General features: G+C 43.2%; 1 protein-coding gene across 1 annotated transcript; it reads left to right on the forward strand.

The window, feature by feature from the left end:
• Window positions 1–11,422: 11,422 nt before the first annotated feature.
• On the forward strand, window positions 11,423–105,643 carry NLK (nemo like kinase). Its single transcript, XM_072138179.1, has 11 exons — window positions 11,423–12,716; window positions 60,426–60,555; window positions 67,796–67,851; window positions 80,715–80,821; window positions 85,274–85,359; window positions 85,864–86,073; window positions 91,340–91,441; window positions 100,021–100,107; window positions 101,878–102,076; window positions 102,659–102,752; window positions 103,722–105,643. Exons 1-11 carry the CDS (start codon window positions 12,238–12,240, stop codon window positions 103,774–103,776), a joined length of 1,605 nt encoding a protein of 534 aa, XP_071994280.1. The 5' UTR covers window positions 11,423–12,237; the 3' UTR covers window positions 103,777–105,643.
• The last annotated feature ends 30,143 nt before the right edge of the window (window positions 105,644–135,786 follow it).

Raw genomic sequence — 135,786 nt, forward strand, 5'->3', positions numbered from 1 at the left:
GAGGTAACACTAGACACACGAGCATGCATAGGAGTCCACCACAATATTATTGCTGGCCTGGTGGCAGTAAAGGAGTTAATCTCCCTGACCTAAATGTAAAGAGCATTTTTAAAGAAGCTCAAAATTGCTTTTTAATCCTGGCTCCCGAGGATTTCCTTTGTTGCCATCTGCTCTGCACCCTGGGTATTCACTTCCAGAATTAGGTCTCTTTAAACATCAGGAACATTGGTTGTATTTGTCCAGTGCACCATAAAATCCTACAATCCTTTACATTTCATACTACATGCTGTACCTGATATGATGTGTTTACGTAAGGTCTTTGCCCGTATGACTACTACAGTATATGTTATCATGGATATGTCTATCTCCTACCATATTATATAGGGGTTGTGTACAATATTGATTTCTTCACTTATCAGTTATAAGACATTTGATGCCCACCCCTCCGAAAAAAAAACTGTTGATTTCTTCCATTTCCATTATTATCATAGGAGCCAGTGGGAACTATAAAGAAGTTGGGGGATATGGTATCATTAGCAAACAGTTCATATTAATCATATGTGTACAATCCAGATTGGCATAATGGGGACAGGACATGTACTGTATATGAAACTACTAGCTTAGTTTTATTAGGCATCTTGTAAAAGATTTATCATTTTTCCAATTTATGTAACCTAGCGCCACCAGGCACAAAGCACCCACCTGTACAAACCAGTAAAATCTCTTAACAAGCCTCAAAAAAGGCTAATGTAGCAACAAAACCATACTAATTTGGGGGGGATTTGTCAATGTGTCCCAGTTTCCGTCAGTTTAGTGGAGGAAAACCTGGTGCAGGATAAGACTGTCGGTTTCCTGGTGCAGGATAAGACTGTCGGTTTCCTGGTGCAGGACTGTCGGTTTCCAGTTAAGACCTACTTTAAAGTGGTCTAAACTCTGCAACACAATTTTTGGCATGTGGAACAATACAACAAGCCACGCCCCTTTAGACCAAGCCTCACCCCTTTTCCAAATACCACGCCCTCTCAGTTGGACAAGTCGGAGAATAGCTAAAGACAGGTCTTAAAAGCCTTGATAAATGTGGTGTAAGGCTTTTCACACAGTTTTTTTTGGCGCAAAACGACCAGAATTGTGGCGCAAGTGCCTTAATACATCCCCCCCCCCCCCATTGGGTCCCAACTCACACTTGTCGTGAAAAGCAGTTGTGGAGCCGAGTAGCACCCAAGGGGCCAACGGCTGAATGATCCTAACAATTAGTCCCCTAACACTTCTGATATAAGACAGTGCTCATCACAGGAGTGGAAGACAAAAACAAGTTCTCCTACCCAAATTGTGAAAACTCTAACCATATGCTTCTGTAAACCTGAAACCTCTTCTGATGTAAAATGATCCCCCATACCACTCTACTAAGCCTGTAACATAGAAAACAGTGTAGACCTGCTACAATACTTCCGGACCGGTCCGTATTAGTAGATATATTGGGGGGAAATTTTCAGAAGTGTCTGGGAGCAGAACTGTTCTAGTTCTAGACAATTCTGATAAATCTCTCCCATTGTATGTATATAATTCAAATGATGCATAAGGAAGGCCTAAAGATAAAAGGTACATTGCTTAGTTTATTGCTTCATTGGGGGAAAAAATATTGATAAATCCAAATCACAGTCTCAGCCTACTCTGGATTGTTTGTAAAGTGTAATCATTTGGGATTAATATGTTAGAAATAAATTGATACAGTATATACAGTATTTCCAAAGCGTATTTTACTTTTTCCTAAATATCTAATTTTCTTTTCATTCAAATTCATCACTTTTGCACATTAATCACTTCCTCATCACATCTTGATGCTATACTTGATGCTATATCCTGTCTTTCACTTTACATTTTTGTATGTTCATTATACAGGCAGTCCCCGGGTTACATACAAGATAGGGTCTGTAGGTTTGTTCTTAAGTTGAATTTGTATGTAAGTCGGAACTGTATACTTTATCATTGTAACCCCAGCCAATTTTTTTTTGGTCTCTGTGACAACTGGATTTTAAAAATGTTGGATTGTCATAAGAAACAGTATTAACACTAAAGCTTCATTACAGACACCTGTGATAACTGTTATAGCTGTTTATTGTAGCCTAGGACTAAAGTACAGTAAATTACCAACATCCAGAGGTCCGTTTGTAACTAGGGGTCGTTTGTAAGTCAGGTGTTCTTAAGTAGGGGACCGCCTGTATAACAATTAAGTTAGAATTTTAAGATTTACAATCAAGTCCCATTTAAAGTGGGGGAAAATTCTGAAGGTACCCAGTTCAAAAGGACCCTCAATGATTGAACCCACAGAATCAACCTAAAATGGCTCCATATAACCAAACTCACGCTTTAAGGGTGCACATCTTCACCCTTAAAGCGTTTGTCCACTTTCAGCAAAGATGTGATATTGCTTGTTGAATAAAAAGTTGAATACAAGTTTCAAATATATTTTCTGTATAACATCCATGCGCTTCTCTAGATCTCTGCTTGCTTTCATTCAACAAGAAGCTGCAGTTTTTTGCTTCCTGTGGATAAAAAACGTTCCATGGTCATTTGATATCACACAGATGCACGGCTCTTTATATATCACAGAAAGTAATTAGAGTGTTATAACGAGCCATGCACCTGTGTTACATCACATGACCAGGGACCAGTTTTTATTCACAGGAGTTAAACAATGCATCTTCCTATGGAATGACAGCGAGCAGAGATCTAGAAAACAGTGAGATATTGATACAGAAAGTACAGTATATAGGAAAATTTACTTTTCATTACATAATCAATTATTTGAAAACTGACAATCCCTTTTAAAGGAAATCTACCATTTGATTTGATGCATTATGAAGCAAACATACCTTGAGAATGCTGTAGCTACACTGATGCCGGAGCTCGGTTAATTCCTGAGCTGAGTGATTTTGCTGAAAAAACAATTATAAGATTCAGGACCTTGCTGCCTAGCTGCCTAGATCAACATATCGCCGTGTGCTGGAGTGGAGGAGGAGGTGACCCCTCCTCCCTCCATAGAGAATAGCGGCGCACGGGCGTACACACGCCGAAAAAGATAGAGCATGCTTGCTCTATCTTTTTGCAGTGTGCGGCCCGGATCGGTGCCACACATTTGTGGCACCGTATCTGCGACGCGCCGATATTGCCGTCTATGGAGACGTACATGTGAATGAACCCTGAGCTTGTAATTACAAATAGAGGTTAGTCAAGCATGATTAATCAACCTGAGCTGGATCACTCATACACAGCCGCTGGGGGATGGTGCAGCAATTGATTATTATACCTTAAGACACAAGCCAGGGATTACATCATCCTCTCCTGCAGAGAAAAACTCATGTGCTAGGAGAAGCGCTGAACCAAGTGCTGAAGGAGTCATAGAAGCAACAGAGCTTCATTATCATAATGTTATATCTGTTTTATCAGCAATACCACTCAGCACAGGGATTTACCAAGATATGATCCTGCATCTGCAGCTACAGCTACAGCATTCTCGAGGTATGTTTGGTTCATAATGCATCAAATCAAATGGTAGGTTTCCTTAAATTCTTTATTAATAACTAGTGCTGTAAAGCAGCATTATTTGGTCATTGTGTGGCAATACTTTAGTAGGTTCTGTTTCAAAGTATTATTTGTTGCTATGTCATAAACCTTTGCATGAAATAGAAGTTGAAGTTTCTCTGTGGCATTGTGTTGCTCTTCAGTTGAATTCAATGGATTTCGACAATATAAGCCTGGGTTCACATCTCATTTTTTGTAAACGGTCAGCGTATACGCCAGGAAAGCTCACAATGTATACGCTGAGTGTACACATTGACATATATTGGCAGACGGAGGCATAGTTGTATGCCTGCTCAGTATACATTGCATCTGCTGAAAAAGACAGGATGGAAAGATGTAGCAAGCTGACTGATGTATATGCTCAGCGGAGGTAATAGTAGCCTATGTGGGCGGATGCAACGTATTGCATCGCGGACCCCCAGCTGCTGAGCGGATACATCACTCAGCAGGAAGGAGGGACCCAATGATGTCGTTGTCCATATAAGGGCAGTGACATCACTAGGGAAACACCCTGTACAACGACGGCAGCCAATTGTTGGCACTGCCGATGTACACTCCTCCCCCCGAATTCAAGGGGGAAGACGAGTCTCCGGTCTTTTCCATATGTTGTAAGGACACGTTGGAATCCCCCTGACATGTCCTTATAACGCGTGGCACAAAATATCATGTGAACCCAGCCTTGTGCAACAATTAAACTACATTTCTACTGACTTTTATGGGAAATACAGAAAACTGAGCAACGGTATTGCACAAAACTTGAAACATCTGTCTAAAGCCACTCCGCCATATAGCTCAATATTGTATGTATAAAACAGGGTAATAAAAATCTAACTTCTGGGCTGGTTGTATATGTGAAATAAAAATCCATCGCTACCCCGATCTTAATGTATAGAACTGCCTACTTTGTAGCTAAAAGTAATGTCACGTCAGCCCAGCAATCTTTCTTTATCCATGGATTGTTCCTTGCAAGCATGAAATGTTCTTTCTATTATGTCACTGAGGGGAGGATAAAGCTGTGAGCTATTTTCAGAGGAGCTCTATTAACTGTATATAATTTACAGATTCACAGAATCACATCTAAATTTCTTTCCAAACTAGAACGGTTTGTACAAAGCTCAGGACAATGACACCAAAGCTGTGGGCACGATGCTGGAGCATGAATGAGAGGTGCAAAGAAATACTTGCCTTTTTTGTACATACCCGAGGAAAGCAGAAAATGATCCTAAAATAACTTAAACACCATAATCACTAGGTTTGGCAGTACCATTTCGAGATACTTTCCTGAAGAATCCCCCATAATCTATGTATAGCAGTTTAATGGCTTCACTTAATCTGAGTTTTGTTTATTAGTCTCAAAAATTAGCACTATTTGAACAAAAAGCAAATGGATTCTAATTAAATTATTTATAGCTTTGATATAATTCCAAAGTCAACAGCACGTAAATGAGTAGTTTTATGTGTTAAAACATTGATTACCCTTCCTTGGAATAGGTCATCAATAACAGGTTGGTGGGTTCTGACTCTTCACCCACGTTTAAAGGGGCCATGTCACTCCAGAAGCCGTTGAAGCCCATTATAGGTTTGTGACATCATTGGTTACATTATCTTTCTGTATCTTATTCCAAATATCTCTCATGGAATTATCAGACACAACCAGTACACAATGTATGCCACACAGTCTTGTATACCACAAGCCCCTTCATACAGATGAACTCCTGTTAATGAGAAATGGATCCCAATTGATTTCATATTTATGATCAATCCAATGGATGTGTTTGCTGAAGAAAGACAGTAATGTGCCATTTTTGGATAGGTCCACACTAAAGCCATTGACTGGTCACCTGAACACAAACAGGACATCATCACTTTAGTACTGGAACTAGAGCGTACCAGGCTGCCCGTAAAATACCTTTACTCCCCGCCAGATCTTAACCATCATTTTCTGCTATGTGAAAGCCTTCCAGTGTTCCCTGTGTACCTCCGTGTTCCTGCGTTACCTGTGTTTCTCCATGTTCCTGCCATTCCTGTGTCCTGATGCGCCTTCCAGATTTCCTGTCCAGCGTAATCTTCAGTCCATGCCAGCGTTACCAGTGTTCCTCTGTGTTTCCTGCTGTCATCTCAGGTTTGGATTGTTTCCTCTATTTCCTGCCGTACTACCTTGGCTGCCACCGCGGGCCTAGTCACACCTGTGGAACGACCTGGTGGCACCCCACCGCAGCAGGACCATCCCGCTTTGCGGCGGGCTCTAGCGAAGACCAGGTGCCACTCAGACTCCGGTCCCGGGTTGCGGCTAGCTCCATCACCTCCCGCGGTGGTCCAGAGCGTCCATAGACTCTTCCCAAAGAGACTCTCAGACAGTTCATACCCTCCAAACTGTGACAGCCCCCCATAATATAATGTCCACCTCCCTCCTGCATCATATCCACTTTCTGTGGTCCATCAACACTGTATAATTGTCCCTTTTGTGGCCCCCATACTGTACAAAAACCTCTTCCTGTGACCCATTCATACTATATAATGCCGCCCCCATAGTTCTGCTTTTAAAGCCTCCTAGTACCCCCTATTTAAAATGTCCTCTTTTCTATAACGACTTGTTATAATGCACATTTCCTCGAACACCCTCATTAATAATGTTCCAATTTTGGTAGCCCCTATCATTATATTGCTTCCTTATCCTTTAAACCCTCCTCTTCTTTCCTTTTTGCTGTAGTAAAAACACATACCTCTTCTTGTTCACCTGCAGCAGCTCCCCTGACTGTTCTCCATTTGTTTGTGGCTCTGGAGCTGGCAGGCAGGATGACTTAATCACATCCCACCTGCAGATCTCTGCCGCACCCATCAACTGCTGTGGTTGTGTGATGGAGCAATGGATTCCTGCTGTTCCTTTTAATGTCTATGGGAGTGCCGGGAATGGGGTGACACATGCTGCTCCATCAGTCAAGAAACAGGACCCTCTTTATCATGGTCATGAGGGGTCCCAGAGTCTGCACCAATCAGACTGTTAAACTTTATCCAGTGGATAGGGGATAAAGACTAAAGTTGTGAAAGTTGTGGTTATGAATATATATGAGGTTATTACAGCACCTTATCCATTGATGTTTTAGGTATTGCAACTGACATAGAAGCTTAAAGGAGGAGAGGATCTGAGAACAGTGAGTACTTGTCAGCTGCTCCAGGTGGCTCTCAGCATTGGTTCCTTATGTGGGCTCATGGAACCAGTGCAAGGACCTGTTCATGATGTCCAAGGTCCCATCTTCATTAGCTACGGTCACCCAGCCAAATAATGTCTAAACCATAAAATGAACTGATATGTAACAACATCTTTAGATAAATCTCTGTACTGCCCATTGCAGCTATATGCAGATTGTAATGAGGTTCCCCCTCTTTTTTCTAAGTTGAATAACCCCAAGTTTAGGAATCTGCCATTGTATTCTAGTCCCCCCATTCCTCTAATAATCCTGGTTGCTCTCCTCTGCACCTGTTCCAGTTCTACTATGTCCTTTTTATACACCGACCGGTGCCTAAAACTGTGCACAATATCCCATGTGTGAATCTATGCCTACCGTGATATATACCATAAATTTATTTGCTTTATTAGCAGCTGCCTGGTTCTGATCACTAAAAGTCAAAGATGATAAATTGTAACTCAGCACCCTTGTGATCAAGGTATGAGTAGAGAGCGTTTTAATAAGAAAATCACTGCATCCGCAACACAATGATGAGATTGATTGGCAAACTGGAGACCGTCATCACACATCTCTACGAGCGACTCCGAGTGCCTGAACTCCATCCTCTCCATGACCTTCATTATGTGCAAAGTTAGGGTAATCAGTCTGTAATATCCCACCTCTCTTTCCCTCTGGTTCTTAGCTATTGGACTAATGTGAGACATCTTCCGCATTTTGGGAATACTAGACTCCCCAAGGCGTCTTTTAAATGGGGTGGATAGTATGACACTTAACTGGTCAGCACATAATTTCAGGACTCTAGGGAGTATACCATCAGGGCCTTTTGCCTTGCACACATTTCATCTCTTGATCTTTGCTGCAATATTGCCACTTGATGGGATACCCAAATCTCAGCTTCATTCGAAAATCTGCTCTGACCCCTCCCCCATTAATACACCTCCCGAGGTATCTCATACTCTGTACCCATTATAATTTATAGATGGTATTGTGTTCTGTACTGTGGATGTTGGTGTGTCTACACTGCTGGTTACTACTGGGGCCCCTTGATGTGGTGTGGTATTACAATGTGGCAACTAAACCTACAAAGGTTGTGCACCCCTGAGCTACTGGATGGCTCCACTAACTAAGTCACTAAGTAACTAACCACTAACTAATCACCCTCATTCACAAAGTTCTCTACATTGCTGCACATCCCCAGCTCTCCTCCCTCATCTCAGTCTATCAACCATGATAGAAAATCTTCTATAATTCAAACCTTCCAGTTCTGTCCCCAGGACGTCTCCCAAGTTGCACTAGTTCTCTGGAATGCCCTACCCTGGACAATCAGACTATTCAGGTATTTGTATGAAGCTTTTGAATCCAAACCAGGATTCAGAAGCAAAAATATATACAATGGTAAAAACATTGAGACTAGTGATTATGCACCAGAACTCTAGGTCAATATGCACTGTACAAACTTTTGTTGTGAATTTAGTCTAAGCAGTCAAATCTGTCAGTCAACCTCAGTCACTGTGATAAAATTTAGGACATTTGCATTTTTAAACGTGATGCAAACTGAACGTGTGAATGCAGCCTTTCCTTGTCTTCAGTGAACAGGTATCTTAACTTTTATTTGGCTTTTAAGTTTGGCCACATCGAGCCAAAACCGGATCAGGAGTTTCCAGCTTTCCTATCCTCATTGAACAAAACAGGACATTAACAATAGTATAAAATAACTCAGACACATATGAATGGCACTAAGTTATGATCACAAGGCACCTGCGCACTAAGGTTTCCTGGATGAATGATATTATGATGTCCGAGCAATGACTTAATCACCAGTAATCTATGTCACTAGCTGATGTAGGTGATGTATGACTGAACTAATGTCGTTTGATTTATGGTTTCCCTTTAATATGACATTCCAGGCTGCTCATAGCACTCAGTGTAGGTGGGTGTCACGGGGGCGCCTTCGCCTGTTGAGAAAGCCACAGAACATGACAGCAGTGATGAATGAACCTTTCATTGAAACGGGCGTAGTAATGTTGGGACTTCCCAGCAGGGGGCACTCCTCCTCACTTCTATTTTTTTGCTACAGTTTTTTTTTTTTTTTTTTTTAGATGTTATCAGTCTATGGCTGATGCTGCTCTGTCTACAGAGATTACCAGGAGACAGACAGGGGGGTCTCTCATCAGTGTACACATACAGTAGGCTTTTCTCTAGACCCAGCCATTAATGAGAATTTACAGCTAATGATCTCATGTATGATAAGTCACACAGCACTACTTATGTATGTTAGCCATCGCCACACAGGCTTATGCACCATTTATCTTTACTAATGAATGTAGCAGAAATTTGTTTGTAATTTTGTAAGGGGCAATCATAATGTGTTATTATTCATTTTACATACAAGGAAGACCTACTAAAAGTGACTACTTTATTCCTACACCAATGCCACAGCTGGCCATGGCTTGTGCTGGTATTGCAACTCAGCAGTATAGAAAATAATTGGGCTTAGCAGCAATATCATGCACTACCCAGGGCCAATGACAGGAGCAAAATCTGATGCATGTGAAATTATCACCAAATGTTTAAACCTTTTTTAATCTAATTCATCACGGAACTTGCGTTCACAGTGCATTTTGCATGATACTACAGCTGAGGAGAGGAGGTTTACCTAAAGACATTTGTGTTAACATTTCTGTTTACTAAACACAATGTTAACAAATGGCTAAAGAACATTTGTGTTTTAATATGGTGTTCATGTGAAGTTAACACATCAAGTTTTGTAAACACAAATGTTAGCAGCAATGCCATCAAGCAAATCTCCTCTGCTCAGCTGTCGCAATGCAGTTCCAAACGCAATGTAAACGCCACGTGTAAATTCAACTTCAGCTGTTGTATTGCTGTTCAAAATGCAATGTAAATGCCTCATGTGAACGGTGCAGTCACACGGTGTGTTTTAAAATACATGGGTTTTTTCATGTTTACCATACGTTTGGCTGGTTTAAATCCGTTTTTCTTCATTTCTGGAACTGTAAGCAACTGTGTTAACATATTCTCAGCTGCTTACAGATTTTTTTCTGGAAAAGCTTGTGGAGGCGGTGGTGCCGAAAATAAAAAAATCCCAATAATACCCAGCTCTAAATCCTGCACTGTGTCGTGTCATGCTGGTACTTCTAGTCTTTGACACCTCCAATTATAGGAAGTGCCAGGGGCCACAGTACAGGTTGTTGTAATCAGTGGCCTCCTCAGACCACAGGATATCCCTTCCTTTCAGAACACGAGTTGCAGCTCATCATCTAAAGTGGACAGGGATGAGCAAAAGAAGTGTCTTTTTAGGTGCTGAAGACTGAAAGCAACAGTTCAGCACAGCAAGGTATCACTAAAAAGCCCCTTTAAGCAGTTTGCACCTCAATGATACCCCCTGCCACATACCTAGATGCCCTCACGTTCCTAATCCCCTTCAATACACAAAAATAATACTGCTAAGCCTATCACTGGACGCATAGGTGACCCACTCCAGCCACCAACTTGTGGAACAGGATTTTCTGCGTGTCATGCTGGCCTTGGTGGCATATTAATGGGAGTTTACCACCTCTCAAATCACCACACATAAAGGCCAGCTCTGTGTAGGAGGCTTTATAACCTTTCCAGATCCTTCCCTGTTTCCCAACCACCTGTCCTTTTAGAGGGAATTTATTTATTTATTCATTTTTATGCAAATTAGGTTCTTGGTGCACCATGGGCGGAGCTGTGCCTGTCGGTGCTCCTCTCATTTCTTGCTACAACAATTTTTTTTCCTAAAGGAAGTCTATCGTTGGGTGCTGCTGGTTGATACTGGGGATAAAAGAAAGGATGACACGGGTGCACCATCAGTCACAGCTCCAAAAAGCTCATTTGCATAAAGATTAAAACCTAAAAATTTCTCTAAAATTATAGCTTGAGGTAAAACTGGTAACATATGTCTGGAAAGCTTATATATACTGGTAACATATGTTTCCTATACAATGCGGGCTTTAGCTATGGGGGAGTTGGGAGGTAGTAGACCCCTTTGGATAGGAGACAAATTATTTTAGATGTCATTCTGAGCAATCCGTAACCTATCTCTTTCCCACGTATAATCCTATAATAAAGTATTGTAGTGGATGGGGGTCAGGGACACCACTGATATAAAAGTGGCACAAACTTGCCCTTGACCATGGACTATATGAATGCAGCCATTTTGAACAACTTTCACCTAATGTATATTACCCTATAGAGCAGAGGTGGCAGAACGCAGCTGGAATTGGCTGATAACAGGGAACAATAGCTTGCACTTATCTGCACAGCAATAGACCGCACATTACATTAGCCGTGTACTGAGAGAAAGGCAGATGATTTATGATCTATGGCCGCCTGCCCTTCAGACAAGGCACAGCCGGTATACGCCAGTGCAAGCTGCAGTGTCCTGGCAGTCACCTCGCATCAGGAAAGGGTTAACAGCTTTACCTCTTCCCTACAGGTCATTGAGGGATTGTCCACGGCTGTCGGATTAGGAGCTTATTGGCTAGCCTTGCTGTCCATCACGCGGAATCTCCTCTCACAGTCCCACCTCTTCTCTCTTATTGGTCTACTTCTTATCTCCTCCTTTCTTTTGCTTCCCCAGCGATGCCCGCCCACTGTCACCTAGTATTGGTTCGGCATCAATGAATCGGCGCCTGTGATTGGCTGCCGTGGCTGTCAGTCAGCAGCGGCGTCAGGTGGCTGCTGGGGCTGCCCGCGTCTGGCAGTCTGTGCTTGCTGTGACTGGTCGTCCTGTGGCGGATTAGAGCCGTGTGCTGGATTGTTCTCCCCGCGAGCTCGGTGCTCGGCGTTGTCCTCCCTGCGCTGGTGTCGTGGAGCTGTCACCTGCCTGTGAGAGGCGCCGGGGAGCAGAGCAGCCGGAATACCCCTGTGTGTGTGTGACTGTCATAGGGATGGTGTAGCCTCCCAGCCCCTCCCTCAGCACTCACCTTGCCCCCCCGACTCACCCCTCGGTCGTCGGTTGTCGGGTCGGGCTCGTGGCCTGAGCAGCTGTCAGTGCGTCTCCATGGTGCTGGGCTCCTGCCTGGTGTAGTGTGTGGCCCCTCCATATATGTGGCGAGCAGGGGGGTGGCCTGCACTTGTCCCTGGATCACTGCAGGAGGATGTGGGATGGAAGGGCCAGGTTGTCATTTACTTCCTAATTGTTGTGGCTTGTGGCGCCTTGTCCCAGTAGACTGGAGGGAGGAGAAGTCTGTGCACCTCATCTAAAGAGAAGAGAGAAATATGGAGTTTTAGTATTTATTAAGAAGTCGCCGTCTCTGGGGGGGAGGGGGGTGGGCAGCTTTGTAGAACTTAGTAGGGGTGTAGTTGTCGGGTGACTTTGGCGGAGATCTGGTGTAGGATGAAATATCTTCCCTGTGTGGCCCAGTGACGGGCGAGGGGGGCACCTGTCAGTAAGAACCATCCAAGGGCATTTCTGTGAATGTCTCTTTGCAGTACCCCAGCCAATGCAAAAATGATGGCGGCGTACAATGGGGGTACGTCAGCAGCGGCTGGGGGGCACCACCACCATCACCACCACCACCTGGCCCACCTGCCCCCTCCTCACCTGCATCATCATCACCATCTTCACCCCCAGCATCATCTGCACCCTGGGTCAGCGGCTGCTGTGCATCCCGTGCAGCAGCATGTTGCCTCTTCCTCTGCTTCCTCTTCCTCCTCGGCGGCCGCAGCAGCGGCGGCTGCAGCGGCAGCTGCCGCCATGCTTAATCCTGGCCAGGCCCAGCCATACTTCCCATCTCCTGCGCCTGGACAAGCCCCTGGACCAGCAGCAGCGGTGGCACCTGCCCAGGTACAGGCAGCGGCAGTGAAGGCTCATCATCATCAGCATGCTCATCACGCTCAACAACTGGATATTGAACCGGATCGACCCATTGGCTATGGAGCTTTCGGTGTAGTTTGGTAAGTCTGGGAAACTCTCAACAAACTTGCAGATGTGGTCGCGCCTCACGTGGTTTGTTACTGAGCCTGTGTGGGGTAGATGTATGGAAGGTTTACGAAGAACATGGTTGGATCTTGATATTTGGTGTTGACGCTCTAGATGACAACTTCAAGCTAAACCATATGTGTTATATGGAAATATGGTGTATATACCTGGTGGTACCAACCCTCGATGGATGCTGGTGCCCCTGGCACTATGCTAAGGTTTAATTTCTGGCCTTGAGTTGGATGAACAGATCACCTGTTGCCTGTCTAGACATGTCTTGCGTTCTCTATAAAATAATTCTGGACCGTCTCATCTTGTAGTATTGTTCCTCTGTTATTACTAGCGGTATTACAAGGTGTTAGGGTAGTACCGACTTGTACCGTCCCATTGGTTCTGACAGTGTCCCCTTTCAGGGGAATGGTAACTTGTAGTTGTCAATTCTTTCCATTTGAGTGAATTTGCAGGAATAATAACAGAGGGTTTTTAATAATGGGGGTAATAAGAATAGATGCTGCGGGATTGTTTTCTGGTAAAATGCTAATTCTTGTCACATAATAGACAAAGTCCACTTTCTAAATCCACTTTAGGGATGTGTAATGGACCGCACAGTTCTGGTGATAGGCGTCCATGTATGATCATGGCAGGGGCTCCATAGCTGATAACGTTGTGGATCACCACTGGAGGGACCCGATCATTGATGGACCTGGATCCTCCTGTCCTCATCCCTGGCATCTGTGTTGTCTTCTCCATCTTGCTTGATCTTTCTTCTCTGCCGTTGGGCTGGAGACGTGGTGCCCTGTTCTTCTGTTCCTTTGTAATTGGATGACATCTGCCTATTTGTGGCTAATTGCACTTATTAAATTTAGAAGGTTCCTCCAGTCCGTCTATTCTTCAATAACAGGTTTATTCTTACATTTTGGCAAGTCCTAAGCGCTCCCCCTTTCCCCATACTGTGGGGTCCATATGTTGTATTTCTGTTAATGCAAGCAAAGCCTAAAGTCCTATTTCCTGTGTGTGTGAGGTATTGTCCCCTGTTATCAGCTTATTTCAGATTATTAGTATAATATAGATGTGGAGGTTGACTTTCTATCCTATTCTGATGTGAAGCCTCTCATCTTGTACTGGACCTGAGCAGAACCTGGTGACAATCTAGAAGATGTACCCCCCACTATCCCCCCTATCATACATGACATGTATGTACACACAGGCGCCAGCAATATTATCAGGATATGAGCTGCAGACGTTGGGTCTCGGAGACCTGACATGTGAAGAGCCTCATTAAAAGGAGAGTCCATGGTACGATGGCAGCTGCCGGGCTAATAGTCTATTAATACTGAGTGACATTGTTCCCTGCCTGTTGCAGGATCACTGTGACATTATAATTTATCACCTTTCTGTGAATGATGGGCAAAGTCTTTCTTTTTTTAAGTCGTCTTTTGTACTTTCTATGAAACTCCAGTTCTGAATCCTCTTTTCTTATAACTCTTCCATTTTCAGTTCCTCTATTATTCCACCTTAAAATTCTACAACAGGATGTTACTATTTTGCTTGTCATAGAAGCGTGACCCGGGACTGTTGGCACTGATTGGGCTCCTATTCCTATGACGCTATTTGGCAGATTATCCATGGATTTCTTGGAGGAGTAACAGAGGAACAGCACAAGGCAATATGCCTAGTTGATTACAGTTGGATGCTGCTATTTTAAAGGGAAGGGACTGCTGGACTCATGTACTCCCATGATGCTCAGAGTCCTGTACCGGGCTCTGTGGCCGATCTGTGTGTCCGTGTGAATCACGGCCAAAAGTGGAGGAGCTTCCAATTCTCGTAATACTCTGTTGCCATCCTACTCCCTGCAGCATCTAATGGGGGAGATCTCCCAATGATGGATCAATGAAAATGTGTTTCCACCTTGAAGTTCTTAGTGGTTTGTTAGGTTGGGGCAATATTTGTACCTCTTGCTTAGTTTCTGATATTTGAAGGGGGTCTATTGCTTCCCCTGAAATGTAAATACTTGTATTCTCCATTATTGAATAAATCATTTTTTTTTTTTTTTTTTTTCTTTCTCTTCTAAATAATTCTGGAGTTCTGTGTTTTACTAATTCTGCATTGTGCTGTTCCTCTGTTATTCCTCTTCCAATTCATCAATCGCAACCATGTGTTTGTATTCCTACTTGTTGTAAGGGTTTGTCCCTTCAGTCTGTCTAGTCAGCGACTGCAGGGACACCACCACCACCATTTGGAAACGCCCATTCCCAATGTGTGGAAAAAGTTCTAGGCGGGATAGCAAAGAGACTGACAATTTTGGGGAATATCGGGAAGTAGGGAATAAGGCCACCTTCACACTTGCGTTGCAGATGATGTCAGAGTCTGATCAGGGTGCGATCAGGGTTTGGACGGTGAAAAACTGACTTTTCCATCAGAGTTCAATCAGTTTTCAGTGTCTCAGTTTTTCACACGCTTTTTTTGGTGTCTTCACACGCAGTTAACGCGGGCAATGCATATTTGATGCATCTCCATAGTCTTGTATGGTGCGTTTTTGAAAATGCAAGTCTGAAAAAAACCCCATTGATTACAATGGGTCAGAGTGCAATGCAAGTTCTGCACATGAAAAGCACACGCAGAACACGTGTGAAAAATGCCAGTGTGAAAGGGGCCTAAGGCTTTTTATTTTTTGACCATTTTCGGACTTGTCCTTAATTTTCCCTAGCGCCAATGCAGTCAGTCTCTTGTCCTCTGGTGGTAGAAAGTGTTTTGGTTATTTTGTTCTTATTGTTTTGACTGGTTTTCCAGATCCCTCCGCATCTGGGAACTTTTGCCAATGTTGGACAATGATTGATATGACTCTTGTGTATTTCTGTCTTTTTACGTGTAAATCCCATGCTTTAAATTGTACCTGGCCAGAGACCCCTGCAGTCCTGTGGACAGTCACTCTAAGTAATATTGGCAGCTTGGCCACTCCATCCTCTAGTTTCCTACATTAGACTCTTGGATGAGCTCGGAGCCTTAGATGTAACGCGGCCTGGAAGAGAATACAATCCAACAGGATGTTTCTCTGCTGAGGATGGAAATGGTTGTCTGAATGTAGTAGAAAGATGTAAATGTGACATGAAATTCTGCAGACTATTGATTTTTGTGGCTTCAAGGTCACAATTTAATCTGTATGGGGACTACTTCGAGGGATACTCCAGCATAGTTGTACATCTCTCCCACGAGGGAGAAGCTGCTGCTGCAGGTGTCTGTTAACTTTTCTCTGTCATCTTAAAGAACCTAGCAGGATGTTTGTCCTTGTATATGGAAGCAGAACAAAATGACTCCTATAGACCACTATCAAATGGGTAAAGTGAAGATCTGGACTGACCCAACATGGGAAGTTGTAACTTATAAAACCCTTTTATACTAGTTAACCTCTTCATGACTGCCATACGGCTATATACATGCTCCATGCAGCTAGTATACATGTCAAGACAATACCCCCGTTTAAATGGTAATATCTCCTGAACTGTGACACAAAGACCCACAATTCTGGTGTCATATTAAACAGGAGAGTCACCCCTTTAAAGTAATATCTAGTGTTCTAGGTAACACAGAACCGGATTGATAGTTAAGATTGCACTAAAATAGTGTAAAAGTCAAATGCAGATCTCAATTCCCAGCAGTGGATATATCTGGTTCTGTTTCACCACACTGTTTCACAAAAGGTGAGATATTCCTCTTTAAAATGGCACTGGAATTGTGCTTCTAGGTGCCAGAGTTCAGGAGATGTACAGCTTCAAGGCAGGAAGCGGACAGATGCAGAAGACTGCAAAAGTACATGCACCCTCTGCTTCTAAACCTGGGAAATAGTGATGGATTGACACTGTACATATTTATAAAAATTCAGTAAAGGTTTATACAATTTTGGTGCCTATTAAAAAGATTAATGGGATAAATGACAAAGTATTTTAATTATTACTTACGGTATTAGTCTAATTCTCTGGAAAAAAAATTATACATTTTTATTCTAGTTAGTCTCAAATGTCATATAATGATATAATGTAAAGCAAAACAGAAGTGCAAACATTGACCTGGACGTTCAGGCACTGATGATTCTCAAATATGAAGGGGTTAAGGTCCTCTTAATGCTGTATTGTCACAGATCTGTTTCCCCTCCAGGTCAGGGTGGATTCACATTAGGGTTTTTTTTTTTTTTTTTTCTGAACCCGTTTTGGCTTGTGGACACATACAGATTGGTTTTCGCTTCATTGATTTTCCACTGATGTCTTACTGACCCATTCCTTTCAATGGGCTTTTTTCACACTTCAGTTTTTCTTCTCTTTTTGTGTTTACTGACAACATTGTATCAGCGGAACAAAATGAAATGTGAAGAAGACCATTGAAAAGAATGGCTCAGTAAGGAATTGGTGAAAAATCAATGAAGCCAGGAAGAGAGAACCAGTCTGTACATGTCCATTAGCCAACATTTATTTCAGTGAAAAATATGAGTAAATTAGGACTTGCAATAGAGACTTTGGAAAGATGACGTACAAGTGAACATATTTGGTGATTTGCCCTCAGTGGTTGTAGTCATATATCACATAGATCGCCTGTCTCGGCCTTGTGTCTTGTGCTTACACTCTGTGTGATGGTGATAGCAGGGTATACAAGGTCATGAACAATGTGTGAGACAGACCATATAAATCCACTACATCTGACTTTCCCGGGCACATGGTGAATGCTCCTCGGTGGCCACAGGCGACTGCCACCAAACCCTTCAGCAGCCTGCATTGTATTGATGCTAGAGTGTAAGTTTGGGTCGGGTGTAGGCTCTCGGTTCTGCTCGTTCTGTGAATTGGCTCAGTCCTGTCTGCTGCCTGATTATTGACAGGAGGAAGGGCTGGGGGAGGGGGGCTATATTATGTAGACAGACGAAAACTTCCTCTGTGGAATATTATTCCAGCTATTTATTGGATCCGGTGTGCTCCTTCTCCTGCGGAAAGTATTTTTTTTTTTTTTTTTTTGTTTTATAGAATTTTAATCTCTAAATAAAGAACCACAAAGTTGCCTGGACGTCTGTCCTGGAGTCTTCCTCTTCTGTTCCCTGTGGGGGAACATGGTTAATGTTTTACCTCGCGGAGGCGGCGATCTTATGTAGTGTGTTCATTTTCGACTTTTGTTTCCGTGTATTTCAAGCTCCCGATTTTAAGTGCCCAGAGCTAAGTGTAGGAGTGCACTCGATGGTTTCAGAACCAGAAGCGACCCAGAACAGCTGATCACTGCTGGTTGTCGGCCACCTGACACCCGCGTTCTTATTTACTGTATACCTAATATACGTAAGGATAGGTTATCTATATCACATGTCTGGAAGATTCTAAGATTGTAACTCCATGTTTGATGAAGAGAACTAATATTCCCGAAAGCTCAGCATGAAATATACTAAGTAAGCTCCAAAAAGGTATCGCCGGATACTTCACTCTTCTGCTGTCTATGGCCAACACAGTACAAGTCTACACTACTATAATGTATGAAATAGTGTTGTTCCTCCTGTATGTACAGGCATGTTACTGCACTCCACAAGGTTTACATGTCCTTATTGGGATCTTAGCCTTTTTCACTGGTATCCAGTTTCCTGACCTTACACATAAACAAGGCCTCTACCCTGCATTGGCTGCAGTGTCATTTGAGGAGAGGGTTGCCTAGGGGAATCCTTTAAAAGCCCCATTTGATGCCCCCTAGATTTGAGCAGTCACATGTTGCTCTGGCTGAGCCTAGCCCTTTAATCAGAGGAGGGTTATCTGCAAGGTCAATGTATAAGAGGCTTTGAAGTTATCAGTCTAAATAGACGCTCTGTTCTGTAGAGGATGCAATTTACAAGTGGAGCGGAGGACACGCCGCCATCAATAGTTCAGACCGCACAGTAATAAACACGCCGTTCATCAATATTTAATGAGGTGAAATAATTGCGACCATTTTATTTTATCTCGTTCTAATTATGAATTGTAGCCAGAATGTTATCTTCTGTAATGAAGAGCGCGCTCAGTCTGGAGTAGATTTATAACCGGATGGACTAATGCCCCCAGAAACGTGGGTCGTGACTTTCTGATGAGGTCCGCCAGATACTTTCGGACTTGTTTTGAGGGCATAAAGCCTACATCATACAATGTCTTATAAGGAGCAGCTTACGCCCCTCTCCCCACCCCCTATAACGATAATAATATACAGGATTGTTCTTGTCAAGGCTAACCGCACTTGAAAACGCCACCCAAGCAGCTGTAAAGTAATACTAAACCTAGTAGTGAATCATTACTAGCAATACACTCGCTCCTCCCGTTCAGTCTGGAGTCCTGTATCAATCCTGCATTAAACACAATATTTTAAAGGGTTTACTAGCAATTGATATGTCGAAGGGTCACACTAACCAAACGGCAGTTAGTTGATACTACTTCCTGGTTACCGCCAGGCTCCACTTCCTGTCGTCTCCCGATACACAGGAAGTGCCTGTAGAATTTATAGTCGACGTCTCTTCTATTGCATTTCCTAATTTAAACAATTGTACTATTCCCCACTACACTTTTCTTTTCCTCCAGAGATAAAGTGCTGAACGTCGTCTCAATGAGTAATGACAATGGGAAGGGCCGGTTTGTCTGGCCTTCTCGGGAGACTGTATTTTTTTTAATTTTTTTTTTTTAGGTGGATGTATGGGGTTAATTTCTAAATGAAGCGTTTGCAGTTATATGGAATATTGTGAGATTGCGTTATATGCAGGTAGTTACTATGCAGGTACGGTCAGATTACACAAGGTAGGCGATTTTTAGTAGGGGCCTGACCTCTGGGGTAAGCGCTAATTGCACCGTTTTTTTGTCACGGTCAGTTGAGCTGCCCCTATCACTCAGGCCTTCAGGGTATGTCATGATTGTATCATTCGTCTTTCACTCCCCTCTATATTCGGAAGCGAGAGTAAAGTTGTTTTTTTGTTCTACACGTCTCCTTTCTAAAGTTGCTGTTGTAACATTTACTAATCCTGTAGGATTACAGTATTTTGTGTGCGCAGAGTTGAGGGGGGTCTACTCGCTGAAAGCTGCTCTTGATCCTTTACCCCTTCCTACGTAAAATGAATAATGAAAAGTTTCTACTTTCTGTATTTTGAGCTAAATGTGTCCAGAACAAAAAAACTCCGCTAAAGCTTGACTAACACGTTTTATGTCACACTGGGGGAAGAGAGGGGTTTTAATTTTCCTTTTTGCCCTTTGAGGCTTATTAGTTTGTTACATATTTAGAGACGACTTATCGTACAGGAAGCTTCCTATTAATATACATCTTCCTTCTGCCGCTATAATTTTGTTTTACCGCTCGCCAGCTCTTGAGGCCTGGACACTGTTGAATAAACATAGAATATAAAATATAAACAAAAAGAGTTTATATTTGGCTCCTTGTCATCATATCGAGACTTTTGGGGTAAATTATTCCATTATAGCAGTAAACCGTGATCCAAACTTTATATTCTATATTTTCTTTTATTGTTTGCTACCTCCCAGCAGCTGTATGAGCTACTTTAAAACAGTGCTTGCCTACGAAGCTACTCCTTTTCCACTCTCACAGCAGGAAGTCCCAGCACAATTTCAACCACTCACCAGCTAAATCTCCTTCAGTTGTCATCCACTTATTCACCTGAACTTTAAACAAGCTTTGCTGGTGATATGAAGATGAGGGGTTTTGATTTATTGATGGCAGGGGCGGTCTTCTATTCCTTTTATTAGGCATCTTATTATTTAGACAAAAATGAAATATCACACACTAGATTATAGAAAATTACACCTGAGCTACAAGGTAATCGTGTTAAATTTTGGGACAACGCCTCACCATGTTCAGTTTCGGAACAGAGCAGTACATTGTGCATTTAATATGCATGTGCTAATTTGCTCTTGCACCATCCTTGTGGTCTATACAAGATTGAGGAAATGCGCTGCGCCTATTGCACAAAACCTTTGATGTAAATGTTGTGTGTATCTGTTCTTCTAAAGGAAATCTGCCACATGGGTGCAGTGCTTCTACAGCAAGTTCATTTACATGCTGACATGTCTCTTGAACGGGGGTCTGTTGTTTGTGCTTGAAATAGCTTTTCTTAAATTATGTAAATGAGCCTCAGGGGCTGTTATTTGTTGCGGGAGTTGTTACAAGCTGCCTGATGTCTCAAACTGTGGTGGAGGAGGCGGGCAGGAATGTGAATACCGTAGTTTGCAAACAACAGTCAGAAGGAACTTCTGTGATGTAGGTTGGAGCCCCTGAGGCTCCTTTGCATTTTTTAAATGTATGTATTTTCATAAAACTAAGATATTAGAAGCAAAATTAATAACATATTCTGTTTAGGGATGCATATGCCAGCATATGAGTGCTTGGTGTAGAATTGCTGCGCCCATGTGGTAGGTGTCCTTTACTTTAAGTCTACCATTAGTATCCAGCATGATAAACCAGGGACCTTTACTACTTAATCCACTCTGACTGTGGAAATCTTATTGTATTTGTTATCCATGGCCTCCTAACTTCTAAAAGAAACTTTTAAGAGTCTGCTAATGAGTCTCAAGGACTTTTGTGGGTGTTGCCCCCCTGTGCTGCAGCTTCACGGGCTTTTACACTTTCCCCCCTCCCCCTTCTGCTTCAGCACCTACCTTTTACCTGGTGTAATCTGACTGCACATAGTGGGAAGGTGGGGGGAGAGCTCCTTGCACAGTGTAACAGCCTGTGAAGCTGCAGCATTGAGGGGCTCTGACTTCTACAGGAGCCCTTTAGGCTCCTTAGCATAATTATAAGTTGACTTTAGAAGGGAGGAGGCCATGGATAACAAATAGACAAGTGGATTGTAACGCTGCCCGGATCTATAAGTGCCCTTGGTTTATCATAAAGGAGTTGGATGGTAGATTCCTTTTAGGCTGCATTCAAACTACCGCAAGGGGGACGTATATACGGCCGACGTATATACAGCCGATATACGTCCCCCATAGACGGCAATGGGCGTGCGGCACCATACTGCTCCATGGCCTGTGAAAAAATAGGACATGTCCTATTTTTTCAGGGCATACGGCGCCGTGCGCCAATTATCCCTATGGAGAGAGGCGGGGGTGAGCAGCGCTCTCCCCCTCCTCCTCTCCCCGCGCGCTGCCGTGTGCCCGCCGTGCTACGGTACGGCGGGTACCGGTCGTGTGAATCCAGCCTTAAAATGTATTTAAAAAATGTAAACAAATCTGTCTGTTATTAAAAAAAAATTTTGATTCATTTTATATCACTTACCTTAATCTCATTTTCTACTCTTGCATTTAATGAAAAAGAAACCTTCACATTTGTTTAGTTCCTATTCCCTTGGCTAGTTGTTCTGTAGTGATCCCTTTTCATCAGTCCTCTTACTATCATTATTACAATGACTGCCAGATGTGAAGAGAACGGAGGATCACATCATTCATAATATAACCTGATAGTTACAGCTCCCATCTCTCCCTTTCCGAGCTAAAAAGTTGAATTGCTGACAAGAAAGAAAACTCTGATAAATTGTGTGTGAATTCGTCCTTACAGTTTCTCTAGTGGCTGTCATCCAGAGTATGTACAGGTCAGCCGTGACGAGCCATGGCCGCCTCCATATGTTCTTGCCCTCTTCCTACATGCCACTTTGTAAGACGTTTTTAAAAGTTTTGTTTTGGGGGAGAGAAGGGATGCGGCTTAATCGAATGTCACCGTTCCAACACATTGTTTGTTACTTGCTCATTTAGGAAATTTTGCAAAATATATGATGTATCATGATTTTATGCGCATGACCGTTTCACTGGAAAATGTACAGTTTTATGTAAAATATTTAAAAAAAAAAAAATTTAGCCTTCACATAACACCACGAAGGACCAGAACACAACGCACAAAGTTTCAGGTAACAATAAATCCACCTCCTCATGGTGTTTTTTTGGAGTCTTCCCTACAAGGAAGGAAGGGAGGAAAAACTCCATGTGAACTGAGGCTTATTGATCTCTGCTTGCTCCTAGTGTATGGATACCTGCTTGGCTACAAACCTGCCGAAATCCGAGCGTTAGTTTTCCGACTTGGCGATTCTGCCTTAAACACAGTTGATATTGAAACCACACCAACACATGGTTGATGAGCAGATTCGGCTTTTGGGTGCGTTCATCTCGACACATTGGCCAATAAGGCTTATTAACACCCCAAATAAATAGCCAAGGCTATGACTGACCAGGTTGTTGCCAAGGCTAGTTGTTAGAGGTGTCAATTTGCCGGACTGGCTCGGCAGCCAATCCATCAAGCATGTGCCCAAACCTACTCTCGGACATCTATAGTTAAAACGTTGTAGCACAACCGATATGTCCGAATATACCTTTTTAAAGGGTTTGTTTGGGATTAGAAAAATAGGACTGCTCTATATGAACCGACACTACGCATGTCCAAAGCTACATGAATGTAAAATGTATCGGCTCAACCGATAACACGCGGATAAGTTCTTTATCTGTGGCCTCATACCCGCAGTCGTGGTTTCCAAATCTGCATGTGTGAGCCAACTGACCAAGCCGCAAATGATAGTGTGGGTGGTGGGGTCCTATTCCTGCCCCAGTTTATGGCCCAGGCCATCTTATTCTGTGGTCATGGGTCAGTATCACACACATTCTTGTACAGGTTGTACCTGTTGTACTACCAGCTTTGGGCAAACTTTCGATTTCCTCAGTTTCTATTTGATGAAAGTGACAGGAGATCTTCCGGGGGATGTCGAAACCATAAACGGGCACACGCCTGACCCTGTTTGTTCCCATTTTACATTGCCTGCATAAAGCAGAAACCCCTATCATTTATTGAGCAGAAGTGGAGGGCGGGGGTTGTTTTATGGGTTTTTTCTTCTTTTCTATAGTAGCGTAATTATCGAGCAAAATAAATTTACACAAAGACAAGAAAATACAAAGCAAAAAAAAAAATCAAAGCCGTAAAACTGCGACATTAGGCCCAAGAAGCTTTCATTTAGATTTCAGGCTTGCAGCCCTCGTGAGGTAAATACAATGAAACCTATAAAATGTGTCTGGGAGATGCATGGAAATCGCCGCCGCGCAGACAGCTCCTTTGTCAGGATGGATGGCGGCATCTTGATAGGCTCCGGCAATTGCCGGGATACTTATTTAATGTCTTAAATATCTTTTGTGTTCCGGTTTAACATAATGGACCTCGGGGAGTTATGAAGCACTTTGAAATGTTTCTCAAGGTGTGCGGCACAGGCGGCCGCGTCTTAGCAGGAGCCCCCGGCTGCTATATTAACTTAAGCCATCCCTGTGTTAATTTTCTATGTAATGAATTCCAGGCATTTCATCGGGTCAGCAGAATTCTGCAGTGGGATGTCAGCAGTCTGCAGAGCCCTTGGCACTCGGCTCCCTCTTCTACAAACAGATTTAAGGTTGACGTCTGGTGAGCTCAGATAGGATGACATGTGTGAATCACCTGATACCCGAGCCTGGAACAAAGCGCTGGACTTGGACCTGCTGCCCTGCAAAACCGGGAGCTGAGCCCCGCTGCCCACTGGCCGCAGGCCATTGTTGTGTGATTGATGTCACTGGTAACAGGGTATATCCTGATTCATGGAGCCGAGGCCTTAGGTCAAATGAATCATTGAGCCGCAGTCTGGAAAGAGAGCTGGACTGCTGGCAGGTGGCCATTGTGGCTGCTGTTGTTGCATATGCACACAGTGGTACGATGACCTACTCCTCATCTGCTCAAGATACATACATATGGTGGGCTGTCACATGTCACGGTGAGCCAGAAATGTGCAGATGTCAGAGTTGGGCTCCATTCACACGTTGCGTTTTTTTTGTGGCTACTTGTGATGTTTTGAGAAGTATAAGGGAAGGTTTGATGCTTATCTACTGCAACAGCATCTATGTATGTAACAGTCATATCTGTGGATACCCTTAGGAGGACAGGATATGATAAAACGGAGCCAAAGCCAAAAATGTCAGAAAAAGTTAATACCCCAAGTTAACTTTTCTGGGTAAAGCAGAAGCCAGCCGCGTTCTGAGAACTGGTGATGTCATCCGCTTTCTTCCAATCTCGCACTGGGCGGGAAGATGGCAGCTCAGGGAATATAAAAATTCTGCACATGCACGGATATAATATTCCCTGCGCTGCCGTCTTCCTGCCTAGTAGAAGATTTTAAGAGCGGATTACATCGCCGTTTCTCAGCATGCCCCCCCCCCCCACTTCCGCCTGTTGTAATTTTACTGCACAGTGTAATAGCCTGTGAAGCTACAGCACAGAAGGGGCCCTGGAAATGCCCCAAGAGCCCTTCTGACTCATTCGTACAATTATAAAAGTGGATTCTAGAAGGCAGGAGGCCATGCATAACAAATATAAGAAGATGAAAGTGTCCATGGTTTATCCATGCTTTGTTTTGATGGTACATACTTACCCTGTTCCGGTTCCTGAGTTGCTCCTGTAGTTTCATGTTTAGGCCCTGCCTCTGATCAGGAAGTGAAGTCCCGTGTCATTGGATGAATCGGAACCCAGGACACCCTGGTACTTGGATGCTGGGCCTCAAAAACGAATGTATTGGAGTTACGTGTGTGTCTGCCTGTGTTAGGCTTCCGTCCCCCCAGCACCCTCACACATTAGTTTATAAGAGTATAGATCTGTAAGCAGACGGCTCCGCTCTCGGTGTAGTGGTCAGACCAGGTTACTGCAGACAAACCCCCATAAATATTAGCTCCACTGCAGTAACTCGGTACAACCACAACGCGAAGAACGGAGCTGTCTGATTCATGTTCTGTTCTCTATTTATGTGCTGAGTACAGTAAGTGTGTGGGTGCTGGGTGTTTGTCCCCACTAATCGTATATCCATTAGGATAGGCTAACAATATTTTTTGCTTTGAAAAAGCAATATCTCAGTTCTCAGAGCTTGCTGTTGCAGACGACTGTAAATATATGGGTTTGTCACCAGACAACCTAAAGTGTTCCAGTACTACTCCCCCCATCCTCCACTCGCTCAGCAGAGATGTTATGATGAAAGCCCCTGTACATTGCGTTCTCCAGAGTTTCTCTCTTAAGATAAGATGACGGCGCCTACAAAGCTGCTCTGTCATCTAGTCCGTAAAGTACCACATTTAGGCCGCTGCCATCTGTTTGGTTTCCTCTGATAATTTTAGGAAAACAAGCCCTTCTGTGAAGTACTAATCAGGACCGCGCTCCCAGGGATCACTGCCCTCGTGTTCACGTCTGATAAAACTTCACGGGCAAATTTAAAGCTACAAAGTCCTGTATAAAGGCTGCCCATAAATACTCGGACAGGAAAAAGAAACGCAATGTGAATAACGTCTACAAAGCCAAAATTGTGGGTTTGTTTGAAGTAAAAAAAAAAAAAAAGAAGCAAAACCTGAAAAAAAATAAAAACTTTATTAATCTTATGTTGATTTGTAGTGATATTTCTTCCATGGAGGCTTATTACTGTTGCTATATAATTTTTCTGCAGGTGTTTAAACTTAAAGGGCCACCAGGATGATGGATTGTATTCAAATGAGCCTCAGGGGCTCCATAGGTGTTAACCCCTAACAACCTGGCCTTTTTTTGTTTTTTTTTCATTTTCTATTTTTCACCTTCAAAAATCTATAACTTTTTTTATTTTTTCTATGTACAGAGCTGTGTGACGGCTTATTTTTCTGCATAACAAATTGCACTTCATAATAACTGTATTTAATATTCCATGCCGTGTACTGGGAAGCGAGAAAAAAAATTCCAAATACAGTGAAAATGGTGAAAACCGCATTTGTGCCATTTTCTTGTGGGCTTGGATTTTTACAGCTTTCTCTGTGCGCCCCAAATGACATGTCTACTTTATTCTTTGGGTCGTTGCGATTATGGGGATAACAAATTTGTATAGGTTTTTGTTTTCATAAATTTATCTAAAATTAAAACCTCTTGTGCAAAACTATTTTCATACTGGTGTACGGAGCTGTGGGTGGGGTCATTTTTTTTTTTTTTTTTTTGCGACTTTTGGTGACGTTTCCATTGCTATGATTTTTAGGACTGTACTGTCTTTTGATCACTTTTTTTTTTAAATACGTTTTTCAAAATGGCAAAAAAGTGCCATTTTCGACGTTTGGCGCTATTTTCCGTTAGAGTTAAACGCAGTGAAAAACCGTTCTATTTTGATCGGGCATTTTCGTACATAGTGATACCTAATGTGTTTTACTGTTTATTAATATTTATATCAGTTCTAGGGAAAGGGGGGTGATTTGTATTTTTAAGGGTTTTTTTTACTTTCACTATTTCACTACTTTAACCTTAGGTTGTCTGATCGATCAATTATATACAGGCGGTCCCCTACTTAAGAACACTCAACTTACATATGACCCATAGTTACAAACGGACCTCTGGATATTGGTAATTTACTGTACTTTAGTCCTAGGCTACAACAAACAGCTATAACAGTTATCACAGGTGTCTGTAATGAAGCTTTAGTGTTAATCCTGATTCTTATGATAACCCAACATTTTTAAAATCCAATTGTCACAGAGACCAAAAAAATTCTGTCTGGGATTACAATGATAAAATATACAGTTCCGACTTACATACAAATTCAACTTAAGAACAAACTTACAGACCCTATCTTGTATGTAACCCGGGGACTGCCTGTACTGCCATACTACAGTATGGCAGTAAATGGGGATTTTCCTCCTCATTTATAAAGGGGTTATAACGCGATAGCCTCTGGTCTTCGGAAGACCCGAGGCTCTCATGACGAAGGTTCGCCGCTCCCCGATGATCTCATGAGGAGCGATGATCCGGGACAAGATGGTGGCGCACATACGCCACCATCTACAGCATTGCCAGCGGCGTGCAGCGTGAAAACACCCGTGATCGGTGCTAGCACCGATTTGCGGTGTTACCGGTAAGTCTTTGCTGCAATAAGCAGCAAAGACTCACCGGCTATGGAGAGGACTCGGCCCGCGAGCCCTCTCCATGCACTGGGACCCAACTAGTACGGCGCACAGCGGTAAGGGGCTAATGTAGCCTGGGGCCCCGCCGGCTCATACAATCTTTCATCCTTCTGGTTAAATCCTTTCATCCTGCCCTTTAAAGGGGGTTGTCCACTTTCGGCAAATAATTGTTATTGTTTGAGTAATAAAAAGTTATACAATATTCCAGTGTAGTGTCTATCAATTCCTCACTGTTTTCTAGATCTCTGCTTGCTGTTATACTGTAGAAAGCTTTTGTGTTTACTACCAGTGGATAGAAATCTATGGTTATGTCACACAGGTACACAGAGTAATTAGTTGTGCACCTGTGTGACATCCTTTGACCATGGTCAGATTTCTATCCAATGGAAGTAAACACAGAAGCTTTCTATAGCGGGACAGCAAGCAGAGATCTAGAAAACCACAAGGAATTGATACACCATTTTTCAATATACTTTCTGTAACTTTTTTTCCTTACACATACAATATCAATTATTTGCTGAAAGTGGGTAACCCCTTTAAGCGCTACCTATACAAAGTATCCTATGGATCCTGTCTGATCGGTCGTGTTCACACACTGCGGTTGTATTGTGTTTTTTAGAAACAAAATTTAACCACAGCGTAGAGGAACTCTCACCAGCAGAGAGAGGACTGCCAACTACACATAGACTGCTTATTATGTGACTTATAGTCTTCATGCAGTGTTTACTGGTGGAGTTCCCCTTTAAATACTTTGCTTGGAGTAATCTGGGCAGTACGTTGCTCTCTGTCACTGCTGTCGCTCCCGCTGCGCCTTGTAATGCATATTAATAACACTTGACATCTCTGCGTATGACGCCTCCTGCCTGACACTAATAGACGTCTCCTTTACATCTCCGGCTCATACGTGTGTAGCTGCTACATAGGACTCACCCGTATCTTCTGTTTCCTTATGTAGAGGTGTCAGCAGGATGGAGAATTACAAGCTGAGATATTACTTCTTCCTCCCGGTGATTTTCAGTTTTCCTGCAGGTCTCCGATAGATTTCCTATGAAAGCCGCATCGCTGCCACAATAAACCAGACTTATAGTGAAATATTGGGAATTATTCTTGAAGTATTCTTCATATTACAGGCAGTCCCCGGGTTACGTACAAGATAGGGTCTGTAGTTTTGTTCTTAAGTTGAATTTGTATGTAAGTCGGAACTGTATATTTTATTATTGTAACCCCACACAGATTTTTTTTTTTTTTTTTTGGTCTCTGTGACAATTGGAGTTTAAAAATGTTGGGTTGTCACGAGAACCAGGATTAACAATAAAGCTTCATTACAGACGCCTGTGATAACATGTTATAGCTATTTATTGTAACCTGTTGCTAAAGTACAGTAAATTACCAATATCCAGAGGTCCGTCTGTAAGTTGGGTGTTCTTAAGTAGGGGACCGCCTGTAGTTAATTTTCCCAATTAACCTCTGACATTAGACCACCTGAATTACCTGGGGTCATATATAGGGGCGGGGGAGAATCACACTTTCTTGTATTATTGTTTAGTGTAGATACACGGGGCCCTTACTACTTGTATTATATAATGTATAGTGCAGTGATGGCGAACCTTTTAGAGCCTCAGTGCCCAAACTTCAACCAAAAGCCACTTATTTGTTGCAAAGTGCCAGCACAGAAATGTAAGCAGTAATTCGTATCTCCTTGTTCTTTGACAATTTTCAATTGTTCAGCCTGATAACGGCACCAACGCAGTTGAAAGGAGGAGGGAAAATTCACCTATCATTGTAGGAAGATTCTGCAGGAAAATTCCTGTATGGTGATTTTCATGCTGGGGTGATGGCCTGGGTGCCCACAGAAAGAGCTCCGAGTGCCGCCTCTGGCACCAGTGCCATAGGTTCGCCACCACTGGTATAGTGTATTATTGTGCGGTGTAGATACGCGGGGCCCCTGCTTCTTGTATATTATATAATGTATAGTGTATTATTGTGCGGTGTAGATACGCGGGGCCCCTGCTTCTTGTATATTATATAATGTATAGTGTATTATTGTGCGGTGTAGATACATGGGCCCCTGCTTCTTGTATATTATATAATGTATAGTGTATTATTGTGCGGTGTAGATACGCTCGGCCCCTGCTTCTTGTATTATATAATGTATAGTGTATTATTGTGCGGTGTAGATACGCGGGGCCCTGCTTCTTGTATATTATATAATGTATAGTGTATTATTGTGCGGTGTAGATACATGGGGCCCTGCTTCTTGTATTATATAATGTATAGTGTATTATTGTGCGGTGTAGATACGCTCGGCCCCTGCTTCTTGTATTATATAATGTATAGTGTATTATTGTGCGGTGTAGATACGCGGGGCCCTGCTTCTTGTATATTATATAATGTATAGTGTATTATTGTGCGGTGTAGATACATGGGGCCCTGCTTCTTGTATATTATATAATGTATAGTGTATTATAGTGCGGTGTAGATACGCGGGGCCCCTGCTTCTTGTATTATATAATGTATAGTGTATTATTGTGCGGTGTAGATACGCGGGGCCCCTGCTTCTTGTATTATATAATGTATAGTGTATTATTGTGCGGTGTAGATACATGGGCCCCTGCTTCTTGTATATTATATAATGTATAGTGTATTATTGTGCGGTGTAGATACGCGGGCCCCTGCTTCTTGTATTATATAATGTATAGTGTATTATTGTGCGGTGTAGATACGCGGGCCCCTGCTTCTTGTATATTATATAATGTATAGTGTATTATAGTGCGGTGTAGATATGCGGGGCCCCTGCTTCTTGTATATTATATAATGTATAGTGTATTATTGTGTGGTGTAGATACGCGGGGCCCCTGCTTCTTGTATATTATATAATGTATAGTCTATTATTGTGCGGTGTAGATACGCGGGGCCCCTGCTTCTTGTATATTATATAATGTATAGTGTATTATTGTGCGGTGTAGATACGCGGGCCCCTGCTTCTTGTATATTATATAATGTATAGTGTATTATAGTGCGGTGTAGATATGCGGGGCCCCTGCTTCTTGTATATTATATAATGTATAGTGTATTATTGTGCGGTGTAGATACGCGGGGCCCCTGCTTCTTGTATATTATATAATGTATAGTCTATTATTGTGCGGTGTAGATACGCGGGGCCCCTGCTTCTTGTATATTATATAATGTATAGTCTATTATTGTGCGGTGTAGATACGCGGGGCCCCTGCTTCTTGTATATTATATAATGTATAGTGTATTATTGTGTAGTGTAGATACGCGGGGCCCCTGCTTCTTGTATATTATATAATGTATAGTGTATTATTGTGCGGTGTAGATACGCTCGGCCCCTGCTTCTTGTATATTATATAATGTATAGTGTATTATAGTGCGGTGTAGATACGCGGGGCCCCTGCTTCTTGTATATTATATAATGTATAGTGTATTATTGTGCGGTGTAGATACGCGGGGCCCTTTGCTTTCCTTCTTATGCCAGCGATGCGTTTCTCGTACTGTAATTGATAATAAAGTCTTAACTGTGCAGCACTTGACAGCTTCCCCGGAGCTGCGCTGGATGCTACTGATCTGAACACGGGTGCTAAGGCTGGATCTGTTTCCAGACATTGAGCAAGATCTCAGAGGAGATATTTCTGTCATGACTTGGGAAGATAAAATATAATAGCAGTCTGTAGCTGGAGAGAAATAGAGCATGGCTTGTAGTCATTCTGGCGTCTTGTGAATGTATATACAGCATATAACCCGCTATACAATCAGCTGAGACCCCGGCTGCTGTATATATACAAGGAAGCAGAAATAAAAACAAAATCCTGGTATGAAAAAACTGCACAATGTGAACAGAAAATTATTTCCCCAAGGATGTATCTGTACATAGACTGTTATTACCCTGCCAGTCTCACTTTGTGCCCAGTGGCAGCTGAAGATTGTTTTTATTTTATATTAAGTATATCTTTAGTTTCTTGGCCCAAAAAATCAATACTATATATTTGTTTTGTTTTGGTGTGTGTTCATTCTTGGTTACGGGTGCATTCACACGTTCAGGTTTTCTGATGCAGTTTTGACGCCCCCAAAAAATGGCATCGGAAAACCTGAACGTGTGAATGGTCCCTCCTACTTTGCATCCCTTTCCATAGGGCGTTCAGTGGTTAATTATTTCATCCTGGCCCTCGGCCACTACAGTGTTTATTGTCATGTCTGTGATACTTACCTGCTACATGTTTCCACAGCTCTTCCCCAAATGCTGTATGTAGCTTCCAGACTATTCTAGGCGAAACGCGTAGGTGTCTGCGTTATGCCCCCCCCCTGCTGCTGCTATTTTACATAGGATACAATAAAGAAGAAATTACACCACTATCACCCTCTTTTGTCACCTGTGCCTTTACCTCTAGGTTCCAGTTATGGTACCAGTCTCTTCTGAGACTGATGCAGGATCTTTGCCCAATACCACACATTTCACAACGGGATTGGACAATTTGCATTCATTGGACATCTTAGTGGGTTTTCAACTTTTTTTATTAGTGTGTGTGTGTGTGTGTGTTTTTTTTCTGTTTATTAATCAACAGCACCTGTTACTGGTCTTGTGGCTTTTCTATCTTGCAATGAGATGTCCACCTAGTATTAGTGTGAACTTTCCATACATGGATCTATGTGTACAGGCAATATGTCTTATTTTATTTGGGCTGATGCTGTCCGACTTTGTACAGAGGGGTTAAAAACTCTTATAGCATTTCCTTTATGATAATGAGAGGGGTTCCTGTTGTATGGTTATGTATGTAGCTGACCTGGTTCTCTCTCTGGCAGAGTGTATATGGGGTGTGTGTGTGTATATATATATCACTACAGTAAATAGCCAGGTTTTTGATGATCTCAGACTTGATGTCCTAGACTTGTGTCTATTACAAGTCATAGTTGGTTTTTGAGTCCATTCTAGTTTACACCAGAAAACTTTGGCTAGTTCTCATGTGTTATGCCTAAAAGAGAATGTATCATGTAAATTAACCCACCCAAAATAAATCCATGATTCAAAACTATGTTTAAAAGCATTGCCCTTCTCTTTAAATGGTTAATTTCCATGGCTGTAGTGTTACAAAAATCATTTTGTAAACTTGTATGCAACTCACCTGAGGTCAGTCCAGTGACACTTCTTGAGTCAAATGAAGCCCTGCATTGTCCGGCCTCCTGATTGTTCCTGATGGATGGGTTATGGTATTCTGCAGTATGGAGAGCTCTGTTACATCATTTGTCATGTGTCCAGGATGACATCCTCAAAGATCTTGTTACATCTGCAACATCTAACCCATGTGTTTATTTGACCACATGAAATCACAGCATGTCTCCACAGAGGATGGGGGGGAGTAGACGTCCATGCAGGCATGTTATTATTTCATGTGATCAGATATACGCATAGTGTACAGTTTTCTTATGCTAGGAGAATAAGCACCTGTGATGATGTCACTCTGGTCACATGACTTGCTGAAAAGAAGCATGGGACATGGGGAGGAGTAGAGAGAAGGGGCTGATCGAGCAGGGCAAGCGTTTTCTGATGCCAGGGCATATAATATAAAGTTGGTTTATGTGGATATAAAGGACATAATTTTTAGCTAAAAGAAGGGTGTCAGTTAGTTAATAGGGCTGTATAGGAACCTGCCACCAGCTATATATGTGAAAATGTGGTGACTGGTTCCCTTTTAAAGTGTTGGTGTACCATTCCTGAGCATTGGCTATGGTGTACGTGTGTTTGTATGATGTTCTTTTATTAGCTGCAGGTTTATGTGCAGTCTAGCTTTGGTGTTTGTTTGCTTTGGGCATGACGTGTCTGAGACTAATCTGCATTTTCAGTTCTTCAAAGCAGAATGAGAGCAAATATAAACGGCTTCATCTATAGGAGCTCGTAATTCATGTACTCATTTTATTTGGCAGGACAGGTTCCCCAAATGTGCACCTGTAATGCCTGCTCCACCCCTGCAAAGAGAAACTTGTGCGCTGGATGGTCTCATTAATGGGATCGTTCAGAACTTTTGTCAGGTTTTCATTGGGCTAATTATGGCGGTATTAAATGGTATCGGCTCAGTCACCCCCACAAAGCCCCCTGGGCAGCGATTAAAGGCCTCAGCTTTCTTGTAATTGCAACACTGCCTATTCCTTGTACTGCTTCATTTTAGTGTTATTAACCCTTTCACGCATGCTATTTTGCTGTACACATTCTAACTGCACACACCCCAAGGCAAATGACATGTGAACATGTGTGTAAATAGCTATATCTTGTGAACTGTGGCATCTAGAAACTCAGTTCTTATGTCATTTTTAAAACGTGAGACTCTGCCCTCTAATTGTCAATTGTCGATATTAAAGGGGAGATTCTCCTCTTTAAAGTGTCCCCAAAGCTGTACCACTGTTCAGAATGTGTTGGTGTTTGCAATGTGACCCCCTCCACCCTTTCTGCTCAAGGCAGATTGGAAAAGAAGGTGTAGAGAAAGCTGACGCACAGTTTTCACAAGTACATGCACCCTCTGCATCTGTAGCTACACCTGGGGATTTGTGACATTGATGCCTTTCATATTTATAACACATTTTGGTGACCGTAGAAAAATATGGAACATCAAGGATAAAATTTCACATTCTTTTTATTACTTGTCCATTAAAATTATGCAAATTAAAGCTTAATACAGGTTCATAACAGACCAACGCATTTTGACCTGCGTCTTTGTCATCTGTAGCGTACCTCGGGAATGGTGATTGATGCCGTACATATTTGTAACACATTTTTATAAAGGTTTATTTATCTTTTTGCTTATTTATTTTTAAACTTTAATGCGGAAAAATAACATAGAATAAGAATAATAAAAAATGATTTTTTTTTCACATTTTTGGTTATGGTATTTGTATGCTAATTCTAAGAAGAATTCTCACATTAGTCTTTAGTGTCATGAAAAAAAAAGTAAAAATTATGATATGTAAATCTAATTCCAGAGCTAAACAGAACTTCAAATATGACATGGACCCTTGGGAGCACATTCCCTACATATTCTTTATAATATGTCTACTTTTATATGAATATTTGATACTACTTTTCCTTGTATCCTGTTCTCGTCCACAGTATAGCTTGGTGATAGTCCTGCACAATGTTTTTCCAACAACTCATCCGTTCTATATTGTGAATTGTTGTTTTTCCAAGAGGAAAAATGGAGGAATTTGACATGTTGTAAAAATCCCCATAGTCAAAGGGACATGTATCCCTACCAATGTTCTCTCTTTCAATCAGATCTGAATGTGTCAGGTTATTGGCAGAGATATTGATATGTTCCAGGTCATTGGTAAACATTTAGGATTCCAAACTGCAAGGAAATTCCCCATTTCATTTTTGCAAAGTGCCAATACAGCAATTTAAAGGGGTGTCCACACGAAGACAAGATTCACATCTGCTACGTCTGAGCTAGAAGTGTCTCATTGTATCTGATATCTATCTCCTCATCTCTGATCTGTCTCTTCGCTCTCTTTCTATGTGTCAGATACTAGTGAATGATCAGAAGATCACTGAGTGTTGGGAGCTTAAAGGGCATTAAAACTGAGTAAAATTGTAAAGTAAGGGGGTAAAATGAGTTTTATTGTTTAAACATCCCAAGGGGATAAAAATTTGCTGCCCCTATAAGCTGTAACCTATTACTCTCTACTCTGTCACAGGTTTCGATTGTATTGGCGTCTTGGAGACACCAATAACATAGAAAGGAGTAGAAATTCCCATTATTGTTGTAGCTTCCCTCCAGGCTGTGCCAGTCACTTTAAAATAGCTCTGAGCATGGCATGTCCTGGGCAGCTTGGGACCGTAGGAGGTCTTGGGTCCTGTCTGGTGAGCTTTGCACTGGGGTGCTGGCCTGGGTGCCCAGGGAGAGGACTTTGAGAGCCGCCTCTGGCACTCTTGGCATGGGATTGCCACCACTGTTCTAGGTGGTAACAATTGGATATAGTGAGAGTTCTTTTGACTCCTGGGATCTCAACCGATCATCAGACTGAGACCCCAGCAATCCAAAGCATGGGAATTCTCACTGATGGGTTGTGTGACAGGATGAGGATCTCGGTCACTCCTATTAACTATCTGTGAATGCTGGAGATGACTGAGCTCAGAAATTTCGGACACTCCCGTGTTATTAAAAGGAGTGTCTGGACACATCCCCGTCTTCCCGCTCCATCCATTGGTGGGAACAGGAGTCCCAGCAGTCAGACTGTAAGTGATCAGCTTGTTATCCTCTATAACATGTATAACATCCAAACTAGTTACAACCCCTTTAAGGTAATATAAAGCGTATACATATATATACTATACACTGCACAGGAGGTGTAAAGTTCTTTATACAGAACCTGCTCATTCATGTGAACATGGACTATGATATGGCTTTATATAAACTCTTTCCTATTTTGACATGAATTTTTATATATGATATATATCATGATACATGATATATATCCCCCTCATATGGCTTTATAATTTTTTTTTTTTTTTAATTATCCGACTCCTGAGCCCAGAAATGCCAACAATGAAATGCCTTCCCTGGGACTGGCGGCCTCCTGACATTAGCGCGGACTGAATACATTGACTCAGAAGTGCCACATCAAATATTATTATTCTCTGCAACATTTTTAGTCTTGAAGTCATTGGCGGTCGCTGTGACAGCGATTACTGTTATTATTGTGACCAAGTTGTCATGATTACATGTAATTGCCCCTTAGTCTCCCATAATAGATGGCAGCTCTTTAGCAATGCAAAGTAAATTGTCCTTATCTGCCATTCACAGGTGGGCCCATTTCATAGCGCCCCGGTAATGCCCCCCGCGGCTCGCCGATATAAACGTTGGTATTTCTTTTGTTTTGCTGCTTTAACTATGGGTGCTTTGCCCGTCCAACAGTTTGTAAGTGTTAGGATTTATCAGCTGGCGTGTGGCGTTGATGTGGCAGCTGCAGACCTCGCCATCCTCATTGTGATTCCTGCCCTCTGCCTTGAATATTCATGACCCGTTTGGCAGACGGATCTCTTTTCTGTCATAAGCAGCTGCTCTGAAGTCTGCTCCGATGACGGCCCGATACTCCTGAGCTGCCAGTTATCACTCATTCATCCTGACATTCGGTCACATTTATCATGCCAGCCGCAGTCTATTTATTAATAGCTTTCTGCCATTAATTTGGGAGAGTAATATCAAAGTTCCGTCCAAAAGACGGATTCCCGTCCATTTTAATAAAAATCTGACTTACAGGGTACGCAGCTCTTCAGGACGCTGTATGCAAATCATAAGGAAATAATCCTTGTTGTGGAGTTCAGTAGGAAATGTCACAGTCCCATATGAAAGGGAAGGTTGTCTGGGGAATTAAAGGGGAATCACCCAAAATGTTCTGTGACATCCCTCTGGTCTGTGTTGCTCTCATGGGGGTGTCCTTACATGAAAGTGGATGAGGGGGAAAGCACCAGTGGGTATAAGGGAAGATTCACAGAATTGCTGCAGATGTTTTTGGGTAAAAATGGTAAATCCTATCGCAGGTTGTAGATTTTGTTTATAGTAAATGAAGATCTGTCCCATCCTTCTATGCCTTGCAAAGGGTTAAAAGGGTTTTCTGAATCTTTATTTTTGATTAATTTGCTACAATAGTCGTAAAAAATAGAGCCAAATAAATGTGACTTGACTCCTTTTTTTATTTACTTTTCCCATAGGCTAGCAGCTTCCAGGTTATAAAAAAAAAAAAAAAACCCTAGAAGGCAAGGGTTGGGTGGGGCTGGTGGTGGGGGGTTTGGAGAACCCATTCCTGCCCTTCTCCGGCTCCTGGGTATTGCGTTGTTTAGGTGCATATGGTTTTTGGACTGGATGTTCAAGGGTTAAGGGGACCCCCTTCATCCAATGAGACCCCATTGGTATGGGACTTCATTTTCTTTGTAGTGACCATGGTTCAAAGAGGCAACTCATTGGATGAAGCCAGTCATGTGAAACCCCCATAGAACACTGGTATTGCTGATCATAAAGCACGGGTGAAGAAATGCCGGGTGGTGGGGGCCCCGGAACTTGCGCCTCTGGTGCCTTCCCGATCTTCCGGTGAATACAGAACATTACCATAGGTTTCCTAGAAATTTGGCTTCAGATTTTTCCTTTGTAAAGTCCCTTTTATTTAAAATGTACCCATTAGGATATTTAATATGTGCAGTAAAAACTAAAACCTTAAATTTCAATGAATTTGCACATTTCTGCCATATCTAAGATTCCGCCTAAGACTTCACATATATCTCTAAACTAATTGGGGAATCTCCAGTCCAAAAGCATTTTGTTAGTCTGAGTCAGTGCCCCCTCGTGATCTTCCCTTTAGCACTTTTACTCTTCTCTGTACATCAGAGGGCGGCTTGTGGTTCTCGCCTGTCATAACCGGTCATTATCCCGTCTTCTGGCCCTTGTGTTAGGTTACAAATTAGAAATCTGTGTTCCCTGTGAAAAGAGCTTTGTGCACTTTGCTAGTGTGTGTGATGTTCCCGCCGCGGCCTGCGCTTCCTCTTGTCAGGCTGATCAGACTGAAATCCTCACAGCAGCCGTCCTCAGAAGATGCCAGCAACACGGCACAGGCCGAGGGAGCCGGTCAGGACATCTCCTCTTCCCGGAGAGATTTGAGCATTCCAGGATCTTTTATTCTGCCTTTCATCCTTTCTCCGATGGGAATTAATCATTTAATGGAATGGGATTTCTCAATTTAAGGAGGAAGGCTTTTAGATTGGATAATATATGCCAACACCCCCACACCTTATTTTAAGAAAAAGATGATCAATAAATAATAAAAAAAATATATATTTTTTTTTTTTTATTTTATATAATTTTTATTTCCCAAACTCTCACCTATTTCTGTCAAGCGTGTCACTAGTGAACTGAATTTCCCAGCATGCTGCACATAAGGATGGTCATGCACTGATTTTGGCAGTACCAGTTGACAGATGTCTTGTTTTTGGGGAGGTGAGCCAACTCCAGAGCTAGCCAATGACATGAAATCCAATCTGGCGTATGTCAGGTTGAGGCATCGCCCTCTATATGACACCTTTTAGGCACACAAAAAATTGTGGCTGGATCACGGCCCCCATACACATCTATGGCACCCCGTTATGGTGCAGTGAGTACGTGCTGCTCCACTGCACTGTGAAAATATAGGAAATCTCCTATATTACGGCACTGGTCACTCAGCTTTCAATGGAGAGGGTAGGGGTGCGGAGCGCTTACTCCTAGTCTCTCCTGTTTGCTCGGGCGACCATGCGTCCGTGTGCGAGGGGCCTTGGGCAGCTTTCGCATGCTCCAATTGAATTGCATTTAGAAATGCAATTTAAGAGCAGCTTCTTCCAATCTCTGAAGTGATAGCAGTAGGGTAGGAGCACCGCGAGTTTTGGATGTAAACACATGGTTCTCCTTTATTCTACGTTTTAGTGTAAACCCATATGATGGAATAAAGTAGAAGCCTCTCCTCCCTGCCATATTGCAATGCAGACCCATCGTGGGGCCGCTGCTATAGGCTATACACACTGACACATTTATTTCAATGGACCTGCGCACACGATTGTTTTTCTCAAATCCATATGCAGGTTGAATTCCTGAAGTTAATTTTGCAGTCATTGGACCGCGCAACCATGACACACGTTTTTGTTGTTTTCAGCCCTTGATTTGCAAGAGCTTGTATGCATGAGGCCTGAACCCACTGTTTTAGCTAGAATTTGACCCCTTCGCGACCCCCCCCCCCCCCCAATCCCTGAGAACACAGATTGTTGGGCTTTAAACTATTTTGCCTCCACCTCTTGGACGTGTGGTTTCTTATCCATCTGTTCGCTAATACCTGTAATTCTTGGTAATCTGTCCTGCCCTGGCTGAGCCCTCTGTCGTTACTACTTTCATTAATCTCCTGTGTGTGACTCCTCTCATTGCCAGTGAAGGTGCAGCACGTAGGGCGATACCAGGCGACGCACAATCAGCAGATTTACGGGCCGCAGCGGTGATGTTGGTACCTGCGGCACAGTACATGGACCGCAGTAATGTGGTATTTATTGTAGGCTACGGCACATGTGCCATTATTATTTGTTCACTTGAGATAATTTGGATGTCGGATACTTCTGTATATTCCTCACAATGACGAAAGGCCGCAATATCGTCCCATGAATAGTCACTTCTATGACTTCATCCTATTGCGTGTCCATGCAGATGGGGATTACTGTGTATACAGCCATCATTAGCCCAATTACTCTGTGTCTGCATTCAATAAAGGAAAATCGTCTACTTCCCGATTCCCTGCTCCCGTGTGGAACAATGGAGACCTGCAGGGGGTTTCTGCATTTCACAGCCACAGACTGACGTCTATTCTGCACTCGCCCCAGGGGGCTCATTAGCCCTGAAGAGGGGGCTAAATGTGATTTGTACGTCTTGAATCGTGCAGATGTTCAGGGTGACAAGGACCTTTAACACTTTACAGATCTCCTAATTCTCTGTTTAATTTACATGGTGGCCCATTGAGAAGTGGCAACGATCATCAGATGATCCAAGTCGCACGTCCGCCACCGGTCCTCTACGTCTATAGCTCTGGATGACATTGGCCTTTTCTGTTGTCTTGTCCAAAATATCTACATTGGAAGTATGATTGTATACAAAACCTATAGATGTGCATAGTGGTATGAGGCATGTAAAATGTGCCCGTGGTTGGGTCCTCATTGCAGAGGTGCAACTTAAAGGGGTGTTAACATTCATTTGCTGAAATGGGATTGTTTGTTTTATAAAATGTTATACAATTTTCCAATATACTTTCTGTATCAATTACTATAGGTTTTCTAGATCTCTGCTTTCTGTCATTCTATAGGAAGCTTCTATGTTTAGTACCAGTGGAGCGACATCTGACCATGGTCACACAGGTGCACATCTCGTTATCACACACAGCTGTGATTATTCTGTATGATACTAACGAGCTGTGCACCTGTGTGACCATGGTCAGATCCTGTCCACTGGAAGTAACACGGAAGCTTTCTATAGACTTACAGCAAGCAGAGATCTAGAAAACGGTGTTGAATTGATATAGAAAGTATATTGGAAAATTTTATAACTTATTAATATACAAACAATAACATTAATTTGCTGAAATGGGAATACCCCTTTGACGCTATTGGGGCTCAAATGCAAAATCTAATGATAAAAATCTAAAAATAATCTCTTACAATATGGACGTGACTCCTTATGGGCCCTCTAAGGCTCCTAGACCCATGTGGGGATGCGATTGATGTTCCACCTCTGTTATGTACAGCGTATAGAATTTTTACAATTGTTACAAGGTTCTCCCCTCTGACCATATGCAATAATTTAAAGGGTTTGTATCGTATAGGGAATAAGTTTCTTGGTGGCATCCGACTGCCAAGACCCTGACGGCTCATGAAAAACGGGACCCCCAGCAATCTGGAGAAAGGTGGGTAGACTAGCACGTCGAAAATGTGTCCAGTATACAGTCAATGGTAGTGCCGGAAATATCCAAGTGCTGTGATGTAGATTTTCTGATACTCCCATGCTGTTGAATGGAGCTGCGAGAACCATGCTCGACCTGCTACTGCACCCATTAATGAACACAAACCCCCTTCCCCCTGTCCACGCAGCAGTTGGTTCCTCACTGATCCACTTGTTGCCCCTTATTCTGTGGGTAGGGGATAAGTAGCAAACTTGGTACAACCCCTTTAATCGGAGTCCCCAGACATTGGCAGCTCACATGCAGCTATCCCCAGCAAGTCTAGGTACTTGAGAACAGAAGATGAGGACTTCTGAAGTGAACAACCACTCATCTTGTGTGAAAATGAGGTGATAAGTCATATTTGCCTGACTTTGATGGGGGATTCCCTGTAAAAGAAGAAATTCTAGAAAGGACATTTCATACCCTACCTGGGGAGGCTGCTAGTACCATTGGGATACTATACAGTCCTACTGGTTGGAGGCCGCCTCACTGATAATTGTTATCAGAGAACATCTCTCCCATATATAACCCCAGGTGCTTGACAAATGCTTCCTTATCCTAGAAGGGTCTCTTATCCAGACTACACATGGTGAGGAGGAGAATAACACTTACACCAGCCTTGAGGACTTGATATCTCAGGTAGACATTCCTGGGGGTGGTGTAGGCTCTGAGATGATAATCTGCAGGACATCATGTATTGACATAGGTCAGTAAGTGGTAGAAAATGATAAAAAAAAGAAAACTTAACCTTTTGGGGTAAACAGTCACTTGATCAAAAATGTTAAAGCTGCACAATAACTAAACTTTAGATGGCATGTAATGATTTTCAGGGACTTCCAGACTACATGATGGTGATTATATGGTCATAGCCATGGCCAATAGTACATACACATGCCATCGATGTGGAGAACAGTAGTATTAGCTTACAGCTCAGTCATTAGCTACAACAAACTTCACAGACCAGGACATGTGTTTTATGGTCACGGACTGATCACAGAATTATGTGAAACGGGCCTTCCACACCACGCTCCACAGTATGTCATTTACTGGAATTGCCGTGGAGCGCAGTGTGGAAACAAAACTTTGCAATGCGAAGGTTGAACACTGCCACACATGACCGCATGTGGTATAAAACACTGTTATCCCTTCAGATTACTACCACAATGTGTATAGGATTATCATAAATCTGGTGCACTATACTGCTACTGTACTACACTGAAGGTTTTTGTACATGGAAATACTGTAGGTAATAAGCTTTTTTTGTAAGCACCAAAAGAAACCAAATGTTTCTCAAACATCTACTACATCTCTTTAAAAAAAAAAAAAAAAATTCTGCACATCATCAATTTTCACGAGTACAATAGTTGTTTTTTTTTTTTTTTTTTCCTCATGTAGATGTTAAAACACAAGTGGTTAAAGCCGCTCAGTAATTAACCTGTGAAGAGATTGTTGATTGCAAAATCCATTATATCAGATCCAAGGTTTGGCTTGGTTTGGAGGTGATGAAATATTCAGTTCAATACCATCAATTAAAGGAAAACCTGTCAGAGGTATCTATATGGCCCTATATTACATATGTTCAGGGCTGCATTACAATAAAACCTTACTACGTTTCATCTGCTTCTGGAGCCTAGACAGTTGTTGGATGCGCATGCGCTGGAACTTGTGCAGTATAGTTAAGGAGCACTTCCCCAGCTACGGTCAACAAACCACGAAGGACTCTTCTTTAGGCAAGTATAGAGAAGATTACAATCACAGACCGTGTCTCAAAAAGACCTATCCTAAGTTACCTGTTTATAAAGACCCTTGGGTTGATAAGTCTCCCCAAAAATCAAACTTCTGTGAAATCAAACTGTGCACTTAGGAAGCCACACTGATTGACAATTAATTTCACATGCTGTTGTACAAATGGAATAGACCAGAGTGGTTCTGCTGGTGGAGACCACAGACCACTTTTCAGTACCTCAGCTTTCTCATGTGTTGGTCAATTTTGAATGTTGGTGGTGCTTTCACACTTGTGGTAGCATGAGATGGCTCTACAACTGACACAAGTGGCTCAGGTAGTGCAGCTCATCCAGGATGGCACATCAACAGATCTGTGGCCTTGTGGTTTACTGTGTAGTGGCCAGTGGCTGGAGACTCTACCAGGAGATAGGCCAGTACACCAGGAGAGGTGCAGGGGGCCTTAGCAGGGCAAAACCAAGCAGCAGGACCGCTACCTCCGCCTCTGTGCAAGGAGGAACAGGAGGAGCACTGCCAGAGCCCTGCAAAATGTCCTCCAGCAGCCACAAATGTGCATGTGTCCGCACAAACTGTTAGAAACCGACTCCTTAAGGATGATGTTAGGGCCCGACGTCACAGCCCAACACCGTGCAGGACGCTTGGCATTGCCACTGGCACCCTGTGCTCTTCATAGATGAAAGCAGGTTTAATGCTAGACCTCATGTGGCTGGAATGTGTCAGTAGTTCCTGCAAGACGAAGGCATTGAAGCTATGGACTGGCCGCTCGTTCCCAAGACCTGAATCTGATTGAGCACATCTGGGACATCATGTCTCACTCCATCCACCGATGTCACATTGCACCACAGACTGTCCGGCGGTTGGCAGATGCTTTAGTCCAGGTCTGGGAGGAGATCCTTCAGACCAATCACAACCTCATGCCGAGGTGTTGTAGGGAGGTCATACAGGCACGTGGAGGCCACACACAATACAAAGCCTCATTTTCACTTGTTTTTAAATATATTACATGAAAGTTGTATCATTCTGTAGCCAATCCAGAAATAGTGTAAATGTATCCTTACAAAACGCTTGTTTGGAGCCGGCCTAAGGCCCACTGTCTACAGATGATTTTTCTCGTACAAGTGCTGTCCTAGTCTACCGGATGGCTCTAACCTGTTGATAGTATATTGTACACATCAAATGTTTTCCACGATCCTTTGATTTGATCCTATCCAGAAACGAATGCAATATGTGCTTCTCTGATCCGATTTGTGCATGAAACTCTCAGACTATTCAGTTCACCGGAAACTTCACCATGGACTACTCCAAGCTTTTCCTCGCTACTTAGCAGTTATCGCAAAGTACTAGAGACGAGGCATAGTCCTTCTAGAGAAAACAAACAAGGTCTCTTTCCTGTAAGAACTGTGAATTTGTGGAAGAGCCGAGCTTAGGAGCTAGTCACAGCAGGAACAGCAGAGAGCTTCAGAGAGATCTATAAAATGACAGCAAGCAGAGGACTCTTTTATGTTTACTTCCAGTGGATAGAAATCTGACCATAGTCACACAGGTGCATGGCGCGTTAGTATGATTACTCTGATACTAACGAGCCTTGCACCTGTGTGACATCACATGATCATGGATAGGTTTCTGTTTAGCAGAAGTAACCTAGAAGCTTTCTATAGTAGCATAGCAAGCAGAGACCTAGAAAACTGAGCAATTGATAACGTATATAGGAAAATTTTAAACTTTTCTTTTACACAAACCATATCACTTATTTGTTTAAAGTGGACAACCCCTTTTAATCTCCTGACACTGGATGACTTACTACATATGTCCTTGGCAGTCAAAGCGTTACACTTTAGTTATCGAATTCATCAATCTTCTACGTCTAGATGGTCATGAACTTTGACTTGACAGCCCAAAATCCGCACCTACTTGCAAATATGTCCACTTAGCGCAGATGTCACATAGTTGGGTTTCGGTAGCTGTGCGTAATCCGCACCGCAATGTCCCTTATGTGACCTCGGGGAGCGGCAGGAGAAGGGAGCAGGGGGTTGTCGCTGCCTTTCCATCGTATTTGTAGCATCAGCGTGGTATTAAAGATCACACTGTACACCGCCCGGAGCAGATGCAAAAATATAGACATCAGCCAACTTCAACATTGGAGAAGTTATTAGAAATAATATATTTTCTCTGCGCCGTCTCCGGCTATTATTGCCTCTCCACTCCCTGCTAAAAACCAAATAATAGCTTTCAAGCCGTATGTGCAAAAAAGGGTCGAGTTTATTAGTGCGTACTTAACAATAAATTACCGCAGCCAACTTTTACTGTTTGGATTGCACCCAGCTCTATTGCTCTGTATTAACCTGCTCATTGCCACGGGGGGGGGGGGGGGGGGGGGGGGGGTTGCACACCCCAGAATCCAGAATAACTGCTAATTTCTAGACTACAATGAGATTTACAGACTTTCCAATAAGACACTAAATCGTCTAATCAGAATGGCCAATTACATGTCCGTCTCATGTCATGCTTGTAGGCTTTGTCTGTTTGGAGCCCATCAGGATAATTTGCATACAGTCTTTCATCCTGGTGGTAATGTCCTTTTAATGGGGTTCTTTTTGGCTAAAAAATATCGATGACCTATCCAAAGAATGGGTCCTCAATAATAGATGATGGAGATCCTGGTCTGTGGGCGCACCCACAGATCAGGGCTTCTCAGTAGCTGATAAACAGAGAATGGAACAGGAAGCAGACAGCACCGTTCTCTCTGTAGTGGTCAGACCAGGTTACTGCAGAGCAGCACCCATTCATTTGACCTTGTGACTCCGTTCAGCCACTACACTATAAAAGGCGCTGTCTACTTCCCTATCCAACTCTAACCCTGCCAGGCAGTGAAGGATTGGGGGATGGTCCACAGTCTAATATTTAGGAACTGTACTGTGGATATGGTATCAGTAGTTTTTTGGCCTGGATTTAAAATCCTGTGCTTATCCCACTATTGTTTCCCCTGGAAATGTAAAGAATAGATAAATGAAGCAATGGTCAGCACTCCAATGCAAATGTGGCTTTAGTTTTATTTAAAAAAAAAAAAAACTGCAAGGGATTCTAAGTAATAACCGAAGCGTTTCACACCAGTGCTCCATCTTTGCATTGCCTCGAGATGAAAACTAAGATTAACTTGATTTTGGAGGTGAGGTGACCGATTGTATAGTGTGGGGGGAAATGCGTCTTATTGAAGCATCTGCAGATATGGACATCAGTGGAGAGCTTCTTTAGCACGCCGCCTGCACCCTATCGGCAGCCATTGCTACAGCCCCCCCCCCCCCCCCCCAATATATGATAGTATTAGTATTCGTAGATCATTTAGATACAACAAGAGGCTGTGACATGGGTGTAGAATTCATGGAATAAAATCACTGTTGCGTTGAAAATTCCACGAGTGGCTACCTGAAGAATAAGTCCTTAATAACGGAAAGCGCTAAAGGGCTAAGAGATGAGGGCCAACGATTCCAATAGAAATGGAGTCACAAGAAATTCGGCATGAAATTTAGGAATCCAGAGAGTTATAAGGATGTTAGACATTAGACATAATGGTCCTTAAATTAAAAATTTGTGTATAAATACAGGCAGTCCCCGGGTTATGTACAAGATAGGGTCCGTAATTTTGTTCTTAAGTTGAATTTGTATGTAAGTCGAAACTGTATATTTTATAATTGTAGTTCCAGACATTTTATTTTTTTTTTGCCCCAGTGACAATTGGAGTGTAAACATTTTTTGCTGTCATGGAAACAAGGATTATCAATAAAGCTTCATTACAGACACCTTACAGCTGATCACTGCAGTCTGGGACTATAGTAAAGCATCCAGAAAGCTTTACCAGAGGTCAGAGGGGTCTGTCTGTAACTATGGGTTGTCTGTAAGTCGGGTGTCCTTAAGTAGGGGACCTCCTGTACCAGGATTAAAAATGTTCTAGAGATTGTTGTACACAGACATCTGGGCTGATGCCCTGCTCTATTTTGGGAGCACTCATGTTGCAATAGCAGCCCTGCCGTACAAGCAGTTCCCAAATGTAAGTGATTGTTAGGTCCCAGTAAAGTCTAGACGCCATATCAAATCCCTAGAGATATATTAAGTATTATGCAGGAACACCGGCGACTTATTATAGATGACGACTGTCGGGATCCTCGTGGTGAACGCCTTCTGTGCTGGGACCGTCTGATCACAATGCTGACCCCTGGGTTACAATAGTCCACTGAATGGGAACGTGACGGTAGGCTAACAAATGGTTGCAGTTTGTGTCTTTTTATTTTATTAACTTTTTTGCAGCGTATAAATCCTAGTTATATGCATGTCAGTAATTTGTATGACCCTCCGTGCCAAAATTACATGAACCTAAAGATCTAGATGTTTCCTAACTGCAGACAATTCGATTATTACAAAGAATAATTTTCAATTAGGAAATTGCTGGTTCAGATCTCTCATTAATGTTTTATACACTGACGTGATGTAAATTTATTCTGAAATTTTCGTAGAACCAATTTTTTTTTTTTCCCCCGACCTGAACGTAGGCGCATTTAGCATTTTTGGTTTTCAGATGAAGAGGTTAACGTGACGTCTTTTCAAATGGGAGTCAGAATTCAATAATCTCATTAATATTTTAGCATCCTCGCTGGATACAATTAACGGATCACATTTACTAATGTGCCTATTAGCAGGCCTCGTGTGAAGCTGAGGTCAAGTACCCGAAGTGCACCTTGTATAGTCCTCGTACTCGGCGCTCCTGGGGATTTATGATGGAGCGCTGCATCGATTCCCCTGACCCATAGGTCTTGTTTACTGTTCTGATTCTATGAAAAACCACCTAAAATTGCAGTTTGTGGTCTTAGAGTAGACTAAAAGTAGATGGCCACAGTGCTTAATGTGGACAGAATCTGTTGCAAGAAATCAGATTTTTGTAAGAGGGGGTCAAGTGTTTGCTATCCTTGGTGTGTTCCCAGCTGCTTCGTTCTTCTTGTTCTCTGAATTTCCTGCCCTGCAACACCTACATTTTTTTTATTTTTCAGTATAATTCTGTAAATGTTTCATATTATTTACAATTTCAATTATCTTTTAATTAAACATCAAAAGAAAAGTCCATGCAAAAAAGTGAACTTCAGGCCATAACTTAACCCCTTCCCGACGCGGGGCATAATAGTACGGCACGGATGACAGACACTTGTCATAGTTCTGGCAGCGGCTCACAAGCCACAAGGTAAAACAATCTCAAAATCACCTGGATAAGTTAGTTCAAAAGTTATAACCATAAAAAGTTACACTGCAGATTTAAAAAAAAAAAAAAAGGGCTGCGTCAGGAAGGTCCAGTATGGCCAAGTTGTTACGGGGTTAAAGTTCTAATAGGGTTCCCTTGTTGTATCCTATCCACAGGATAGGGGATAACAATATGATCGGTGAGGGTCTGATTGCTGGGACTGCATCGATCCAGATTATGTATTGTGGGAGCCGCTGCTTGAACACATGTCCTGCTGTTCTGTGTAATAATAGAATAGTGTGATATATTGCTGACCACAGCGCTCCAGTATCTCCAGCACTCGCATAGTAGGGAATGGTGCAACCGGAGACATGTTTGACCTGTCGCTCCATTAAATGTAAGAACTGTCCCCTGTTCTCCAGGTCCATTATTATGATTGTGAGGATCCCATCTGAGGGGAAGTGGGGAGTAACAGCAACCATTGTTTTAGACGGATATGGAAGACGTATAGGGGGAGATTTATCAGAAGTGTCTGAGGGTAAAACTGTTCTCGTTGCACATAGAAACCAATCAGAGCTCAGCATAAATTTTTCAAAACTGCTGTGAAAAAGAAAGCTGAGCTCTGATTGGTTAGTACAATTTTATCTGAGACTTTTTTTGATAAATCTTCCGATATTTACTATGAGACTATAGTATTGTGTTGGAAGTTGTACAGACCAGAGTTTTGTAGAGGGTCCTGGCGTGTAGCTTTCGCCTGCCCATTATCTGTTTGGCACTCTGACTGGCATATGGCGCTTTTGGATGCGCTACAATAGTGTCTCACTCGAAAAGGTGGATTTTGCCTGGGCTGTCAGTCAGCGTCACGGAGGATTGTGCATACAGCAAGATAAAGGTCACTTTCTGTAATGAATCTCCCCCCTGCCTGGCTGTAATATGACGGCTCTCTGCCCGGGATTCATACTCAAGAAGCTGAGAAGTGATCTTTTGGTTTTTTGAGTAGTGGACGATGTATATATTTTACGACGAGACCCCACACTATGTATGCGGCTATAAACATACAAGTGCACTTAGACCATGATTCCCAGATCTGATCTCATTGTCCGAACAGATGGGGACTCCAAGTTCTATATGACGCAAGGAACTGCAGCGCCAAACTGAGAAGAAGACTACAAAACGCATTGTAAATCCTATCCATCCGTTTTTTTTTTTGTTTTGTTTTTTTGTTATGCATATGGTCCTCAGCATCCTCAGGCAATCCAGATACCCTAAACTTGGATCATCTGATGATATCAAAGCCAGTGCTCCCTCTTCTTTCCTTTCACGGTAGTACTGACACCTTGCACATGGTTGTTTTAGAAACCGAGAATTGCTTCTAATGGCCAATATCTTGCCGAACTCTGATGCTTTCATTGTCGCCTCTCCAAGAACTTCTCGTCACTAGTGTTACTGCCACCGTGTGCAACACCTGAAGCAGCTGCAGACTCAACACGGCGTGAAATGACTCTCCCAGCATTCCCATTCATTAGCACTAGATGGTCCCGGCTCCAGGCCACGATGACCTATTGCATTAATTAAGGATTGCATTGTAAATGGAGGTAAAACCTTTCTGCACATCATGTCAAGGTGATAACAAGAAGTTCCTGACCTGTTTGACAGGTGCTCCCTGATGCCTTTTATACAGCACAGACCAAAAGTTTAGACACCTTTATTCAATCAAAGAATTTTCTGTATTTTCCCAGACTATAAAAATTGTAGATTCACTCTGAAGGCACCAAAACTATAAATTAACACGTGTGGAATAAAATACTTCACAAAACGTGAGGACCACCCCAGGAAAGGAAGACCAAGAGTCACCTCTGCCGCGGAGTCACCAGCCTCAGAAATCACAGGTTACCAGCAGCTCAGATTACAGACCAGGTCTAGCAGCAGACACATCTCTACAACTACTGAGATGAGACTGTGTGCAGCAGCCTTTATGGTAAAAAATCTGCTAGGAAACCACTGCTAAGGACCGGCAACAAGCACAAGAGACTTGTTTGGGCTGCAGAATACAAGGACCAGTGGAAATTGATCCAGCATGGTTACCAGAGCATCTTGCAGAGTCAAGCTATTCCATCCGGTTTGCGTTTAGTTGGACCATCAGTTACTTTTCAACACACCCAAACACACCTCCAGACTGTGAAAGGGCTATTTGATCAATCGGTGAGGAGAGTGCTACACCAGATGACCAGGCCTCCACAGTCAGCAGACCAGAACCCAATCAAGATGGTTTGGGGTGAGCTGGACCGCAGAGTAAAGGCAAAAGGGCCAACAAGTGCTAATCATCTATAGGATCTCCTTCAAGACTGTTGGAAGACCATTTCTGGTGACTACCTCTTGAAGGTCATCAAGAGAATGCAAAGAAAGTGAACAGCAGTAATCAAAGCAAAAGGTTACAACTTTGAAGAACCTAGAATATGAGGCATGTTTTCAGTTGTTTGACACTTTTTTTTTTTTTTTTGTTAAGTATATAATTCCACACGTGTTAATTCATAGTTTTGATGCCTTGAATGTGAATCTACAATGTTTATAGATTTCTATACTATTCTATACATTGATCAGCTGTCCAAAGCACTTGTACTTCAGTGAGTACCAACCTGTGCTGTCATGTTCATCAGTCACGTCTCCTCACTGGAGCGACTCGGACTCCACAAACCTATAATAAATTATAAAAATGTCAAAATTTTCCTTTTAAATGTCAGTTCTATTCCTAAGGATTTAGGCCAGGGGTGAGCTGCATTTATAGGTCCGAAGGCCACATTGTCATACTGATGAACTTTCAGAGGCCACATCAGTAACCAATACCCTAGGTCAGTGATGGCTAACCTATGGCACTGGTGCCAGAGGTGGCACTCAGAGCCCTTTCTGTGGGCACTCAGGCCATCACCAGAGATGACTCCAGGTATCTTCCTGCAGTCCCAGACAGCCCAGGACTTGCTGTGCACAGAGCTATTTTAAAGTGACAGGACTAACTGGGACTATTTTCTGCTTTATTGGTGTCCTCAGGTGCTGGTATTAATGAAAACTGTGACAGAGAAGGGAGTATAAATCACAAATTAAATTTCTGTATTGGCACTTTGCGATAAATAAGCGGGTCTTTGTTGTAGTTTGGGCACTCGGCCTCTAAAAGGTTTGCCATCACTGCCCTAGGTGTTCCAACAACCACAGTACAGCACAAAATGCCACCCCAGGAATTTCAAATTGCGTAGTACAGCCATAATCCTAGCAACCATATACTACTACACAATAATAGTGCAAACACCAGAGCAGCTAATAATGGTACTAGAGAACACATGGCAGACACATACCAGGGACCCCAGACAAACAAATAAATCAGTCCTCTGCTTCCCTGGCTCCTCTTCTCCTCCCTGCACCATTCTGCAGCTTCTTCTCTCCTCCATGTGTCCCTCTGCTCTGTGGCCGGCGCTGGTTGTATGCACCAGTAGTACATTACAGCTGACAAGTACTTACCTCTCCTGGGTCCTCTGCTGCTCCTGGGGGCGCTCTGCTCTGGATCCTGATCTTGGCGCATACAACCAGTGTTTAGTGTTGAGGACACTGGGAGAAGCGGCAAGAGAGGAACCTAAACGCCTGGACTTGATCGGATGAAGCTCATCCGCCGCTTTGACTAAATTGTGTTTCTAAATACAAATCAAAAACAAAAATAACTATCCACCATCATTCAGTTCTTTGCAGTGATGCCAACTACTGGCCCCTGGGACACGAGCTATACATACATGTATGGATGTCGCATGAAGGATTTATGTGACATTTTTGGACAAGACTAATTGCGACTATGAGACCAGAGGAGAATTAATTGTAATAAGTGTTTAGTTATTCTTCATATTTCCACATGTTTGACAACCACCAGTGAGCTGCATCTCCCAGGCCTTCCTGCTCTCTGTAGCTCTTGTGCTTTTTCTTTGTTGTACTTGTTATTTGCATTTACTGCTTTCTACTGCAGACATTTGCCTTTCTATAGAGTTACAGTAGCGGAAGTTCAGCAGGTGCAGTCAGGGTTCACGGATGCCTATTGTAGGGTTAGACTTTACAGTATCCACATATGTTCTAGACCCTGATGTGAATCACATGATGGAGCCTTACAATGTTTATTCACTTTTATGGAGTCATGTATGTGGTACTGCTACATTCATACTGGGACTTATCCAAAAATCATGATGTGAGCTAAGCCTCTTGCCTCGGGGAGCACCATCAGCAGCTAGATCAAGGTTAGGATCAGGGGCACAGGTATCTGCAGCAAAGGAGGACCTGACACCTAAAAATAGTGTCATAATGGGTGTTATACTCTGCATGGAGAACCCATTTACTAAAAAAGTAAATAACCTAATACATTACTATAGTATGGGGCGTAGGGGGCACCATTCTTGAGCTCGCATAGGGCAGTAGAGAGTTTGGGTTAAGGGACCCCTCCGTTTCAGATCACACAAACCTTAGCGATCGGAGGAATACAACCCCTGATGTCTTTACTCCCCTGACTGTCTCCTTACACGGCTGGTGATGTGCTCCTCCGTGGATCCAGCTCTCTAGAAGCCCTGACAAGGCCATTGTTTTCCAGAGCTTGTGTTGTATCGCTGGGAATACATCGCCGTGTGTGTGTTTTGCTTGTATTCTATCACCAGCCTTTGTTTCTTGCTATGTGGAGACAGCGATTGCTTCTTTTGCGCTCTTTGTTTCTTTTTCGGCGGTATAATTGCCGCTTATGATAAAATGGGCTCAGCTGCAGCATTTGTCGACACAACTGGTGCTCTCCGATATACATACAGGGTTACACGCCAAATAACAATACTGGGTTGATTAAATATTCTAAAATAAGGCAATTTTCGCTTTGCCATTTACACCCATATTCTGTTTCCTCCGTATAACTTTGGCTGAGTGCAGATCCCAGTAAATCCGATGCTTGGGATACATGAAGAAGTCCTTTTTTTTTTTTTTTTTTTTTTTTTTTTTTATATATATATATATAAGACTCCCCACTATGTTTTATGAACATAGCAAAATAGCATAAGGATCTGTGCATACATTCGAGGTATGAAGAGAATTGCATCTTACTTCATACCCCTTTACCAAGCAAAGGAAATAAATTCAGAAAAATAAGGCCGTACAGTATTGACATGACATTTACACATCACAAATGGAAATTGTGCATGGGTCTCTTCCCCTGGGGGTCCGTTTTTCTTACTATCCCCAATGACTGATGGGACCATATTGGGCCACATAAAAAGGAACATGTGCCGTTTTTGGTCAAGGTGCTTTTTCCCAGTCTGTATGTCATCAACGTGTAATCTGTTTTTGCTGATCCGTATGTTTGTAAAAACATTCTATAGTGTTATCCATGTGTACTCCTGTTTTTTCATATTTTTTGCACAAAAAAACAGAAGGCTGGCAAATGCTGTAGCTTCTCCCAACCCCTGGAAAGGTCACATGAATGCCAAGCCCAAGCTACAAACCTGAGAGGAAAAGAACCTGCTCTGTACGTTCCACAGCCGCCTCATGGATCCGCGAAGAACACATTCACATACTGATGCGACTGTATCCGTGTGCCATCCAGTTAAAAAAAAAAAGGAAGGAAGTCTCCACAGGTCTTCTCCATAGAGATGCCCAGCACCATATTACAGGGAGAGAAAGGACATTTCCTACCTTTCCCCGGGTACGGAACGGTACCATACGGCTCCGTGTGCCCATTGCTGGCCTATGGGGGCCGTATATACGTCCCCCAACGATTGTGCAACAGTCGTGTGATTGCAGCCTTAATTGGCAAAGTCTCCGTAAGGAGCGATCTACTTCCCAACCCTGGTAATAATCAGCCGGAATAGAAGGCAGCTGCACTAAATGCATTGGGGGACACTTGTATAAAGCCTTACCACTGCTGAGATGGTTTCCGACTACCTGCTTTATATTTCTGTCCCAAGCCCCAATTTTTATTCTGCTGGACCATTTTTCTTTTGGTCTATTCTCCGCCACTTTTCAGTGCCCAAAAAGTGTAAAGAACAGATGATGTGTCAGTTTCCACACCATACGGTGTCAGTTTTTAATTTTTAATTTTTTTTTTAGCGCAGTCGCAGTCCACCAAAAAAGTGGAAACCCCATAGAAAATTTCTTCCAGTATGGTTTCATGGAGCAAGGCCCACAATCCCCAATATTTTAATGAGTGATCTCTTAAAAATTTGAGCACATCCTAGTCGGAACCGTATTTCACGGATTATTCATAGACCATAGTTTATGAAGATTTGTTATGGGGGGTAGATGAAAATCGGTTGTGAAAAAACCCTCAATTGGTAACTGTTTCACTCCTTCATTTATACAATCTAAACATTTCAAGTAAAATATTGTTTCAGAACAGTTATCATACGGAGAAATGCAATATACTGCTTCACAATATAATAACCCTTAAAGAGGACCTGTCTGCCTTATCGGAGAAACCTCCGATAACACTAGCAGACACTGCTGCGCTGTACAATTGGAGCGCTGAACCAAGCGTATTTATAGGGGGTGGTCCAAGGCGCTGCTTCTCCCCCGGTCCACCCCAAGCCCCACTCCATGGGCCGGCGGTGACTGTCGAGCTTCACTGCCCCTAATCCCACCCCCTCATGAATACGATAAAGCTAGCAGGTAACCCTGCTACATCTGCGGTAGCACTTGGAACCGCTTACTTTCGTAACAGCTCCTAGTGCCATTTTTTATGTGTGACACGTCCTCTTTAAAGAGGACCTGTCACCCTGAAAAACTAAAGTAAGCAGCTCCCAGTGCTAAAACAAACGCTGCAGTGTTACGATGATGGTGTTATCGGAAACCTCCAAAAGCGCTAACAAACACCTTCAAAAGCGCTAACAAAACATTCAAAGTGGTCCGGCATATTCATGAGGGGGCGGGATTAGGGGCGGTGACTGCCGCATGATGCGCGGCAGTCACCACCGGCCTATGGAGTGAGCGGGGCGGTCCGTGGAAGAGGCAGCGCGTTTGTAATGCACAGCGCAGCAGTGTTGGCGCTTTCGGAGGTTTCCGATAACTCTATCATTGTAACACTGCTGTGTTTGTTTTGGCACTGGGAGCTGCTTACTTTAGTTTTTTAGGGTGACCGGTCCTCTTTAACCCCTTAACGCTCTGCGCCGTAGCTCTACGGCGCAGAGGTATAAGGGATGTATGAAGAGGGCTCACGGGCTGAGTCCTCTTCATACAGAGGTGGGGGTTTTTGCATTTTGCACAAAACCCCCACCGCTAATAACCGCGGTCGGTGCTTGCACCGATCGCGGCTATTAACCCTCTAAACGCCGCCCGCAAAGTCGCGGGCGGCGTTTAAAAGACGGCGGCGCGCGGGCGCCGCCATCTTTTTTTCGATCGCCACGCCCCCGAACGTCATCGGGGGGCGGCGATCGGTTACCATGGTAGCCTCGGGTCTTCTCTTGACACGAGGCTACATGGTTTATGCAGGTTCGTTACAATGAGCCAGTGGCTCATTGTAATGTAAGACCTGCAAAAACGCCATATATTGCAATACTGTAGTATTGCAGTATATGGTAGGAGCGATCTGATCATCTAGGGTTAATGTACCCTAGATGGTCTAAAAAATAGTGAAAAAAAAAAGAAAAAAAAAGTTTTAAAAATAAAAAAAATTAATAAAATATTAAAAGTTCAAATCACCCCCCTTTCCCTAGAACGGATATAAAACATAACAAACAGTAAAAATCACAGACATATTAGGTATCGCCGCGTCCCAAAATGCCCGATCTATCAAAATATAAAAACGGTTACGGCCGGCGGTGACCTCCGAGGCAGGAAATGGCGCCCAAATGTCCGAAATGCGACTTTTACACCTTTTTACATAACATAAAAAATGAAATAAAAAATGATCAAAATGTCGCACAGACCTCAAAATGGTAGCAATGAAAACGTTGCCTCATTTCGCAAAAAATGACCCCTCACACATTTCCGTGCGCCAAAGTATGAAAAAGTTATTAGCGTCAGAAGATGGCAAAAAAATTTTTTTCATTTTTGTACACATTCGTTTAATTTTTGAAAATGTATTAAAACACAATAAAACCTATATAAATTTGGTATCACCGCGATCGCACCGAACCAAAGAACAAAGTAGGCGTGTTATTTGGAGCGAAGAGTGAAAGTCGTAAAAACTGAGCCCACAAGAACGTGACGCACGTGCGGTTTTTTTTCAATTTTTCCACATTTGTAATTTTTTTTCAGCTTCGCAGTACACGGCATGTTAAAATAAATAACATTACGGGAAAGTAAAATTTGTTGCGCACAAAATAAGCCCTCACACAGGTCTGTACACGTAAAAATGAAAAAGTTATGGATTTTTGAAGTTGGAGAGCGAGAAATTAGCCGAAAAACCCTCCGTCCTTAAGGGGTTAATGCCTAGTAACACTTTGATATAGGAATGCATAAAGTAGAAAACAAACAAACCGAAGTTCTTTAGTTCACCATCTGTTCCCTACGTTCTTCAGTGTACGGGAGGTTACCTTCCATTATTTATTGACTGAAGGTCTAATCGTTTTGTTGCCCCCTCTTCCATCGTGATCTTTCTACAGCGTCAGTATTTTGTATCCGTTTTTGCAAACCAAAATCGGGAAAGTAACATAAATGTGGAAAAGTTGCAACATTTCTTTCCATTGTTTTGCCGTCCTGGCTTTACTAATACTGATCAGAATACGGTCGTCTACATGGGCGGTTTGTGTATATTGATATTAAAATGACCTGTGGTTGCAGGGGAGATCTAGTAAAACTCTGAAGTTTTTGCAATTGCTTCTATTACTGCGCTTGTTTTAGGATGTTTAATGGGGTAAAAAAAAAAATAGTTTTGGCTTTGTGAGGTTGAACCTTAAGTACTGGGGACTTAAGTTGACGAGCGCCTTTATCTTTCCGCTTCTCCTCTGACGTTCCTCTCCTTTATCTCGCTGTGTTGTGAATATGCCCCCCCCTCTTCTCTCCGAATGGTGTACATACAGTGTAAGGAGCTGCTGGAGACTTCATATGTTGGGTGTGTTGACTGCCAGGATTGATAGCGCTCCAGAAACTTGTCACGCTGCCATGTGAAGGGAATAGTCCGCGTACAATCTGCACGGCGGGCACAGACATCGAGTTCCTGGAATAGTCGGCTTGTCTGTTCACACTGAAATGGTACAACTTGTCAGGGGTTAGATTAGGCGATGAGCGCTACTTATGGCAATAGCAAATGCTTTTGGCGTGTAATAGGCGAAGGACGTGCCTGCAGCAGAAACTTGGTGTGAACATGGCTTAAAGAGAACTTGTCACCACGTTGTACCCTACTAAACTATCAGCACCCGCAGACAGGGTGACATGTCCTTTTATAGTATTCCCTCGTTTATCTGAAATCTCACCTGTTTACCTTCAACAACAAAAAAATTCTCCCCCCAAAGGCAAATATGACATGTTCACATGAGATGAGTCAAGTTCAGCGGTTGAAGGAGTAGTCTTACTTCAGAAGGCCCAATCTTCTGTTCTATAGTACCGAGCGCTTTGTGTCACATTAAAGATAGGTATCTCATCTTTCCCCTCACACCAGGCTTGTGGTTTTGCGAGCTACGGAATTGGACTGGCAGGTAAAGCCGTAGTTGTAAATGGAGGGTGCACATAAAGATCCAGTTCCCATCTATTTTTAATTGCCTGTTTATCCACTTCTGTAGTTCTGATAATCCTATGTGATCTGAAAGATGAATTACTTTAATGTGGCACACAAAAAGCTTGTTTGTAGCTTCTATAGAACAGAAGATAAGTGACATTACTCCTGCAACCACTTAACTTGACTCATCTCATAGGACGAGAAGAGTCATATTTGCCCGACTTTGGAGGATTGGATTTATTATAGGTAATGGGTGAGATTTCACATAAAGGAGGGAATTTATAAAGGGCAGCTCATACTCTGAGGGGACTAGTAGTTTAGTGAGGTACCCTTTTTATGCCCAAATGTAAGGGGTTTCCTTAGTGACTACAGTACCCGTAACAAACACAAAAATGCTTTTTTACTGTATTTTTTGTGGAATAACTTTTTACTGAGTTGTTTTTGGCTCCATCCTCTCTATAGAGGTGGATCAGAGTCACTGCTACTTTCCTCCCATTCAGATACAATGGAAATGAGTTGCAGTAACCTGGCCTGACCACTGCACAGGAAACGGCACTGTCTGTTTCCTTTTCTATTCTCTATCCCCGGCTGAAAACGGCTGATTTGAGTGGATGCTGACTGTTGGACCCCCATCAGCATCATACTGATGACCTATTCTATGAAAACATTTTCAGCCTGAAAAACCCCTTTGATTAGAATGATTGCTAATGAATGAGGATGATTCCTTTTATTACCTGTCTCTTTGGGGATTTTCCTGGACTGTCTGACACAGGATTTATTACTGGCCGTAGGGATTTCTTCTGTATTGTATTGACTTTGTGTCTTCTACATCCAGAATAGTTTGTTTCTTATGGCACGTAATATAAGTGCCTCATTGAAGCGCTGCCTGTTTGTTCTGTAGGAAGATTTCCCACGTTTGTCTCTTAACCCGCAGATCTGAACAGGAGGGCGATCCTTCCCCAGCAGCCATGTGTCTGTGTACGCAGCCGCTCGGATTGAAGTTCTTAGTGGTTTGTGAGCGGAGGCCTCGAGACACAGGAGATCATCTCCAGGGCACCGCTCCTGTTTATCTAACCAGACACAAGTTAGGGAAGAATAAACACAGGGATGAGTGGGTATTTCTTCTAAGCAAATGCCGGTGGGTACGAGGAGGGGGAGAAGCGGGTGCCAGCATATTTCAGATGTTTTCTAGTGATTAGAGTTTTAACTTTTCAACCATCTATTAGTAGTTGGTAGGGAAGAAGTTAATTTACTGACACTATAATGTATTTTGTGGTTGGAAATGATAAGTAATAAATAAATGAGGACTAGGCTTTGTATATACCTGTTTTTATCAAAGTGTCATTTATGGTTGATTTTCATGCTGTGATTTCCAGCCTGACTATAGCTCAAAATTGATTTATACCATCATCTGAATGTAAGAAGAGCTGGGTCCCGGATGGAAAATCTCATCCTAGTGAAGATGCAAAACGATCAGTCAGAACACTTGTGTGCCGCTCCGGCCTCCTGCTTGGGTGTGTGTCCCGGTACCTCTTCCCCCTGCCTCCTGCTTGGGTGTGTGTCCCGGTACCTCTTCCGCCTGCCTCCTGCTTGGGTGTGTGTCTCGGTACCTCTTCCCCCTGCCTCCTGCTTGGGTGTGTGTCCTGGCTGCTCTTCCCCCTGCCTCCTGCTTGGGTGTGTGTCCTGGCTGCTCTTCCCCCTGCTTTCCGCTTGGGTGTGTGCCCTGGCTGCTCTTCCCCCTGCTTTCCGCTTGGGTGTGTGCCCTGGCTGCTCTTCCCTCTGCTTTCCGCTTGGGTGTGTGCCCTGGCTGCTCTTCCCCCTGCTTTCCGCTTGGGTTTGTGCCCTGGCTGCTCTTCCCCCTGCTTTCCGCTTGGGTGTGTGCCCTGGCTGCTCTTCCCTCTGCTTTCCGCTTGGGTGTGTGCCCTGGCTGCTCTTCCCCCTGCTTTCCGCTTGGGTGTGTGCCCTGGCTGCTCTTCCCTCTGCTTTCCGCTTCCTTGTGGTTTTGTAGATCTCTGCTTGTTGTCATTCTATAGGAAGCTTATAAACTTCCAGTGGATAGACCTCGGTCCATTATCATGTGATGTCACACAGGTGCACGGCACGTTATAACACACAGCTCTGATTACTCTGTGATATACAACTAGCGATGCACCTGTATGACATCACATGATCAGGGATTGGTTTCGATGTAGCAAGGAGATATTTGGAAAACATGAGGAATTGGTACAGAAAGTATATTGGAAAATTGTATAATTTTTCCTTACACAAAATATATTAATAATTTGCTGAAAGTGAACAAACCCCTTAAACGTATATCTGCCTTACTATGTTCAGCTGCCCCCTGTACATGGAGAACTGCGAGGAGGATGAAAACAACCCCCAAATACTTTGCTTGGGGTTGTGTGTTTGTGTGTGTGTGTGTGGGGGGGGGGGTATTCAGGGAAAAATTGGTACCTTACACCCCCCAACTCCCCCCGGTTCTACAAAATGGAAGTATCAAGGCTTTTCTGGAAATCCTATAATGTCCCGAAGGTTCTTCAAATCTTCGCCGTCTGCTCGAAATGTGTGAAGTGAAGATTTCCTAAGTGATTGGTTGATTTTTCATGTGTCGTCTTTTCTCTTTCAGGTCTGTAACAGATCCCCGGGATGGAAAGCGAGTCGCACTCAAAAAGATGCCCAACGTCTTCCAGAATCTAGTCTCTTGCAAAAGGGTCTTCCGAGAATTGAAGATGTTGTGTTTTTTTACGCATGACAATGTAAGTAAACTGCGGATTAGAGAAATGTTTTTTCCATATAATTTTTTTAATAAAAACTGCTGTGATCATTCACTGTGACTAATCATTATTAAAGGAAATCTACCTTCAAAATTCATCATGGGGGGTTTTACCAGAGCCCCTCCATGCTGTAGATTACACTGTGCAAGCAGCACTTCCTTCTTTCATTGTGTGGCCAAACTTCCTCAGCTTGCGTGATACTACCTCGGGCTGATGGAGTGAGAAGTGCTGGGGGAGCGGCAGGGCAGCAGCCTAAAGTTCTGTTAAGCTGCATCACAGAGGGGCTCTGGTAACACCCCAATGAGCACTTCTGGCTCATTAGCTTAATTATAAAGTTGATTTCAGAAGGAAGGAGGTCATGGATAACAAATATAAGAGGATTATTACAGCCACAGGACCTGGATCTATGAGTGCTCTGGTTGATTATTGATGGTAGATTTTTTTTAATGAGTGGGTAGCACTTCTGCCTTGCAACGCTGGGGTCCTTGGTTCAAATCCCACCCAGGTAGCAAAGAGTTTGTATGTTCTCTGTGTTTGCGTGGGTTTCCTCCCACACTCCAAAAACATGTTAGGTTGTTTAGATTGTGAGCCCCATGGGGACAGGGACCAATGCGCTGCGTAATCTGTGTGCGCTGTATAAATATAGAATTATTAATGAAAACCGTATTCCTGTTGCTATACATGTTTGTTGCAGAAGGATTGATCAGCGGTGGTGGTCTGCAGAGGTAAAGATGTTGGTGACAGATACGACTATTCCTGTAGGTCTTGTATAATACGGTCTCACGTTGCAGCCACGTTCCTTCCCTTTGTAGCTCGTTAGCGTTTCTGCCTTTGTGGAAGGAAATAATTACAGAGCTTTGTGCCCTTGTGAAATGCACAGTATAAATTGTTGCGGGGAAATAGGTCGCACCATCAGAAGACATGAGCGCGCTGATTTTTATGCTGCAGTAATATCTTTATTTATTCTTTTCCTTTAACCTTGTGAAGTTAACGTACAGCGAGGACCTGGAGTGTTCTCATTTTTAATTCATTAGTCTTCAGCGCTGTTTAGCCTCTTGCTTCTTGTTTTCCGTCTCCCAGAATCCCAGGTTTGCGATACTTGTGTTTGCTTTGTATTATTGACTAGCAACAGCTGTGCCTTCATTTACATAAAAATATTTACAAATGCTTATAACGCCCCATCCTTCATGAATGCATGGACCTCGCCTAGTCACAGTATTAGAAGAGGCTTTCCAGGCCTAGTGGTGACACCTGCATCCATCTTGAGCCGCATGCACATGAACTTATGCCCACTGGGCCGTAGCCAGGCGGCATACGTCCGGTGCCAGGGAGTGGTAACCCCTCCCTTCTCCATAGCAATGCATTGGGTAAGGGCCATAAAACGGGAAAAGATGGGACATGTCCTATCTTTTTCCCGTGTACGGATCCGCACGTGTACAGCACCGTATAGCTCCGTCTGGCCATTGCCATCTATGGGGCCACAAGCTTTTGGCCGTACATTTGTCCCCCAGGGGGAGATAAAATCTACTTGCCACCTCCTAAGGGGTTGGCCGCAGTCCGATTGATTGTTTGCTTATGTGACCACTCAGGAACCTCAGCAGTTACAGGAGAGAGATTACTGCCAGAAGTAATTGATCCCTCTCATATGGCTGCTGAGGCCACAGAAATTGGCCAAATAAAGCACTTACCAGTATGGTGCGAAGCAGAGGAACGCTCTCCCGATCATGGTACTGTGCTGGCACAACTCAACTTTGAAGTAAAATAGTGCTAAAATGTGAGAGGTCAAGGGTTTAACTCTGAAGTCAAACTCGCCCCTCTGCTGTGATTGATACCATTCAGCAGAATTCAGAGCCGGGTTTGATGTCCTTGAATTAAGGGACGTCCGTTACGATTGCGATTTGGAAGAGCTGGACTTCAGCACTAAACTCTCCGCCTCCTGTGACTCGATGCTTCTAAATTTCAACTCTCTTTAAAATTGATTGTCTGGATGATGCTCCCAAACCCGGGAGCAAGATGAAAGGTGTAAAGCCTAAAGTTTATCAGGTCAGTTTCTACTGACAGGTTCCCTTTAACCTGAGGGACCCATGCCCACAGGCAGTAATAAGGACCTCCAATAGGGCACAGTACAGCACCTCCTAAGAGGGAGAACTCTCTACTTAAGCATACACTAAACAGGTTTTTGTGTTTTTAGTGAGACCCCATGGCAGATACATGCATTATAAGTTGCTGCTCCTCTTACTCTACAGTGTTCCCTGTTTTTATGTATTTCCCATTGCACCAGCTTTGGGGTAATGTGTTTTCCCTTTATGTCCCTGGGATTGCAGCTCTTTTAAGGATATGTTATGTAAATCCACCTAAAGACAGAAGCAGCAAGGAAACTGGAATAATGACATGCTCAGTGTAACGTCTATATACTGAGAGCTGCATAAATTCTATATTTATCATAGCAATCAATGTGTTTGTCCTGGCATTAAAATATATAGAATCTGTATGAAATTGTGTAGATGAGTGTTTCCCTTCACTAACGTGGGAAAGATGGTTGCTGTTCGTGCCGCGCTCCCAGCAGGAGAGCTGCCTGCCCCTGGAAGCTGACACTGCCTTCCGGCTGCTCTGGATTCACTACCTGATGGCGTCAGCATCCAGAGCAGGGCCGGCACCAGCACTATACATACCTGGGCAAGTGCCGGGGCCCTGAGCTTGTGGGGGTCCACATAGTGAATCTATAGGGGCTTTATATAAAATAACCATGACGGTCATGATAAAAATGATAAACTAAGGAATATTTTAGGGAACGTGACTGTTTTCGCTTCAGAATTTTTAATGTAGCTATGTGAGTTGACTGCAAAGGGGCCCATTGAGGCTTTTTACCATGAGGCACTGTCGCCAAGGGGCCTACTGAAACCAGAGGCAGGTAACTCTCCTGAGAGCGCAGCACGACCATCATCCATCTTTTCTCTAATGGCGGAGTCAGTCAGCCAGGCAATGAAGCCACAGCTTCCACTCCCCCGGGGTCATTCTGTGCATCTGGACAGTGACCTATGTAATTCTCTTCAAATCTGGTCTGAAGAAAGCAGAAATTCATTGTCTTGTGATCACAGGCGCTGTAATTCTGCTGAGGGCTTGGTTTGTAAAGTTCCAGCAAGTTTGATCCATCCCTTCTATGCACCATGCGTCTGACTACCGAATGTGGCAAATGAGATCTTACTGAATCCACCAAGCCAGTAAGAGACTCCAGACTGACTTCTAACTATGTGACTCGTTTAGGAAAATGTATGTGTGAGGGATCCACTGATGGAATCAAGAAGATGTAGTCAGAAATGATGATTTTGCTATTAATCATGAGCACAGCTCTGGAAGACCTGAATAATTAAAAGTTAAGTTTTAGAACACTACCCATCCACCTTTTGTACTCCTCCACCTTCTAAAAAGGGTTCGAGCCACTCCAAACATTGAAGTAGTAAAGGAACCAAAGTGTTCAGGACCTCAGTTTTGCAGAGTTGGAGGATAAACGTAGAAGAGGAAGAGGTCGGAGTCCAGATATCATGTGTCTATCACATTCTACACCTTCTCAGACAGCTAATACATTTGGAGAAATTTTCCATGATCCTTTCTCAAGATAAGTTTTATTTGTGGGCATATCTCTATGCTAAACTCCAAAAATTTTCTTTCCCAGTAGAGAAAATAGGAAAAAATTGGAAAGGGCTAAACATCTGGCGTGTCTCGAGGCTCCAATAACTTCTATGGAGCCCGGAGCCCCTCAAACTCATTTGCATAAGTTACAAGCCGGACATAAGAAGAGTAGATCCTGCCAGAGGGGGCACACACCAGTATGTCAGTGTGCTCGGTTTACAATCCTTCATCTTGGTGGTGGATTTCCTTTGAAATGTAAGATTTTTACTGATCAGTATAAGAATTAAAATCTGCAACTAATTGTACAGATCCATGACAAAGTGGATAGATCTTCGTTTCTACAGGTACTTGGGTGTGTGAGCAGAAACAAACTTGTGTGCTGAGAGATTACAAGGGACGATGACTGGAGGATTAAGATAATTGAAGACGTAACCTAATTTCAATGGATTTATGCAACAAAACCTGAAGCTTATCAGGACGCCCTTTCCTACCTTCAATCAAATGAGATCCTCTGCCTATTAATAGCAGATTTGTTTGTATGATGGCAGATCTCCGCACCACAATGTTACAAGCGACTGTATTATTATGGGAGTACTTGACCCGAAATACCCGGCTTCTAAAAATAGAGGTATTAACACAGACATAGAGATGGAAAGGCTTATCGGGACATGTCAGTTACCATTGTAAGACACCGCAGTGCAAGTGTAAGACTCGTGTTCTTGCCTAAATTTAAAGGGCCCCTGTCTGGGGGTGATTTGGGACCCTAGATCACAACGGTGGTCTAGTGTCCCAAATTTCCCTGCATGATTTTTGAAGTGTGTGTTTTATAGCCCTCGTACAGGTTGATTTGGGACCCTAAACCACAGTTTAAAAGGACCTGAAGTTAGTTTAGGGTCCCAAATTGACCTGACAATCTACAATCTCCTGTAGACCCATGACATTACTATGATCACTGGTTTGTCTTGGCCAGGTTTTTTTTATTTTTTGAGACTTGTTCAGTTTCCACCCATCTACCTTGTAGAAATCTGCGGTCAGTAGGTGTTTGGCAACTTTTGGGAAGTATTCCCGGATGCCCTCTGTCGGAAGCTATAGTTACAATGATCATTCAAAATTGTGAGCAGGGTTCGAGAGAGCCGCATCTCGAATCTAAGGCGTGCAAAAGGCAGTAGGTTTCGCCCTTCTCTACTGCATGCCGCTCACAAGTTTATTTTGTGGAACTTCAAGCGTTTATTCCATTTAAGCACCAGAACCCTCAGGTAACTTATGAAATATATTTTATTGCTTTCCTTCTCATCTATTAAAACGTTCTCATTTACATGTATTTAAAAAAAAGACTCCAAATTCATATGCATGTGTGCCTATAGTCACTTTTTGCCTGAAATGAGTAACCTTTAGAGGCTGGAGAGGGAGCTCGTTTCCATATGCCATATCTAATGCTCTATATCATCTTGACCCATAGTTCTGGTGTCATTGTAAAGATGAAATTCTCATCATAACCCTGTTAATGACCTAGCTGGAAAAGCAAGCTGCAGATAAAGATATAAACTGAAATGAGATCTTTAACTTTTTGGCTCAAAAATCACAATGATGATGCATTTTTTAGAGATGAGATTCTCATCTTTACAATGACATTACACTCTGGTTTGGTGTGCTATAGAGGCAAAAAGTGTATTTGCATATGGAGATATGAATTTGGAGCTATACATATGCATTATATGTGTGAAGAGGCAAGTTTCATCATGAGAAAGGATGTAGCCCTAGACCTCTGCGTCAAACTTGCATCGTAAGCTGCTGAAACGCCCGACCGAAACCTGAATTGAACTTTTCATGCTGAGTTTGGTTATAGTTTCTGTGCATCGAGCCGGACGTAATAAAATGAATGGTCACAAAATGTTGATGGCCTTTTACAACATTCGATTGGTGCAGCTCCTGCTCCTTCTGGTAACTCCATCAGTGTTATTAGACCTACAATCTCTCAGTAACTAGTCCTATGAACAGAAGGTAAATGGATGGCGATGGCTTTCCTTTCTAGCGGCGTCTATTTACTTGATGGAAATTATCCACGACTGGCGATTTAAAAATAATAATTAAAAAAAAAAAAAAGTAATCATTTTGAGTAGTTAATTTTCATTCCGACTTTCTCGTGGCTGCGAGCACAAATGTTCACTGCTTTTAACGTAATGATGTTGATCTAACACTTTTCCCCAAGTGACTGATGAGAGAGGTCACAAGCTAGAAATTGCCTCATTTTCATTTTAATAGGAGCTTGGCTTAAATGTGTTATCCAGATCTTTAATATTGATGGTCTAGCCCTTAACTATCAATTTTAGATCGGCGATGTTCCGGCTTCTGCCAACTCTAATGTGGGGGTGTTTGACAATCCACTTGAATAGGATGAAGCTCGTAGTAAAGTGCGATGCCAGTCACTACCTCTACTAAATATGCAACCGACCCAGTCTAATACTCGTAGCCTATTTTACAAGGCTGGATAACCCCTGTATATTGAAAGGAGATCTACCACCAGAATGAAGGATTGTATGCAAATTAGCCTAAGGGGTTCCAGGCTCCATAGGTGTTAATGGATGAGCTAAGGATCCAGGCCCTGCGACTGTGGTAATCTTATACTTATTAGCCACGGCCTCCTTCCTTCTAAAACTTTTAAAATTATTCTAATGAAAAGCTATGGGTGCATTTACCATAGCCCCTCCATCCTGTTGCTGCACAGGCTATTGCACTGGCTGCCTGATCTCACAGTGGGGGCGGAAGTGCTCCTGCACAGTGTAACAGCCTTTGAAGCTACCGCACAGACTTTTAAAATTATGCTAATGAGTCAGAAGGGCTCATTACCAGAGCCCTTCTGATGCATTATCATAATTTTACAAGTTGATTTGTGAAGGAAGGAGGCCATGGATAACAAATGTAAGTAGGTAACCACAACACCTGAATCTGAGTAAATGTTACTGATTGATAAAGCTTGATTTTGGTGGCATGTTCCCTTTATGCGCTTGCCATAGTGTGCCCCCTTCCAACATCTCAAGGTACAATCTGTGCTGTAGATCACGTGGTGGCAGATGTAATTGTACCGGAAATATTGACTCTGCAAGACTGTTCACAGTGCTATATAGGAGCAATTTTTGCCTACAGGCATTCTGATGATGGTCCGTCACCCCTGAGGACACTCTGCAGCAACCCATCTGTGCTCTGAGTAACAGCTGCAGCATTTGCCCCCCTTTGAGGCCAAAACTACCTTCTAAGGACTTGTCGAACGTGTAACCCTTCAAACATACAAAGTTTTTTTTTTTTTTTAACCATACTGAGATCTGTGTGCAGATTTACAGGGGACAGATGATTATAATAGTTGTATATTGGAATATTGTGGGTTTTTTGTTCGCTGTAATGGATTATCCACACTGATATCTCACCTCTGTGCAGCTCAATGTCTGTCTGCTGCTGGTTAGCTGTGTGTAAAGTGGAATAAGATGCTTTCCTTCTATGTATAATCAATATCCTGCGCATTATTATCCCCGCTCTGTGTCATACAGATAATCTAGTACAAGGCGGCTCCAGTGACTTTGTCTTTTCTTCTTTGCAGGTCCTCTCTGCACTTGATATTCTCCAGCCGCCTCACATCGATTATTTTGAAGAAATGTATCCTCTATGTCTCCGGCACTTGCTACGCCTAAGCCAAATGTACAGCGCTTAACACGAGCGGCTAATGAGCCTTTCCTCAAGGTTTCTGCATTCATCTTATTAACCTCAAGCGGTAAACACTGCTCGGGATTTGGAAAGATATAAATGGTCCTGGGTGGTGTGAACCTGCGCTTGTGTTTATATAAGAAGAAAGTGATTTGGTAACATTTAGTTTACAATTTTGGGTTTATCTCTGTATATTAGAGTTGTATATAAAAGGTTAAAGGGTTAGGCTGCATGCACACGAAGATAAGCCCGTACGGCTGTGGCCGGGCCAGCGGACGTCCGGCTCCACGGAGAGGAGGAAGGGTGACCCCTCTTCGTAGAAAAGCATTAGGTACGGGTCATAACACAGAGAAAGGAAGGACATGTCCTATCCTTACCCAGTGTACGGAGCAGCACATGTACAGCACCGTATCCCTTTGTGCGGCCGTTGCCATCTATGGGGACTTATGTACGGCCACAGCTTGTGACCTTACATACGTGCCCCATACGTAGTGTGAATGCAGCCTTATCAAGATCTCGTATAATTTAACCTTAATTTCAGTATTCTAAATCTTCACCCCTAGCCCAATATTTGAAGATGTTTCAAAACCTCTTTTAAAGGGGTTGTACCAAGTTTTCAAGGTTTCCTCTGTCATTAAGAGGATAACAAGCTGGATGGTGAAGGTCTGACTGCTTGGACCACCAATGTTCATGATAACAGGACCCCCGGCTTTCCTGGTTGAAGAGGTAGTACCTCCTGCACAGTATGAGTGTTGGAGATTGATGGGCACAGCGTTGTGCAGCACTCTCTTAGTAGTTCACCAATTTCTGGCACTCCCATACAGTTGAATGAAGAAGCAGGACACATTCTCCACCTGCTGCTCCACCCCAAAGTGAGAATGCTCTATTTTCTTCTGGAAATATGTTGCAGCAGCCTATGGAGAGGGGAGGGGTGAGGAGCGCCCCCCTGACCACCCTTTAATAATACATTCCCTGTTATTCAAATATATCGCCAGATAGGAACAAGATGTATTTTCTGCTACATTTCATCTTGGACCAGCGTTAAGCCTTGTGCCCTTTTTCCTGTTTTCCTAAAATATTTATCTTAACCCAGACGACCCCTTTATAAATATAAGAACTTGTTCTCAAGACCCTTTCGCTCCTTGCTCTTCTACACGTACGATTGTTCACACATCTTTTGCAGTAATTTACACCTTTCCTTCTAGGCGCAGTTTTTTGGGGGGCCCAGCTCACACTTGTTAACTACAAATAATTTGGTGATCGCTCCTCAGGGGGCATTCATATAGCAGGCGGCAGATGTTACATTGTGTCACTGTAATGTGGTGCATAGATAATGCGAACTCCACCGCTCATCTCCCAACCCCCTCTGAGGGTCTTTCCACAATCCTGATGTAGTTCATAGATCTTATATGTTCACCATGAAACAATGTTGTAATATTTTGTTTGCAGTTTGTTTCTTTGTTAGTTCTGCTACAAAAAAATAGTTCTGCTATATAAAAAAATAAATCAGCAACCGGTTTTCACTTGTGGGTTTGTCCCTCCAATTTCAACAGTGTTGTAAACAAACGCCGAAGGGGAAACTTAAAAACACCATTTTGTTGTGTTTTTTGTTTTTTTTTTTAATTAAATTTTATTTATCATAGGGGCGTGTCCGCAGCGCATCCTAAAAAATTTGTACCAGTGTTTAATCTGTATTGTATATGCAGCAGTGTTTTGGGTTTTTTTTTTCTTTTTAAATGTCCGTATGTCGGCAATTATTTTTTCACATCTGCAAAAAAAAAAATGAATGGGTTTTTAATTTATTTTTTGCCCTTCCGAGTTGGTCGCCTAGCAACAATTGAGAAAAAACAAACCGTACATAGATGTCATCTTCCATGGAGGTCTGTAGTGCACATGTGAAAAAAAAAATAAATAAATGCCGCAAATTTTTTTTATCACTCTGCTCATACAGGGAAAAAAAATGGATGTGTAAAGAGCCCAATAGGAATCAATGGGTCTGTATGCCATCTGCAAAAAACGGATAGCATGCGGACCTTAACCCCATGGCGCAAAAAGACTAACCTGTACTCACCGGGTGTTTGCTTCACACCCCTTGCTAGCACCGATTGCGAGTGTTTAACCCTTTGATCGCCTTTGGCAAAGCTGCTGGCAACATTGGGGAGTGGCCATCTGTTGCTATGAGAGCCTCGGGCCACACAAAGATCTGAGGCTATCTATTACAATGTGCGATTTGCACATTGTAATAGATTGTGTGCAAAATCCCCATATACTACTATACTGTAATATGGCATTATATGATAGGATCAATCAGACAACCTAGGGTTAAAGTACCCTAGGACAGTGATGGCTAACCTATGGCACTGGTGCCAGAGGTGGCACTCGGAGCCCTTTCTGTGGGCACTCAGGCCATCACCAGAGATAACTGCAGGTATCTTCCTGCAGTCCCAGACAGCCCAGGACTTGCTGTGCAGAGGTATTTTAAAGTGACGGCTCTACCTGGGACTATTTTCTGCTTTATTGGTGTCCTCAGGGGCTGGTATCAATGAAAACTGTGACATAGAAGGGAGTATAAATCACAAATTACATTTCTGTGTTGGCACTTTGCGATAAATAAGTGGGTCTTTGTTGTAGTTTGGGCACTCGGCCTCTAAAAGGTTTGCCATCACTGCCCTAGGAGGTCTGAAAAATAGTAAAAAATAAAAAAAGTTGAAAAAAAATAAATATATTAGAAAAAAACCTAAAAATTCTAATATCCACCCTTTCCCTAGAAGTCATGTAAATAAACAGTAAAAATCATAAACACATTAGGTATCGCCGCGTCCGAAAATGCCCGATCTATCAAAATAAAATAATGTTCTTTCACTGCGTTTAACCCCTGAACAGAAAATAGCGCCCAAAGTCATCAAGTGACACTTTTTTTTTTTTTTTTTGCCTTTTTGAAAAATTTCAATAAAAAGTGAAGGTTGTACAGAAAAATGACACCACCCACAGCTCCCTACACCGAAGTATGAAAAAGTTATTAGCGCCAGAAAATGCCAGAATGAAGAATTTTTTTTTTTTTTTTTTGTACAGGTGGTTTTAATTTTTGTACATGTATGAAAATATCATAAAACCTCTACAAATTTGTTATCTTGGTGATTATACTCTCCCAAAGAATAAAATAGACATGTCATTTGTGGCTCACAGTGAAAGCCGTAAAATACAAGCCCACAAGAAATGGCCAAATGCGTTTTTTTCATTGCATTCAGAAATTATTTCCCGCTTCCCAGTACATGGCATAGAATATTAAATACTGTTACTATGGAGTGCAATTTGTTAGGCAGAAAACAAGCCCATACACCGCTCTTTACATGGAAAAATCAAAAAGTTATAGATTTTTTGAAGATGGGGAGTGAAAAATGAAAACGCAGCCTACTTCTTAAGGGGTTAAAAACACTTGTCTGAATGGGCCCTAAATTTGTAAGAGGAATAGTAAGTCTGCCTTCAAAAAGCGATTTATACAAAAATATTATTTAACTTGCTGATATATTAGGTTTGATCATTGGAATTGGGGATACAAAAACTGCTTGGTGCAACAATTGTACCCCCTCTGTTGTCCTGGTCTTCAGTCGTAGACTTGTTCCGTCTGTTCCCTCTCTTACCTGGTGCTGGCGCTGGAGGGTGGCGGCTCAGGGCTCCATCTGTAAGATTACAAGTCATTACTTTTAGTGCCTGCGCTCTATGGAAAATATTAATAATTGCAGGTCTGGTAATTGTTGGTTGTGATGAGGCAGTTTTATAACTTTTTGCATTTGATCAGTGTGGCACATTTCGGAGTGTACAAGGTGCAGGTGTACGTGGCGAGTTTCTGATTTGTTTATGTTGATGAGAATTTGTCTGGAATTTTGACTGGTTGTGTTCCCTTTTAAACTGGTTTCACACGTTTTGATCCTCTGTGCATGGTATTTTTGTGGTTTTCTTATTTATTAAAGTGGGCAAGGTTACTGTAATGTGTGCCCGTACCCTTAGGCCAGTGGCAAACGACTGTTGTCGGTCTATGGATTTCAATCCGCATGGTGGCCTTTTACTTGGGCAGATCACCGTGCAAGGACAGGACTCCTAGTAGTAATATGATACAAGGAGTCCCTTCTTCCCTGCTAAACTGTAAACCAGATATATGCTCTGAGAGCTGTCCTCTGTGATTTGGTCTGTGGTTCATGGACCAATTACAGTCGTGTGCCATTTACCTTAAAGGAAATCTACCATCATATCCAATCATGATGGCCTCCTTCCTTCTTAAATCAACTTTTGAAATTATGCTAATGCTGAAGGGCTCTGGGGGCCTTACCAGAGCCTCAACATGCAGCACTTCCTAGGTTGTTACACTGTGCAGGAGAACTATCCCCTCTCCACAGCAGACAAGAGGGCAGAAGTGCAGAGGTGGAGGTGTAAACGTGCTCCTACACAGTGTGACAGCATGTGAAGCTACACTGTCCCTCTACCTGTGGAAAGGGGAGCAGTGCTCTTTCACAGCAAGTGAAGCTTCAACACGGATGGCCTCTGGTAATGCCCCTTAGAGCCCTTGTGGCTCATTAGAATAATTTGAAAAGTTTGATTTTAGAAGGGAGGAGTCCATGGGTAACAAATATAAGAAGATTATCACAGTCAGGGTGCCTGGTTTATCATGATTGATGGTAGATTTCCTTTAATTTTCAACTCTGATAGCATGTTCGTTAAAACCTTGATTACTTCTCATTTCTTAGAAGTGGGCATTTGGGGCGCTGTATATGGTATATTTGCATGTGTGGATAATTCAATGGATGGCTGTGCATGCGCTCGTTGTGCATTTGCCTACATCTTAGTTGTAAACAGCACATGCAAATACTTGAAGAGATTCTCCCAAGATTGAAAAACATGGCTGTTTTCTTTGAAAAACAGCGCCACGCCTGACCATGGGTAGTGTGTGGTATTGCAACTAAGCTCCATTCATTTTTTTTTTTTTTTTATCAATTCTGTTTTTATTAAAATTTTAACACAGTTTGATATAATAAACATAGGTGATAAAGTACACGACATTGATAACATAAGCAGAAACAATAAACAGAAAAACCAGCGTGGTGTGGTTCATAGTGCTAACGCGCCGTGACCCCACTTTTGGAGGGTGCACAGCGTAGTCAACGCCAGTGCGCCTGTGTGCGCTGGGGGTACTACTTCTAAGAAAGTAGGTGCGCCGAATTTGTTCAGGCGGAGACTCTATATGAAGTAGCTTCTTAAGTGCTAAGATCTGGGTTTATTATTATTATTTTTTTCCTTTTAGCAGGTATGTAACTATAGATAAGAAGTGATCTAATTAATGTGGGCTATGCAAGCAGAACTTGCTGAAGCCGCCAATGCGACCTCATGCAGAATTGCCAACTGCGGGCCCATGTTCGAACTTCTAAACAGTAAACCAAAGATAAAAACTATTGTGGCCCATCAGCCACTTTAACACTCGAATACACTATCAAATATGATTTATCAAGGATACACCGTGATAGAACACAATATAAGCAGAGGGAAAGTCCCTTATTCTTTATGGGATCAGGTGTTCTCCCTCCTGGCCCCCCTCGTCTTCTCTCTGGCCGGTTTCGGTGGTGCCACCACTTGCCATGGCGTGCACGATGTTAGAGATGGGAGGTCAATTTCATCTGCTGCTGGGAGCCACGAGGGGATAACGATGGGATCTATATCCAAGACCTTCCAAGCCATCTCTAAGTCTCTTGGGTGTCTGATCACAATGTGCCTGCTTCCTTTGGTAAATTGAAGACCAAAAGGGAAAAGCCATTTGTATTGCATGTTCAGCTCCCTGAGCTTAGTGAGTAGCGGCCTGAGTAGACGGCGTTTTGCCAAAGTGGAAGAAGCTAAGTCCTGGTACAAGGCGATCTTGGCCCCTTCATATTGTAGGTCGCCATTTTCTCTAGCTTTACTTAGGATTGCCACTGTATCCACATAGCTTAATAGCCCACACACTATGTCTCTAGGTGGGTCTGATGGCGCTGGCTTAGGCCTGAGAGCCCTATGGACTCTCTCTATTGTTACCTTCTCGGCGCGATCTGCGCCCAGTAGAGTGGAGAAGATCTGCTTCATGATGCGCGGCAGCGCGTCCGAGGCCCAGCTTTCAGGTAGGCCTTTCAACCGAATATTTTTTCGCCGGCTCCGATTCTCTTGATCTTCCAGCAATAGAAGGGTATGGTTCAGTTGGTTATCTTTGGCATGCATTTTTGCTCTCACCGCTTCTGCAAAGTTTACCAGCTCTTCCTGACCGGACTCGAGTGCCTCCACTCTGTGCCCCACATGGCGTACTTCTGTTTTAATCTCCGTGAGTTCTTTCATCACCGGAACTAGTGCTGCTGTGATGGTTTTGTGCAGAACCTCTTTTGAGAATTCTAGCAAGGACGGCCCGGCAGTTTCAGGTTCTGATGTTGCATCAGAGTGTTCCGATGCTTCTGACGCTGGTGAGTGATTCGGCGCCATCTTGGGCCTCGTGGCGGCGGGGGACTCCGGACCACTTTTTTCCTTTCCTGCTTTATGCCCACTTGATATCGGCAAACCGGACTGTCCTCGGTTGTTTCCTGGACAGCTTCCTCCGTATTTCACCATCATCCAGCCGTTATTACCCAGATAGCTGAGAGTCTCCTTTGTTAGGCGCACGGAGCTCCTGATCTAAGCTGCCATCTTGTGCAGCGGTCAGCTCCGCCCCCCCAAGCTCCATTCATTTCTATGCAGCTGCAATACCTGAACAAACCATGGTCATGTGTGGCACTGCTTTTTGAAGAAAGTAGTCATGTTTTTCAGCCTCATGAGAACCCTTTTAAGTCTACACAAATGACAATCCACACAACTCGATCTCTTTACCCGAAAGATCTCCTATCTTATGTGTATGGACTGATTTATTCCTGCACTAGTAACGCAGCCTTTACCCCTTGCGGTGTAACACTAGTGATGCTGAAGCCTTTGCTGAATTACTCCCATCGCTTTCCCTCGCCCATCGCAGCTTTTAAGCAAGGAGCTGGCCTTTTATTAGCCGTAAGCCCTCTCCCTGTTGATACCTGTGCTGCAGATGTAATGGAGTGTTAATGTAAGATGTAGGGGAACAGAGCTTCACGTTTCTAATGGAGCCAAGCTGTAAAATCGATATATGAGCTCTAAATAGCAGGACTTAATGTTAGATAGTGTCCATGTACTAAAGGTGCTGAAGAGTGAATTGAATAAATAGCTGATAAACTGTGTCTCCCTTTAAGACATGTGATGAGTACAGTCCATGCTGAATATAATGGATTGGGAGGAGGGAGATGCAGCTGCAGTCCCTGGCCTGCAAACAAGCCCTAGTTACAGATTGACCTCGTTACCCACTGTGACCCCTGGTGATGCCCTCTGGATGCTGGTAATTTAGTATGATATAATACAGGCTACAATGATCTGTAGGCTCCATTGTGACGTCTCTGTGGGTAAGATTTAGTCACAGTCCACAGTCTGTGATCATTGTAGCCTGGAGCTAAAGTGAATTGCAATAGCTTCATCCAGATATTTTCAAATGGGAGGTCACTGTAAGAATTTTAAAAGGTTATCAAAGGTTTATGCATTGAAGGTCTAGTCCATGATAACCCAAAATCTTCAAAATCCAATTGTTGTTGGGACAAAAGTACTTATTGCCGTAATGTTATTGCTAATAATATTTAGACAGGATAATAAATAAGGAGCTAGTAATTCAGACTGTGTATTATCTCAGTTAATTTAGGAGTACAAGAGAAAGGTCTGTCTGAGTGGTCATTTGATGCTGTGCTGAGCCATTATGGGGTTAATGGCAAACTAGTGGAGAAGAATAAGGTAAAAATCAAGATGGAGTCTCTATTTAAAGCGCAACGCCTACATTGTTTTTCTCACAAATCAATATCTCTAAGAATGTGAGACAATTTTGCCTTATTACCTATGTCCTGCAGTTTATTTTTACTATCCTCCTCAGTTTAGCCCGTCACTGCAGTAGCCGTCTCCCCTGGTTGCGCTGCTTATTTCTGACCCTTGCTTGTTTACACTAAGAATACATAACGGAGGGGAGGGGAGATGCTGACCCATCTTCACTCTGGTGAGAGGAAGGAAAGATTGTGAAAGGTCACACTGTGTAGTTAACAGATCTGTGGATGCAGGAGTCTGCTGCAAAGAAAATTCAGCTAGAAGGGCTTCTCTGTTCCCTCTCAGTCCATACATCCTTGTCTGTGATTCTGCAAAATTTTCTTTTTCTGCACCTCAAGCTGCATCATAGACTCCTTTGCAGCAATCTACTTCTTTCTGGTCTCTAGACACCATCTACAAAGCATGGAAACTGTTAACAACACAAACTATAGACTTAATTTAACTTTTTCGATTCTGGTTTCTACTACTTATTCCATGCTCCATTCTCTTCCTTGTGAAGAAAATGTATAGAACATGTATGTACACAATTATCCAAGCTAAATGGATTTGCTTGTAGAATCTCACAGGATTTGCCAGGTTACTTCAGTTACTACTTATGGGAGTTACTCATGACAGGACACAAAGCATCATGGGATCTGTGGGCAGCTTATAATTGACTCAGCTTTAGGGCAAAGACAGGAAGAGGTTAGTCCCACCCACATCGCTGCTGAGAAAGATTTCTGACAAGTGGCTTTATGACAGAAAATGCCATAACTATGAAAGGAAAAGGGTGTGCAACACAATATGGCCATTGTTTCTTTTGAAAGGGACAATCACATGACATTTTGGTAGAAATCATTCTGAAATTTAAATTACACTTTAAGGGGAGGTGAAGATGCACTGCAAACCTTAAGTGCAGCATACAGTAAGGGGAGATGTGTGAATGATATGTTGTGTCTCGGTCACAGGGCTTCTCTTACCTAATACATAAAATATAGTGTATGGGTACTAACAGCTTACCTTTAACATAATAATTCCATATAATACAAGATAAGTTTATTTTCAAGGCTTAATCCTGGGAGTGTAAGAGAAGCCGACATTTAGTGTAAAGTCCATTATCCGCTGAATTGTTGTAATACCTGTGCAGTAAATGCTCCACTGGAATTTATAGACTTCATTATTCCCATCCATAAAGAGTTCAATGTATTGAAGGTGCCTGAAGGAGACTGCTCTGACAAATGTACCAGAACGGAGTAAAATATCACACACCCTGTTAACAGTGACTGTAGTGTGAAGTATATTTATGTAGCACGAAACATCCCCCATAAGAGAGAGAAGCTTTGTGATTACGTATTGTCCTACACACTCCAACATAGGCAGCTGAAAACCAGAAATATAGGAATATAGAAATGTAAGGGATTGCTGATTTTTTTTAAATTTTTTTTTTTTTAATTAATTGGTTTGATATGAGTCTCTGCTCGATAGGATTTACACCAAACCAGCATGTCTTTCCTTAGAGCGTCTGCAATCTGGGAATAAGTAGTTATTGATCATTAGTATTGGTTGAAAATCCAGAAATTCTGGGCCAAAAATATTGTTAACCCATAAGGGTCTCCAATAGGAGAAAAAGGGGCCCAGACTATCCTGGCCCAGACTATCCTGCCCAACCCAGGTCTCGCGAATCTGTGGTAAAACCCTATGAAGAAAGGATTGTAAACCAAACACACTTGCATACTGCGTTGTATCCCCCCTGACAAGATGTGTTCTTCTTTTATCTTCTTAAGCCCTGTTTTGTTTTTCCTTTTAGGCTACATTCACACGGATGTATGATTTCTCCAGTTCCGTATTTACGTGACGTTTTTCATCCGTATGCAGCACGTATGTAACCCGTATTTTATACGTCCCCTTAGACTTCTGGGCCATGCGGAACTGAAATACGGGAGAAAATGGGACATGCTCTATATTTTTATACGGCTGGTATACGGTACGATACGGAACGGAGTTAACAACTGCAATATAAATGGTCAGACGTATTGTCCATTGAAATTAATGTGGCCATATGTAATCCGTAAAAAAAACGGTACGGTACGGATATGGCCGTTTTCATACGTCCGTGTGAATGTAGCCTTAAACTGCTTTTACAATTATGCAAATTAGCCAGAGTAGCTCCCTAGATGTTAATGGAGCCCCTCAGGTTAATTTGCATAATTTGTATAACTTTTTTTTTTTTTAACAAGGGCATAGGAAGCTTAAAGAGTGGATCCTGCCAGAGTGGGCACACACCAGTATGTCCGTGTGCTTGGTTTACAACTCTTTATCCTGGTAATAATGTCCTGAAAGAGCCTAAAACTTTTTTACCCCTATATATAAAGCACTCCATACTGCCCCAGATTGTGTGGGTCTGTCCCAGGGCTACGTGAAGGGGGCCCCTTTATTATGTGAGGTCTGGTAATATATTTTGTCGCATTATGGCGGCTGTCCTGGATTTTTTATCAAAGTGAATGGGGTGATCTTCAAGTTTGCTGATAATGGGCACTTTCAGTAGAGTAAGCATTTGCTGTAGGATAAGGGGCAATTGTATAAAATGTTTGAAGCTATTTTCGTCTCAAAATAATAAAAAAATAATATGGAATAGTCATGGTCCCCCCCCCCCAGACATATAGAAGGTAGAAACCTATGAATGGGATGGTCTATAATAGTGACCCATCTGCTCGGCAGTGTGACGCCACCATGACATGTCTATGTACAGGAGTGATTGCCATGCAGTTATTTTTCGGCACAAGTTGGTTCCTTTACATTCCCAGAAGTATGATTAATCTGTGGGTGATGGTCCCAGAGATGATCTCACTCCGAAGTTGCGAACACGGATCATTTATTTTCACTCGTCACCTGTTACTCCAACGATATAATAAATGGCAGTGCATGTGAATGAAATCTGCTGCTAGGACCATGCCAGCTTCCCTGTCTATTTCTCACATTCGCGGGCTTGAGCGGAAGTTTTCTCCCACTTGGGCACCATCTGTTTGAGAGGCTGTCACATCTAGAGAAACCAGCAACATCAAACACACTCGTCACTTCTTCCCGTTCTGACGCCCTCATTACTTTACCCGGAGACAATGATCACATGGCCGCTTTTTAATGGCACCTCCAAATCTCTTTCAAGTGAGTGCCACTTAGTGTTCCTCAGGCCTGAAGAAGGGCAGATGCCCCTCAGTCCTTCATGTCATTACAGCTGCTCTAGTTGGCTTGGCAACATATAGGGAACACATTATGGAGAAGCTACTTACTCAGAGGAGCCTTTTATTTGGATTAGTTCCATTATTGGATTGTATGTCTAAAAGACCAAAGGGAATGTATTGTGCCATATCGGTACCAGCTGTGTAGACCCGAGCAAGTCTATTGCATGTCCCCCTCGTGACTCTCAACTGACCTATTAAACAAAGAACATTGTTTTCTTAGATTATTTCATGTAAGATAAAGGGCTGACGCTTCTGATGTAACATATTGCTCTGTCAGATGTAGTCATATTTTTTTTTTTCCCCCTTTTGATTTGCATGGTTGCTGCTGAGAATCTTAATGATGTCTTCCATTTATTAGTTCTTGTTTTATGTGCTGGATTTCATTTGTCGTGACCTTTGTTGGCATCTGTTTTATCAGATTTTTTTTTTTTTTGGATCGCTTATTGTGAGCCAAAACCAGTAGTGGAGACTATAGAGGGTTTACATATACAAGCAGTCCTGACTTAAGAATACCAGACGATTCCTAGTTACAGACGGACCTCTCGTGAGGCCAATCAGGATTCTGGTAATTTACCGATCTGCAGGCTGCAATGATCAACATGAAAGTTATCAAAGGAGTCTGCAATTCATTTTAAGGTGTACAAAAAAACTTAACCCCAAAATTATGAGGGACGAAGAAAACTTTTTATAAAAACTACCATTTCCGACTTGCCTACAATTCCAATCTAAGAACAAACCTATAGTTTTAGGGTACTTCACAATCTACGGGGAATTATCATACGTTGGCCAAGTGTATAGTAGAAACCTGCCGCGTGGGATGTATCGGGAGGCTGGGCCACCTCCTGTGACCACACAATTGTACGCCTGACTACTCAGAATTGTGCTATAGCCTGTGTCTGTATGTATTCCAGCTATACAGAGTGCAGGCATGGGGCAGGAACACCCTGTAGCTCCCCACTTCACCGCCCGGCACATCTTTCTCGCTTCCTCCACACATACTTGGCATGGAGGTGACACAAGTGGGGGAATAAATCGGTGATTGGCTGTATAGCATGGAATTGCGATTATTTCAGGTCTTGTACAGAAAAACACTGGCTTATGAGCCCTGATAAATGTCCCTTATGAAGAAATGTAAATAAGGCAAAACTCTTAACTATTTGCCTGTGTATTTTGTATACATCTTAGATCTTTTGGGTTAGGACCTAGCTGCAGCGACTCACTTCTCCCCTCCACTCCGTAGAGCTGCTATGTAGTTTTGACAACTTTGTGACTATCTATATTTTATTTTAGCAAGGCAGCATTCACCAGAGAGTTTTAATTTAATTTATTTTCATTGGGAAGGGAAGGAGCCAAGTAAGGAGGGAAAGAAACGAGATACAATACAAAGTTTCCTGTGCTATTGATGTAATGCCAAGTTTGTTGAAAAAGTACAATGGGTACTTTATTGGTGTTTGATGTCTGCAATTGATGAAAACTAGATTAAAAAAATAGTGCGTTTTTATCATACAATCTAAACTTTATAGCAGATGTATTCTGTTTGGTCATTTAGGTTGCGTCTGTGGTGTATGACTTTTCTGATGCTGCAGTAAGGATGGACATAGTAAATCTCTTTCCCTTCATAGCAAATAAGTCTCCACAATCCTGTGTTGCCCTTAACCTTTTGTCCAGATATGTTGTCACCGAGTTAATGCAGAGTGACCTCCATAAGATCATCGTCTCTCCTCAGCCGCTCAGCTCGGATCACGTCAAGGTTTTTTTGTATCAGATTTTAAGAGGTAAGTTTTATTTGCTTGATAAGAGATCACTAGGTAATACAGACGTTGGCCTTCAGATACGGCTACTATACTACTCTGCCCACATGCTACATCACTATCCCTAATATAGCTCAAGGATATTGTATATTAGTAATTCATACACCACTTCATAAACCACCTTATTAAAGGAAATCTACCATCAAAATCCAGCATAATAAAGCAGGGACACTTACTCATAGATCCAGGCACTGTGACTGGGGTAATATTCTTAAATTTGTTTTCCATGGCCTCCTTCCTTCTAAAATCAACATTTTTTTTTTAAATTATTCTTGTGAGCTTCAAGGGTTTCCCGGAGAATGTTACCAGAGCCCCTCCGTGCGGTAGCTTAACAGTCTATTATGCTGTGCACGTCTCGCCCACCACCTCTGCGAAATGTCATCTCCCTTTAGCAGCGGATGTTTCGGCACAAAGCAGGTGGGATAGGTGCTCTTTCACACTGTAACAGTCGATGAATCTGCAGCACGGAGAGGCTCTGCTAACTTTTCCCAGAGCACTTAAGGCTCATTAGCATGATTTCCAAAGTTGATTTTTTTTTTTTTTTTCGTGGTTTATCGTGCTGTATTTTATGGTAGATTTTCTTTAAAGTATATTGCAAGGACCTAAACCAGCATTGAAGGTTGTGGAAGATCATTCATTCAGATCCAATCCTGATCATCTTTCTGACAGCTGAGAGGTAAAGGATCCTGATAATGTTCCTAATGACTTACAGTAAATGGGTTTTCAAGCCACTAAAGTGGAAAAGTTTTCCCCTATCCACAGGGTAGGCAATTACTTGCTGCCTGGTGGGGGTCCCAGTGAAGGGATCCAAAGATTATCAGAACAGGGGTCCACTGTACTCCAAATGTACAGAGCAGGCGGTAGCACTTGCAACCATCTCTATGGTGCTGACGGAGATCCTATCCATTCATTTACGATACAGCGGATCCATGCATGTGATCCATGCAGGTCCTACCTCTGGGATCCCCACCGATCAGAAAGTTATCCCCTATAGTCTAATCCTGGATAGTCTAATCTCCTTACAGAGATGAATCGTCATGGAAAATATTCTATATATCTAGGTATGCAGAGAGTTAACCATTAGCCTCCTTATCAGTCGGAAGCGTACAGAGTTCAGAAAGCTTTCACTGATCGCTACAGGAAAAAGAGCAGGAAAAAAGGAAAAGCTTCCTTTATTAATGGGCTATATTATAAAGCTTTCTATTACCATGTGCTATGTTCATTTCTGAAAATGTAATTTAAAAAATGTTCAAAGGTTTGGTTAACAAAGATTTTGATTATTGGCCTTTTCTTGTTCTATAGAAATATACTTGTGTTTGTGTGTGTGTTAAAGCTTCTGTCACCATTAGTACATGCTCATCTATACAAAAACACTGTATAAACTATATTATAAGTATTGTCCCCCCCTCCCTATTCTTAGAGCCTAGTACAAGCAGTCCCCGACTTGGAGACAACCCATAGTTACAGACGGACCTCTCTGCCCACTGTGACCCCCTGGTGAAACTATCTAGAGGTTGCTTTAGTCCCAGACTGCAATGTAAAGCTGTAAGGGGTCTGTGATGAAGCTTTATTGATGATCCTTGTTCCCATGACAGCGCAAAAATTTTAAAACTCCAAATTGTCACTGGAACAAAAATAAAAAAAAAAATTGTCTGGACCTTTAAAATTTAACTTTGAAGGACATCTACCACCAAGATGAAGTGTTGTATGCAAATGAGCCTGAGGGGCTCCTGGCTCCGGAGGCATTAATGGAGCCTGGAGCCCCTCAGGCTCATTTGCACAAGTCTTTCATTCTGGTGGTAGATGTCCTTTAAGAACAGACCTAAAGTACCTACATTTTATATGTAACCTGTGGACTGGATGTATATTGGCTATACAGGTACATGGCACGTCCATGCTGTGTACCCCTCACATTGCTGCCAGTACAAATGGCAGCTCCCGTTACCTTACAGCAGATGCCGCCTATAATATTCACCCAGTGATTCCTCATAGTCCAAGGTCTGTTTTACAGGATGCATGGAAATGCTCTGAATGAGCATCCAGATAAGACTAGTATAATATACTCTGCACTGTCCATCATATGGATAGAAGACGGCAGGTGTAGTGGGTATGGTCCATGTCATTACCTTCTAATCATAAAGCTTCAGGACCAGGTGGGGACATAAATCTAGTACAGGGAATTGGGCTTAAAGAATTGAAACTGAATCCCTGGCGCGGAGGAGAATGTGGGAGTGATCTGCGACAAGCAGCCGGTGATGTTATAATAGGTTATAATTACCTGTTACTGAGCAGCTATAGCAGTTAAATGGGGGTTACTATTAGGTGACATGGTAGGGTAGGCTTTGTCTTCACATGGCTAAAAATGGCTAATAATTTTCACCTAGAGTAAGTAGCAGCAGTGGCCACAATGTCTCCTTACAGCATTGATTGACTGGACTGCTGGGCATAGAAGAGACTAGTTAAGTCTTAATATCGCTTTTAACCTCTTTTGCTGCCACAGGTTGGCAGACATTTTGCACCTACAGTAGCCAGGAAATTGGGGTTTTTTTACATTTTTTTTTTTTTGACAAGTACAAATAAAACCAAAATTTAAAACCTAAATAATGATGCCATCCCACCCTGTGACCATATGTTTTCTAAAAGTAGATGCCTGGCACATTGTCAAGGTTACACTCAGCAGTGTATAGTTTAAAGTTCATGCTATTGAGATTCAAGGTATACATTTTTATTTTTAAAAATTGCTTAAAACCTTACTTGGGCAAAAAAATGTGCCCGAAACACACAAATGTATCCCACCCCCTTCACGTACTAAAAAAAAAACAGCATGTAAACATACATTTCCACATCAAACATCTATGCCAAGGTGCACACACTTAAAGGTATGTAAAATTAATAAGTAAAGATTAACAAATATATATGTACAACAGTCCTCAACATCTACAAGAACGAACAATGAGAAAATTACAGTACATGAAAATTTACATTTTTCACTAAAATATGTTCAAAGGCAAATTCCTTAAAAGTAAACGTACTTTCCAAAACTCTGTAAGATGAGGGGATATCATACATATACCCCATGGGGGATATTTATCATACACCTGCACTTGTGTGCCTGTGTATGATGGCCCCGCTGCTTCTCCGGCCTCTTGATGTATCTGGCGAGGGCCTACACAGTGTTCATTTCTTGAAAAAGTGCCTGTGTGTTCGAAACTGCCCCATTGCCGTGGCTTGTACACTCCCTCCTTGTCATCCCGAATAAAGACGTTCACGCATTGATGCTGGTGAGTGCCGCTATCTTCCTCCCTCTGCTGCTTGGCGCAGCCAGCAAATTGTCATGTATGAAAATTCACCAGCTGCAGCGAGTCTCTCCCTGCCGGCCATGCCCACCCCTCCGGCCCTGGGCGTAGAGGTGGCAGAAAGGGGAAAATATTTGCAAGTGCAAGCAATAAGCTAGCATTTGTTATTACAGTCCGGGTTACGTACAAGATGGGGTCCGGAGGTTTGTTCTTAAGTTGAATTTGTATGTAAGTCGAAACTGTATATTTTATAATTGTAGATTCAGACAAAAAAAAATTGGCCCCAGTATCATTTGGAGTTTAAGCATTTTTTTCTGTAATGGGACCAAGGATTATCAATAAAGCTTCATTACAGACACCTTACAGCTGATCATTACAGCCTGGCACTATAGTAACATCCAGAGAGCTTCACCAGAGGTCAGAGGGGTCTGTCTGTAACTAGGCGTCATCTGTAAGTCGGGTGTCCTTAAGTAGGGGATCGCCTGTATTTCAAGCCCTGATGTATACCCCATGTCTATATTAACCAGAGCATGTGTCAATATTAAACAGGTTTTCCCATGAAGAAAAGTTGGTCCCTATCCACGGGATAGGGCCTAAATTGCTGATTAATGGAGCAGAACTGTCATGCGAGGCTGTCTGCCTCATTAGTCTGGCGGAGCAATGAGGGGTCCGACAGAGGTACGTGGGCCCACTCGTTTTCGTGATCTGTGGGGGTCTCAGCACTGAGACCCCACTGATCAGCAAATTAGGCCCTATCCCGTGGATAGGTCCTAACTTTTCTGTGTGGGAAATCCCCTTTTAATGTGAGTTTTTTGAGTGCGCCAAAGTGTTATGCAGAAAATTGTACATAATTTTACACCCCATTAGACAAATAACTTCATATCCTTAAACCGAACTAATAAGATGGCTAAGGCCGTTTTTAGATTGCTTTAACCGTAATAAAGCCCACCTGTAGCCTAGAAGAACTTGAGTATAAACGCCATAGCATAATAGTGGAGGGACAATGTAATATAAAAACTTTTATTCATGAATGTGTTTTGCATGTTCGGTGCACCTTTTACTGTTCAGTACTGATTCGCTGTGTACACATGTATACATTCTTTCCGTTTCTTGGCTTTAGGACTGAAGTATTTACATTCAGCCGGCATCCTACATCGAGACATTAAACCAGGGAATCTACTTGTGAACAGCAACTGCGTGCTCAAGGTAATTTTCCTCTCTTAGATTTTTCTAATGCAAATGTAATTAACTGGCTTGTAGTCTGCGTGTGAAGTGTGTGATCTTCTCCGATGCATCGGATTATGTAAAGTATATGGTTGGCTGATAACGGCAGAAAGGAATATAGACTTATTTCTCGCCGCGTCTTCTCAGCCGGCAATGGTATGATTAGTACGTTTCGTGCCGTCCTTAAAAGTAATGGGTGCGTTCATAAATTTACAGTGTGTTGTCAGGGCAGCAGAAGTGAGCGTCTAAGCGTATAGGATTTGTCTTGTATTATGTTATTAGTGCTTCTATTTTAATTTCTGCCCATATGTTGGAGTACATTATGACCTCTTAGAAGGCGCCATGGCTTCATGACATTGCTGCACTCATACAACTTTTCCAGGGCAAATCTTTATTAAGGTTCCCTGTTTTGCACCCAAAGTGACCTCCTTTTGTAAAGTAAAATTTGTTAATTGTCTAAATTCATCTTTGTTTCTCCCGGATTAGATTTGTGACTTTGGATTGGCAAGGGTAGAAGAACTTGATGAATCTCGACACATGACTCAGGAAGTTGTCACTCAGTATTACCGGGCTCCTGAAATCCTTATGGGGAGTCGTCATTACACTAATGCTATAGACATCTGGTCTGTAGGCTGCATCTTTGCAGAGCTGCTTGGGCGAAGAATATTATTTCAGGCGCAAAGTCCAATACAGCAGGTAACGTTTGTTTGTATGTTGTCAGAACCAATGTGTGTAGTGTTTGCCCAATAATTTTAGTGTGTCAGCAGGTTACATTCTTACTGTTTGAGTGAATTTTAGTTGTAAGTAAAAACTAGAGGGTGGTGGATGTTTAGATTTCATAAAGAACTGAAGTATCCAGATTTGGGCACAAAATTGTCAACATTTCAACATAAGGCAGTCACTAATCTGTATCCACCACACACAACAAATATCTGCTATTAGGCATTAGAAAATGGTTGAGATAAAGGAAATCAGAATGATAAACCAGGGACACTTACTCAGAGATCCAGGCACTGTGACTGTGGTAATCTTCTTATATTTGTTATCCATGGCCTCCTCCCTTCTAAAATCAACTTTTAAAATTACGCTAAAGAGACAGAAATACTCAGGGATGTCTTACCAAAGCCCTTCTGGCTCTTTAGCATAATTATAAAAGCTGATTTTGGAAGGGAGGAGGCAAAGGATAACAAATATAAGAAAATAACCATAGAGCTTTGAACGTATTTACAGGAAATCTACCATAAAAATCCATTTTTATAATCCATGGACAATTACTCAGTTTCTAGAAAGTTGGGGGAAAGCACCAAGCCTCCACAGTCCAGCTTTAACCTAACACCATTAATTTGCACTGGTATTTTAGATGCAAAAGCCCCTATAAAACTTCTGTAGGGCTGTAGAATAAACCACAAACGTGCTACATTCTGTGTATGGGAAATGTCCCTAAAGTTCCAGCGCTTTTGTTCTGAAATGTCTAAGTATAGACTATGAGCTGCTTCCTTTTTCTTATCTGTAAGTCTACAGAATCATTGTTGAGTGGTTATCTACAGTAAATGAAATATATGTCTGGCTTGGAGGGGAAAAAAAAAAGTTCCCGCCATCCCAGAAGTAACGCTGACCTGACAAGATGAGCAGAATGACTGAGCAGGAACGTTCTCATCACGCCAAGGATCATAAAAGAATAAGTAGCAGACTAGTGAAGCGTGACTGCTATGTATACAGGATGGCGGGGAAATTGACAAATGAAAAAATAATTAGATTTCCAAAACCTGCTCATTAGCGTTCCCCTCGGTGCAGTCTTCTCCTTCAAAGTAGTAAAGTATTTGTTCCGCCTGTGATTCCTCATGCATTTGTTTGGATACAGGGAAAGGAAGCTTTGAAAGGAGATCAAAGATTTCAGACGGCATTTGTACAATTCCTCAAGTACTTTTGATCTGTAACTTATTAGTCCCCTCAGAAACATATTTGAAAGAGAGGAAGGAATTAGCGAATTAATTCATCAGTAGAAAGCTCGGGAAGGATCCGTCCGCGGACCACTTGAATGACTGCTGATGAGCCGATTGCTTGGATCATGGAGACTCGTAGCGGGCCTTGTTCTGGCGGCCGGCTCCAGGGACCACAGATAATGATCAGGAGCTTTACTCTCAGCGTCAGGTTTAAGGTGGTATTCACACAAATTCACTTGGTCTAGAAACTTTAAAGGAATAGTCCAGTAATGTTTAGCTATCCGTTGGTCGAGGTCCTAGAATAAACTCATGTTGGAGTGCAAGGTACCCAAATGTTTTGTAGGTTTTCCCATCAGACATTATTGGACATCTCCCAGGTTTGTTGCTGGACTGTGCTATCAGCAGGATTATATTTGACTTCCTATAAAAGTACCTATAGAAACCTACTATAAGCCCCAGAAGCCTCTACCATGTTACCCCAAAATGTAGCCCTAGCTTGATTTTTTTTTTTTTTAAAGCCTTTTCTGAGTAGGGTTCGAAATATAAGCCCCAGTTACAAAAGGCTGTATCTTCTATATCATAGCATCTAGACCAATCAGTTCTGGTGTTATTTTAACCCCTTAACACATTGTGTTAATGTACACACATGGTGTACATTTATGTCACAAAGCGTTACGGCTGTATGAAGAGGGCTCGTGGATTGAGCCGCCTTCATACATGGTGGGTGTTGGCTGCATTATGGCACTGACACACGCGATCGGTGCTGGCACCGATCACAGGTGTTAACCATTTACCTGCAGATGGCGACTGGTAAATGCCTATGTTGCATTGGTCCCGCAATCTTCAGTTGGATTGTCGCTCCCCCTGATGTCTTCAGGGAACAACTGTAATGGGTCCCTAGAAAAATTCTCCATACAATGCAATACTGTAGTATATGGAATGATCAAAAAGTAAAAGTAAAAAAAAATAGTAAGAAAAATAAAAAAAGAAACTAAATTTTAAAAAAAGACTAAAAATCATCCCACTTATCCTAGTGAATAATAAACTATAAAAAAAAATAATAAACATGGTATTGCCAAATGTATGAACATATAAAATGGTTATTCCAGCTGTGAACCCATTAATGGAAAATGGAGCCCAAATCTCCAAAACGCCACATGTTCACCATTTTGCAAATTTAATAAAAAGTGATCAAAAGGTCATATAGTCCACCAAATGGTAGCAATGTAAACGTCATTACATCCCCCAAAAACAACATGGTTAGTGTGCTGAAGTACTAAAACGTTATGGGCATCGGTATAGAGCAAATTTTTATGATTATTTTTTTTTTTTTTTTTTTTTTTGTACAAAAGATTTTTGGTTTGTGTTTTAAAAAAAATAAAAAAATCTATTAAAACCTAATACCAATATACATTTGGTATTCCCCCACGATTGTACCAGCCCAAGGAATAAAGTAGAGGTGTCAATTGGAGCGCACAGTGAAAGCCATAAAAAGAAAATGGCACATATGTATTTTATCTACAATTTTATCGCATCAGGATTTTTTTTTCAGCTACCCAGTAAGAAAACAAGCCCTCCTACAGCTCTGCAAACTGAAAATAAAAAAAAGTTAAGGATTTTTAAAGACTGGGAGTTCAAAAATGAAAATTCCAAAAAAAAAAAAATGGCCTGTCCTTGGGGGTGTTAGAGGAAAATCTCCCTGTAGTTGTGATTACGTCACGGGATTGATTAAGTAGGGAGTGTGATTTTCATATATTGTAGCTTCTGATCCTGACTTAACTTAACAATGGAGATTTTTTTTTTTTTTTGTGGCAACTAGAAACATTATTTTAAAAAAATGTGGACTCCAAGCCTCCGGAACTCCATTTCCATGCAATGTTATATCTATACGTTCATACTATGAGGTGTTCTAGTCGCCTGCCTATATTAGATTTGGACTTTTGCCCTGGCCGTCAGTGTATTTAACCTCTGCAGTACCTGTCCTGGTGCAGTAGTTTCCTTTGCCAGTGTTGGTGACCTATTCACAGCACAAGTGCCCAAGCATAAAAACTTGGTGTACAAGATGAAGTAAAGCACTTGTTCTTCCCAAATGTTATTAATTTTCTTTTAGCCCTTAAAAAGAACATGATACCCAGGTGCCTTATTCTCCTAAGCAACGCCGCACCAAGCAGTTTTCTAGCAATTACCGTTCTCGGGGGAGAATTTGTTCCGATTACTACTTCAGCTGCAGCATTGACAACAATCCTTTGGCAAGCTCTGAGGACCAGGTGCACAAACCCCTACTGATAAAGGGTGAATTATACCCTTTCTTTCCCTGACAGGTATATTTGCCTACTGATGGCTTTAACTCTGTGTTGCCTGCGTTGTACTATGACTCATCCTGCACACCTTCCACCTAGTAACATGCTGCCGAGATCTTTTTATAGAGCAGCTTTTGTGTTTTTCTAAAAGGCCATTTTGGAAGCTTTTCAACGCCAGAATTAATGCTTCTACTTGACTTCTGGGTGCACCCTTCGCCTGCTATTTTGTAAACTAAGCAAGCTTATAGCATACAGGAATAGCAGGTTGTCGGGCAGAGTGACCTAGTAACTACTCCACATCACTCAGGGTAGGGAAAATGTCGGTAGCAAGAAATTGGGAGAATTTTGTTGTAGGCCATCAAGAATCCTACAAGAGGGGACATTAATGTAATCTATGACTGGAGGATAACCAATGATGGTAACTTACCAGTGGGTAAAATACTGCGGATTAGAAAATTACAAAATCTTACACATCTTTCTTTATGTATGTCCATAGACAAATCTTAAAGGGGTTTTCCGTTATAGTGATATCCATAGGATAAGGTCATCCGTATGACGTTGATTGGGATCTGAGTTAACTGAGAATACTTGGTACTGTTAGGGATTTTTATGCAGGGCCCCAACAGCCCTCTTGACGTGTGTGGCTTAGTCTTTATGTTCAATCATGGGTTAATTAGGACTCACCTTACAAAAGGAAAGAGGGCTGTTGGGGCCCTGCATAAAAATCCCTAACAGTACCTACACATATAGGGGAATGTTTGCAGCCCATTTCGGCTAGGGGGAGTTGGGAGGAGTGAGCTCCAAAGGAGTTGGGCAGTCGCACTGCACTACAGGTAGGAATAGGACCTGCCCTGTCTTTTGCAGTACGTCCCTCGGCGTAGAGACGTCCGCTCGCTGTGACCGTGCACAAGATGTCTCAATGGCAGCCATGAATTATTTGCTGTATATGATTGTGTGCATGATGCTGTAGGGGTAGGGGCAACAGCTCTGTTCTTTGTGCAGTGGTCGGCACTGGGAACTGCACCTCTTCTCAAATTCAGATGTTAGTTCTGGTGTTGGAATTGGGTTGTCTTTGGAGAGTTGGGAGTATCTGACCCCATGATCTTCTATGGATAGATCATGAGTATCACTTTAATACTACTTAGATTTATTGAATTAGGAACATGTTGCCTTTTGACTTGCAAGACCGATTCAACATTACCCAAATTTATTTGGTCCAGAGATGTCAATTGGCTATTGAAGGAGTAATCCAGCAGCTCTTTATTGATCTCATGTCCTTAGGATAAGTGATTAATATCAGATCATTCATTACCCACCAATCAGATGGCAGAAAATGTTTGGGTGCTTCAGTGGGCCCCATTCCTGTGACTTAACATCCAGCAATCACAAGAGAATGGGAATGAGCTGCGATACGGAGCACAACCACTATTCTATTGATGGCGCTGTGCTTTGTTTACTTTGAAGAAGCAGGAGGACCTGTTGAGCTTCTCTAGTTTCTTCAAACAGCTGGTTGAGAGATGCTGGGTGTGAATCTGGTTTTGGTCACATCTTATGATGACCAATCATTGAATTCATGAATGCAGTTTTGGGTTATAGGCGGTTCCACAACAAAACCGGTTCTTGATCCGATATGGAGCAGCAGTGGTTTTACGGGTCTGCTCATTCCCAGCAATGTTCTGATGGATACTTGAGCTCACTGTGATTTCCTTTATTCCGCAGTTGGACTTAATCACGGATTTGTTGGGAACACCGTCACTTGAAGCCATGAGGACAGCTTGTGAAGGCGCCAAGGCACATATACTCAGGGGTCCTCATAAACAGGTAAGGGCTTATTTTTTCCTTTTATTTTTTTAATACATGGTGCTCTTTATGATTCTCTGAAATGATTCACGAGTCAATTAAAAAAAAAAACTTTGTTAACAAGAAAAGAAACCTGGCACTGACGACATTTTATTGCTGCAGCTTTTTCACGACCAGCCAGAAAGATGCCAGAAGTTATCAGTCAGCGCACATCGGGTTGGCACCAGACTCTGTTTGCTTTGTAATCAGAACCTTTCTGCCTTGGTGTCCAAATACGCAGCTTATTACTGACGTTGCATTAGCTGCAAAATGATTACTGCTTCTTCTGCCGCATGTATCCAACCCAGTGTTATCACGTACTGTTTCTGAGATGAGTACCAGAAATGCAACGCTCACTCCAGGGCCAGATGTTAGGCATCTTGCACTGATCTGACACTGACTGGGATCCCCCCTGATCACACCCCTCCCGCTGTATGTAGCTGTGTTACTGGGGGGCGAGGCGGCTGTATGTAGCTGCGTTACTGGGGACGAGGCGGCTGTATGTAGCTGCGTTACTAGGGACGAGGCGGCTGTATGTAGCTGCGTTACTGGGGGGCGAGGCGGCTGGATGTAGCTGTGTTACGGGGGGCGAGGCGGCTGGATGTAGCTGCGTTACTGGGGGGCGAGGCGGCTGGATGTAGCTGTGTTACTGGGGGCGAGGCGGCTGGATGTAGCTGTGTTACTGGGGGCGAGGCGGCTGGATGTAGCTGTGTTACGGGGGGCGAGGCGGCTGGATGTAGCTGTGTTACGGGGGGCGAGGCGGCTGGATGTAGCTGTGTTACTGGGGGCGAGGCGGCTGGATGTAGCTGTGTTACTGGGGGCGAGGCGGCTGGATGTAGCTGTGTTACTGGGGGCGAGGCGGCTGGATGTAGCTGTGTTACTGGGGGGCGAGGCGGCTGGATGTAGCTGCGTTACTGGGGGGCGAGGCGGCTGGATGTAGCTGTGTTACTGGGGGGCCAGGCGGCTGGATGTAGCTGTGTTACTGGGGGGCCAGGCGGCTGGATGTAGCTGTGTTACTGGGGGCGAGGCGGCTGGATGTAGCTGTGTTACTTGGGGGCCAGGCGGCTGGATGTAGCTGTGTTACTTGGGGGCCAGGCGGCTGGATGTAGCTGTGTTACTGGGGGCGAGGCGGCTGGATGTAGCTGTGTTACTGGGGGCGAGGCGGCTGGATGTAGCTGTGTTACTGGGGGCGAGGCGGCTGGATGTAGCTGTGTTACTTGGGGGCGAGGCGGCTGGATGTAGCTGTGTTACTTGGGGGCGAGGCGGCTGGATGTAGCTGTGTTACTGGGGGCGAGGCGGCTGGATGTAGCTGTGTTACTGGGGGCGAGGCGGCTGGATGTAGCTGTGTTACTGTTACTGTGCAACCTCTAAAAGTGACTCGTGTAAAAAAAAAAAAAAAAAAAAAAAAGGAACTCTACCTACAAAAATTGCTCAAAATCCATATGCAAATGAGGCAAGAAAACTGATGAGTTTTCACAAGAAAGAGGGCTAGTGGTTTAATGGAGTAAAATCTGGTAACAAAGTCCCTTTCAAAAACCATGCAAAATTGTAGCTCAAGTAAATGTTGTCCACTTTTGTTTTCTTTATATGTTCAGCTCATACACTAGGGAAGCTCTAGTCCTACAAGCTGAGCGTATCCATAGACATATACTGGCAGACTGAGGCATCCTTTTTACCCTCTTCCGCAGAGTATATGTCGTATAGTTTGGAAAACGCAGGATGGAAACACATAGTAAGCTACCGTAGTTATTTTCATCCTGCTGAGTTCTGTATATTCTTAGGAGACCATAAAATCCTATGGAAGACGGATGCAAAGTATTTCATCCCTCCCCAACCTCTGCTCGCTATACAGATCCCCAGTTCTCTCCTCCTGCTTTCTGTATGAGCGTACAGTGGGATACGCTACTGCGCTGCATTGTGAGGACATGTAGGGAGTCCACCTGAAAAAAAGACACGTTATGAACACACTAAAATACTAGATTAATAAAAAAAAATAATCTCTGATCCCTCCACTTAGTGCTTACATATACAGATAGCTGTATTATTATATATATATATATATATATATATATATATATATATATATATATATATATATATATATATATAAAATATTTTTTTTTTTTTTTTTTAATTATTATTATTTTGGTTGCATTTGTTCTGCTCTGCCTATATACAATGAAGCAAGAATTATAGTCGTGCAAGTTATGGACAACATGTATTATGGCGGCCTCACCGCGCAGCTGCTGAATACGATGAGTTTTGTACGTATTTCCCTTTTAATCCTTGGACTGGTCAAGGGACATATATGTCATCAGGTCGGTGGAAGCTGGATACAGATGTGCCGGTGACTGCAGGCTAGATGAGATGGACACAAGGGGCGGCCTCGTGTCTTCTCCACATCACGTCACTCATCTGCTTGTTAATACTCGTTCTTATTTTTCACGGTCATCCACAATCTGTGACATTCCCCTGAAAGCTTCCCATCATAATCTAGTATGATCATTGTGAGATTCGTTGTATATATTATCTGTAATGTGCCTCTAGTGTATGGGCTCTTTAAGGGGTGTAAATCCCACCCTGTCCCTTTATAATTAGTGGCGTCTCCATGTGTTGGCGGCTTCTTCCATAGCTGGGTCATTGCTGGTTATTTGCATAGTAAGCCGGCTAATGGCTGCTGTTAGATGCTCCTCCAGCGTTACGGCTTTTAGTAACATTTTCACTCATCCACTTCAAAGCATTTTTCATCCTGACTCCATATTTGCTGGTTTTTTGACTTCAGAAGAACGACCGTGATTTCATACAATCCTGAATCTGGCCAGAAAAAAAATTAGTCCAGATGGTTTGGCACAAGTGGGTTTTGGTTGCTAAGGGGTAAATCCATGTTCGCATTAGAGAAGTCACCACTTGCAGCCAAGATTTTGCCGATTGCAATTTGCAAAAAAGCAAAGCGCGCTTCCTCGTATGATCTGTTGGGAGCGGCGTCTTATGCGCGGCCAGAATTATTCTGGTAACGTGTTGATTTTAGCTGACCCAGTTGTGCTTCACTGTGGAACGCGGTGCGCTGTCACTTTCATTTATCGTGATCTGATTCCATTAATACTCCCGACAGGATAGATAATGCTGGGCATCAGGTTGGCACCTTGCCCACACAACAATATCCCTGCCATGTAACCAGAAGCCTTGTCATAAGCCAAAGCATGGGTCACTCCGCAAACAAAAACATAGTTACAGGGGGAAAAAAATAGAGAAATCCATTTCCCAGCAGGGAAAAGAAAATCTGAGTATTACTAACCCTTAAGCCACAATCCCCATCTGTCAGCGCTGAAAAGCTCCGAGCTGCGGGACAAACCATCGGAGGAGGAATAGGTTCAGCGAAGCCATTACAGCAGGAAACTCCACGTCCAGGAGAGCGATGCCTACAATTTGATCAGTAAGCCCGAGAAAGTCGGAATTCAATAAAACCAGTTAGTTTTTCTGGAGCTCAGGAATGGGCTGTTACTTTAGGCGATTACCGAAGCCAATGAAAAGAGAAAAAAAAAACAATTATATTTTCAGATGGAACCGGAATGTTATGGCCGTGCGATGAACCTAAAGAAGGAGCAAAGCAACTTAGGTCAATTGTGATCAATCTGTTCTATGGTCAGGATCAGCAAAGTCTGGGTTTAGACACCCTATTCGGGCGCAGCGGGGGAGGAGCTTCTCCCAATGCGTTGATGCGTTTACCTTGCAATTGGAAACAAGCGCCATGGGTTTTTTTCATTCTAGCATGATTTATCGACTGGAAACACATGGTGCTAGTTCCTGATCGCTACTAAATGCATCTGTGATTAGAAGTAGCTCCTCCATGCTGCAAGTTCCTTTTCTAAACACTATTCAAGCGTAGTGTGAGAACACGGCCTAAATGTGTGCACTTTTTCCCTAATCCATTACCGGGCGTTATTTACATTTTCCTATCATAGGTTGTATTCAGATCCGAATTCTAAATAATAAAGCGCATATGATGATTAAGGGTCTAGGAAATTAGTACAACAACCCTGTTTCTAGCCACAAAGACGGCCATGTTGGGGTGCAAAAGAGGAGAACTATTTAGTTACTGGAAGCGGAGGAGTGGGCCGGTGTGGGGGCTTCCTGTTCCTGAATGGTTGCTGGTAATGGCACAATTGTATGCCAGGCCGGGCACTCATACACGTGGCAGTGGTTTCCTGCACAAGTAGTCACTGGCTCGTGAGCAGACCTGACACCGATGACACACGGGCCACAAACAACGGACCATAGAGCCTTTGCTTGTGGCCTGTGAAATGCGCATGTCCTTGTGCAGGTCGGCTGACAAGTCATGGTTATTGGCCAGCTTTGGGCCACCCATTGCACTAGCCGGATTGTCTCCATATCACAGGCTGCAGGAATGTGACTACAGAAGTCGCCAGTCATAGCCCTGGGCTAATAAGGAAGCAGAAAATGTCACAATTGTATTGAGTCAGTAAGCTATCGCTGTGCTGAACTTTGCTCAGGGCTGCGCATTTTTATGTTTTTAAGCTAAAGGGCAAACTCCATGGCAGACCCTGCAGCGCTGTCACATCCTTAATATGGTTTCCTGTTGGGATCTGAAGAGAACCGAATCCTCTGACTGGAGTGACAGCTTGGCAGACACGGGGGCAATTGTGTCCCCGATGTGTCGTGTGTCGCCTCCTCATGTGACATCCTGGTGAGGGACAGAGCCCTGAAAGTGGAGCTGCTCATTTATCTCATGTGACGGCTCCGTACACGGCACATCTGATGGTTATCAGAACTGGCAATATGACTAGATGAGATTTTTGCTTTCCATTAATTAACTTTTTGTAGGAATATAGGTTCTTTGTAAATAAAAGAAACCACCACGTGTTCATGTATTGGTAACAGAAGGGCTCCGAGACGCCATTTTTATATGATTTGTCATTCTTCTTACCCTGATGGAATAATGGGTAACAACCAAGGCTCTTTAGCGCCTCTGCATGGAACGACAAATGATTGCAGGGCAAATCCCACCAGTAGTTCTTTACATGCAGATTCCATTCTCCTCGCTCAGTTTACCGTGGACTGGCACTGCCCATAATAATAATCTTTATTTATCTAGCACCATCATATTCCACAGCGCTTTACAAATCATAGGGGACGTATACAAATATAATATTCCATTAGAGTCATATGGAACAGGAGTGAGGGCCCTGCTCACAAGAGCTTACAGTCTGAGGATGAGGAGGTGACACAAGAGCTTACAGTCTATGAGGAGGAGGGGGTGACACAAGAGCTTACAGTCTATGAGGATGAAGGGGTGACACAAGAGCTTACAGTCTATGAGGATGAGGGGTGACACAAGAGCTTACAGTATGAGATGTGTTGATGACTGAATCACAAATTTGTGCATTTCGTACTCCTCAACAACCTGTCAACTTGTGTTAAAAAGTGTCCATTGATTTTGATGCAGGAGAGGAAAGGATTTGGGCTTCGGATACATCCGGTTACTGATATTTCATTCGGACAAACGTCTTTTTCTTTTGCTGGATTTTAAGGTTGTAGTTGTGGAAGTATTAAAAAGTGGTAGAATGATGTATTGGGGGAAGCTACAAGCTGACAGTGATAAATTTCCAGGAAAGACACAGATCCAGCGCTTATTGAGCTGCACAGCAAATCCCCGTTAAGCTTTGCAGGAATATGTGCAGCATGGAAGATATAATATACTGCTCCAGCATCCCTCACTCACAGGCTGCAGCTCCTGAAATGGTTATATACTGTACACCTTTTGCTTCTTGTTTTATATTAATTCATCACAATTCCATAAAATTATAGACGGGAAAGAATTTCCGTTCCACTCCAATGTATTTTGAATGCACTACACTACACTGCTGATGTACTTTAGCTAGTTGTGTGTCACTATATAAAATAAGAAAAAATATAATATATATGATATAAATGTATAGTTTTGTGATATTAGATGCAGTACTGCTGATTTTAGGGAAACTCCGGTAATTCACCTGACTGACCATTATGGTGTCTTTCAGACCAGCAGGGAACATTGTGTTCCCCAGCTGGAGTTTCTCTTTAACCATGTGAGTGTTTCATTTTGGGAAGTTAATACCAAATGATGGAGTAATGGATAAAATGTCATTTCTTTCCCATCACAAAGCACTCATCATTTCCTCTGGTGGTCAGATAATTGAGATTTGGCACTCCTCTGCTGCGGCTTTGTACACACCGCTGACATATCTGACATCCACATAGAGGATGCTTTTTTATTATTTTTTCAGAAAAGCTTAGAGCCGGTGATGGCTATAAACTTTGTAATCTACTTTGAGTAAAGCAGCTTCTCTGTACCCTTTTTCTGCTTCTTTCTCTTGCAGTGAGCAGTTAATCTAAGTCCTCCTCCCTAGACAGATAATAATAATCATCAATTTATTGTCCCTGGGGGGAAAGAATGTACCACATCCAATTTATAACACACAATACATAAAATACAGAATACATACAAATATACAGTACACATACCATCTAAAACATCTACATCTAACACATCTGAAAAACATAAAGAGAAAAAGATAGCACATACAAAATAGCACTTGTCTTTCCTTACTACGATTCTGATGGACCATGGGCTATCAGGAGGCTAATGATTAACTCTTTTCGTACCTAGAGAATATTTCTCATCTTTCTGAGTAGATTAGACTACCCCAGGTGCAGCTATACTATCTAGGAATACAGGAGTTACACCATTCTTTATATAAAAATATGCAAATTCATCAAACTTTATTACATATTAAAAAAAAAAGCAAAAAAAAAACCGGTACAATTGATGAAATCAGAGAACCCAATACTATGGTCCGGCTGGGCCAAGTCACATATACAACATATCAGGTATATCCACCAACCACCAGAAGTCTCCCTTAATAATTACCCCCATCCGAAATTACATCATATTTCACAGTGACTTATGCACTCAGTAGCTGTGGATATATATATCCTAGACAAGCGTCCTACCCATGTTGGTGTTATGTGATCGCCTGCCCACCCCCAACGCCAGTACCGCCCATGCTTCCTCAGGGGTTACAGGCAGTCCCCGGGTTACGTACTCAGTAGCTGCGGATATATCTATCCTAGACGAGCCTCTTACCCAGGTTTGTGTTATGTGATCGCCTGCCGACTCTCCAACGCCGGTTTCACCCATGCTTCCTTGGGGGTACAGGAAGACCCCTGGTTACTTACATGAAAGGTTCCGGAAGGCTTGCTCTTAAGTTGAATTTGTATGTAAGTCAGTACTGTATATTTTATAATTGTACATCCAGACAAATATTTTTGGTCTCTGTAACAATTTGATTTTAAAAATGTTGGATTGTCATAGGGACCAGGATTACCAATGAGCCTAATTTTTAGAAAGCTTTGATAACTCTTACAGCTGATTATTGTAAGGCTAAAGTACAGTAAACTCCCAACATCCAGAGGTCCATTTGTAACTAGGGGTCGTCTGTAAGTCGGGTGTTCTTAAGTAGGCGACCGCCTGTACTTGTATAGAAGAAATATCCTGGCACTCTCTTGTTAATTTTGCTTCTTGAAAGATTTATTAAGTGAGTGCCGGGATATTTCTTCTATACAAGTTTCTGGTGTTTGATGGACTATCCACGTGCACCACGCTGTACGAGTGCCGTCCTATTCTGGCTTTTTAGACTATTCCAGGCACTGTCTGTAAAGCATATTAAGTCATTAGACACTTTATCAGGTTTCTCGATCTCTCTGCTATCAGTGGATACAGGACAAAAAGGTCCTACTACTAAAACAGATAGAAAGGAACAGATTAATTTGGTAAAGTTAAGAGTTTACCATTATCAGCACTTTTGATTTCAGATTTCTACCATTGGTGTGCCATGGATCAGGCACATCTGCATTAGGATTATCTCCATGGTCCGTGAATCTTTTTGACCAAAGATTCACAGCCTTCATTCTGCAGCACAGCTAAAATGTATGTGAAGAGATTCTTTATCATGTGTATGAACCATTTGTATTTGCACACAATGTGGATTTCAGACCCATCATATTCAATGCATATTTGAGCGCAGAATCGGAGCTAAAATCTTTGTAGAGTGTGACATGCTGTTACCACCGCCTACTGGTGTCATGATCTCCGGGGGTCTTACAGCAGCCTGTACAGTGTGAACTGTGTCAGAGCCGCAGGCTGTATATACTAACCATGTGTCACCAGAGGCACAAAGTGCTGACAGCCCTTCCCTGCCTAAAAATGAGCACCAGGCCCTGACATAAGCTTACAGTACGATGGCTGCAGCCGGATAAATATTACCTGATGTACAAGAAGCTGCTTTTCAAGGGCAGATTTCTATCCAAACGGTAAGATCCTCTGTGTGATACTGAGCCGGCCTGACATTAAGCTGAAGAGACAGAACTGCAGTGCTGGCTGAATCCAGGCATCTATCACCCAAATTGGTAATTTCAGTCCCGCTCGCATAACTGGAGGGCTCTGAAGCAACTCAGCACTTTTACTGCACTAGTCAGACATGTTGTCTCTCTTGTTCCTGCAGCCATCTCTTCCTGTCTTGTATACACTGTCCAGCCAGGCCACGCACGAAGCTGTCCATCTGCTGTGCAGGATGTTAGTCTTTGATCCAGTAAGTATTTCATCACTGAATTTCTTCTATATGTTTACTTGTGGGTTGTTTTTGCACTATACCGCAGACCACTGATCAGCCTGACATTATAAGGTTAATAATCGGACTTGCAAATGGGGCAGCAAAATCGTCTGCAGATTATTTTTTTCCATGTCTAGTAAGGATAAAAATCTTGTCTACAGCATAGACTGAGTTCATTGTATCATAAGCAGAGGCTCCCCTGTCACAGCGATGCTGCTCGTGAATACACTGGACTGTCAGGCAGCCCAACCTGTTCTGTACTTGCGCTATGGGCCTGTATCTAGATTACGCTACCCATATACATTAAGATGACTGATCCAATTTAATAGCATAAGGCCTAGCTCCCGGCCCCATAGTCTTTTATTGGGCACATTTACTGTGCGGTTCATGCGTGCCAGTCTCTTTCAATCGGCACACGTTCACGTGCATGCGGCCAATCTATTATTAATAAAGTGCCGCACGTAAGAGTTTCCTTTATAACGAGGGGGAAAAAAGCGAGTATTTTAATTGTAATTTATTTACAACTCTAGCTACTTTAACAAAAACAAGTTTTTTACAACCCCTTTAAGGTCCTCCAGCCAAATTCTAGATCTAAAAAGTAGTGCCAATCACTGATTAAGAATTGCATTTTCAGAAGAAAGCGTTTTTTTTTTTTTGTCACTGCAATGGTTCCCTTTCTTCCCTCTGCTCAGCTCCTCCTGCTCTATAACATGCTGCCTGCTGATAAGACACTATGTATAATCTGCTCAGATCACCTGCTCTATAATATTCTACCTGCTGAAAGCACACAGTACAATATACGTAGCCCTCCTGCTCTATAACATGCTGTTTGCTGATAGCACACTGTGTACATTCCTACTCTACTCCTTCTGCTCTATAACATGCTGCCTGCTGATAGCACACTGTGTACATTCCTACTGTACTCCTCCTGCTCTATAACATGCTGTTTGCTGATAGCACACTGTGTACTTTCCTACTGTACTCCTCCTGCTCTATAACATGCTGCCTGTCATTGTCTGCAGATCTCACAGCATTTTTCATGTGAGAACTTTCCATTTATGCTGCAATCTCCTAAATGTTTGGAGCAGACTTGATGTTTTTGTTTTAGTACTCATATTTTTAACTCTCTCATGGCTTTGTACAAAAATCTGCATCAAAGCCTCCCTTTGTGATTGTGTCCCGAGCATCTCCTGCAAAACCTTGTCATTTGTTGTACCCTGGATTTGTCCGCTGTCCCTCATCCAAAGCTGCATCAGTGGCCGAGAAACTGATGTGATCCCTTTAGTATATGGTCTCCCTAAATAGTTAGAGTAGACGTGTGGTGAAGTATATACTGTACGTATATACATCTGGCCTGTGCTATGTAGAGTAAGGGATAGTCCAGTGTACTAATCCTGCTCCATTCAGTGTAGTGTAAATATTCTGACGACATCCATTAGTCTGATCAGGGAATCTCAGGAACACAAGCTAGGAATTAATTTGCTCCATTTATTAAAGCAGGAGGGCAGCGTGGTCCTCCCAGGGGGCTCCGCTCTTGTCTCTATTAAGCTGTGCCCTGCTATGACAGGCGTAGCTCAGTACTTATACCATGCCCTGTTCTTGGGTATTGAGCGCCCCCTTGTGGCTTACATCGGTAAAGCGTCAAACATGCAATCTATTCGTTCATCGCCCATTACGTGCATAGATGATAGAGAACAGATTGTATACATGATGATTTAGCAGCTCACAACTTGTTCTGTTTTGTCTCAGTCCAAGCGGATATCGGCTAAGGATGCATTGGCGCACCCCTACCTGGATGAAGGGCGTCTGCGATACCACACCTGCATGTGCAAATGCTGCTTCTCCACATCCACGGGCAGGGTTTACACCAGTGACTTTGAGCCAATCACAAATCCAAAATTTGACGACACTTTCGAAAAGAACCTTAGTTCTGTACGGCAGGTGAAAGGTAAGCGCTGTGTATGTTGTGCTCTGTCTGTAGGGACAGTTACTCATAGATCCAGGCACCGATAATCTTCTTATATTTGTTATACATTGCCTCCTTCCTTCTATAATCAACTTTAGAAATTATGCTAATGAGTCTAAGGCTCTTTGTAGTGTTACCACTGCCCCTCCGTTCTATAACTTCACAGGCTGTTAGTCTCCCCTGCTCCCACAGCTCCCCACCCCCTCCCCCCACTGTGTGCTGAAACTTCAGGCAGAGGGAGCTGGAAGTGCTAGTACAGCCCGTGAAGCTACACCATGGAGGGGCTCTGGTATGTCCCCAGAACCATGTGGGTCGTTAGCATAATTTTAAGAGCTGATTTTAGAAGGAAGGAGGCCATGGATAACAAAAAAAAGACGATTATCACAGTGTCTGGGTCTATGAGTAAGTGTCCCTGGTTTTTCATGATGGATTTTATGGTAGATTTAATTTCAACATTTTACTATAACTATATAATGACTCCTTCCCAATCACCAATGAAAATTGTTCAAATAATTTCATTGTTACAAAGTAAAAAAAAATTTTTTTTTTTTTTTTGTGCTACAGAAATCATTCATCAGTTCATTTTGGAGCAGCAAAAAGGGAACCGCGTGCCGCTGTGCATCAACCCCCAGTCTGCTGCTTTTAAAAGCTTTATAAGGTAAGTGTATACCAGGTACTTCTGTAACAGAACTCTGATTGCCTCTTGTCTTTGTTCTGATGATTGTGGAGGGACGTTCACATGACAGAAATTCGTCGCCAAAGTCCTTCTCTCATTGTACTCCGTACAAGGCTGTCAAGTTGTCTTCCACTTGTACAAGCTTGGATCAACTTTTTAAAAGAAATCTATCATCAAAATCCAGTATGACAGCCACGGGCGCTTACAGATCTAAGCTCAGTGACTGTGGTAATCTTCTTATGAATCAACTTTTAAAATTATGCTAATGAGTCTGGAGGATTCTGGAGGGTGTTAACTGAGCCTCTCTGTTGCAGATTCACAAGCTGTTACACTGGCTCATAAGCATAATTTTAAAAGTTGGTTTGATAACAAAATAAGTAGATTAACGCAGGCACAGTGGCTGGATCTATCGGCAAGTTTCATGCTTGAATGCGATGGTAGATTTCCCTTGAGTTATCCCCTATTAACACAGATGGGGATAACACTCTGATCATGTTGGTGCGAACCGTAGCAATCCTGAGCGCTGGGTTCCTGTTATCATGACAAGCATGTGTCCTGCTGCTCCGTTGGATACAATGAGCCTGTTGGGAATTGCTGGGCACGGCGCTCAGCTGTCACTGGCACTCTTATTTGTGATGGGCAGTTTCCAACATTCCCAAATGAATGAATGGAACGGCAGGACATATGCTCAACCTTCTGCTCCACCCATTAGTGAGAATGGGACCCCTGTTTCCTTGATAGCTGGGGGTCCCCTTCTTAGCAGTCGGACCCTCACTGATCAGCTTCTTATCCCCCATCCACAGGAGAAGAGATAACGTGAAAAGTACTTGGAAACCCTTTATACATCAGCAATAATGGGCAAAATCCTTCAAATATAAGCCTAGATCTGTATAGTGTATAAGATAATAGTTTTGTATGTTCTCATTAACTCTCGCCTCTACTTTCCTGTAGTTCCACTGTTGCTCAGCCGTCTGAGATGCCGCCATCTCCTCTGGTTTGGGAATAGTTTGGAAGACTTTTACTACTGAAGGTGTCCTGTAGCTTTCCACTGGAGTCTTGGGGATTGCAATCTTGAAGCTTTGATCGCGCTTGTACTATTTTCTTCAGATTTTAACTTATCGACCACTAAATATAAAATCCTATTTCCTATTTAAGTCCTTACGGCGCACTAGTGACTGTCACACCGGCAAAGTCAGTGGTTGTATTTTTTTGCGTTTAATTTTTAACCCGGAATTGGTTTATTTTTTAATTAATTCTAAAGGCTCAGAACAAAATTGACAATTGCAGATAAATTTTGTGGATATAAATGATTGTTTTTTTTTCAGTTTCTGTAGAAGTTTTGCTTTTAAGTATTTTGTTTTATTTATATTTTAATGAAAGAGACTTTTTTGCAAAGCTTTTTTGTTGTTTTTTTGTTTTTTCTTATACTGAGCCATTCCTAAAACCTCACTTTACGTTGATACAAGCAGTTGTCAGGAAGAATTACAAATCTTGTCTGGAGACCAATCATGAAGTACTTCCCAAATCCAGGAGCAGACCACAGGAGGGCGACGTCACCCGGTGTCCAGTCTCCGACACTCGATGGCTTATTCGCTAGAGGAGCGTGTCGCTATTTTGATCTAGTGAAGACCGAAGGTTTGTGGTTAGGATGAGAGCATCTGTGACTAGAGGGGACGGGGACACTCGGGTCCCTTCCCCCTTATAAATATATAAAATATATATATATTTAATCTATTTTTCTTAGACTTCCTTTCTTTCTTACCTTTTCAGTCATGCGCATGCGCCATTATCCATCTGTGTAAATAGTTCCATTTAACGGGCTTCTTTGTAAAGGTCCTTTTTCACGTCCCGCTGTACAAAAGTGGCACATTTTTTTTTAGTAGTTTTTGTGGAATTTTTTTTTTTGCACTGGACAGTTTCAACATGAAGAAAAACTAAAAAAAAAAATGTAAATCCAGGCTAGATCCGAACCTAGGCAGTATCTCTAATTGTATATGTGTACTTAGGGAAGAGCTCTTGTGGATGTATTGAAATGTCACAGTAGAATTTTTATTTTTTTTTTCTCCTTTTTTTTTTTTTCTTTTTTTCCTTTTTTCATCAAAAACACTGAATATTCTGTGTATATGTACATACAAAAACTGATGGCCTCTACCTCCTGGAGTTTACAGCTCAGCTTGTTTCACTCCAAATTGTTATTTTTAGGTTCAGTGTGCAGACTTTAAAACTTGAATGTTCCTTCCAACTTTTATATGTAAAAAAGAAAAATAATAATAATAAAAAACACCACATTACAATACAATAAAGCAGAAGATTTTGCTTTCACCTTATATCAAGACGTTTTAACGGACCGGGGCCCTTGTGCGAATCCAAGAATTAAGGACGACAGAGGTATTTGTAATGGACTATTCATTGTTTAAAGTTTTATTGTAATTTATCTTTTTTGGAATAATATTTTTATCCCAATGAGCTGGATTGTAATAGGAGGAGACTAAAAAAAAAAGTTTTTATTTCTTGTTTGTGGGTTTTTAAGCTTATGGGAAGTTTTAACTTCAATGAAGTAACTTGCTGTGAAAGACTGTATATTGGAATTCCAAAATTTTAGAGCTGGCATGGAATCTTTTCTACTTTTTTTTTTTTTCTTCTTTTTTTTTTTTTTCTATGCGGCTCCAGATAACAAACTCCAAAAATAAAAGAAGCATTTCAACAAAGATGTCTGAGAGACAGTTTACCATGACATGAAATGTATGGATGGACGGCGCCGAAGACCTGGAAGGCTTTGTCTTATGATAATGGTCGTATGAGACACTCGATGGTCACTTTGTAAAATGTAGATTTGAAGTAAAGTGGTGAAAACATTAAATGTGACAAAAACATTTCTTGTTCCTTCCTTTAATTTATTGTAAGCTTATTCTTGCCTTTATGTAAGGTTTATATTTGTGTAGAAGTGGCTATACAATGCTCACCGTTATTTGTACCCTTGAGTATTAAAGTAAATCTACCATCAAGATCCATCATGATAAACCATGGACATTACTCATAGATCCAGGCACTGTGACTGTGATAATCTTCTTGTATATGTTATCCGCGGCCTCTTTCCTTCTAAAATCAACTTTCAAAACGATGCTAATTGTCCAGAAGGGCTCCTAGGCTTCACAGGCAAGTGTTGAGGGTAAGGGGCAGACATTCTCTTGCACAGTGTAACAGCCTGTGACACTACAGCACAAGGGTCTCTGGTAACACACCCTTATGGCTTATTAGCATCATTTTTAAAGTTGATTTTAGAAGGAAGGAGGCCATGGATAACAAATATAAGAACATTACCACAGTCACTGGGTCTATGAGTAAGTGTCCCTGGTTTATCATGACGGATTTTTATGATTGATTTACTTGAAGTCGACCATACAAAAAAATCTCCTGAAATGTTCGGTAAGACTGCATGGATATATTGACTTGTCTGATACAGGTAAGTACAAGATGAAAAAATAGCAGGATAAAAACTTGGAAAGACAAAAGTGAAAACAATGCCAGGAGATGATAAAAGGGGTCGGGCACTAAACTTTGCAAAATTTTACTAGGGTAAGTACAAAACCCTAATAGGGTCACCCATATAGCAAAGTTTGTGTACAGCCAGAGGGAGCAGCAGGTCATGTGACATGGTGGCAGAAGACCTCAGGACTTCCCATTTTTATGGGAATGATTTTAACTGAGGGGGCATCCGCTTGAAGCTGGCAGGACACAGGACATCTCAACTGCAAATGGGTAAATACTATATTGGTGACACAATTTGGGGTCTAGTAAAGTTTTGTAATAGTTACCAGCCCATTTAATGACAACCATTCCTCAAAAGTAGCATACAGTGTACAACAAAACCATAGAGAACCCCAAGCCTCAAACGCAAAAATACATTTTTTTTTTAAGCAGCTAATTTTTGTCAAAAGTTCCACGCACAATCCATAGGAAAAAATTCTAAGGAGAGACAGAACAGACCACCTTTTAGTTCTATGTAGAAGACCCCCCAGCAATCAATATATACAGCTCCCCCAGCAATCACTATATACACATCTTCCCCCTGCAATCAATATATATATACAGCCACCAATAATCACTATATACAGCTCCCCTGGAGCCTTAGCTGAATGCTGCAGTAGTATACAGTCCATATGTGACTACCACTGCATTCACTTCTAGGGGACAGAGGAAGTGCATTACTTGGCCATTTCCAGCATTACCACTTCATATACTTCTAAATGACTTACACATGTCCTCATCTACACAGTTTATGTAGGACACTCAGGAACCACTCATCTCAGGCAAAGCTAAGCCCAGTGGTGAAAAATATACCTGCACCTCTGGACAGACCACAGTGCAGAGGACAGGACTCCAGGCACCATAGTGATACATGACGGACAGAGAGCCTTCTTCCAGCAGCGCCAAACTATGATTATATATAGAAATAAACTCTCTGCATCACATGTTGTTTGTAGTCCCTTCCCAGGCACTGTGGTTGAGCCATGAAATTCCCCAAAAAATCTCAAGCAAGAACTGATGGTTTTCTTTATGTCCACACATCAAGGAGTCTAAAAAATCTTCAACTTATTGATCAGATTTTATTAAGTGCATTTAATCTCATTAAAAAAAAAATTGCATAGCCTTTAACTCCTTCCCAATGCGAGCAGTAAAAGAATGGCTCGATGGGAAGTGACTTAATCGGGGCAAGATGACGGCTGTCCCTAACAGCCATCCACCCATCTTGCCTCGTGGTCCAGAGGGGTTTTCCTGCCCCCTTCCTTCCCGGTCCACAAACGCTTCTACCGGCTGGTCAATCTAGACCAGCCAATAGCAGCAATATTCATCACAATTGGCCTCACAGGGGTTAGGCACTGATCATCAGTAAGAGGGCATGTGTGGTGGCAGCATGCCACCTCCCAGAGAGCTCCGATTGGCTGATCTGTGCACCCACGGCTGGAGAAGGGTTACCACTTGTATGTGGATAATTTTTATCCCTGCGTTACACTATTACAATCCTTCAGTTCCAGCGGTTCTGTAGCGGTGTGCGGCGGCACTGTACGCAAAAAGCAGAGAGGTTCCCTGGAACCCTTGTTAGGCAGCCACTTAGAAAGGGGGGACATCAAGGCGCTCAGCAATCAGAACATGGTGTTGGTCAAATATGAGGACAAAAGCAATGTCCTTGTTCTGACCACAATTAATGGGGACTCCAGCATCCTCATCCCTGTACGAAGTACCACTGCTGCCCCCAAGCCAGATGGCATCCTGGCCTACAATAGATACATGGGTGGGGTTGTTGAAGCCGTACTGCACCCTACGAAAACCAAAGATATGGTACAAAGTGCTGGCCATGTATATTGTACAGATGATGCTGTACATCTCTCACGTGCTGTTCCAATGTGCAGGTCACGCCGTATCATTTCTTCATTTTCAAGAGGCAGATATTAGGAAATTAATATTTGGACAAGGACAGGGCAGTAACTCTGGATTAGATGTCCCCCATATTGTGCCAGGGAAACATTTTCTCAAAGTCCCCCAGACTGCTACTAAAGGAAGGAGTCGGGGAAGATGCAGCGTCTGTTCCAAAAGGGGGATTAGGAAGGAAACTATATACAGGCAGTCCCCAGGTTACATACAAGATAGGGTCTGTAGGTTTGTTCTTAAGTTGAATTTGTATGCAAGTCGTAAGTGTATATTTTATCATTGTAATCCCTTTTTTGGTCTCTGCGACAATTGGATTTTAAAAATGTTGGGTTGTCATAAGAATCAATATTAACACTAAATCTTCATTACAGACACCTGTGATAACTGTTATAGATGTTTATTGTAGCCTAGGACTAAAGTACAATAAATTACCAATATCCAGAGGTCCGTTTGTAACTAGGGGTCGTATGTAAGTCGAGTGTTCTTAAGTAGGGGACCGCCTGTACTACTGCGAGACCTGCCCTCTGCATGAAAGACTTCTTCAGGAAATACGATACAAAATTTTACTTGGTCCCCTGGTATATTCCTCCTCATACACAAATTATTCACAATTTACGTCCAGCCTTCATTTTTGTAAAGGGAATTATTTTAACAACTGGTGAAATTGCTCCCTATACCCCTTGATTATTTCCTTGAGGAATGTAGTTTGCAAACTTGCGTCACTTGTAGGTTTTATTTTTTTGAAGGTTTTTTATTTCCCCTCTAAGCCTCTGGATTTGTTAGCCGATCCTTTTGTAATTCTCCAAGTTCTTCCTCAAATACACCTGATGCTTTATCATTGGGGAGCCTTGCTGTATTTTCTGGCTAGTGTTTAGGATCACATATAGGGTCTGTCTAATGTTATGGCTTCCTCATCAGAGAGCTGACATTTCAGTGGCACAAACTGGGCACCACATAATGGGCACCCAACTTTGCTGAAATAATTGCAATTTCCATCTTGGGCATCTACTGCTTATCAAAATTTCTATACCACTTGATGACGCAACCTTGCTTAATTCTCCAAGAGGTGTCCATTCCAGAATTGGCATTATCCTGATAAATGTTAAGAATTTTGGTCAAATTTGGCTTCTAAAAGGCAAATATCCCTCTTTCCCTCTACTGTGCACCCATATAACATTTTATATCCACATGTGGGGCACTTCCTCACCAGCGAGAAATAGTTTTACACATTTTTGGGGGTTGCTTCATCTTTTATCCCTTGTGGCTTAAAAGAATTAGGTAGGGTAAAGGTGACTACTTTGGTAAACATTTTTCACCTTTTTCCTTTTTGGGGCCTAATTGAATGAAATACCTGTAATGGCAAATACACATATTACACCTTGCTAAATTCTCCACGGGGTGTGCTTTCCAAATTGTCTTACTTGTTGGGGTTCTCTGTTTTGATACCATTAGGGCTCTCCAAGTGCATTCAGACACATGAAATGTTTTTCAGCCATATTTGTCCTCCAAAAACTGAACAACGCTCTTTCCCTTCCAAGTGCCCCCCTGTGTCTGTACAGCCGTGTACAGTGACAAAAGGGGTACTGCACTAAGCATTGTAAAATGCATTTTGTCCTTTTTGACCCCTTGTAAAGGTGCAAATTTTAGTTTTCAATGAATACATTGTTAAAATTACATTTTTTGTAATTTTACTTCCATTAATTTTTCACCCTCAAAGGATTAACAAACTTCCCAAAGGTTGTCTTGAATATTTTGTGGGAGTTTCTAAAATGTATCATATAAGCCTTGTAAGTCACTTCTAACTGTTCTAACAAATTGGTCGCTCCAAAAATAGGTTTTGATGTTTTTCGTGCATAAATTTATAAGCCTCCTAACATCCTAAAAAAAATAAGAAAGGATGTTTGAAAAATGATGCCAAATTAAGGTGGACAAATGGACAATGTTAGTTATCAAGTTATTTTGGTGATATGACGAACTTTCCAAAAAGTAAAAAATTTAGTTTGGAAAACATCATTTTTTTTTTTCAATATTTTTGGCAAATTTCTGTGACACAAAAAAAATTCTCAATCACCTGGATATGTTAAAATGTTCCACAGTTATGTCCACTTTAAGTGACGCAGGTTAGATTTTAAAAAACTGGCAAAGTCGTTAAGAGACCAACTCCTGGTAACAGAAAAATGACTGCTGAAAACCGGCATTTGTGGCTGAAAATTGCAATAGATAATCTCTACAGTGTGTGCCTTAAAGGGCATGTTCCTCGCGGCTCCCGGCGGCTTCTTCATTCTTCACTGGCCGGGAGATCGCGCTGGACGTCGCACACTGTGATGCGCCGCTGTCGCTGCGGATGACGTCATCAGCGGCGACAGCGCGGCATCACAGTGTGCGACGGCCAGCGCGGCATCATAGTGTGCGACGGCCAGCGCGATCTCCTGGCCAGAGAAGAGTGAAGAAGCCGCCGGGATCCGCGACAGGGATCGGGAGCCGCGACGAACATCGGGACAACGGAGGGTGAGTATTAAGTTTTATTTCTTTATCTGTATAGGGGCTGCTGTATACTGATGGGGGCAGTGCTGTGTACTACTGGGGGGCTGTGCTGTGTACTACTGGGGGGCTGTGCTGTGTACTACTGGGGGGCGGTGCTGTGTACTACTGGGGGGCGGTGCTGTGTACTACTGGGGGGCGGTGCTGTGTACTACTGGGGGGCGGTGCTGTGTACTACTGGGGGGCGGTGCTGTGTACTACTGGGGGGCACGCTGTATACCACACCCTCGGCTTATACTGGAGTCAATAGGTTTTCCCAGTTTTCGGTGGTAAAATTAGGGGTCTCTGCTTATACTCGGGTCGGCTTATACTCGAGTATATACGGTACTAAGATTGTGCGCCAGAAAAAATGAATCTGTTACTTCCGCGCTCATGACCTAATGGGCAGATAAACGGAAGCAGCCTTACGAACCCTGATCAGGGTGCTCATGTGGTGTAGTGACAGTCTGGTTATTGTATTGTACAGTGCATCCGCACACCTGCCGTTATGGTGGTAAGACGTGTCTCCTGTGTCGGGTCTCGTCCTCTGGGATGTGTCGTCCGCTCGGGGCCACCTGCTGTGAGCGATGATGAACGTACAGTCACATGACAGCCGATCATTTCTCCACTGACAGAATTTTTGATTTTTAGATTGATTTTTCATTACTGAGCTGGTAGATTGGATCAGTGACTGACAGCGATTCATTATGTTACATTTGTGAAGGTGACATGTACCTCGTCCATGGATATATTTAGAGCGGAGCTGACAAAACTCCGGCTTCAAAAAAGCATTTGTGTCGGAGGATTAACATATGTTTGTCATAACAGACTTGGATTGTGAATGTGCTATAAATCACCAGTCTATCCAAATGTCATTTTAGGAGGCTTTCTTTTTTGTTATTCCTCTGTAGGCAATGCTCTCACCTGGACCAGCCCCAGCTGCTGCAGAACATCACAATACAAACTGTAGATGCCACAGACCTTCTAGAAGAGGATAATCCTGATCAATCGATCAAACTATAAGGGACACTTCACCTCCCCATCCTTTTAAAAGGGTTCAGGTTTAAGGTGCTTTGCCTCCAGGGGTGAACCAGTTTTAGCGGTAATAATCAGTTGGGGACCCAGAGATCACAAAATTGACAGAGAAGCCGGTCACACATGCTCCCTTCTAAATATTGTGCCGTTTCAAGCAGCCGCCAGTCTAAAATGCCCCCTTTTCTGTAGCCCCTCTTGATAGTGCCCCGTTTTCTGTCTTTTTAAGAAGGGTCTACAGAAAAGGGGACACTATCATACCCCTTTTTCTATATCCTCCCACATGTATTATGTCCCCTTGTCTCCTTTTTTACTATGAGGAAAAAAATATATACATGCCATATATATCCGAGTATAAGCAAAGACACCTAATTTTACCACAAAAAAACCCTGGGAAAATGGACTGCAGTAAAAGCCTAGGATTGGAACTGCAGCTACTGCTCTTTAATAAAAATGTTCAGCAGCCTCCCCTCACTAAAGTAATGTCCACTGCAGAGCCCCCCTTTAATTAAATGTCCACTGCAGAGCCCCCCTTTAATTAAATGTCCACTGCAGAGCCCTCATTTAATGAAATGTCCACTGCAGAGCCCCCCTTCAACTAAATGTTCACAGCATAGCCCTCCTTTAACGAAATGTCAGCTGCAAAGCCCCCCCCCCCCTTAATGGAGTGTCCACAGCAGAGCTCCCCTTTAAATAAATGTCCACAGCAGAGCCCCCCTTTAATTAAATGTCCACTGCAGAGCCCCCTTTAATTACATGTCCACTGCAAAGCCCCCTTTAATTAAATGTCCACTGCAGAGCCCTCATTTAATGAAATGTCCACAGCAGAGCCCCCCTTTCACTAAATGTCCACAGCATAGCCCTCCTTTAACGAAATGTCAGCTGCAGAGCCCCCCTTTAAATAAATGTCCACTGCAGAGCCCCCCTTTAAATAAATGTCCACTGCAGAGCCCCCCTTTAAATAAATGTCCACTGCAGAGTCCCCCTTTAATTAAATGTCCACTGCAGAGTCCCCCTTTAATTAAATGTCCACTGCAGAGTCCCCCTTTAATTAAATGTCCACTGCAGAGTCCCCCTTTAATTGAATGTCCACTGCAGAGTCCCCCTTTAATTGAATGTCCACTGCAGAGTCCCCCTTTAATTGAATGTCCACTGCAGAGTCCCCCTTTAATTGAATGTCCACTGCAGAGTCCCCCTTTAATTGAATGTCCACTGCAGAGTCCCCCCCTTTAATGGAATGTCCACTGCAGAGTCCCCCCCTTTAATGGAATGTCCACTGCAGAGTCCCCCCCTTTAATGGAATGTCCACTGCAGAGTCCCCCCCTTTAATGGAATGTCCACTGCAGAGTCCCCCCCTTTAATGGAATGTCCACTGCAGAGTCCCCCCCTTTAATGGAATGTCCACTGCAGAGTCCCCCCCTTTAATGGAATGTCCACTGCAGAGTCCCCCCCTTTAATGGAATGTCCACTGCAGAGCCCCCCCCTTTAATGGAATGTCCACTGCAGAGCCCCCCCCTTTAATGGAATGTCCACTGCAGAGCCCCCCCCTTTAATGGAATGTCCACTGCAGAGCCCCCCCCCCCCTTTAATGGAATGTCCACTGCAGAGCCCCCCCCCCCCTTTAATGGAATGTCCACTGCAGAGCCCCCCCCCCCTTTAATGGAATGTCCACTGCAGAGCCCCCCCCCCCCTTTAATGGAATGTCCACTGCAGAGCCCCCCCCCCCTTTAATGGAATGTCCACTGCAGAGCCCCCCCCCCCTTTAATGGAATGTCCACTGCAGAGCCCCCCCCCTTTAATGGAATGTCCACTGCAGAGCCCCCCCCCCCTTTAATGGAATGTCCACTGCACAGCCCCCCCCCCCTTTAATGGAATGTCCACTGCACAGCCCCCCCCCCTTTAATGGAATGTCCACTGCACAGCCCCCCCCCCTTTAATGGAATGTCCACTGCAGAGCCCCCCCCCTTTAATGGAATGTCCACTGCAGAGCTCCCCTTTAACCCCTTAACGCTCTGCGCCGTAGCTCTTACGGCCGGCGGTGACCTCCGAGACGGGAAATGGCGCCCAAATGTCCGAAATGCGACTTTTACACCTTTTTACATCACATAAAAAATGAAATAAAAAATTATCAAAATGTCGCACAGACCTCAAAATGGTAGCAATGAAAACGTCGGCTCATTTCGCAAAAAATTACCCCTCACAAATCTCCGTGCGCCAAAGTATGAAAAAGTTATTAGCGTCAGAAGATGGCAAAAAAATTTTTTTCTTTTTTGTACACATTCGTTTGATTTTTGAAAATGTATTAAAACACAATAAAACCTATATAAATTTGGTATCACCGCGATCGCACCGAACCAAAGAATAAAGTAGGCGTGTTATTTGGAGCGAAGAGTGAAAGTCATAAAAACTGAGCCCACAAGAACGTGACGCACGTGCGATTTTTAAAAATATTTTTCCACATTTGGAATTTTTTTTCAGCTTCGCAGTACACGGCATGTTAAAATAAATAACATTACGGGAAAGTAAAATTTGTTATGCACAAAATAAGCCCTCGCACAGGTCTGTACACGTAAAAATAAAAAAGTTATGGATTTTTGAAGTTGGAGAGCGAGAAATGAGCGGAAAAACCCTGCGTCCTTAAGGGGTTAAATAAATGTCCACTGCAGAACCCCCCTTTAATTAAATGTCCCCAGCAGAGCCCCTTTTAAGAACAAAAAACATCTCAATACCTTCAGCTTCTTCTCCCTACAGCCCCATATTCTCTTCATGGCAGCGTCCTGCAGGCACCGTTGTGAAGGGCGCTGGTATGAAGAGAAGACGTGGGGAGGAGAAGCCAAAGGTGAGTACCAATTTGTCAAAGTTCCAGTTCTTTGGCCCTGGACTGGGAGTTCCACTGCCTTCTATTGGACGGAGTTTTATCAATGGGGAGTGGGGGCAGCACAGCCCCATTCATCCAGCAGGTCACCTCATGGGTGATGTGTCCCTGCGTCTTCAAGACTAAACACACTTTGTAAGGTTTTTTTTTATTTTTTATTATTATTTCATTTTAATTTAGTTTGGAACGATATGCCGATAATTTTCATTTATAGCACATCTGTTTAGGGTTCACTGGGTGTCCTATTGGTTGACATCAATGACTTGGAGTATATTTGTTTTTTTATTTATTTTTATTACATTTATTGAGGGTTAATAACGCCAGGAGTCCCTGTCTGCAAAACAGCAGTGCTATTAGGGTTCCAGACCCAGCAGCAGCCTCTCAGTACTGATCTCCTGGCGATCACGTGATTATTGGGATGCATAGAGACAGCAATCAAGCACTGCGTAACAGAAACCAAGAAAAACACTTCTGTTTTCTCTCCATTGTCCCATAGATACACAATAGAACTGAGTTTAGGGACCTGGACTGCCTGCTGTTACCTACTGTGAGCGGGCCAAAACAAGTTAAAGCGTTTATAAGAAATAATGCCACATACCTTTAAGTGAAGCCTTCTGTCATTTACCTCATCAGCCAGACATTCCTGTCCATAAAATGTCTGCAGATGGAAGGTCATGAACAATCGCCCTGCCAGAAACTTATAATTGTATTCATGAATATAAGATCAAGATCCTGGCAGGGCGATTGTTCATGGACAGGTATGATGACATGTTCCTCCATCTTGTACCATTTTATGGTCAGGAATGTCTGATTGATGAGGTAAAGTAGTGGAAGGCTTCACTTAGCATATCAGTAAAGCGGTGCAGAACATTTAAAAAACCTATATTATTAAATTATCTACTATACACACACACACAAAACTGGAGTTATTTCCATAATAAAAACCGGAAAGAGATCCGATTTCTGGTCCATGGGGCTATACTGATAATGATGATCTAATTTCAAGAAAATAACTAAAGATCTGAAAGAAATATTAAAGTCACTAAAAAACCTTTTTTGGACAAAAGCCTTATTTAAATAAAAAATTTTGCCCATTTTACCTGCTAGAAGCAGCTCAAAAGGTAGCACTAGCTGTGCAATTCCTTCATGGCCTCATGTACACATGTATCTCATTTCCTTCTGTTGGGCATCAGGAACGTGACGACTGCCTAAACCTCAAAAGATAGTGCAGGACCTATCTAACTTTGTGGTGGACACACTTTCTGACTATGGATATGGCGAGGTGCCGTCACACGGGCTGCAAGCAACAAGACATGGCCCAAAGAGCGCACAACAGGGGGAGTGAATAAATAATTGGACGAGATGGTCCAGTGACGTAGCCAGAAAAACCCAGGCTAATTAGCATAATTTTTATAACTCTATGTTGTCGCAGAAATAACTGATGGTAGATATCTAAAAAAAAAATATCTGTACACTCATATGTTTATAAAATCCCATGGGGCAGATTAACCCCTTCGCGACTGCTGTGCGGAAATATACTCCCTATTTGCACATCTTCCATGCAAAAAGGATGTTTGTAAACATCATGACAGTGAAACATCAAGCGCCTATATCTCCTGAACCCTGGCACCTAGAAACACAATTCTGGTGTCATATTAAACAGGTCTGGTTACGATGGTAACTTTAAGAGTGGATATCTCCGAAAATACATATATTATATTAAAATTTTTCTGTTTATTATGACACCTATTGTTCATCCTTCTAAAGGATGAGAAATCCAACAACAAACAAATATAGACAAAGAAATGTATGAAAAAATGTAAATACCTTATTTTACACACATTGATAATAACATACTGATTAAAAATGATGTCGGCGTAATAAGGTAGATTCGGTGGCAGGATTCTGTATTTATGGGCAGCTCAATTTTTTTTAATTAAAACTTTTAGTCCCCCAGATATACATAAAAATTATTGTATAAAAATGTTTGTTTTCTTTGGAGGCTACTGAGGTGTGAAGCAGGAGCCTCGGCTTTGCAGACAAGTGAGCTCAGCTAAAGCTTTGCAACCTGTCTGCAAAGCCCAAGCTACAGCGCATGTTAGCATAGTTCTAAACTTTTTGTATATATCTGGGGGCTAAAAGTTTTTATTTAAAAAAAAAAATCGGGTTGCCCATAAATACTTATCTGGTAGATCCGTGATGGTAGGTTTCCTTAGGCTCATTTGCATACAGTCTTTCATCCTGGTGGTAGATGTCCTTTAAGACTGCCCTGGACTTTGGGCTGTATGAATTTTATAGCCCTTACAAGTCTGCGATTCAATTTCCACTTATGATACTAGAAACAACAGGAATAGTCCCTTTTGAATGCTTTCAATCTGCGGTTTCGGGACCTTTGGAGGACCATAAAAGGTCCTGAAATGGCTCATGTGTAATGTGTATTGAGAGTAGGAACAGATGTACAAGGATTTCACGGGTAAAGGTCCTTCTATGTATAAAATTTGGTGGTTGATTTGGATGGCCTTGGACATATTATAATCAACTGCTGACAATCACACACATTTTATGCACTCATATATACATTTATACACTTTTACATACAGTATATACACACCAAATACACATATAGTATATATACATCATATTATCGCACAGAGTATTTGCAGCCCAACATCCTACAGGACACTTGGCATTTACCAGAGAACACCAAGATTGGTAAATTCGCCACTGGCGCCCTGTGCTCTTCACAGATCAAAGCGGGTTCACACTGAGCACATGTAAGAGACGTGACAGAGTCTGGAGATGCCATGGAGAGCAAACTGCTGCCTGCAACATCCTTCAGCATGACCATTGCAGCAGTGGGTCAGTAATGGTGTGGGGTGGCATTTCTTTAGAGAGCCGCACAACCCTCCATGTGCTCACCAGCCCTGGGTTTCTCCTAATGCAGGACAATGCTAGACCTAATGTGGCTGGAGTGTCAGCAGTTCCTGCAAGATGAGGGCATTGAAGCTATGTGCAACATCCCCCCACCGGGGCCTAGCCTTTTCTTGGGGCCCAGAATACCGGAGTGGCTGGTGGTTGCGGCCTAGGCACTCTAGTGTCAAGGTGCTTGGTATGGGGACCGGAGGGCTGTCCTACAGCCTGGCAGGTCTCCAGCGGGTGGTGTTGGCAAGAAATGATGTAGGGGAAGAGGCTGTAGTACTGGTTCTCCCTGGGGCAGCCCTTAGAGTCTGTAGTATGTGTCCCTGGTAGATAGATGGGGCGCCCTTGATGGTGATACAGCCGTAGCAGGGACCAGATGGAGGCAATGTTGTGCATAAAAGTAACTTACAGTTCTTTATTCAACCAACGGTAACAACACACCAAACGATTCTGTACAAGTGCAGTACTGGAGTGATTTTGGAGAGGAACCTCAGGAGTTGTGTCACCAGCCTGGATGCAGGGGCAGGCTGGGATGTAGCTGTGTCCAATCCTGGAAGCTGCAGCTTTGTCCTGTTTGTGGTTCAGTATCACTCTGTGTCAGGTTGATGAGCTGAGGCCTAGTAGCTTCTGCTGTGGTGAGAGCTGGGCCCGAGAGATCTGCTCTCTCTGAAGTTCTGACTGACTAACTCCTCCCCTGACTAAGGGTTTAGTTCCTCCCTAGTCAGGTGGTCTCCTTCTCCAATCACACTCCAGTTACAATAGTGGAACATCATTGGATGATAACATAACATTGCTTTAACCCTTGCCTATCCAGGCAGAATCTACCGCTGCACAATTACCTGAGTATATATGTAGTGTCCTCCAGGGGAGCTGATCAGACTCACTACCAGGGGGACACACATATAAGGCTTATTCACAAAAACAACTTCTCTGCCTTGTATTGGCAGGGATGTTGCATACCCTCAGGGCAATTGAAAGAACCGCCCACGGCTCGACTATTGGATCATGTGTGGAACACGAGAACGGTAGGGTTAAAGATGGAATAGGTTGCACTCTCAAGGAAGTGCTGGCTATGTGCAGTGTAGGGGACAAACCGCCCATGGTCCTGGAGACAGGCACCTGGGTTGGTGTTGGACGAAGTACAAAAAAAAAATACAAACATATGTGACAGTTGGTAACTAACGCCCTTAAACCAACCGTGTAGTAAGGAAAGGTGTGGTGTCATGTCCTGTAATCCACTCCTTGCACCAAGGCCTGACTATTTGTTCAAGAACTCTTCTTCCTTGGCAACAAATAGTAATAGTAGTAGTACATGTTATACATACAGAGGGATGAAAGACCAACAAGAACAACAAAAAAAAAAGAATAGTAAAATGAGACATGAGAAGAGCTACTCAGGGTAGCAATAGCAAAGTGCCAAAATGTCCATTTTTCTGTTGAGAAAAAGGCATAAATGCATACAGAATGTCCCATTCCTGCAAATAAGAGCATTCAGTGCAACACAAGTCATTAGCAACTTTTCCTTGTAGCAACTGGCTAAAAGTCTCTCAGGAGGCTTTTGAAGAAAAGTCCATCTTCTGGGCACAGCCCTTGTTGTGGGGAAAAGTGCAGCAAAACAAAGGGTCTCCTCTGGATGTAAAGGGACAGAATCCTATGGTAGTTATTTCTGCATCAGCATAGGTGGATGCTAATGTAGCACATATAGTAGACAGTTCAAGGAGAGTCTCTTGACTGAGATAAATAAATAGGGGAAAGAGTCCCAGGAAAGTCTCTGGCTCTATAAGGTATATGGGCGCTCAGCCCAACTGGGAATAACAGAAAAATGTCATGTTTACAACATATTTACAGTACCTGTTAGGGCTACAGCCCATAGGGTTTACTATTCTTGCTGCTCAATAGTAATAGCTGCAGGCATAGGAGCAGGAACTGCAGCATGGATATCATCAGCCTGGGTGAAGAAAGCAGAGTTGAGATCTGAAGACATCTGGTGGTAGAAACTGGAACTGCTGACATGGGAGACCCAGAAGCTGGAGCTGGAACAGCAGGGATGTCATCTGCGGTGACAGGCATCTCAGCAAAGGAAGGAGGCAGGCTCTTCTCTTCCTGACCTTCAGTAGCTGGGGGTGCTGTGGAGCGCATGATGATGACCGCAGGAGCTGTAACTTCTTCATTGCCGACAGCTGAAGGATTGTTGTTCCTGGACTGACCTGTAGCTCTTGGGGGCATTGTTGCGCTGGCGGTGGTAACCTCTGTAGCTGGCAGGGCGTTCTCACTGTCAGCATCATTAGATAAGGGGTCAGGCCCCTCTAAGAGAGTCCCTTTTGTAGCCGGGCCTCCTATGGGGAGATGTTGGCCCTCTGCAGAGAGCCTAGAATGTACCCCTGCCGGGGCTAAGGGTGATATAGTAACAGTCATTTCGGCGGCTGTGCTGCATGTCGGCAGGACAGGAGACAGTACGTGGAGAAATCCAAGATGGCCAATTAACCTCTCTGATGCTGGCTGGCGGCTGCGCTGACTCTGAGGTACCTCGTGGGCTCTCACTGGTGTGGCAGCGCGGGAGAGTTTCGCGCCAGAGGTCGGAGCTTGAGTCTTTCACACCAGGAGCTGTGGCGGGCTGAATTTCCTCCTGCGCCACAGCGCTCTGAGGCAGGATTCGTGCCAAAAGTGCAGAGGGCGGAGCTTAGCCCGTGCCTCCGTGTTTCCCACCAATGAAGATTTGGTGGGCTGGAATTACTTGCTGTGACAGAGATTAACCTTCGGAGCTCGACAGCACGTGGCACTGCAGTAACACAGTCAATGTTGAAAATAGCACAAAGTCACTTGAGCCTAAACCCAGATGGCAGCAGGGTTAGGCAGCACAGTAGATTTGTAATAAAGGACAGTCTATAGTGCCAGAATAAGGCACAGAAGTAGAAATCTTGTTCGTAACGCCACTTACAACATCCCCCACCGGGGCCTAGCCTTTTCTTGGGGCCTGGAGACAGCCAGGGCCCAGAATACCGGAGTGGCTGGCGGTTGCGGCCTAGGCACGCTAGTGTCACGGTGCTTGGTATGGGGACCGGAGGGCTCTCCTACAGCCTGGCAGGTCTCCAGCAGGTGGTGTTGGCAAGAAATGATGTAGAGGTTGTAGTACTGGTTCTCCCTGAGTCTGTAGTGGGTGTCCCTGGTAGATGGATGGGGCGCCCTTGATGGTGATACAGCCTTAGCAGGGACCAGACGAACGCAATGTTGTGCATAAAAGTAACTTACAGTTCTTTATTCAACCAACGGTAACAACACGCCAAACGATTCTGTACAAGTGCAGTACTGGAGTGATTTTGGAGAGGATCCTCAGGAGTTGTGTCAACAGCCTGGATGCAGGGGCATGCTGGGATGTAGTTGTGTCCAATCCTGGAAGCTGCAGCTTTGTCCTGTTTGTGGTTCAGTGTCACTCTAGGTGAAGTTGCTGAGCTAAGGCCTAGTAGCTTCTGCTGTGGTGAGAGCTGGGCCTGAGACATCAGCTCCCTCTGAAGTTTCTGGAAACTCTCCTCCTGTGGAGAGCAGGGTCTGAACTCACCTAACTCCTCCCCTGACTAAGGGTTTAGTTCCTCCCTTGTCCGGTGGTCTCCTTCTCCAATCACACTCCAGTTACAATAGTGGATCATCATTGGATAATAACATTAACATTGCTTTAACCCTTGCCTATCCAGGCAGAATCTACCGCTGCACAATTAACACACACAATTATATGTGTAGTGTCCTGCGGACTAACTACCAGGGGGACATACATATAAGGGGCTTATTCACAACAACTTCTCTGCCTTGCATTGGCAGGGATGTTGCATATGGACTGTCTGGCCGCTCTTTTCCAATTAAGCACATCTGGGATATCATGTCTCACTCCATCCACCAACGTCACGTTGCACCACAGACTGTCCAGAAGTTGTCGGATACTTTAGTCCAGGTCTGGGAGGAGAGCACTCAGGAGACCTTCCACTAATTGTAAGTATGCTCCTCTGTTCTCCTTGGTTTTGTAACTTCCTGCCAAATTCTATACATTTCCTTTATTGACAGTAGAAAGTATTAGAATGTAATTCTACAGTTTCTATGTCTGACATCTTCTGCCCACTGTCTTATCATATAGTTGCAACACCCTCGCCGATGCAAGGCAGAGCTGAGTTTGCGAATACGTCCCATCATGTAGCTTGCAGCCTGTGTAGGGTCTGACTAGCCCCACAGCATGTCACTACATAGTCCCTAGATAACACAGGGGAACACTGCAGTGGTAGAACCTGCCTGGTAAGGCAGGAGTTAAGTGTTTTGTGTGATGTCATCTGTGTCAGCCAATCACATGTATTACACTCTGTTTCTTTGAGCTGAGATGTAATTCGAGGAGTAGCCACCACCTGACCAGTGGGAGTAACAAAACCCCTCGTCAGAAAAGTTCTAGAGAGCAGTTAGCTGAGCAGTAGCTCAGAAGCAGACTGGAGTTAATCCAGTACAGACTCTGAGGAGTCTGTGCAGCCAGCATACCAGACCAGAGCAGGTGAGCCAGCTCCCTGCCTGAAGCATGGAGCTAATAGCTAGTTGGTGAGAGGAAAGGGGTATCATCCTACCTTCAAGGGTGATACCTGAAGCAATCCAGGATAAAGCTGAAGCATCCTATTAGGACACAGCTACCTCCCAGCCTGCCCTTTGCATCCAGGCTGATGATCTACATCCTGTGGCTCCCTCCAACTACATCTCCAGCATTCCACCACCCTGTTAAGGCATGTTGCTGATGTTCCTGTCGGTTCCAATAAAGAACTGTAAGTTGTTTTTGTTCAACGTCTGCCTCCGTCTGGTCCCTGCTTCTACGGCTGCCACCATCACGGGCACCCTGTCCACCACACAGAGACTCATACTCTAGACACCAAAGGGTTGCCCCAGGGAGAACCGCTATAGCAGCCTCTCCCTCATCATTTCTTGCCAACACCACCCTGCTGGAGATCTGCCAGGCTGTAGGACAGCCCTCCGGTTCCCCAGACCAAGCACCGTGACCCTAGTGTGCCTAGGCCGCAACCGCCTGCCTCTCAGGTACTAAGAAAAGGCTGGTGGGGGATGTTGCAAGTGGCGTCACGAACAGGATATATAATTCTGTGCCTTATACTGGCACTATAAACTGTACTTTATTACAAAGACTGTGCTGCCTAACCCTGCTGCCATCCGAGTTTAGGCCCAAGTGATTGTGTGTTTCTGCATTGAACTGTATTACTGCTGCCACATGCTGTCGAGCACCGCTCCAGCACTCAAGAGGGTTAAACCCTACATCCGGCGCTGCTGCGCCTGAAGATTTTACCTCAGAGGCGTGTGGCGCAGCAAGTATTTCCAGCCCGCTAAAAATCTGCACTGGCGGGAAATCCAGATGACACACCAAGCTCCACCCACGCTGGAATGGCGTGAACCCCGCCTCCTTTGGCGCAGGAAAAAATAGAGCTCGCCACAACTCTTGGCGGGAAAGACTTGGACTCCTCCCTCTGGCACGAAGCGGACTTCCTGCCCCGCCTCAACGAAACACCAGAACTAGTATGGATCTTGCGCAGTGAGGTCCTCGGCCATTCCCCTCCGTGGAACAACCGGAGTTCCTAGAAGCTCTTGAGACCATGATTGTGGTCTCTGCTCAGCCGGTCCGGAGGCCCTTCGCTGGGCACCGGCTGCATCGTGGACTGACCCGAGCCTTCGTCACGAGGACGTACCTCCAGTCGGTGACGGAGCGCCAAGCACCACCCGGGCGGTTCCTAGTGCCTATCCCCGCTACCATGCTAGTACCGCGGGCCCACGTGGAGGCGCCACGTGGGGATGCCCCGACTCCTGTCGAGCCTGGGCCTACTGCTGCTGTGCAATTTGCACCGAGGCCTACTGCTACTGCCGACCAGCCTGCCATACCTGCTGCTGTGGTTCCTGACCCTCTAACTGCTCCCGCTCCAGTTCCGGCACCTGTCCGACCATCTGTGAGGCCAGAGCCTGCCCCGGAGAGACCAGCTGCAGCACCGGCACCTCCGCAGCCTCGAGGCCGAGGTGAGGCCCTCCGCCGGCAACTCCAAGACGCTGTCTCGGAACAGCGACGCCGAGAAAAGGAGGCCCAGCGCTACATGGCCGGCTGATCTAAAGAAGGCGCCTGGGTAAAGCAGAACCGCACCACCGGCATGGTCCGCTACTTCGATCGGCAGCGGGGTTATGGCTTCGCCACCCAGGACTACACTGGATGGGAGGACGGACTCCGAGGGCCATGGGCGGCAGGCGTGATTCGGATCCCGGATCCTGATGTAGACCGCTACCCATCTTGTGATGAGCTTTATGAGAACGACGAGTGGCCGGAGCCTCCGAACTCATCTTCATCCTCGATGGTGAGTCCCCGGGTGGTGACCCATGTAAATGCCCCATCCACGGTCATCGTGAGTACAGGCCCCATTGCCATCCACGGGCCGGGCATGATTCAAGGAGCCACCCCCATCGTCTCCCCTGCAGGGAGCGCTGCTGGATCCCGCGGTTCCTCCGTGGGGGAGGATATCCCGGTTGGTGAGCCTTATCCAGAGGCTCCAACTAGACCTCCATCTCCACCTGCCGGCTACCAGTGGGGTGACGACCCGGCCCCAGAAGAATTGGAGCTGGAAGGAGCCGCGGCGCTGCCGCAGGTTCCCATTTATTTATTTCTGGACCCCTCCTTGGTCCCTGGCTCTGTTGAGTCCCCGGCTGGAACAGCCGACACCCTGGGTGACAGCACCCCTCCCCCTGAATGTCAGGAGAATGCTGCTGAGCCTGCAGTACCTGCAACTGCCACCGGTCGTCCCCAGCTGGCTCCTACTTCCGCTGAGGATACACAGGATCCCCTGCTGATTCCGGATCCTGTCCCTGCTGAAACCAGCGATGCATCTGATTAACCCCTGATGGGCTGTAGCCCTCTTTAGGTACTGTGCCTATTGTAAATATTATAACTGCTATCCCATTTGGGCTGAGCGCCCGCTATCCCAAAAGAGCCAGAAACTGTCCTGAGACTCTTCCCCTACTTATTTATCTCAGTCAAGAGACTCTCCTTGAACTGCCCACTGTCATGTGCTATGATAGCACCTCTTCCTCTGCCACAGCAGAGATTCCTACAAAGGACTCTGTCCCTCTACACATAGAGGAGACCCTTTGCTTCTTTTATTGCACTTTTCCCCACATCAAGGGCTGTACCCAGAAGATGGACTTTGCTATTAAAGACCTTCTCTGAGACTTTTGCCAACTCCAAGGAAAAGTTGCTACCTATTTTTAGATCGCACTTAATGCCTTCCTTTTTAGGTACGGACATTCTGCTTGCACTTTTATGCCTTTTCCTTTTCAGGTAAAGAGACATTTTATTCTGCTACCCTGAGTAGCCTACCTCTGTAACGTTTGTAACGTTATGTTATAAGATGTGTACCCATTGGGCTCCTAAGCCAATGAGAGTTTACCAAAATGTTTGCACACTGTCAATTTATGCCAGTAGTTTGCACTAACCTTTTATAGGCTTTTCAGATTGTAGTGTGGCTGTGTCGGACCGTCTCTATGTAAAACCCTGACCGCAATCTTATGCCTCAAACCGAAGTTTGTAAGTGGGGGTAGTCCGTAAACTGCGGGTCCTTAGGGCACCGGGGGTGTTACAGAGTTAGCACCTGGATGCCACTCATACAAGGGTAAGAATGTCAGTCGGCAGGTACTTATACATTTGTATAATGTCTCATTGTGTCACATATGCCAATGTAATGCATATATACACTATATATTTGTCGCTAGGGAAGAAGTGTTTATATAACAAATATACAGGCCCTGGTGCAAGGAGTGGATTACAGTACATGACACCACACCTTTCCTACTGTACAGTTTGGTTTAATGGCGTTAGCGACCAACTGTCATACTTCGCATTTACATGTCCTTGTCTTAGTCCGACACCAACCCAGGTGCCTGTCTCCAGGACCATGGGCGGTTTGTCCCTACAGATCATGTAGCCTGCACTTCACAGAAGTGCCCCTATTTACCTCTGTGCCCCAATCAGTCCGTAGTCGAGCCCAGGGCGGCTCTTTCAATTGCCCCGGGGGTATGCAACACCCTCGCCGATGCAAGGCAGAGCTGTGTTTGCGAATACGTCCCATCATGTAGCTTGCAGCCTATGTAGGGTCTGACTAGCCCCACAGCATGTCACTACATAGTCCCTAGATAACACAGGGGAACACTGCAGTGGTAGAACCTGCCTGGTAAGGCAGGAGTTAAGTGTTTTGTGTGATGTCATCTGTGTCAGCCAATCACATGTATTACACTCTGTTTCTTTGAGCTGAGATGTAATTCGAGGAGTAGCCACCACCTGACCAGTGGGAGTAACAAAACCCCTGGTCAGAAAAGTTCTAGAGAGCAGTTAGCTGAGCAGAAGCTCAGAAGCAGACAGGAGTTAATCCAGTACAGACTGGAGTCTGTGCAGCCAGCATACCAGACCAGAGCAGGTGAGCCAGCTCCCTGCCTGAAGCATGGAGCTAATATCTAGTTAGCGAGAGGAAAGGGGTATCATCCTACCTTCAAGGGTGATACCTGAAGCAATCCAGGATAAAGCTGAAGCATCCTATTAGGACACAGCTACCTCCCAGCCTGCCCTTTGCATCCAGGCTGATGATCTACATCCTGTGGCTCCCTCCAACTACATCTCCAGCATTCCACCACCCTGTTAAGGCACGTTGCTGATGTTCCTGTCGGTTCCAATAAAGAACTGTAAGTTGTTTTTGTTCAACGTCTGCCTCCGTCTGGTCCCTGCTTCTACGGCTGCCACCATCACGGGCACCCTGTCCACCACACAGAGACTCATACTCTAGACACCAAAGGGTTGCCTCAGGGAGAACCGCTATAGCAGCCTCTCCCTCATCATTTCTTGCCAACACCACCCTGCTGGAGACCTGCCAGGCTGTACGACAGCCCTCCGGCCGCAACCGCCAGCCACTCAGGTACTGCGGGCCCCGGCTGACTCCAGGCCCTAAGAAAAGGCTAGGCCCCGGTGGAGGATGTTGCATAGTCTTATCCTATAGTGAATTCATGGCCCCTTCCTCTTGTAATATAACAATGTGTGTACATAGAACACTATGATGGTAACATAGTAATGTAGAAATATTATCTCTTATACATTGTAGTCATGCTTATCACATTAAGATCAGAGGGGCTCAGGGGGGTATTACCTGAGCCCTTCTGTGCTGCAGCTTCATAGGCTATTGCACCGTCCTCCTGTCTACTGTAATCTCCCACAGTGTGAGGGGGAGAGTGCTCCTGTGCAGTTTAAAAGCCTATGAAGCTGATTATGTGCAGATTATGTCAGTGAGTGATAAATATGGATGGCACCACTTTAAATGGAATGTTCTGTTGCCGATGATGTCACAGATTGTCTCATGATGACATTACAAAGAAAAGCTGTATAAGCCGATGCCAAGCAGACATTGGTTTGAGGGTTTTTAGTTGGCGGTGGATTGTTAGTATGCTCTTCTGTTCTCTTCTGTCAATTCTTATTTTCAGCCAAATTCTACACATTTCCTTCATTCAGTGTTTCTTCTTTTATTTTTAGGTGTTCTTTTTGTGATTTGTTGTGCTATTGTACTAGTGACTAGGAGGAGAGGAAGTTTTTTTTTTGTGGGGTGGTAGGGTTCACCCTGTGAACATGGACCACCCCCTCTTTTACCCGCAGTCGGTAAGTGAAATATAGAATTAGGGGAGACGGGAGGTGGGGTAAGGTGAGCAGTGCAATACTGTTATATTTATAGCAGAGAATATAAACCTAGAGCCTAGAATATTGCATATTTATTTAGGTTTTATTGTATTCCATTCTAATCCATTCTTAAAGGTAATCTGCTACCAGGATGAAGGATTGTAAACCAGGCACAATTACATGCTGGTGTGTACCCCCTCTGGCAGGACCAGCTTTTCTTTTAGCTTCTTATGCCCTTGATTTTACAAAAAAAAGGCTTTAAAATAATGCAAATAAGCCTGTGGGACTCTAGGTTGCCTCAGGCTCATTTGCATAATTGTAAAGCTTTTTTGGTAAAAAGAAGAGAATAAGAAGCTAAAAGAATATCCCATTCTGCCAGGAGGGCACACACCAGCATACAAGTATTTAGATTGCAGTCCTTGATGCTTATGGTAGATTCCCTTTAACCATAAAGTCATTATAAACTCTTCTATATCTGTATATATATTTCAGATATTTACCCATCAAACATTTAAGCCCAAAACATTTTTGACAAAAAAGGCCCCGTGGATAGGGCCTAACTTTTCTTTCTGGGAAAACCCCTTTAAAGGACAAATCTCGTTATAGCAGGTTATCTCCTAGCCACAGGATAAAGGAATGACCCCAACAATCATCAAATTATCCCTGTCATGTCTATAGAGGATTACACATTGCCCACAACCTGGTCCCATATATTCTAGTAGATGAGATGGATCGGGGGAAGTGTGATACTGTGCAGATGATTTTCTCATATTATTAGGTTCTGGAACCATTCTACATCTACGACCTGCAGGTGCCTTATTTCATTGATGTAAAGTGACTGTTATATAACTATACAGCCAGTGTCACAGTAAGGCTACATTCACACTGCTGTATGGGGGTATACACGTCCCCCACAGACGACAATGGGCGCTCTACGCTCTACGGTAGTGGTAAGGTGCCACACATGTGCAGCACCGTACCGCTCCGTACCCATGGAAAACATAGGATATGTTCTATCCTTCCCCGTAATACGGTCCCGTGCGCCATGCAACTCTATGGAGAGGGGAGGGGGGAGCAGCTCTCACCCCCTCCTCCTCTCCCATGTGCCGACGTGTGCCCGCCGTGCTACGGTAGGGCGGGCACATCGCCGTGTCAATGTAGCCAGGTGTATATATGTATATATCCTCTGCTTACTCTCTGTGTTACCTATTACAGGCAGCAGTGACCGGCGTCCAGGGTAAGCGTTGCAATTCTGTATCTTATCTCTTATTCTTTCCATCTCTGACATCTTCTACCCACACATTAGTCTTATCATCTAGTGAATTCATGGCCTCTCCTTTTTGGGATATAACAATGTAGAACTCTATGATAGTTACATAGTAATGTAGAAATCATATTTTTTATACCAATTTCTCCCTATGGAAGATGAGGAGAATAGTCACTATATCAACCTATAGTGATCCATGTATTTGCACAAGACACAGCATAGCCTGTACCTGGATTACAGTGGGACCAATGACCATAATACACATTACACATCCATATAAAAGCTGTAGGACCTGCTGGTTTACCATAGATATGGGGGTCTAGAAGGAAGTTTTGTGCAATTGAACTACATGGGGTCTTATCACTGTAATGGAGACAACACAATGCAGCCGCATAATATCCGGTAGGTGATCGATGTACAATGGATATTATATATAGAGGATTATCTAATATAATTACTTTATTATTCATTATTGGCACTATAATCATTTATTTATATAATTGCTATAATCTTATTGTAATGTTATTTACTCTTTTTATCTGTTTTGTAGACAAAAAAACTGAAGTCTGGTAAGAAAATCTTTGTTTTGTATGTGAAACATATGCAGAGGATTGTCAGAAAGCCCCCAATTTATACACCACAATAAACTTTATTTATTATGTATTAAACCCCCCTCCCCCTTCCCTCTCCATAGACTTTTATAAAATCTGATATCAGAGTCTGGTGACACAGCAGCCTCCTATATCCTGATCCCACTAATTGTATAAATCCCTACTGTGTGTTGGGTTCTCACTTCTCTGTTTTGTCAATAACAGGACTGATGATGAGGATGGACCAGACCAGGAGTAAGTAAATCATTGTAAGATATAGTGTAATGGAGGAGATTTATCAGGGAATCTGGAGCCCCCGATCCCGGCTCTTGTACTTCACAGGTCCATTAGTTATTATGGCATCCACATCCCTTGTATTACTATTGATAAGGATATTGATTCCTCCCTCCATCATAAAATCTAACATTTTTTTATCACTCTAATAGATGGATCAAGAAAGTGAGGAAGTCAAAGCGGGCATTCTCGTATGTATCCCAGGGGTACAGGGGTCATGGAAGAGGGATATAGGAATCAGCTTGGAATAAGGGATAATATGGATACTAAATATTAAGGATCGAGTGTTAATAATCTTAATCTGTGTTTTTTTGTATAACAGACATTGGAAAACAAGAGAATTTAGAAGTAACAGTTGGCGGCCCACACTGGAGACCATCTGGTGAGTGTATGGAAGCTGCAGAGCTGAATTCATACTACTGCAGTCTGTGGGGTGATATAGGAGCCCTCAGTCATCCGTATATTTCACTATAAATCCCCCTCTAGTCACGGGCTGCACAGTAACTATATATTACAGGCGGTCCCCTACTTAAGGATACCCGACTTACAGACGACCCCCAGTTAAAGACGGATCTCTCTGCCCCCTGTGACCTCTGGTGAAGCTCTCTGGATGTTACTATAGCCCCAGACTGCAATGATCAGCTGTAAGGTGTCTGTAATGAAGTTTTATTGATAATCCTTGGTCCCATTACAGCAAAAAATTTTGAAACTCCAATTGTCACCGGGATAAAAAAAAAAATTTGTCTAGAACTACAATATACAGTTTCGACTTACATACAAATTCAACTTAAGAACAAACTTATGGACCCTATCTTGTACTTAACTCGGGGACTGCCTGTATATATGAGATGTTTTATGTTATTACAGGGAGGTGGAAATAGAGGAGGATGTGGAGGAGCCCGAGGTCATCCCCAGGTAAGGAACCAAATGCTATAACATACTGATTGTAGGGAGGGAAACCATGAGCTAGGGGGCGCTATAGATAGGAATAGATGTATTTTATGTAAATTACATAAATTCTAATGTACTTGTACTATCTACACTATAAAGATTCTCTATGACTAAATCCTAAATCTGCACAGAATAGTAAAGTTTAGAGACATCTAGGGATGTCAGAGACTGTTCACACCTCTGGTACAGCCGGGTCATCACTTCTCCTGCAGCAAAATTATATTGTCTATAATATATAAAAAATTAAAAAAACCCATCATGTATAATTAACCCTTTGTTTCTGACCACATCTTATTCTTCTCCCCTCAGCAATGATAGCAGCTTTCTCTCCAGGTAAATACTAGTGCGGTTAAAGGGGTTGTCCAGGATTGTACTATTGATGATCTATCATAGGATTGGTCATAAATATCAGTGAGGGTGTAAATGTTTTTGACATTATTGAAGTTATGATGGTTTCCTTTTTTTTTTTTTTTTTTTTTAGAATAAGATCTCTGTTCTGCTGCTGCTGGGGCACAGAATATGGTTGACCAGTAAGTATGATAATATACCAGAGATAGGTACACGCCTACCCCCGGTCAATGTTATAGACCTGCTAATAGTGACTGTAGAGATGGGTGGACCCGACCTTTAACACACTTGGCCAATCACAGCCATTGTTAGTAGGTGTCAGTGTCAACGTGCTAGATCAGCTGCACGACTGCCAATCCGGCAATATGTCTGGTTTGCGTGGGACCCTGGGCCCGATCGTAAAAAGAGATCCCTCTCATCTCTACCCCATCTGGCTTATTTCTATATGAAACATAGAAATGTGACTTATTATATACACTCACCGGCCACTTTAAGTGTTAACGAGCAGTTGGTCAGGTGTACCTAATAATTTCTAATCAGCCAATCACATGGCGGCAACTCAGTGCATTTAGGCATGTAGACATGGTCAAGACAATCTCCTGCAGTTCAAACCGAGCATCAGTATGGGGAAGAAAGGTGATTTGAGTGCCTTTGAACGTGGCATGGTTGTTGGTGCCAGAAGGGCTGGTCTGAGTATTTCAGAAACTGCTGATCTACTGGGATTTTCACGCACAACCATCTCTAGGGTTTACAGAGAATGGTTCGAAAAAGAAAAAACATCCAGTGAGCGGCAGTTCTGTGGGCGGAAATGCCTTGTTGATGCCAGAGGTCAGAGGAGAATGGGCAGACTGGTTTGAGCTGATAGATAGGCAACAGTGACTCAAATCGCCACCTGTTACAACCAAGGTAGGCAGAAGAGCATCTCTGAACGCACAGTACATCGAACTTTGAGGCAGATGGGCTACAGCAGCAGAAGACCATACCGTGTGCCACTCCTTTCAGCTAAGAACAGGAAACTGAGGCTACAATTTGCAGAAGCTCATCGAAATTGGACATTAGAAGATTGGAAAAACGTTGCCTGGTCTGACGAGTCTCGATTTCTGCTGCGACATTCGGATGGTAGGGTCAGAATTTGGCGTCAACAACATGAAAGCATGGATCCATCCTGCCTTGTATCAATCTCTGAGGAATGCTTCCAGCACCTTGTTGAATCTATGCCACGAAGAATTGAGGCACTTTTGAAGGCAAAAGGGGGTCCAACCAGTTACTAGCATGGTGTACCTAATAAAGTGGCCGGTGAGTGTATATATGGTTTGTCTTCTTTCCAGGTTATAGTATACCATCACAGTGGAGGAGCGGACTCATCTGGCAGAGTGTGAAGGCGGAGGTGGCGCCCGGAACATCTGGAGACAAATGTGGCGCCGTTACCAACTGGAGGATTCATTTGCCTCATATGGGGGAGGAGTAGGAGGAGACCCCCATTACCATCAGAAAATGGATCACATGGTGAGTGGCTTGGAGTGGAGAAAGTCCTCGCCTTAATCTGGCTGAAATCCTCCCATTACATATTGAGGAGAAAGCAGCCACAAGTGAGTAAAAGCAGCTCGAGATAGAACTGGTTTCCTTACCATCGTGAGGAGAAGTTGTCTCATCCAGGAAGAACATATGCCAATAGTCCTACAAGGAGCAGATGTTCCAATAGTTGTTATAAGGAGGAAAGTTGATCCCATCAGGTATGTACAGGACACCAGATTATCCACCACTTGTACTATATTGATATTACACTGGGATCAGTACAAGAAGAAGAGAACAAAGTTAAGGTCAATAGTTGGTGATAAATTTCTTGGTAAATACCATTTTTTGGACTATAAAATGCACTTTTTAGTAAGAAAAAAGTGCCTGCCTCTTATAGACCGAAGGTTAGAAGGATCCAGCACTGCCAGACCCTCCTGACTGCTGTAATGGAGATCAGGTGATGCCCTGATATAGAGCTGCACCTGATCTCCCAGAGAGGAGCCTCCGCACTGCTCTCCCGGGTGTTCTACAGGACCTGTGGTGATGTCAGAATCATGTGACTGCATGTGATTACATGCTTCTTACATCACCACAGGACCTGATACTGGGAGAATGGGGACATGCTGGGCTGGGAAAGAGTAAGAAGAAGGGGAAGAGGGGAAGGGGTGAAGTGTGTGTGTGTGTGTGTGGGGGGGGGGTTCTGTGTGTAGAGCTGTGTGTGTAACTGTATGGGTGATTCAGAGCTGTGTGTGTAACTGTATGGGTGATTCAGAGCTGTGTGTGTAACTGTATGAGTGATGCAGAGCTGTGTGTGTAACTGCATGAATGATGCATAGCTGTGTGTGTGTATCTGTATGGATGATGCAGTGCTGTGTGTGTAACTGCATGAATGATGCAGTGCTGTGTGTGTAACTGCATGAATGATGCATAGCTGTGTGTATCTGTATGGATGATGCAGAGCTGTGTGTGTAACTGCATGAATGATGCAGAGCTGTGTGTGTAACTGCATGGATGATGCTGAGCTGTGTGTATCTGTATGGATGATGCAGAGCTGTGTGTGGAACTGTATGGATGATGCAGAGCTTTGTGTGTAACTGTATGGATGATGCAGAGCTGTGTGCATCACATGGATATTTAAATTGGTGTAAAATAGATTTAGGCTTTCATAAAAAGGAAAAATATGAGGTGCGTCCTATAGTAAGAAGCGTCTTATAGTCCTAAAAATACGGTAAGTATCTACTTCTCCCAATAATAATACCATGTAGTAGGCCATGATATAAGTTTGGCTCTCTCCTCATCTGAAGAATGACTCCTGGGTTGAGCAGTTCTAGTTTTATTATGAACTACTTGTATGTCCCCCTAGTTATAGAAAAACCAGTTATATCCCATCATACGACCAGGAACAATGATCTTATGACACTACTGCATACAATATTGATATAACAATAGAAAATAATCTTTTCATCTAATAATCTTCTCATCTCTTCCAGCAGATACATCAGCTGGAGTCTCTAGACAGAGGGAATTTCAAGAAACATGGACATGAATGTGATGAGCCCCATAAACATGTCCTGCACATATTTTACCTGCTTCCCCATTACTGGAGATGAAATATCACCAAAAATGTGAAATATGTATTTCACCATTATATACCAGATGGAAATAACCATTGTATATAGTGTCCGTACCCTTGTACTGATCATATCGCCCCATCACTGTTACTGGAAGGGGCGAAGAATTGATGTTAAACTAAAAAATAATAGTAAATAACCCAATTACCTGCACCCAAAGCATAAATAAAAAATGCCTAATTATATTTGCCACCCATTGTGTTTTGTCTTGTAACTATTTTTAATATTTTTGCCTGAATTAAGTATAAAGGAAGGGGATTTAAAGGTATTCAGAAAAACTCTACAGGGGTGTGGGCAAGTGTAAGGTAAAAAGTATATCCGATGTCGGACTGGGGGCCTAGCGCTGACCATTGAAGTTGGTTCTGGGAGGCCCCCACTGCTACATGGAACTATTACATTGTTAGACCACTATCTATTTTACAGTTACAGGTTACAGAACGCACCTAGGGAGGTAGTGTAGGTAGTGTGGCTAAAAATGAGCACAGGGGCTTGGCATCACAGGACGCACACAAGGATGGAGGAGAGCGACCAGGAACAGGGAAATTCCCACGAAGACAAGATTCTTAAATATAACGAAATAACACATTCTCTAATTCACTGTTATGAACAAAAATACAGCATTTTACAGATATAAGTCTACTGTGTCTCTATCAGTCCTGGTGTATAAAATTTCATTCGACCCCAAATCAGAAGTCTCGGGTCTGGAGGACACATTATTCTCTTCTCTGAATCAGCAGTGAGCTCCTATCTGCCTCCAGCACCCACTCCTGCACTCCAAGACAAGCTCACACACACACAGACTTCCTGACTTCACAGCGTGAAGAGAGTAAAGCTAAAAGCTACAGACAGATAAGGTCTTTATCTAGGGGAGTGGGAGAGAGGCACAACAGAGCTGACAGAGTATGTTGTGGCTGTGATATCAGAGCAGGGAATGGGATGTTTAATAGGCATCTCAAGGATCTCATTATCTCTGATCTGCCTTATCTCTCATTTTATATGTCAGATACTAGTACAGTGTTCAGAAGGTAAATGAAGGTGTATATAAATGTGTACCCTGATAATCTAACCACATTGTCAGCACACAGCATCTCATAGCACTAGAGGGATCATGAAGTGTCTGCTTAGAGAGTCCCAGCCCACACTCTGGAATCTTACACTGACCATTACTGAGTGCTAGGAACTAAAACGGCAATGAAACTGAGTAAAATTGTAAAGCAAGGGGTTAAAAATTATCTTTATTGTGTAAACATCACTTGGAGATTGGGCAAACCCCTTTAAGGATCTGCAAAAATGTAACAGGCAGAGATCACACAACAGTGAGTTCTCTCAAATCAGCAGCAGTAGTTATTTGCACTGATGGTGCCCAGTGCAAATAATCACAGAGATGCCAACCAGCAATCCCAGAACAGATCAGCAGCGCTGATCACTGGACGCAGGCAGCGGTGTACCTGCGCCCTTCTAGGCGTCGTCATTGCCTAGGCAACTGCATCTGGGTCATAGAGAAGAGGACATGGTCCTTGACACGGCCCTTGACAATCTGCCTGCATGGGAGCAGAGTCTGCAGGGAGCACGGGTAGGTGAGTGTCTTCTTAGAGGAGGGGGGGGGGGACAAGCACTGGACTGCCTATCTACAGAGGGCCTGCACTGGACCAGGGCCGCATCTGCCATGAGGCGGCAGATAGCTGACCCTGTGAGAGGTGCTGCTATAACTCTTGTCCGTGCAACATGCAAACAAACATGGCAACGGGAGCAGTGCTGGATTCAGCTGAATTTAGCAATGCTCCCGTGGCCATGTTTGTTTACATGGCGCACAGCAAAGAGTTATAACAGCGCGGGACACCCGGCGGGCGCAAGGAGGTGAGTACATCTTTATTTTTTTAAGCAGCCCCTCCCAGCCACCTTTTGTTTTTTTAATAAGTTTCGGACTAC

The sequence above is a fragment of the Engystomops pustulosus genome, chromosome 2 (assembly GCF_040894005.1).
Source record: "Engystomops pustulosus chromosome 2, aEngPut4.maternal, whole genome shotgun sequence".
Classification (NCBI taxonomy): domain Eukaryota; kingdom Metazoa; phylum Chordata; class Amphibia; order Anura; family Leptodactylidae; genus Engystomops; species Engystomops pustulosus.

Excerpts from the sequence above, each read along its gene's own strand:
- NLK (XM_072138179.1), top strand. The coding sequence starts at position 12,238 with ATGTCTCTTTGCAGTACCCCAGCCAATGCAAAAATGATGGCGGCGTAC. Across the intron at positions 86,074-91,339 it reads CGCAAAGTCCAATACAGCAG|TTGGACTTAATCACGGATTT; the intron begins GTAACGTTTGTT and ends TTTATTCCGCAG. Across the intron at positions 102,077-102,658 it reads TTCTGTACGGCAGGTGAAAG|AAATCATTCATCAGTTCATT; the intron begins GTAAGCGCTGTG and ends TTTGTGCTACAG.